The sequence below is a fragment of the Leptodactylus fuscus genome, chromosome 3 (genome assembly GCF_031893055.1).
Source record: "Leptodactylus fuscus isolate aLepFus1 chromosome 3, aLepFus1.hap2, whole genome shotgun sequence".
NCBI classification, from domain to species: domain Eukaryota; kingdom Metazoa; phylum Chordata; class Amphibia; order Anura; family Leptodactylidae; genus Leptodactylus; species Leptodactylus fuscus.
The window spans coordinates 92,635,093-92,767,827 of record NC_134267.1 but is presented as its reverse complement, the minus strand read 5'-3'; the positions used below and the strand labels follow the sequence as shown (position 1 = coordinate 92,767,827).

The 132,735-nt window shown below is 44.6% G+C and overlaps 2 protein-coding genes across 2 annotated transcripts; both read left to right on the top strand.

Moving 5' to 3' along the window:
- Window positions 1–13,554: 13,554 nt before the first annotated feature.
- On the top strand, window positions 13,555–86,934 carry LOC142197581 (pantetheinase-like). Its single transcript, XM_075267981.1, has 7 exons — window positions 13,555–13,758; window positions 15,606–15,736; window positions 41,108–41,300; window positions 57,628–57,919; window positions 84,933–85,303; window positions 85,931–86,095; window positions 86,809–86,934. Exons 1-7 carry the CDS (start codon window positions 13,555–13,557, stop codon window positions 86,932–86,934), a joined length of 1,482 nt encoding a protein of 493 aa, XP_075124082.1.
- Window positions 86,935–96,129: 9,195 nt separating this feature from the next.
- VNN1 (vanin 1) lies at window positions 96,130–112,127 on the top strand. Its single transcript, XM_075266629.1, has 7 exons — window positions 96,130–96,524; window positions 98,788–98,918; window positions 102,460–102,652; window positions 104,570–104,861; window positions 106,791–107,161; window positions 109,809–109,979; window positions 111,947–112,127. Exons 1-7 carry the CDS (start codon window positions 96,321–96,323, stop codon window positions 112,052–112,054), a joined length of 1,470 nt encoding a protein of 489 aa, XP_075122730.1. The 5' UTR covers window positions 96,130–96,320; the 3' UTR covers window positions 112,055–112,127.
- Window positions 112,128–132,735: the final 20,608 nt, after the last annotated feature.

The window sequence follows — 132,735 nt, the reverse complement described above, 5'->3', positions numbered from 1 at the left end:
TAGAGGCTCCCTCCACCATGAATTTGCCCAAACTGGGCTGTTTAGAGGCTCCCTCCACCATGAATTGGTCCAAACTGGGTTTTTTAGAGGCTCCCTCCACCATGAATTGGTCCAAACTGGGCTGTTTAGAGGCTCCCTCCACCATGAATTTGCCCAAACTGGGCTGTTTAGCGGCTCCCTCCACCATTAATTGGTCCAAACTGGGCTGGTTAGAGGCTCCCTCCACCATGAATTTGCCCAAACTGGGCTGTTTAGAGGCTCCCTCCACCATGAATTTGCCCAAACTGGGCTGGTTAGAGGCTCCCTCCACCATGAATTGGTCCAAACTGGGTTTTTTAGAGGCTCCCTCCACCATGAATTTGCCCAAACTGGGCTATTTAGAGGCTCCCTCCACCATGAATTGGTCCAAACTGGGCTGTTTAGAGGCTCCCTCCACCATTAATTGGTCCAAACTGGGCTGGTTAGAGGCTCCCTCCACCATGAATTTCCCAAAACTTGGCTGTTTAGAGGCTCCCTCCACCATTAATTGGTCCAAACTGGGCTGGTTAGAGGCTCCCTCCACCATGAATTTGCCCAAACTGGGCTGTTTAGAGGCTCCCTCCACCATGAATTGGTCCAAACTGGGTTTTTTAGAGGCTCCCTCCACCATGAATTGGTCCAAACTGGGCTGTTTAGAGGCTCCCTCCACCATGAATTTGCCCAAACTGGGCTGTTTAGCGGCTCCCTCCACCATTAATTGGTCCAAACTGGGCTGGTTAGAGGCTCCCTCCACCATGAATTTGCCCAAACTGGGCTGTTTAGAGGCTCCCTCCACCATGAATTTGCCCAAACTGGGCTGGTTAGAGGCTCCCTCCACCATGAATTGGTCCAAACTGGGGTTTTTAGAGGCTCCCTCCACCATGAATTGGTCCAAACTTGGCTGTTTAGAGGCTCCCTCCACCATAAATTGGTCCAAACTGGGGTGGTTAGAGGCTCCCTCCACCATTAATTGGTCCAAACTGGGCTGGTTAGAGGCTCCCTCCACCATTAATTGGTCCAAACTGGGCTGGTTAGAGGCTCCCTCCACCATTAATTGGTCCAAACTGGGCTGGTTAGAGGCTCCCTCCACCATTAATTGGTCCAAACTGGGCTGGTTAGAGGCTCCCTCCACCATGAATTGGTCCAAACTGGGGTTTTTAGAGGCTCCCTCCACCATGAATTGGTCCAAACTGGGCTGGTTAGAGGCTCCCTTCCACCATTAATTGGTCCAAACTGGGCTGGTTAGAGGCTCCCTCCACCATGAATTGGTCCAAACTGGGTTTTTTAGAGGCTCCCTCCACCATGAATTGGTCCAAACTGGGGTTTTTAGAGGCTCCCTCCACCATGAATTGGTCCAAACTGGGCTGTTTAGCGGCTCCCTCCACCATTAATTGGTCCAAACTGGGCTGGTTAGAGGCTCCCTCCACCATGAATTTGCCCAAACTGGGCTGTTTAGAGGCTCCCTCCACCATGAATTTGCCCAAACTGGGCTGGTTAGAGGCTCCCTCCACCATGAATTGGTCCAAACTGGGGTTTTTAGAGGCTCCCTCCACCATGAATTGGTCCAAACTTGGCTGTTTAGAGGCTCCCTCCACCATTAATTGGTCCAAACTGGGCTGGTTAGAGGCTCCCTCCACCATGAATTTCCCAAAACTTGGCTGTTTAGAGGCTCCCTCCACCATTAATTGGTCCAAACTGGGCTGGTTAGAGGCTCCCTCCACCATGAATTTGCCCAAACTGGGCTGTTTAGAGGCTCCCTCCACCATGAATTGGTCCAAACTGGGTTTTTTAGAGGCTCCCTCCACCATGAATTGGTCCAAACTGGGCTATTTAGAGGCTCCCTCCACCATGAATTTGCCCAAACTGGGCTGTTTAGCGGCTCCCTCCACCATTAATTGGTCCAAACTGGGCTGGTTAGAGGCTCCCTCCACCATGAATTTGCCCAAACTGGGCTGTTTAGAGGCTCCCTCCACCATGAATTTGCCCAAACTGGGCTGGTTAGAGGCTCCCTCCACCATGAATTGGTCCAAACTGGGGTTTTTAGAGGCTCCCTCCACCATGAATTGGTCCAAACTTGGCTGTTTAGAGGCTCCCTCCACCATGAATTGGTCCAAACTGGGGTGGTTAGAGGCTCCCTCCACCATTAATTGGTCCAAACTGGGCTGGTTAGAGGCTCCCTCCACCATTAATTGGTCCAAACTGGGCTGGTTAGAGGCTCCCTCCACCATTAATTGGTCCAAACTGGGCTGGTTAGAGGCTCCCTCCACCATGAATTTGCCCAAACTGGGCTGTTTAGAGGCTCCCTCCACCATGAATTGGTCCAAACTGGGTTTTTTAGAGGCTCCCTCCACCATGAATTGGTCCAAACTGGGCTGTTTAGAGGCTCCCTCCACCATGAATTTGCCCAAACTGGGCTGTTTAGCGGCTCCCTCCACCATTAATTGGTCCAAACTGGGCTGGTTAGAGGCTCCCTCCACCATGAATTTGCCCAAACTGGGCTGTTTAGAGGCTCCCTCCACCATGAATTTGCCCAAACTGGGCTGGTTAGAGGCTCCCTCCACCATGAATTGGTCCAAACTGGGGTTTTTAGAGGCTCCCTCCACCATGAATTGGTCCAAACTTGGCTGTTTAGAGGCTCCCTCCACCATGAATTGGTCCAAACTGGGGTGGTTAGAGGCTCCCTCCACCATTAATTGGTCCAAACTGGGCTGGTTAGAGGCTCCCTCCACCATTAATTGGTCCAAACTGGGCTGGTTAGAGGCTCCCTCCACCATTAATTGGTCCAAACTGGGCTGGTTAGAGGCTCCCTCCACCATGAATTGGTCCAAACTGGGGTTTTTAGAGGCTCCCTCCACCATGAATTGGTCCAAACTTGGCTGTTTAGAGGCTCCCTTTACCATTAATTGGTCCAAACTGGGCTGGTTAGAGGCTCCCTCCACCATGAATTGGTCCAAACTGGGTTTTTTAGAGGCTCCCTCCACCATGAATTGGTCCAAACTGGGGTTTTTAGAGGCTCCCTCCACCATGAATTGGTCCAAACTGGGCTGTTTAGCGGCTCCCTCCACCATTAATTGGTCCAAACTGGGCTGGTTAGAGGCTCCCTCCACCATGAATTTGCCCAAACTGGGCTGTTTAGAGGCTCCCTCCACCATGAATTTGCCCAAACTGGGCTGGTTAGAGGCTCCCTCCACCATGAATTGGTCCAAACTGGGGTTTTTAGAGGCTCCCTCCACCATGAATTGGTCCAAACTTGGCTGTTTAGAGGCTCCCTCCACCATGAATTGGTCCAAACTGGGGTGGTTAGAGGCTCCCTCCACCATTAATTGGTCCAAACTGGGCTGGTTAGAGGCTCCCTCCACCATTAATTGGTCCAAACTGGGCTGGTTAGAGGCTCCCTCCACCATTAATTGGTCCAAACTGGGCTGGTTAGAGGCTCCCTCCACCATGAATTGGTCCAAACTGGGGTTTTTAGAGGCTCCCTCCACCATGAATTGGTCCAAACTTGGCTGGTTAGAGGCTCCCTCCACCATTAATTGGTCCAAACTGGGCTGGTTAGAGGCTCCCTCCACCATGAATTGGTCCAAACTGGGTTTTTTAGAGGCTCCCTCCACCATGAATTGGTCCAAACTGGGGTTTTTAGAGGCTCCTTCCACCATGAATTGGTCCAAACTGGGCTGTTTAGCGGCTCCCTCCACCATTAATTGGTCCAAACTGGGCTGGTTAGAGGCTCCCTCCACCATGAATTTGCCCAAACTGGGCTGTTTAGAGGCTCCCTCCACCATGAATTTGCCCAAACTGGGCTGGTTAGAGGCTCCCTCCACCATGAATTGGTCCAAACTGGGGTTTTTAGAGGCTCCCTCCACCATGAATTGGTCCAAACTTGGCTGTTTAGAGGCTCCCTCCACCATTAATTGGTCCAAACTGGGCTGGTTAGAGGCTCCCTCCACCATGAATTGGTCCAAACTGGGTTTTTTAGAGGCTCCCTCCACCATGAATTTGCCCAAACTGGGCTGTTTAGAGGCTCCCTCCACCATGAATTGGTCCAAACTGGGCTGGTTAGAGGCTCCCTCCACCATGAATTGGTCCAAACTGGGCTGGTTAGAGGCTCCCTCCACCATGAATTTGCCCAAACTGGGCTGGTTAGAGGCTCCCTCCTCCATGAATTGGTCCAAACTGGGTTTTTTAGAGGCTCCCTCCACCATGAATTTGCCCAAACTGGGCTGGTTAGAGGCTCCCTCCACCATGAATTTGCCCAAACTGGGCTGGTTAGAGGCTCCCTCCACCATGAATTGGTCCAAACTGGGTTTTTTAGAGGCTCCCTCCACCATGAATTTGCCCACACTGGGCTGGTTAGAGGCTCCCTCCACCATGAATTGGTCCAAACTGGGGTTTTTAGAGGCTCCCTCCACCATGAATTTGCCCAAACTGGGGTGTTTAGAGGCTCCCTCCACCATGAATTTGCCCAAACTCTGCTGGTTAGAGGCTCAATCCACCCTGATTTTCAAAACAAATGTTGGTGCCAACCTCAACTTACTACAAGGGCCAAATTCACTGCTGGTGACAAGCTCTCCTCACTGCAAGTGCCAAATACACATGTTTCAAGGTGTTTTCCTACTGTCAGAGAGGTGGTATTGAGTGTGTAAAGTGTGTAGTTGTTAGGCTGTGATGTTGGGGTAATAGAGGGTCTTTGGTGTGTTAGATGCCCCCAGACATGCTTCCCCTGCTGTCCCAGTGTCATTCCAGAGGTGTTGGCATCATTTCCTGGGGTGTCATAGTGGACTTGGTGACCCTCCAGACACGGATTTGGGTTTCCCCCTTAACGAGTATCTGTTCCCCATAGACTATAATGGGGTTCGAAACCCATTCGAACACACGAACATTGAGCGGCTGTTCGAATCGAATTTCGAACCTCGAACATTTTAGTGTTCGCTCATCTCTAGTGCTAATATTTTTGATGGTGCTGAAACAGTCATTGAGAATTGTGCAGGCAGACTCTCCCACCTTATCTGACATTCGGCATAAAGAGACTTTTTGCATGCTGGGTAGCATCCATCACCCAGCTATATATCCTGTCCACTGTGCAGTTTCATCTCTCCACTTTCAGTGGCGGATTGGGCTGGAAAGTCTGCCCAATCCCTTTAAAACAGGAATACAAAAAAATCTTTCACCATTTTAGAAGTATTAAAAAAAAAAATTCTGAAAATGTTTGTAAGCTGAAGTTACTTAGTCAGTCGTGAATGCGGGAGCGTCCTATACAATGCTCACAGGTTTCCCCTTCATAATGCTTCTCCCTAATGTATCTTCCAGCTAGATTTAATACACTTTGTATAGCTTCCAAAACTTTAGTTCTCAAAACTGTCAACCTTTTGACCTTATAAACCTCCAGTATATAGCTTTGTGCAAAGTTCATCTGCTTCACAAAGAGTGTGTTTTTCATGTTCATTGTAACTAATAATAATAATGATAATAATTCATCTTAGCCATCCAGTAGACTCTGGTATCAGAGTCTTCTTGTTTAAAGCAAGGGTAGGTCTTTCATAAGCCCCCACTTGCATTTGCCATAATAACTCTTCACTTGGTACTATCTGTATATTGAACATTTCTTAAATTGAGTACTTTTGTGGTTATCACCTGGGACTACAGAAAATGAAGCTGCCAGATGTTCTCTTATTTATTAAATATACTGTATTATGCAAGCATTAGCAAGAATCTAGTAGGAATGGCATAGATTTCAGGTATTTCCATTTTCTACCATGAGTTAGGCTATGTTCACACTACTGTTACCAATGTCCGTTGCTGTCATCTGCTCCCATTGACTCTAATGTACACGACCTGATGGACACGGTCTTCCTTCATGTTTATATACTTTTGTAACTTAAAGTGGAGTCCTGCATGTATGACTTTTTCTTCTGTCAGAAAAGTAAAAAAATGACAGAAGAAAGCTTCTGTGATGTTATTTTTATATTAAATTGAATGCAGACAGGTACTCAATGTAGGGGCCTCAACTGCATCTATCATCTGATGTCCTTTTCTCTCTTCCTATGATGGAAGAGAGCGATAGACATGAAATAATGGTAGTGTGCACCTAGCCTTATAGTAAATCTTTTGGGCTGAGGAGCCCCGTTCTATTCCATTCACTTTCTGTAAAGTGATGGGCAGGTTGTAAAACTGAAGTGGTGCATTTCAGGCACAAAAGACCATGCGATAAACGTGTGACACTTATGGCCCAGGACACTGGTGCAACAAGATTGATCATTTCTTATTATTTTACAGGCATAATTTAAAAATTATATAATGGATGGTATACAATGTGAAAGTAAGGTAAATTAGTCATGTTATCTGGATATGCGACAAAACCAATTGATTCAATGCACTGGTGATAAATAAAATCAGTTGAAGTAACTAAAATACCCTAACAATGAATCTTGCATTTTTTTCTCTTTTTTTAAAACTCTTTTACTTTCTTTCCCCACACTGTTGTCTCTTTGCCTATAGTTTATTACTGCATGCACAATACTATGCAAAGGTTTTATGCGAGTGTGGAGAAATGCTGCAAAGTAAGAATGCTTTCAAAAATGTCTCACACAGATCCCTCATTTTTTTTTTGTAAACTCGTTTTATTGAAGAAGATATGACAAAATAAACGATACAGTCAGAAGAGTGCATATACAATACAACATGTGAGGAAATAAAAAGAGTTCCAAACAAACAAAGAACTGCCACAGCACCACCCCAACCCAGGCCCACCCAATGCGCACAAAAAGAATACAGACCGATACGAAGCACCTTGGCACCTACATACACATAGAAACCCAGTACAAGGGGGCCACAGATCCATGCAACGAGTCACTTCTCAGGACTCAAAAGCGCCCAATGCAGAGCGCATCAAGGGAGAAGTATACTGGGTAAGGGCTCATTCACATCTGCGCCCAGGTGTCCGTACTTCAGGTTTCCGTTTCCTGCATAAAACAGAGCAGGAGACGGAAACCTGCAGGAGTCTCTCACCCATTCATTTGAATGGGTGAGAAAGATGTCCGGCAGTGAGCGTTTTATGCTCTCCGCCTCGAAACCGGGTTTCATAATGCGGACACAGAGTCGGATATGCAGTACTTTGTGTCCGGATTAAAAAAAACGGTTTTGTGGCGGAGAGCATAAAACGCACACCGCCGCTCACGGCCGGACCCAGCCATGCAGAAGACGGAAACCACAGAACGGACAGCTGAACGCAGGTGTGAACCTAGCGTAAGAGGAGAATTGCACCACGCTCCCCAAACCTTAACAAATCTCTGGGGGCAGCCCCTACCTTTATATATAATCTGGTTGAACGGGACGACCGAATTATCTAATTTCCGCCATTGAGACACAGATGGGGGTCGTGAGGCCATCCATCGCAAAGCGATGGCTTTCCTAGCGTAGAATAGACTCAGATCCCTCATTTTAACATCATCAAATCTTACAAGAAGAGACCGAAGCATTTGAGTAAGTGTACATTCAAGAATATTTGTGATTAGTCCTCCAAGAAGGCAAAGGGTGGTCATACCAAATATAGATTTCACTTGGATTTCTCTTCGGTGCGTGCACTTTATGTTGTGAATTGACCAAAATAAACTATTGACACTTTCTTTTTTCAAAGCTTTCTTACTTTGTGGCATTTTTACCACATCTGCTTAAAACTTTGGCACTGTACCATACATATGTTTTTTTTACTAGACTAACAAAGTATAAATACAGCAAGCAAAGTTGTTACCCTATAATCACAATTGTTGACTCCTTGATGGGCATTTTAATACACAACTAAATATTTAAACAGTTTCTCCAGTATGAGCCACTGGCACTACCCTGAAAGATGACTAAAAACTGCTGCACCATAACTGTCGTGCCACAACTCGAAAATATGAATTTATTATGTTGCACCAATAAATGTCTAAGATGTGGTTTTCTATAGATTGTAGTGCACCAGATGATACGGCAGGCATCTTTTTTTTTGTGCTGGTTAAATAACAGAGAAATATTCAGTTTGTAGCAGGATGCACCAATTATGTTGGACAGCGTGTGCCACAGTCATAAATTTGATTGAAGAGAAAGCCTATAGCTTATACCAAAAAGCCAGTATATGTGCTGTGCCAAATGGATAGGCTAGACAAGATGTAATGGTATAAAATGAATACTTTTTATTCTGAGGTTTCATGAAAAGGAGAAATATATGAAGGGTCTTGCTGGGCATAAATTATGTCATATCACTTTTTCTGGTGCTAATAATCATATTATTGCGAAACGTAATTTCCATTTCTGCCTGAGGCTGTAGGCTGACCCTTCCTGCATTTTTTTGTTCTGATTATGTTTTGCTATACTGCCAGTAGTAACTGTACAATTGTAAAGAATTAGCTGAAAAAAGCCCATGTGACTAGAACATAGGAGATGCAGGATCACTGGACTGTAAATACTGGGCAAATCAGCCAAGTGGATAAAGCGTAATACAGTAGAATGATAACAATCTATAAGCGCAATCCATAAAGCTGCTGCTGTCAATGAATAGTATGACATCTGCAACCACACAAGCAGCCCGAAGTAGATACAAGTACAGAGAAGACTTTTCTTACATTGTAAGATGTGAGATGTGCAGGATCCTGTGCAGGCTGAGAGCAGAATCCTCCCGTCGCCCCCATTCCATTACCATGTAAAGAAAAGGACGGCACCTACACTCACTGAGATATACCAGATGGAAAGGAAGGTATCTAGGGATGGATTTGGTAACAAAAGAGTTAACAGTAAATTAGCTAGAAGGGAGACACCCAGTGGTAGGAACTTCAGAGAGGTTTTTTTTTAACACAGAAAGTGGCCTGTAAAGTGCATTACATTTTGTCTAGTATCACATACTCTATAAAATGAGAATAAATTGTCTGTAAAGTTGACCAGGTAAGCATCAAGGATAACTGGTTTCTGGGTTAAGACCCCTTCCTCAGATTTCATTGATGCACATAGGCTCTACCATATACACACATACCACCAGTGTGGAAAATATTATAGAGCCGCAACTAGTGCAAATTTTGTAAAAGAATGGATATATGAGTTGGGTCAGCGCACGGTCTTTGTGTTTATAGGTTTTGTTAATTTTCATTTATATTTTAAAAAAAGTAAATAAGTAAAAACCCTTTCAGCTTGTTTTGTAATTTCACTTTTGCCTAGTAGGACAAGAATTGGTTAAAGGGGTATTCCCACCTCACATACTCATCAGTCTGTACTGCTGTAAAATCTTCTTTCTTCCTGGTTTCTTGCATCATTTGGTGTGTGGGGTTTCACATGCAACCTGCCGTTTAGCTCCACCCCAAATTCGCATGTAGCTCCGCCCACCCATATTGGACTATGAAGTACAGGCAGCAGCAACTCCATTATGTGTTACATACAGAGACTGCCTGTCTCTGCCATAATGAACACAACTGAATTAGCTAACCTGATAACTGGGAGAACAGAAGAAATGAAAGCAACTCCTCTCCCCTATCTGATAGCAGGAAGGTCACGTGGTGTAGACACAGGAATAGCTAGATACACAGGCTGACTCCCGTGCACTTAGCCCCTCCTCCCTCCCCCCTGAGAGCAGCAGATACATCACTTGACTCAGGAGCAGCTAGGTCAGGGCTGTGGCCACAAAGAATTGAATAAAGTAAGATAGTGGACAAACAAAGCAGATTTGCTGAAGCAGTGTATTTAGGAAAAGTCTTACACCCACATTAACAAGCAGTATAGATAGGATCCTTGTGATGGGACAACCCCTTTAAGTGTACAGGTTAGGATTTGATACAGCCTTCTGTTAAGCTCACTCACCACACATATGTGAGGAATCTGGGGGAGATATAGCGTCCTTCTGGAACCTTCCCTGTCACCAACTCACTATATATATATATATATATATATATATATATATTTAGTGATGAAAATAATTTTGATCCCTTGCCAATTTTGTAAGTTTGATTACTGACAAAGACATGAACAGTCTATAATTTTGAGGGTAGATTAATTTTTAACAGTGACAGAATATCAAAAATAAAATCCAGAAAATCACATTTTATAAATTTATTTGCATTTTGTAGAGAGAAATAAGTATTTGAACCCCTACCAACCATTAAGAGTTCTGGTTCCTACAGACCAGTTCAAAGCTCCTTCATTAAAGATGGCTGTCTTATATTGTCACCTGTGTAAAAGACTCCTGTCCACAGTGTTGGATCCAGGCTTTGCGGGGCCCTGGGCAATTGATTTTTGTGGGGCCCTAGCTACCGGGGGTCTGGGGGGTATTCCAGGATTTTTTGAAAAAATTAGCCCTAAAAATGCGTTTTTGAGGCTTTTTTTTTACCCCCACCCCACTGTATTATATGCACCTCAGTACCCCCCCACTGTATTATATACTCCTCAGTACCCCCCCACTGTATTATATACTCCTCAGTACCCCTTCACTGTATTATATACGCCTCAATACCCCCTCACTGTATTATATACTCCTCAGTACCCCTTTACTTTATTATATGCTCCTCAGTACCCCCCACTGTATTATATACTCCTCAGTACGGTACCCCCCCACCCCACTGTATTATATGCACCTCAGTACCCCCCCCACTGTATTATATGCACCTCAGTACCCCCCCCACACTGTATTATATGCACCTCAGTACCCCCCCACTGTATTATATGCACCTCAGTACCCCCCCTGTATTATATACGCCTCAGTACCCCTTTACTGTATTATATACTCCTCAGTACCCCCCACTGTATTATATACGCCAGTCCTCAGTACAACAAACACATCATACTGTCCAGTGGCGTAACTAGGAATGGCGGGGCCCCGTGGCGAACTTTTGACATGGGGCCCCCCCGACACTGAAGATCTCGACCGAGTCCCTCCTACGCATTCCTGCGCGCTCTATTATGACCAATAATGGCCCCTGCACACAGTATTATGTCCCTTAGAGGCCCCTGCACACAGTATTATCCCCCATAGTGGCCCCTGCACACAGTATTATGTCCCATAGTGGCCCCTACAGGACTAAATACTGTCACCACCGCTGACTGCTATACCAGGACAATTGTGGATAAAAAAATCTGGTCATGTGCATTACAATTTAGTAACTCCATGTGCCTCATATTAATAGCAGTTAACCCCATCATGTCCCTCACATTAACCCCTGTGTACCTCACATAAGAGTTACTGATATGTGAGAGACATGAAGGTAATAATAAAGTATCTTCAGTATTATTACCCCCATATGTCTCACATATCAGTAACTCTTATGCTGAGGCACACAGGGGTTAATGTGAGGGACATGATGGGGTTAACTGCTATTAATATGAGGCACATGGAGTTACTAAAACAAAAGTAATCACCCCAAATGCCTGGTATTAATAAGTAACCCCAGTATGTACCTGTGTATCTTTAGTTTCGTTTTCATGGAGCAGCTTCTTCTCCTCTTCTGTGCAGGACGGCAGGAGCTTGGCAGGGATAAGCCCCGCCCCCTGGGCTCTCCTCAGCCCTCTCATTGGTGGGCAGTGGACAGGCAGAGAAAGGGAGAGAGGGGGAACGTCCTGAAGCGCTGACAGGAGCCAGACCTGCAGCTCCTAGTACACTGACAAGCTTTCAGTTCTATGTCTGTGCATAGAACTGAAAGCACAGCAGCGATCCGCTCACTATCAGGGAATCGAATCGGATTCCCTGTTATTTAGTGAGCGATCCACATGACATGCCTCCTGTCACTGTGTAGCCTATCGCGTACACAGACAGGAGGCAGCAGTCAGTGCTGTACCACCTCCCCCCTCTCTAGGTATCGCTGCGCATCAGATACTTGGAGCGGGCGGACGGTGGGCATCTGCAGGCAGCGCTGATGAGCTGACTGTCACTGTCAGTGTCTGATGCCGGGGCCTTGGGCTGCTCGGAGGTGGAGGAGGGAGGGTGCACGTGCAGGGCGCTTCAAGGCCGGCTCGGGCCCGGATCTCATGAAGGCCGGCTTCAGCGTGTGCTTGGCTGAGGCCTGTCCGGCCTGTGTCGTGCCTCGTATGGCGCGGGGCCCCGGGCGGTTGCCCAGCTCGACCGGCCCTGGATCCGCCCCTGCCTGTCCACATATTCAATGAATCAGTCAGAATCTAACTGCTACAACATGGGCAAGACCAAAGAGCTTTCTGAGGATGTCAGGCACAAGGCTGGAATGGGCTACAAAATCATAAGTAAAACACTGGGTAAGAAGGAGACAACTGTTGGTGCAATAGTAAGAAAATGGAAAAAATACAAAATGACTGGCAATTAACATCGATCTGGGGCTCCATGCAAACTTCACCTTGTGGGAGTATCCTTGATCATGAGGAAGGTAAGAGGAGTGAAACATGCTAGTAATAACCCTGACGTGAACTCAGTTTAACATCTTTGGAGAGACAATTGCTTTCCACTGACAGTTCCCATTCAATCTGATAGAGCTTAAAGAGGACCTTTCACCTCCTGGGGCACATGCTGTTTAATACACCGCTATAAAGCCGACAGCGCACCGAAATCAGTGCACGATCGACTTTCCCTTTCTGTGCCCCCGGTGAAGAGCTATCAGTGCCACTACCGTAGCTTTTCACTGTCAGAAGGCCGTTTCTGACAGTCAGTCAGGAACGCCCCTCCTCACAGTAGCGCCTATAGAGCTGTATTGTGAGAGGGGTCATTGCTTACTGCCCAGCGATGACACTGAGCGGTGAGGAATGCCCCCCTAGTACTTGTCTATGGAGAAGTACTGTGAGGAGGGGAGGGGGGCGTTCCTCACCGCTCTCGCACTACAGTGCAATAGACGCTACTGTAAGGAAGGGTGTTTCTGACTGACTGTCAGAAACACCCTTCTGACATTGAAGAGTTACCGGCACCGATAGCTCTTCGTCGGGGGCAGAGAATGTAAAAGCTGATGAATTCAGTGCACTGTCGGCTTTCTAGCGATGTATTAAACCGCATGTGCCCCAAATGATGAAAGGTCCTCTTTAAAAGGATCTGCAAGGAAGATTGGCAGAAAATCCCCAAATCCATGTGTGTAAATCTTGTGTCATTATAGCCTCAAAAACTGGAGGTTGTAAATGTCAAACGTCCTTCAAATAAGAACTGAGTAGAGAGTTTGGATACTTATGTCAATGCCATGTTAACTTTCTTCTTTTCAATAATTTAGGAAAGATTTCTAACATTCTGCTTTCACTTTGTCAGAATGGGGCATTGAATATAAATTTATGGAAGGAAACTTATTTTAGCACAAGACCACAACATAAAAAAAAGTTAAAAAAGTGAAAGGGTCTGAACACGTACTGAATGCATTGCAAGTGCTCATCATAATACTTGATCTTCTGCTCAAACAGTTTAACAGTTGCACAATGCTCGGTATTTATAGAACATCCAAACCTTTGCTCACAGGATCAATTTCACAACCCTCTTTAGTATTCCTCCTCTTTTGGGGTTTTTCCACATTACATTGCCATAGCCTTGATATCGGCATGTTCCACTTTGTCATTACAGCAACCATCAGACTTCACTGCACTATGCTTTTCACCAGTATTTTTATTTTTGTAGCCTGCAGCATAGAATTCACTTATTGTATGGATAAATTTATTGCCGCAGTCTATGAGCATGTTGCCTTTTTTCCAGACCCAAGTCAGCCACCAGTATCACAGGAGGAAGCTTTGGCGCATATGAACAGAAATATAGATGTTTTAGAAACTGCCGTAATAACTGCAGCACGAAAGGTAAATGTTTTACCAATATTAATGACTTTGTGTAATATGCTATATAATATTTCAGTATTAAGCATTTGATTATGTAAATAAGCACATTATATGGAATTGGCTTATTTACAAAGAAGGAAAAAGTGGCTTTGTTGACACAGTACACATTTGCAAGATTCATTTTGATGCTGCATTCTCATTGGGGTTTATTTCTATGAAAAACAGGACTACATCGGAGGGAATTTATGAAACTCTGTACTCAAAAATTCACAAAAAGTTTTGAGCTTTTTGCACAAAAAAATATTTTGTCATTTTACGCTTTTATACCACTAGCTCCACTTTTGAAAAGTATGTGGGAAATTGACTGTGGTTATTTAGAGTCAGGGGACAATCGTACACATCAGGGAGAGTGTTTGCCTACCTAGGCAGTACGGAGACTTACAAGTCATTCCTGCTCCGCTAGGGATTCTGGGTAAAAAATATGCAAATCTATTCTCCAGGATGGAATTAGGAGAACAGAGTGCACTCTGTACACCACCCTATAGAGGGCAGCATCCTTAACATCATGAACGACTCAGTTATGTGGATTTAATTGCCAAATCAGTATTTCTGTCCCAAAAGGAACAGATTCCCAGCAGGGCCCTCAGTCCCATTGTGTGAAATGACTTTCTTTGTAATGTATATTTCTGTCTGTATTTGAACCCTACAAATTGTACAGCGCTGCGGAATATGTTGGTGCTATATAAATAAAATTTATTATTATTATTATTAGTAAGGGCAGGGGGGTGTTGGTCTCTTCAGGAGTATAAGTGGAGGCCCAGTGGAAGTTATTAAACATAATAAACAGCATTATTCAGCTCTCCTGGGTTCTGGTGCGACCGCATGTCAGGGACCCCTGAGGCCCAATCACTCAGTCACATGGTGTGAAACGTACACACAAGTTTTGTGATGGTGCATTATCCACATGACTATTGAGGCCCAGTTACAAGCCTCAGAAGTCCCTGATGTCAGTCAGAAGAAAAGAAAAAAAAGGGGGATATTGTGGGAGGATTGGCCCAGTGGCAGAAGCAGCGGACCCAGTCAGAGACGGAGACAAAAAAATAATGTTTCAACAGGTTTTACCCTGTACGGTAATTTATCAAAAAGCGGCAGAAAATAAATAAGCCTTAACTTTCAGGCAAACCAATAACAAAAACTCCTGCTCGTCTGAGTGACTAAACACAGGTAATATCCTAACTGGACGGGTGACTTGCTTCAGCCACACGGTTAACACAGAGCAAAACAGTGGCAGCAGTTCACACTGGAATCTCACCAGTCTTCATGAGGTTGGGACAGAACCCGTCTCCTCCTCTCTCCCCACGAACTGCCCAGGTCTGAGGACTTTACAGCCTTTTATAGGCCTTTAATGAAGCCAAGTTCCCACCTGTGCTTGAGGACCCCTCCATAGAAGAATAAGAACAGGTTACATAATAAAAGAGGGAAATACTACTCACAGCTGAGGTTTTGTTACAGATACCTGTAATAATAACCTCACTTACCATACATGATTGAGGAATCTGGGGGAGACACCTTCTTACAATACCTAATATGTTTTATATCTATTCTTGTGAAGGTGGGAGGAATTCAACTTTTATTTATTGATTTTTTTTTCTTATGTTTTTGTAACTTTTTCATTCTTTTGTTTCTTTTTTATTATTTTATTAACCCTCCATCCCCTTCCCCAGGGGGCTTGAACCTGTAGTCATCCCATAGACTGCAATACAATTGTATTGCAGTCTATGGAGATTCACTACATTACTATGGAAGCTGGTCATTGATCTATTGCAATTTGTTCTTTTGAAGTCAAATATGTTCTTGTCTCTCTGCAGGGAGCACACATCATTGTCACACCAGAGTATGCTATATGTTGTTTTGATTTAAACAGAAAAAATGTATTTCCTTATCTTGAAGATATACCTGACCCTGAAGTCAATTGGATTCCATGCAATGAACCCAACAGGTATTTTTAAAAGTATAAACCTATAAGCCCTTCTTCATAGCCTCACAATATTTGGAAGTTATGCTAGGTTCACATTAGCATTGTGTTCTCTGTCTTTTGGGACTCAAACGATGTAGAAGCGGAGAGCTGTGACACATGGACACCATGTGTTCTGCTGGATGACCACCATTTCAAAACTGAATCCGGTGGAGAGAAAAGTCCTCTGTTGGAGACTCCACCGCAGATGTGAAAACAACCTTACACTACAAATGTCTAAGAAACAATTACACTAAATATTTGGTTGTAAAATTGTGAAGGTTAACGTTTACATTATCCAAATTGTTGTAGTAGACAAAAGGTTGCTTGCAACATTTTTTACACACAACAATAGAATTGCGCGGTGACTTGATTTTTTTTTTTTACAAATATTTGCTTACCATGTAGTTTAGTCTTTATAATCCAGCTGCATAATCCTCTCTGTCTTGTGTAAAAGAAACTGGAACTCTCATGTTGATAAGGCCCCTTGCAGAAGACCATGGGTGCGATCCGTGTGCTATCTGTGTTTTTCGCAGATAGCCCACTGACCCATTCATTTGTATGGTCACATGCACACGATCATTTTTTTTCACTGAGCTGTGAGTCCGCACCGCATCATATAGAACAGATCCTATTCTGTTCAGTTTTTGCGGAACGGACTGGCCCATAGAAGCCTATGGAAGACTAATAATCTAGGACAGCACACTGAGGTACTCAGTGTGTCATCAGCGTGCCATATGTTTTCATGGACAAGCTATTGAAATCAGATATTAGATGTCTCCTGTGTGTTTTTTTTTTTTTTTTTTGGTGGATCCACAAACTAGGATCACATAGTGATGGCACACTGAAGACACTTTGTCCATTTTTGTGGACCTACAGTACTGATGCTGAAGAAATACTGAAAACACACTGAAGAAACATTGAAGACGCACTGAAAACACACTAAAGATACTCAAAAAATACACAAAAACTGAACACTAGTGCACAACTATCATAATGGTAATGTGTACTGGGTTGCTTTTCCTAGGTTGCCTTGCCATATTTATTTGGGTATTCTTTAGGTTTGTCAGTACACATTTTTATGCGCAGGCAGATCACAAGAATTTCTTTTGTAACCGCTGTTTTATGCGAATTAGGTTTCCATTTGGGGGGTCCGCTTGTATCCACAGATGTAAACAGAGTCTTGAAATTAAAAAGAAAATGAAATATTCTATAAAATAAAACATTATTGCAAAACTGTTATATAGAATGAAATGTGTGTAGGGGGTACTGAGGAGCATATAGTACTGTGTGTGGGAGGGGTGAACTGAGGAGCATATAATACTGTGTGTGTGGGGTACCAAGGAGCATATAATACTGGGGGAGCGTACTGAGTAGCATATAATACTGTGTGTGGGGGTATTAGGGAGTATATAATCCTGTGGGGGGGCCACTATGGAGCGTATAATGCTGTGTGGGGGGCCTACTGTGGAGCATAGAACACTGTGGGGGGCTACTGTGGTACTGTGGAGCATATAATACTGTAGGGGGAGCCACTGTGGAGCATATAATACATTAATGACTTATTCCTTAGTAAATCCCTCGGCCTGCTCACCCTTACTGAGACTTGGATCCAGCAGGCAGATACGGCCTCCCCTGCTGCTCTGTGTCATGGTGGCCTACAATTCGCACACACCTCTAGGCCTGATAATAGGCAGGGTGGTGGGGTAGGCTTACTCCTGTCACCACAGTGCATTTTTCAGTCCATTCCCCCGGTCCCCTCACTCACGTTCTCCTCATTTGAAGTCCATGCTATCAGACTTTTCCGCCCACTCTCCTTACGTGTAGCCGTGATCTACCATCCACCTGGCTCACCCTACCAATTTTTGGACCACTTTGCTTCTTGGCTTCCCCACTTTTTATCCAATGACATTCCTACCCTCATCATGGGTGACTTTAACATCCCTATTGCCCCCCCTCACTCCCCGGCTGCCTCATAGTTTCTCTCATTAACCACTTCTCTTGGTCTCTCACAATGTTCTTCTTCCGCCACACATATAGACGGTAACACGATTGATCTAGTCTTCCATCGACTCCTCACAGTCTCTAAATTTTCTAACTCTTCTCTGCCGCTTTCTGACCACAATCTTCTATCTCTCACCATCAGTGCTCTCTCCCCTTCACAAGACGCCCCTACCCATCACACATATAGGAACTTGCGTGCTATTGACACCCAGCACCTCTCAGATACTCTACAGTCCTCCCTGTCCCCCATCTCTTCAATCTCCTGTCCCAATCTGGCCACCAGTCACTATAATGAAACCCTCAAAAATGCATTGGATGAGGTTGCTCCCCCCTCCACTCGTAAAGTCCCACATAGGAGGCAGCAGCCCTGGCACACGCCACAGACACGATTTCTTCAGCGCTGCTCTAGGTGTGCCGAATGTCTCTGGAGAAAATCACGCTCACCTGCAGATTTCCTCCACTTCAAGTTTATGCTTAAAACATATAGCTCTGCCCTTCACCTCGACAAACAAGACTATTTCACCGCCCTCATCTCTTCTCTCTCCAGCAACCCTAAAAGGCTTTTTGAAACCTTTCACTCCTTACTCACACCCAAGGTGCAGACGCCATTCACAGACCTTAGTGCTGATGACCTGGCCATGTATTTCCATGATAAAATTGATAAGATCCGTCAGGAAATTACTGCCCAAGCCCCAGGTGGCATTGACTCCCACACCTACGATAGTACTGTTCCCCTCACCAGCTGCACTTCAGACTGTCCATTCTCATCTTTTGAACCTGTCACAGAAGAGGAAGTCTCCCAGCTACTTTCTTCATCTCGCCCCACAACCTGTAGTAGTGACCCCTTCCCCTCACACCTTCTCCAATCTCTGTCCCCTGCTGTCACTATTTACCTTACTAAAATATTTAACCTCTCTCTCTCTTCTGGAATCTTCCCATCCTCCTTCAAGCATGCTGTTATAACCCCGCTACTGAAAAAACCCTCCCTGGACCCATCCTGTGCTGCTAACTATCGACCTGTCTCTAACCTCCCCTTCATCTCTAAACTTTTGGAACGCCTGGTTTATTCTCGGTTAATCCGTTATCTCTCTGCTAACTCTCTGCTTGACCCCTTACAATCTGGTTTCCGCGCTCTGCACTCTACTGAAACAGCTCTCACAAAAGTCTCTAATGATCTACTAAAGGCTAAATCCAATGGTGACTTCTCTCTTCTTATTCTTCTGGACCTCTCTGCAGCTTTTGACACTGTTGACCATCAACTTCTCCTCACTATGCTCCGCTCAGTCGGCCTCAATGACACTGCGCTCTCCTGGTTCTCCTCTTATCTCTCAGACCGCACTTTCAGTGTATCATTCGCGGGCTCTGTTTCCTCCCCTCTTTCCCTTGCTGTTGGGGTTCCTCAGGGCTCAGTCCTAGGCCCCCTGCTCTTTTCTCTCTACACAGCCCCCATTGGACAAACCATCGCCAGATTTGGCTTCAGGTACCATCTTTATGCTGATGACACCCATTTATACACATCTTCCCGTGACATCACCCCTGCACTCATACAGAACACCAGTGACTGTCTCTCTGCTGTCTCTAATATCATGTCCTCGCTCTATCTGAAACTAAATCTCTCTAAGACTGAACTATTACTGTTTCCACCATCTAACAGATCTGTCCCTGATATATCCATTGCAGTCTCAGGCCTTACTATAACTCCTAGGCAGCAGGCCCGCTGCCTCGGGGTCATATTTGACGCAGACCTTTCCTTCACCCCTCATATTGAATCACTCGCACGTTCAAGTCACCTCCACCTCAAAAACATCTCCAGAATACGCCCTTTCCTTACCAGAGATACACTAAAGACACTTATTGTCTCTCTGATTCATTCTCGCCTTGACTACTGTAACTCCTTACTAATCGGTCTTCCCCTCACTAAACTCTCTCCTCTACAATCTATTCTGAATGCAGCGGCCAGGCTCATCTATCAGGCTAGACGCTACAGCGATGCCTCCGGTCTGTGCCAGTCACTACATTGGCTGCCTATTCATTATAGAATAAAATATAAAGTTATTACTCTCATCCACAAGGCTCTCCATAATGCCGCACCTCCCTACATTTCTTCCCTCATCTCTGTCTACCGCCCAACCCGTGCTCTCCGCTCACTCAATGACCTAACACTTACATCCTCTATTATCAGAACCTCCCATGCTCGTATACAAGACTTCTCCCGAGCTGCACCACTTCTCTGGAATGCTCTACCCCGGACAATAAGATTAACTCCCAACTTCTACAGTTTCAAACGCAAACTAAAGACGCATCTTTTCAGACAAGCCTATCACAATTCCTAATGCACAAAATTGTCTGAACACTGTATAAGCAATGCCGCCCCTGCTACCTCTTGTGTCACCCCCTCTACCTCATAGATTGTAAGCTCTTTTGAGCAGGGCCCTCAGTCCCATTGTGTGAAATGACGTTCTTTGTTATGTATGTCTGTATCTGAACCCTATAAATTGTACAGTGCTGCGGAATATGTTGGCGCTATATAAATAAAATGTATTATTATTATTATTATTATTATTATTATTATTATTATAATACTGTCTGGGGTCCCCTCACTATTTATATCACACAGTATCTGTTGTATAGCAGACGTGATATTAGTACAGGCTGTAATAACTAGAGATGAGCGAACACTAAAATGTTCGAGGTTCGAAATTCGATTCGAACAGCCGCTCAATGTTCGTGTGTTCGAACGGGTTTCGAACCCCATTATAGTCTATGGGGAACAGATACTCGTTAAGGGGGAAACCCAAATCCGTGTCTGGAGGGTCACCAAGTCCACTATGACACCCCAGGAAATGATGCCAACACCTCTGGAATGACACTGGGACAGCAGGGGAAGCATGTCTGGGGGCATCTAACACACCAAAGACCCTCTATTACCCCAACATCACAGCCTAACAACTACACACTTTACACACTCAATACCACCTCTCTGACAGTAGGAAAACACCTTGAAACATGTGTATTTGGCACTTGCAGTGAGGAGAGCTTGTCACCAGCAGTGAATTTGGCCCTTGTAGTAAGTTGAGGTTGGCACCAACATTTGTTTTGAAAATCAGGGTGGATTGAGCCTCTAACCAGCAGAGTTTGGGCAAATTCATGGTGGAGGGAGCCTCTAAACACCCCAGTTTGGGCAAATTCATGGTGGAGGGAGCCTCTAAAAACCCCAGTTTGGACCAATTCATGGTGGAGGGAGCCTCTAACCAGCCCAGTTTGGGCAAATTCATGGTGGAGGGAGCCTCTAAAAAACCCAGTTTGGACCAATTCATGGTGGAGGGAGCCTCTAACCAGCCCAGTTTGGGCAAATTCATGGTGGAGGGAGCCTCTAACCAGCCCAGTTTGGACCAATTAATGGTGGAGGGAGCCTCTAACCAGCCCAGTTTGGACCAATTAATGGTGGAGGGAGCCTCTAACCACCCCAGTTTGGACCAATTCATGGTGGAGGGAGCCTCTAAACAGCCAAGTTTGGACCAATTCATGGTGGAGGGAGCCTCTAAAAACCCCAGTTTGGACCAATTCATGGTGGAGGGAGCCTCTAACCAGCCCAGTTTGGACCAATTCATGGTGGAGGGAGCCTCTAACCAGCCCAGTTTGGACCAATTAATGGTGGAGGGAGCCTCTAACCAGCCCAGTTTGGACCAATTAATGGTGGAGGGAGCCTCTAAACAGCCAAGTTTGGACCAATTCATGGTGGAGGGAGCCTCTAAAAACCCCAGTTTGGACCAATTCATGGTGGAGGGAGCCTCTAACCAGCCCAGTTTGGACCAATTAATGGTGGAGGGAGCCTCTAACCAGCCCAGTTTGGACCAATTCATGGTGGAGGGAGCCTCTAAAAACCCCAGTTTGGACCAATTCATGGTGGAGGGAGCCTCTAACCAGCCCAGTTTGGGCAAATTCATGGTGGAGGGAGCCTCTAACCAGCCCAGTTTGGACCAATTAATGGTGGAGGGAGCCTCTAAAAACCCCAGTTTGGACCAATTCATGGTGGAGGGAGCCTCTAACCAGCCCAGTTTGGGCAAATTCATGGTGGAGGGAGCCTCTAAACAGCCCAGTTTGGGCAAATTCATGGTGGAGGGAGCCTCTAACCAGCCCAGTTTGGACCAATTAATGGTGGAGGGAGCCTCTAACCAGCCCAGTTTGGACCAATTAATGGTGGAGGGAGCCTCTAACCACCCCAGTTTGGACCAATTCATGGTGGAGGGAGCCTCTAAACAGCCAAGTTTGGACCAATTCATGGTGGAGGGAGCCTCTAAAAACCCCAGTTTGGACCAATTCATGGTGGAGGGAGCCTCTAACCAGCCCAGTTTGGGCAAATTCATGGTGGAGGGAGCCTCTAACCAGCCCAGTTTGGGCAAATTCATGGTGGAGGGAGCCTCTAAACAGCCCAGTTTGGGCAAATTCATGGTGGAGGGAGCCTCTAACCAGCCCAGTTTGGACCAATTAATGGTGGAGGGAGCCTCTAACCAGCCCAGTTTGGACCAATTAATGGTGGAGGGAGCCTCTAACCACCCCAGTTTGGACCAATTCATGGTGGAGGGAGCCTCTAAACAGCCAAGTTTGGACCAATTCATGGTGGAGGGAGCCTCTAAAAACCCCAGTTTGGACCAATTCATGGTGGAGGGAGCCTCTAACCAGCCCAGTTTGGGCAAATTCATGGTGGAGGGAGCCTCTAACCAGCCCAGTTTGGGCAAATTCATGGTGGAGGGAGCCTCTAAACAGCCCAGTTTGGGCAAATTCATGGTGGAGGGAGCCTCTAACCAGCCCAGTTTGGACCAATTAATGGTGGAGGGAGCCTCTAACCACCCCAGTTTGGACCAATTCATGGTGGAGGGAGCCTCTAAACAGCCCAGTTTGGACCAATTCATGGTGGAGGGAGCCTCTAAAAACCCCAGTTTGGACCAATTCATGGTGGAGGGAGCCTCTAAACAGCCCAGTTTGGGCAAATTCATGGTGGAGGGAGCCTCTAACCAGCAGAGTTGTGGGAAAGCAGGGTGGAGGGAGCCTCTAACCAGCAGAGTTGGTGGAAATCAGGGTGGAGGGAGCCTCTAACCAGCAGAGTTGGGGGAAATCATGTTGGAGGGAGCCTAGTATTAGCAGAATTGTGCAACGCTTATGGTGGATGAGTATGAGGATGCGGAGGAATTGGAGAGGTTGAGTACAGACATGGAGTTTCATGTTGGGGTGCTTTACACAGGTGGGCACAAAAATGAAGGCTCTATCCAGTGGTGGTTCATTTTTATCAAAGTGAGCCGGTCGGCACTCTCAGCTGACAGACGGGTGCGCTTGTCAGTGATGATGCCACCGGCTGCACTGAACACCCTCTCAGATAGGACGCTGGCGGCAGGACAGGACAGCACCTCCAAGGCATATAGGGCAAGTTCAAGCCACAGGTCCAACTTCGACACCCAATACGTGTAGGGCGCAGAGGGGTCGGAGAGGACAGGGCTGTGGTCGGAAAGGTATTCCCGCAACATGCGCCTATACTTCTCACGCCTGGTGACACTAGGACCCTCCGTGGCGGCACTTTGGCGAGGGGGTGCCATCAAGGTGTCCCAGACCTTAGACAGTGTGCCCCTCGTTTGTGTGGACCGGTGAGAACTTGGTTGCCTACTGGAGGAACTGCCCTCCCTGCCGCCAACGTCACATGCTGGAAACATCTCCATCATATTCTGCACCAATTGCCTGTGGCAAGCATTGATGCGATTGGCCCTCCCCTCTACCGGAATAAAAGACGAGATGTTGTTTTTATACCGGGGGTCAAGGATAGCAAAGATCCAGTACTGGTTGTCCTCCATGATTTTGACAATACGCTTGTCGGTTGTAAAGCACCCCAACATGAACTCAGCCATGTCTGCCACAGTGTTAGTTGGCATGACTCCTCTGGCCCCACCGGAAAGTTCAATCTCCATTTCCTCCTCATCCTCCATGTCTACCCATCCGCGCTGCAACAATGGGACGATTCGAAGTTGCCCGGAAGCCTCCTGTATCACCATCACATCATCGGACAACTCTTCTTCCTCCTCCTCCTCCTCCTCCTCCTCCATTAAACGCAGTGAAGCGGACAGATGTGTGGACCTACTCTCCAGCTGTGACGGATCGGATGCTATCCCTAACTCCTCTGTGTGATCTGAGTTATCCCTGATGTCAATCAGGGATTCTCTCAGAACACACAAGAGCGGGATTGTAAGGCTCACCATCGCATCCTCAGAGCTCACCCTCCTTGTGGACTCCTCAAAGACCCGTAGGATGTCACAAAGGTCTCTCATCCATGGCCACTCATGGATGTGAAACTGAGGCAGCTGACTTTGTGGCACCCTAGGGTTTTGTAGCTGGTATTCCATCAAAGGTCTCTGCTGCTCAACCACTCTATTCAACATCTGAAATGTTGAGTTCCAGCGTGTGGGGACGTCGCACAAAAGCCGGTGTTGTGGCACATGCAGGCGTTGCTGGAGAGATTTTAAGCTAGCAGCGGCTACTGTCGACTTGCGAAAGTGGGCGCACATGCGCCGCACTTTCACCAGTAGCTCTGGAACATTGGGGTAGCTCTTTAGGAAACGTTGCACCACTAGGTTGAAGACGTGGGCCAGGCATGGAACATGTTGGAGTCCGGCAAGCTCCAGAGCTGCTACCAGGTTCCGGCCGTTATCACAAACGACCATGCCTGGGCCCAGGTGCAGCGGCTCAAACCATATTGCCGTCTCATCGAGGAGGGCATCCCTCACCTCGGAGGCAGTGTGCTGTCTGTCCCCCAAGCTGATCAGCTTCAGCACAGCCTGCTGACGTCTACCAACGCCAGTGCTGCAACGTTTCCAACTCGTAGCTGGGGTCAATCTAACAGCGGAGGAGGAGGCGGTGGCGGAGGAGGAGGCGGCAGTGGCGGAGGAGGAGGCGGTAGAGGAGGAGGAGGAGGGGGGTGTTCTTCTCGTGTCCCTGCCAGGAATGTTAGGCGGGGAGACGAGGTACACCGGGCCAGTTTGGGAAGCAGTCCCAGCCTCAACTACATTCACCCAGTGTGCCGTCAGTGAAATGTAGCGTCCCTGTCCGCATGCACTTGTCCACGCGTCGGTGGTCAAGTGGACCTTTGTGCAAAGCGCGGAACTAAGGGCCCGCCTGATGTTGAGTGACACGTGCTGGTGCAAGGCGGGGACGGCACACCGGGAGAAGTAGTGACGGCTAGGGACGGCATAGCGAGGTGCCGCAGTTGCCATCAGGTCCAGGAAGGCGGGAGTTTCAACAAGCCGGAACGCCAACATCTCCTGGGCCAGCAGTTTAGCGATGTTGGCGTTCAAGGCTTGCGCGTGTGGGTGGTTAGCAGTGTATTTCTGCCGCCGCTCCAATGTCTGAGAGATGGTGGGTTGTTGTAAAGAAACGCCTGATGGTGCCTTTGATGGTGCAGGAGAAGGAGATAAGACAGGACCAGGGGAGGATGAGGTAGAAGTCAACAAAGTGGCGGAGGCAGATGAAGTGGTGTCCTGGCTCGTCCTCTGGAGTGCATCGCCAGCACAGTCAGCAGTGGCAGTGGCAGAGGCAGAGGCAGTGGCAGAGGCAGTGGCAGTGGCGTGAACGGCAGGCGGCCTTTGTCCTGCCGTTGCTGCCTGCCACTGATTCCAGTGCTTGGATTCCAAATGACGGCGCATTGAAGTGGTGGACAGGTTGCTCTTCTCAGAGCCCCTAATCAATTTCGAGAGGCAAATTGTGCAGACAACACTATATCTGTCCTCGGCGCATTCCTTGAAAAAACTCCACACCTTCGAGAAACGTGCCCTCGAGGTGGGAGTTTTTCGGGGCTGGGTACGAACTGGAACATCTTGGGAGATTCCGGGTGTGGCCTGGCTTCGCCTAAGCTGCTGACCTCTGCCTCTGCCTCTAGCTACCCTTTTTGGTGCTGCACCTGCCTCAACATCCACACTACTTTCCCCGCTTGACATCCCCCCTGTCCAGGTCGGGTCAGTGTCCTCATCATCCACCACTTCCTCTTCCAACTCCTGTCTCATCTCCTCCTCCCGCACAATGCGCCGGTCAACTGGATGCCCTGACGGCAACTGCGTCACATCATCGTCGATGAGGGTGGGTTGCTGGTCATCCACCACCAAATCGAACGGAGATGGAGGAGACTCTAGTGTTTGAGCATCTGGACACAGATGCTCCTCTGTTAGGTTCGTGGAATCGTGACGTGGAGAGGCAGGTTGAGGGACAATGAAAGGAGCGGAGAACAGCTCTGGGGAGCAGGGACAGTTTGGGTTATTGTTCTGTAAAGCTTCGGAATTTTGGGAGGAAGGAAGACAAGACTGTTGGGTAATAGGAGGAGAGGAGGCAGAGTCTGACTGGCTGCTGGACAATGTGCTGTAAGCGTTCTCTGACAGCCATTGCAAGACCTGTTCCTGGTTCTCGGGCCTACTAAGGTTTGTACCCTGCAGTTTAGTTAATGTGGCAAGCAACCCTGGCACTGTGGAGTGGCGCAATGCTTGCTGCCCCACAGGAGTAGGCACGGGACGCCCTGTGGCTTCACTGCTACCTTGCTCCCCAGAACCATTCCCCCGACCTCGCCCACGGCCTCGTCCACGTCCCTTTCCGGGAGCCTTGCGCATTTTGAATTCCTAGTTAGAAATTGGCACTGTATACCAGTAGTAAAAATTGTGGGTGCACGTAACCCCAATATATTCTTTGAATTCCCAGTCAGACACTGGCACTATATGGCAGTAGCAAGAAATGAGGGTATTTGTATTCCCAATATACTCTTTGAATTCCCAGTCAGACAATGGCACTGTATACCAGTAGTAAAAATTGTGGGTGCACGTAACCACAATATATTCTTTGAATTACCAGTCAGAAACTGGCACTATATGGCAGTAGCAAGAAATGAGGGTATTTATAACCCCAATATATTCTTTGAATTCCCAGTCAGACAATGGCACTGTATACCAGTAGTAAAAATTGTGGGTGCACGTAACCCCAATATATTCTTTGAATTCCCAGTCAGACACTGGCACTATATGGCAGTAGCAAGAAATGAGGGTATTTGTATTCCCAATATATTCTTTGAATTCCCAGTCAGACAATGGCACTGTATACCAGTAGTAAAAATTGTGGGTGCACGTAACCCCAATATATTCTTTGAATTCCCAGTCAGACACTGGCACTATATGGCAGTAGCAAGAAATGAGGGTATTTGTATTCCCAATATATTCTTTGAATTCCCAGTCAGACAATGGCACTGTATACCAGTAGTAAAAATTGTGGGTGCACGTAACCCCAATATATTCTTTGAATTCCCAGTCAGAAACTGGCACTATATGGCAGTAGCAAGAAATGAGGGTATTTGTATTCCCAATATACTCTTTGAATTCCCAGTCAGACAATGGCACTGTATACCAGTAGTAAAAATTGTGGGTGCACGTAACCCCAATATATTCTTTGAATTACCAGTCAGAAACTGGCACTATATGGCAGTAGCAAGAAATGAGGGTATTTATAACCCCAATATATTCTTTGAATTCCCAGTCAGACAATGGCACTGTATACCAGTAGTAAAAATTGTGGGTGCACGTAACCCCAATATATTCTTTGAATTACCAGTCAGAAACTGGCACTATATGGCAGTAGCAAGAAATGAGGGTATTTATAACCCCAATATATTCTTTGAATTCCCAGTCAGACAATGGCACTGTATACCAGTAGTAAAAATTGTGGGTGCACGTAACCCCAATATATTCTTTGAATTACCAGTCAGAAACTGGCACTATATGGCAGTAGCAAGAAATGAGGGTATTTATAACCCCAATATATTCTTTGAATTCCCAGTCAGACAATGGCACTGTATACCAGTAGTAAAAATTGTGGGTGCACGTAACCACAATATATTCTTTGAATTCCCAGTCAGAAACTGGCACTATATGGCAGTAGCAAGAAATGAGGGTATTTGTATTCCCAATATACTCTTTGAATTCCCAGTCAGACAATGGCACTGTATACCAGTAGTAAAAATTGTGGGTGCACGTAACCCCAATATATTCTTTGAATTACCAGTCAGACACTGGCACTATATGGCAGTAGCAAGAAATGAGGGTATTTGTATTCCCAATATATTCTTTGAATTCCCAGTCAGACAATGGCACTGTATACCAGTAGTAAAAATTGTGGGTGCACGTAACCCCAATATATTCTTTGAATTCCCAGTCAGACACTGGCACTATATGGCAGTAGCAAGAAATGAGGGTATTTGTATTCCCAATATATTCTTTGAATTCCCAGTCAGACAATGGCACTGTATACCAGTAGTAAAAATTGTGGGTGCACGTAACCCCAATATATTCTTTGAATTCCCAGTCAGACACTGGCACTATATGGCAGTAGCAAGAAATGAGGGTATTTGTATTCCCAATATATTCTTTGAATTCCCAGTCAGACAATGGCACTGTATACCAGTAGTAAAAATTGTGGGTGCACGTAACCCCAATATATTCTTTGAATTCCCAGTCAGACACTGGCACTATATGGCAGTAGCAAGAAATGAGGGTATTTGTATTCCCAATATATTCTTTGAATTCCCAGTCAGACAATGGCACTGTATACCAGTAGTAAAAATTGTGGGTGTATATAGCCCCAATTCTATTGCTAGGGGACTTGCAGGGTATTTCTGGGGTGAAGGTGGGGGGGCACACCGTTGGAACGGGTATCGGGGTATATATCGGGTATACGGGAATACACTGACAGTGTATTCCATTCAGGATCCTGGGAAAGCTGGGTTGCGGCGATTGAGCCCGTCAGTGCCACGTTACACTGACAAGCTTCTCCCTGGAATTTAGCTCTTATAAGAGCTGTTGGTTGTCTTCTCCTTCCTATCCTAGCCTGTCCCTGCCTACCCAGAATCTAAGCCCTAGCTAGCTGGACGGAAACCTCCGTCCTCGGTGAATTGCAAGCTCAGAATGACGCGAACCTGGGCGGCGCTGTTCTTTTAAATTAGAGGTCACATGTTTTCGGCAGCCAATGGGTTTTGCCTACTTTTTTCAACGTCACCGGTGTCGTAGTTCCTGTCCCACCTACCCTGTGCTGTTATTGGAGCAAAAAAGGCGCCAGGGAAGGTGGGAGGGGAATCGAGTAATGGCGCACTTTACCACGCGGTGTTCGATTCGATTCGAACATGCCGAACGGCCTAATATCCGATCGAACATGAGTTCGATAGAACACTGTTCGCTCATCTCTAGTAATAACATTGCACGGTCACTATAAAACAGATCCTGTTCGATGTAAATAGTGAACATTAATTGTTCAAAGTACTAAATGCAGAGATCTTTACATTTCAGTACAAAGTTTAAATTGCCGTGTTGGCATTTCACGATAATTTAGTGGGTTTTGGGTTGCAGTTTGGGCACTCTGTCTCTAAAATTTATCACTGACGGGAGTTACTCACATAAAGACTAAATCACTGTAGGAGTAAATAAAATATAACTTTTAATAATCTTTCTTAAAAATGGCCTCAATTTATTTAATGTTTTTTAAATGTTTTTTTTTAAAAAACTGTACTATGACCTCATTGATAAAGGGTAACCAATAATTATTAAGTCAGTCCCTGTCTGGTACAGCCATTAACAGTTTCATTCCCTGATAGTGTGCCAGGAGCTAATCTGGTATGCCCCAGTACACCTATATATCCCTGGAACTCTAGATGAAATCAGGTGCGAGGAAATCTAGATACAAATCCCTAGTGGTTCCACATAGGCTATGAGTAAGGCCAGAGGGAGGTCCTGGAGGTGAAAGCTCTGTGAGCAGTCTCTGTTACTGACAAATTAACCCCCGTATATGATAATGACAACAGGAGCTATATTGAAACGGAGGATATTCAATACAGTACAGTCTCACGTTCTCACAAGCCGTATTCTACTCAACTACACCTCACACAATGCCCTACTGATCTCAAGTATGCTCCAATTGCCTATGTTAACATTGTTGCCATTTAGGGTATAGTTACATTAGCCCTATTAGTCTCTATTCATGGGCTACGTATCCTAACTGGATAAATACAATATATGGTCCCTGATGTATCCACCACCTATTGTATAAGTTTTCCCTCACACTTCCCTCAACGCGTTTCGCTAGGGGTCTAGCCTAGCTCATCAGGAGGATGATAATATTTGCAGTTAAAACTGCATTTCCCGCGCCCTTGATGGTAGGACGCGGTATCAATATGTTGCCGGCGAGCCGGACTGCCGTCTCTTTGTAGCCAAAACTCCGCCTCAAGACCCTCCTCCCGATGACTCAGCGTGCTCCCATTGGTCACGCCTATTCCTCTGTCATCCGGCTGTCTCGTACGGCGTGTTGGATCCATGAATGCTCACTACAATCCCTGTTTAGCTGGCCGGCGAACCACAGGTCCCAGCCAGTATACAAATGGCTTGATTTCTTTGCAGCTACGATTCTACTACTGGCCGGTGAACCACAGGTCCCAGCCAGTGTATAAATGACTTGATTTCTTTGCAGCTATGATTCTACTGCTATTAATAAAGCTCAATCCAAAACTCAATCCAAGACTCCCTTGGATCTTATTGATTACATCAAATTAACCCATTAACCCATGATTTGGGGTGTGGGGCGCTTCCTGGCCGCAAGAAGCAACTATCATGTTGAACATAACCAGTTGGTTATGGATCTGTTGAAATTCATCCTGAAACATAACTATTTCATGTTTGATGGCCGCTTCTTCCACCAGTCGATCGGAACCGCGATGGGCAGCCCTGCTGCACCATGTTTCGCAAATTTATATCTCGGCTGGTGGGAGGAGCGGCTCGTCTTTACGGAGGAGAATGACATATTTACATCTAAGATCCATAACTGGATGAGATATATTGACAATATACTGCTTTTTTGGACAGGTACAGAACAGGAATTTCATACTTTTATTGGGGTTCTAAATAATAACAATATTAACCTCAAATTTACAGCTAGTATTAGTAATAAGGAGATCACATTCCTGGACCTGAAAATTTTGATTGATGGGCAGGGTCATATCTCTACTGACCTGTTTAGGAAGGATACAGCTACCAACAGCTTGCTCTCATGGAGAAGTTACCATCCAGCACCCCTTAGGAGAGGCATTCCTAGGAGTCAATATTTACGGATGAGACAAAACTGTTCCTCCTATACAGGGTTTAGATCGGCATGTGAGGAACTTACCACTAGATTTATGGAACGGGGTTACCCTAATGACGTTTTACAGGAGGCATTCAACCATGCGTCTAATCAAGACCGTACATCGCTCCTAAACCCCCGTCCTAAAGTTGACTCGGGGAATGAAATTCGCATAATAGGCACCTATGATAACTTGAATAAGGAAGTGAGATCTATCTTGACGAAACACTGGAATGTGCTCAGATTGGATTCTGACATTCAGAAAATGTTGACACCATATCCCGCAATAACCTACCGAAGGGGCAGGAACCTTAGGGACAGATTGATGCATAGTCATCTGTCACCCGTAACGGACTCAACCTGGCTATCAAAACACATCCCGGAAGGAAAATTCCGGTGTGGACACTGCAAAGCTTGTAGTTTCATCAAAACGGGCTCAAAATTCTCGAGTGTTGTTACCAATGAATCGTATGACATTCGCGGTTTTATAAACTGCCAGACCTCAGGACTTGTGTACATGGCCACTTGTGGCTGCCCAAAAAATTATGTGGGCAAAACGAAACGCAAGTTCTGTAGGCGTATTTTAGATCATGTTGGTAACATCAGACGAAAAGATGATCATACTCTCAGTCGACATATATGGGAGCAACATGGGGGCAGCCTGGACAATTTAACCTTCCAAGGTCTTGAGGTAGTCAGAATGCACCCTAGGGGAGGGGACCTGGATAAAAGAATTTTGCAAAGGGAGGCCGAATGGACATTTAGGCTTAAGAGTCTCGCCCCGGGGGGCCTGAATGAAAACATAAATTACAGTTGTTTTATTTAAATAAGGAGCTTATTATGGATTTAAGTTAGGGGTAGTAAGTGTGACATTTTCCATGAAAAATAATATTCTGGACACAGTGGGGAATGGGTTATGGTTTGATTGGTTTATTAGGTATAGACATACATTGACATCAATCGATAAATGAATCGATAAATCTCTATAATACGTACCTGTCCATCTGATTTATCTATAAAATTATATGTATATATATGCAAATGATCTATCCATCTAAATTTATGGACCTTTTGAACCGTAAAGATAACTAATGGAGGCTATGATATTATAATAAACCTGGTTTATTGATATTTGGGGGTAACTCTGGTGTAAACATCATATGAATCTTGATTATGACCCGAATAAAATAAACCCCTGTTCACACACTGATGCAGTTGATCTGCAAGTAAGAACAAATTAAACACCTGTTCACACTCTGATGCGGTTAACCTACATGTTAGGAATTAAGTAAATCCCGGTAAACACTCTGATGTGGTTAAACCTACATGTTAGGAATGAAAATAAACCCCTGTTCACACTCTGATGCGGATAACTTCCCTTTTGAAGAATGGGTTAATTTGATGTAATCAATAAGATCCAAGGGAGTCTTGGATTGAGTTTTGGATTGAGATTTATTAATAGCAGTAGAATCATAGCTGCAAAGAAATCAAGTCATTTATACACTGGCTGGGACCTGTGGTTCACCGGCCAGTAGTAGAATCGTAGCTGCAAAGAAATCAAGCCATTTGTATACTGGCTGGGACCTGTGGTTCGCCGGCCAGCTAAACAGGGATTGTAGTGAGCATTCATGGATCCAACACGCCGTACGAGACAGCCGGATGACAGAGGAATAGGCGTGACCAATGGGAGCACGCTGAGTCATCGGGAGGCGGGTCTTGAGGCGGAGTTTTGGCTATAAAGAGACGGCAGTCCGGCTCGCCGGCAACATATTGATACCGCGTCCTACCATCAAGGGCGCGGGAAATGCAGTTTTAACTGCAAATATTATCATCTCCTGCATTATCATCCTCCTGATGAGCTAGGCTAGACCCCTAGCGAAACGCGTTGAGGGAAGTGTGAGGGAAAACTTATACAATAGGTGGTGGATACATCAGGGACCATATATTGTATTTATCCAGTTAGGATACGTAGCCCATGAATAGAGACTAATAGGGCTAATGTAACTATACCCTAAATGGCAACAATGTTAACATAGGCAATTGGAGCATACTTGAGATCAGTAGGGCATTGTGTGAGGTGTAGTTGAGTAGAATACGGCTTGTGAGAACTTGAGACTGTACTGTATTGAATATCCTCCGTTTCAATATAGCTCCTGTTGTCATTATCATATACGGGGGTTAATCTGTCAGTAACAGAGACTGCTCACAGAGCTTTCACCTCCAGGACCTCCCTCTGGCCTTACTCACAGCCTATGTGGAACCACTAGGGATTTGTATCTAGATTTCCTCGCACCTGATTTCATCTAGAGTTCCAGGGATATATAGGTGTACTGGGGCATACCAGATTAGCTCCTGGCACACTATCAGGGAATGAAACTGTTAATGGCTGTACCAGACAGGGACTGACTTAATAATAATAATTATTATTATTATTATTATTGTTTATTTATATAGCACCATTAATTCCATGGTGCTTTACATTTGGGGGTTACATACAATTCACAAAATATACAGGTACATATCATACTAACAGTGATCGGCTGGCACAGTGGGGTAGAGGGCCCTGCCCGCGAGGGCTTACAATCTATGAGGGAAGGGGGTAGAGACAGAATGAGAGGGGGAGACTGTACAGATGGTGGTGCGGTGATAGTGTTATTGGGGGTTGTAGGCCTTCCTGAATAGGTGAGTCTTCAGGGCCTTCTTGAATCCTGTGATTGTGGGGGTCAGTCTTATGTGTCGTGGTAAGGAGTTCCAGAGTATGGGGGATGCACGGGAGAAGTCTTGGAGACAGTTGTGTGAGGAGCGGATGAGAGCAGAGTGGAGTAGGAGGTCGTTGGAGGATCTGAGGTTACGTGTGGGCAGGTAGCGGGAGATGAGGTCAGAGATATATGGAGGGGACAGGTTGTGGATGGCTTTGTATGTTAGCGTTAGTAGCTTGAACTCAATTCGCTGGGCTATGGGTAACCAGTGGAGGGACTGGCAGAGGGGAGCAGCCGATGAAGATCGGGGGGTGAGGTGGATTAAGCGAGCAGCACAGTTTAAGGTGGACTGGAGGGGGGCGAGGGTGTTTGCCGGGAGTCCATGCAGAAGGGTGTTGCAGTAGTCTAAGCGGGAGATTATGAGGGCCTGGACGAGCATCTTGGTAGTTTCTGGGGTGAGGAAGGAGCGGATTCGGTGGATGTTCTTGAGCTGGAGGCGACAAGAGGTGTTGAGGGTTTGAATATGTGGTTTGAAGGATAGGTCAGAGTCCAGGGTTACCCCAAGGCATCGGGCCTGTGGGACAGGGGTAAGTGGGGTTCCATTAACTTTGATAGATGGGTCAGGTGGAGGGGCCATACAGGATGGGCTGAAGATGATAAACTCTGTTTTCTCCATGTTGAGTTTGAGAAAGCGGGAGGAGAGGAAGGAGGCTACGGCCGCTAAACAATCTGGAACTCTGGCCAACAGGGAGGTAATGTCTGGTCCAGAGATATATATTTGGGTGTCGTCGGCATAGCAATGGTACTGAAAGCCATGAGATTCTATGAGTTGGCCCAGGCCAAGGGTGTAGATGGAGAACAGGAGGGGTCCTAGGACGGAGCCTTGGGGGACACCTACAGAGAGAGGGCGTGGTGAGGAGGTGGTGTGCGAGTGGGAGACGCTGAATGTGCGGTCAGAGAGGTATGAGGAGATCCAGGAATGGGCCAGGTCTGAGATACCAAGGGATGAGAGAATTTCTAACAGGAGGGAGTAGTCAACTGTGTCAAAGGCAGAGGAGAGGTCGAGGAGGAGGAGGACAGAGTAATGGCGCTTGGCTTTGGCGGTTAGCAGGTCATTAGTGACTTTTGTTAGGGCAGTTTCAGTGGAGTGCCGGGGTCTGAAGCCTGACTGAAGTCTGTCAAAGAGCAGGTTGGACGAGAGATAGGAGGAGAGTTCTGAGTGGACGTGTTGCTCGAGAAGTTTTGAGGCGTACGGGAGCAGTGAGATGGGACGATAGTTGGCAGGAGAGGACGGGTCCAGGGACGGTTTCTTAAGTATAGGAGTGACAGTGGCGTGTTTGAAGGCTGAGGGGAAGGATCCATTGGTTAGGGATAGATTGAAGAGATGGATTAGGGCTGGAGTGATAACTTCAGTGAGCTTGGGGATGAGATGTGATTGAATTGGGTCGAGCGCACAGGAGGTGAGGTGGGATTTGGAGATTAGGGAGGAGAGTTTTTCATCAGTGATGGAGGAGAAACAGGTCAGGGATGGGGAGCAGTGAGTAGTTGGGTGGATGGATTGTCGGGGGAGTAGGGTGAGGCTGTCTCTGATGGTGTCAATTTTAGTTTTGAAGTAGGAGGCGAAGTCGTCAGCTGAGATAAGTGATGTCAGAGGGGGGGCGGGAGGACGGAGGAGGGAGTTGAAGGTGGAGAATAGTTGTTTGGGGTTGCGAGAGAGTGCGGATATGAGTGTGGTGAATTATTGGTTACCCTTTATCAATGAGGTCATAGTACAGTTTTTTTTAAAAAACATTTAAAAAACATTAAATAAATTGAGGCCATTTTTAAGAAAGATTATTAAAAGTTATATTTTATTTACTCCTACAGTGATTTACTCTGTCTCTAAAAGGTTCGCCATCAGTGGCCTATGTGGTTCGCAGCTAACCATTGTTTTAGTGCACAGACTCTGTTATTACCATCCCCCTGCGGACCTGAACGACAAAGAGCCTAACACAAGTGTGAACCTAGCCTAAAATTTATAACGATGGACACTCGACAGACCTCATTATAGTCAATAGGGTCTTCTGGGCTCTGTATGTAATCGGATTAACCAATATCTGTACTATGTTTTAAATTTTTTGAAGTAAAAGTTATATTTTATATATACCGTATTTTTCGGACTATAAGACGCACTTTTTTTCCTCCCAATATGGGAGGAAAATGTGTGTGCGTCTTATAGTCCGAATGCAGCGTGCGCAGCGTCTGTGTCCCGTCTGTGCGAATGAAAAGAAGAGCAGCACGGTGCCTGCCTGCTCTGCCCCTCCTTCCCTGTCTGTGTCGCGTGTTTGCAGGAGCGAGATCTGAGAGGCAGGGAAGTAGGGGCGGGCCAGACAGGTGAAGGAAGCGTGGTTTCAAGCTTGCCGAGAAAACCACGCCTCTTTTACCCGTCTGGCTCGTCCCTCCTTCACTGCCTCTCAGATCTGGCTCCTGCAATAATGCCACACAGACAGGGAAGGAGGGGCGGGCCAAACGGGAGGAGGAGGCGTGGTTTTCTCGGCAAGCTTGAAACCACACCTCCTTCACCCTTCTGGCCCGCCCCTACTTCCCTGCCTGTGTGGCTTCATTGCAGAAGCGACATCTGAGAGGCAGTGAAGGAGGGACGAGCCAGACGGGTGAAAGAGGCGTGGTTTCAAGCTTGCCGAGAAAACCACACCTCCTTCACCCGTCTGGCCCGCCCCTCCTTCCCTGCCTGTGTGGCATCATTGCAGGAGCAAGATCTGAGAGGCAGTGAAGGAGGGACGAGCCAGACAGGTGAAAGAGGTGTGTTTTCAAGTTTGCTTAGAAAACCACACCTCCTTCACCCGTCTGGCCCGCCCCTTTTTCTATTCTTACATAGCTTCACTGCAGGGTGTCTCTTTCCATCCATGGATGAGATTAGATAGAATAGATAGACAGACAGACAGACAGACAGACAGACAGACAGACAGATAGATAGATAGATAGATAGATAGATAGATAGGAGATAGATAGATGGATAGATAGATAGGATAGATTAGATAGATAGGATAGATAGATTAGATAGATATGTTCAAATCACCCCCATAGCCCTACAATACATATAAAACAAAAACATTACTGTGAAACACATACACATTTGGTATCCCTGTGTCCGAAAGCCCCCGGTTCTATTTACATTGGTGAAATATTATATTATTAGGTTATTAAATATTTCACCAATTTTTTTTCCTTAAAATTTTTTTTTTCCCTATTTTCCTCCTCTAAAACCTTAGTGCGTCTTATGGTCCGGTGCGTCTTATAGTCCGAAAAATACGGTAATTGGGCATGCTGGAGTAATTTTTTGTTTTTTGACTATTGCCTACCCCGTGAAACAGTCCGGGGGTTTCTCTGTGCAGCCCATTTGCTCGTACAATAGATCCAGTAATACATATACAGGTCATTCCATGGTGGTCAGAGCTGCATATATTCTGCTTTATACAAATTTTAGAGGTCTACTTGTCTGTTCTGAAGATCCTCTGCCAGACATGTGAACAATTGTTTCTGACATTGCATTGCAAAGAAGTACCGTATTTTTCGGACTATAAGACGCACTTTTTTTCCCCAAAATTTGGGGGGAAAAGAAGGGTGCGTCTTATAGTCTGAATGTAGCGCCTGGCACCCGCCGTAATAGAGAGGCGAATGCCGGCAAAGGATAGACGCCGGCACAGGTGCCGGGGCCTGAGACATCGCTGCGTTCCTCTGCCCTGCATGAAGCCAGCAGCGGCAGGGGTGATGCTATTCCGCTCCTCCGTCTCCCCGCTGCTGGCTTCATGCAGGGCAGAGGAGCGCAGCGATGTCTCAGGCCCCGGCGTCTATCCCGTGCCGGCATCCGCCTCTCTAGTACAGCGGATGCCGGGTCAGTATCAGTGGCCCCTTCTCCCCCGGGGCCGGCCCCGTACCTGTAAAGTTGCAGGCCGGCTCCTGCGCGGCGATATCGCAGGAGCCGACCTGTTCGGGTGACAGCCGGGAGCCTAATGAGGCTCCCAGGCCTGTCACTGCTATATTAGTATTGCGGCTGGTCTCTATGACCAGCCGTAATACTAATAGACAGAATGTCCCATAGACGGCAATACAGTTGTATTGCCGTCTATGGGACTTGCAATCAAGCGACTGCAGGTTCAAGCCCCCGGGGGGGAATAAAATAGTAAAAAAAAAAAAAAAAAAAAAAAAAAGCTTTAAAAATATATAATAAAAATATAAAATAAATAAAAGTTCTAAATCACCTCCTGTCCCTAGAATATATATATAAAAGTAGAAAATCATATGTCATAAACCACCGGGTTTTTTTTCAATACAAGGTGATCTAAGCAATAGATATTCCCCAAAATGGTATAACTAAAAAGTACTTCTGGCCCCGCAAAAAAAAAACACTCTATGCGTCCCCGTACAGCTGCAGGGTCACCTGTCAATGTGGCCTTGCAGCTGTTGCAAAACTACAACTCCCATATATTAAATATTTTACCATTTTTTGCTTCAAAATTTTTTTCCCCTATTTTCCTCCTCTAAAACCTAGGTGCGTCTTATAGTCCGAAAAATACGGTATATAAAATGAAGCACACAGAAATGCCACCTATAGATGAAGCAAATGTTAACTTCATATTTAACACATCAAATACTGTAGAAATGAATCCAATGCATTAAAATTAACCATGCTATGGCATGTTGACTTTTGAACATAGACATCTTTCCTAGGAGCTTAGTTCACACTGAAGAGCCAGTAAAACATGGCACTGCCATAGAACACCACCTTTGCAATATGTCAGCTTCTGATATTAGTAATCTGCTAGGCCTGGTCTAGTAGGTGTTTTATTGACATCATCACAAGATCTATATGCCGGTAGCTTCATAAAATAGGAATTCAAGATACTGCGCACAAGCTAAGGTCACAATTCACAATAAAAGCTGGAAGTAGGCATGGCACCACTAGATTCTGGAGCAGGAAAAACATGTTCTCTGAAGTGATGAAATCATTTTACTGCCTGACAGTCTCATGAATGAGTCTAAGTTTGGCAGACACCTGGAGATTACTGGGGTGTAACTTGAGGCTGCAGAGGGTGTGGATACACCCAGGCCTAGGAGTGTTAGGAGTCCCATAAGGAATATCTTCCTACTATAAAGAGAATGATACTATAAACAATACATTATAGTTGGGGGTCCCGGACTGCAGAATTTTCATTGGGTCCAGCAGCTTTATGTTATGCCTCTCATGGAATGCTTAGTACCTACATTTGTGGGAGCAAACATAATTGTATGGTCTATACGTTAAGGTTTAAACTCCTTATATTCATTGAGGTTCATAAAGTCATGGTTTAATGACTTTGTTGTGGAGAAACTTGAGTGATCTGCACTTAGCCCTGATGTCAAAGCTATCAAACACCTTTCACAGTGGAATTGAGTTAGATTTTCTCCCCCAAAATGAGTGCATACATCACAAAGTCTCTTTTGGCTGAATGGGCGCAAAATCCCAGTCACACTCCAAAAGATTGTGGAAAGCCTATAAAAGAGACACAATGTCAATATTGATTCCTATGGTTTATAGAATGGGAAGTTCAGTAAGTTCATGAAGGTTTGATCATATACAGTGGCATGCAAAAGTTTGGCGACCCCTGGTCAAAATGAGTGTTATTGTAAGCCATTAAGCAAGTTGAAGATTAAACGATGAGTTCTTCTAAGCAGCTGCCTAGCACTCTGAAAATGACAATGGTCAAGGCCCACAAAGCAGGAGAAGGTGATAAGAAGATAGCAAAGTGTTTTCAAGTTACCCTTTCCTCAGTTCAAAGTTTAATTAAGACATGACAAAGTGAAATGGCAGTAACCAGAAACAGCGGAGGTCAAGATAAGGTCTGGAAGGCCAATACAAATTTCAGAGACAACTGCTTGTAGGATTGCCAGAAAGGCAAATCAGGACCCCCACTTGACTGCAAAAGGCCTTCAGGAAGATTTAGCAGACTCAGTCCTGTGGACTTATGAGGTTGGCTACAATGATCAAGGTACGTTTAGAGAAAAAAGGGCATAGAATTTCAAGAAAAGAACATCTCTCCAAACATTAAGCATGGGGGTGGATCAATCATGCTTTGGGGTTGTGTTGCAGCCAATGGCACAGGGAATATTTCACGGGTAGAGGGAAGAATGGATTCAGCAAATACTTGAAGAAAACATAACACCATCTGTAAAAAACTTGAAATTGAAAAGAGGATGGTTTCTACCAATGGATAATGATCCTAAACACATTGTAACGTCTCTTCCTGTTCGGGTCTTCACCACCCTCCGCATGCATGCTGCGGTGTAGCAGGCGTATTCAGTTATGATTCCTTGCTTTTGGTTCTTGTTACTCTGTGTGAATACTGCCCTATTCCCCATCTTCTGCTCCTTGATTTCCTCTGTTCCTCTAATAATTAATTTTAGCCTTTCCCGTGTGATGGACAGCCAATCTACCAATCAAGTCTGGGTCAGGTCTTGGACTTCCTATAAACAGGTCATCAGCTCACACATGTTTGCTGGTTATTGTGACTCTGTCCTGTGACTTTGTCCTTGCTAAGCTGTTTTCTTGTTATTGTATTGTATTACTGACTTCTGACCTTTGGCTTCCCTTGTGACTTCTCTTTTGGATTGGGATTTATTACTGCTTTTTCTCTGGTTTGACCTCGGGTCGCTGACTCCTCTTCTGTGTTGTTTGTCTTGTCCTAGTCTGTGTAACACTTATTTAGAGAAGAGACTTGGGGTAGCCGAGGCATGTAGGTAGGGACAGGGGCTGGGTCTAGTTTAGGACTCAATGTCGCCGTCTTCCACTTCCTCCCTGGTTTCAGCAGCAGCAGCAGCAGCACTAGCCAACTGCACTACTAGCAATTCCCTTACAGAATAGCCAGCCAACCCATGTGACTGAAGACCTGTTTATAGGAAGTTCAGAATCTGTCCTAGACTTGATAGACTGTGGCCAGACATGAAAAAAGGGCGGTACAAAAAGCGTTTACATGCTGTGATACTTGTCAAAGGGGGTGCTACTAGGTACTAACCATGCAGGGTGCCCAAATTTTTGCATTGGGCCATTTTAATTATTTTTTTTTTTTTGTTGAAAATGTAAAATATGAAAAAAAAAAAATTTTGTCCAAAAAATACATTGGGAATGTGTCATCTTTAATGTTACGCCTTATGAAGATCATTCTATCTTCAACTTGCTTAACTGTTTAGAATAACAGTGATTTTGACCAGGGGTGTCCAAACTTTTGCATGTCACTGTATAATTGGCCATACGGTGTAAAGATATCCTTATAACCATAACAATTTCATGGAATACATTTTTTTTAAACTAAAATGTACATATACTGAAAAACTAATTTCACCATACATTAAACAAACCTTTCTGTAGTTTTTTAATCCTCTAAAGCATAGGGCAATGATGTATATCATTGTAACATGCTTCCATCTTTACTGGGAATACCTTTAGGTTTGGTCGAGCACCAGTTCAGGAAAGACTAAGCTGCATTGCAAAGAACAATTCGATTTATTTTGCTGCAAACTTTGGGGACAAGAAACGTTGTAACGCTAGTGACTCGCACTGTCCTCTGGATGGATATTATTTTTATGATACTACTGTTGTGTTTGATCCAGAAGGAAAACTTGTAGCACGTTATCACAAGGTAAGTATTCCATTTTAAGCCATTTTGAGGCAAAAAACACAGGATAAGGCTTTGTCCACACTCCATTTAGAAAACAATATGTTAAAAAAAAACAAACATTGCAAAAAATAAGGTATAAACATGTCTTTTTAAGCATAATTTGCATTTCTAAGAATTTCTGCTCAACCAGTTAATCAAAGAATGTATTTGTTTGATCATTTTACTTTGCTGTAGCAAATGCCCCTCCTTCCTTCCTGATCTAATATGAGAAATCTGTATGTTTGGACTTGCAATACTAGATGCTTATACATTAAATGTTACTTTTATGAAATATTTTCTAATTCAAACTGTAACACACGAACATAAGGCCTACCATAAACTGGGAAAGAAAGGATAACATTGCAGATACTTCTCTGGTATTAAATTGTATAGCATAGGACCTTGTTACACCCAGGGTTGTCATAAGAAAGTGGCTGCCATATTTACCACGATGCTAGTCCATGTTGGAGGAGATTAGGACAAGGCAGCACCTTCCTCCTTTTTTCCCATTTAGCATACATGTGTAATGGGAAAGCAAGAGATTAGATTAGATTTATGTAAGGGGGTGTTCAGACTTGCGCCTGTGTCCGCCCAGGTCTCCGTCCTATTCCACGGGGAATACACATGTGAAAGCCCCCTAATACATTATGTCTATATTAAGTAGTGTCTGCCATAATTTACCATCAACAGCAGTCACTTAGTTGTCAGCACATTCACTGGTGAGAAATGGTCTTTGTTAGAGATGAGCGAACAGTGTTCTATCGAACTCATGTTCGATCGGATATTAGGCTATTCGGCATGTTCGAATCGAATCGAACACCGCGTGGTAAAGTGCGCCATTACTCGATTCCCCTCCCACCTTCCCTGGCGCCTATTTTGCTCCAATAACAGCGCAGGGTAGGTGGGACAGGAACTACGACACCGGTGATGTTGAAAAAAGTAGGCAAAACCCATTGGCTGCCGAAAACATGTGACCTCTAATTTAAAAGAACAGCGACGCCCAGGTTCGCGTCATTCTGAGCTTGCAATTCACCGGGGACGGAGGTTTCCGTCCAGCTAGCTAGGGCTTAGATTCTGGGTAGGCAGGGACAGGCTAGGATAGGAAGGAGAAGACAACCACAACAGCTCTTGTAAGAGCTAAATTCCAGGGAGAAGCTTGTCAGTGTAACGTGGCACTGACGGGCTCAATCGCCGCAACCCAGCTTTCCCAGGATCCTGAATGGAATACACTGTCAGTGTATTCCCGTATACCCGATATATACCCCCGATACCCGTTCCAACGGTGTGCCCCCCCACCTTCACCCCAGAAATACCCTGCAAGTCCCCTAGCAATAGAATTGGGGCTATATACACCCACTATTTTTGCTACTGCCATATAGTGCCATTGTCTGACTGGGAATTCAAAGAATATATTGGGCTTACATATAACTTCAATTCCAGGGAGAAGCTTGTCAGTGTAACGTGGCACTGACGGGCTCAATCGCCGCAACCCAGCTTTCCCAGGATCTTGAATGGAACACACTGACAGTGTATTCCCGTATACCCCATATATACACCCCAAATCCCCGTTCCAACGGTGTGCCCCCCCACCTTCACCTCAGAAATACCCTGCAAGTCCCCTAGCAATAGAATTGGGGCTATATACACCCACAATTTTTGCTACTGGTATATAGTGCCATTGTCTGACTGGGAATTCAAAGAATATATTGGGGTTACGTGCACCCACAATTTTTGCTACTGCTATACAGTGCCATTGTCTCACTGGGAATTCAAAGAATATATTGGGGTTATGTGCACCCACAGTTTTTACTACTGGTATACAGTGCCATTGTCTGACTGGGAATTCAAAGAATATATGGGGGTTACGTGCACCCAAAATTTTTGCTACTGCTATACAGTGCCATTGTCTCACTGGGAATTCAAAGAATATATGGGGGTTACGTGCACCCACAATTTTTGCTACTGCTATACAGTGCCATTGTCTCACTGGGAATTCAAAGAATATATTGGGGTTACGTGCACCCACAATTTTTACTACTGGTATACAGTGCCATTGTCTCACTGGGAATTCAAAGAATATATTGGGGTTACGTGCACCCACAATTTTTGCTACTGCTATACAGTGCCATTGTCTCACTGGGAATTCAAAGAATATATTGGGGTTATGTGCACCCACAATTTTTACTACTGGTATACAGTGCCATTGTCTCACTGGGAATTCAAAGAATATATTGGGGTTATGTGCACCCACAATTTTTGCTACTGGTATATAGTGCCATTGTCTGACTGGGAATTCAAAGAATATATTGTGGTTATGTGCACCCACAATTTTTACTACTGGTATACAGTGCCATTGTCTCACTGGTAATTCAAAGAATATATTGGGGTTATGTGCACCCACAATTTTTACTACTGGTATACAGTGCCATTGTCTGACTGGGAATTCAAAGAATATATTGGGGTTATGTGCACCCACAATTTTTGCTACTGGTATATAGTGCCATTGTCTGACTGAGAATTCAAAGAATATATTGGGGTTACGTGCACCCACAATTTTTACTACTGGTATACAGTGCCATTGTCTCACTGGGAATTCAAAGAATATATGGGGGTTACGTGCACCCACAATTTTTGCTACTGCTATACAGTGCCATTGTCTCACTGGGAATTCAAAGAATATATTGGGGTTATGTGCACCCACAATTTTTACTACTGGTATACAGTGCCATTGTCTGACTGGGAATTCAAAGAATATATTGGGGTTATGTGCACCCACAATTTTTACTACTGGTATACAGTGCCATTGTCTGACTGGGAATTCAAAGAATATATTGGGGTTATGTGCACCCACAATTTTTGCTACTGGTATATAGTGCCATTGTCTGACTGGGAATTCAAAGAATATATTGGGGTTACGTGCACCCACAATTTTTACTACTGGTATACAGTGCCATTGTCTCACTGGGAATTCAAAGAATATATGGGGGTTATGTGCACCCACAATTTTTGCTACTGCTATACAGTGCCATTGTCTCACTGGGAATTCAAAGAATATATTGGGGTTATGTGCACCCACAATTTTTACTACTGGTATACAGTGCCATTGTCTGACTGGGAATTCAAAGAATATATTGGGGTTATGTGCACCCACAATTTTTGCTACTGGTATATAGTGCCATTGTCTGACTGGGAATTCAAAGAATATATTGGGGTTACGTGCACCCACAATTTTTGCTACTGGTATATAGTGCCATTGTCTGACTGGGAATTCAAAGAATATATTGGGGTTACGTGCACCCACAATTTTTGCTACTGCTATACAGTGCCATTGTCTCACTGGGAATTCAAAGAATATATTGGGGTTATGTGCACCCACAGTTTTTACTACTGGTATACAGTGCCATTGTCTGACTGGGAATTCAAAGAATATATGGGGGTTACGTGCACCCACAATTTTTGCTACTGCTATACAGTGCCATTGTCTCACTGGGAATTCAAAGAATATATGGGGGTTACGTGCACCCACAATTTTTGCTACTGCTATACAGTGCCATTGTCTCACTGGGAATTCAAAGAATATATTGGGGTTACGTGCACCCACAATTTTTGCTACTGCTATACAGTGCCATTGTCTCACTGGGAATTCAAAGAATATATTGGGGTTATGTGCACCCACAATTTTTACTACTGGTATACAGTGCCATTGTCTCACTGGGAATTCAAAGAATATATTGGGGTTATGTGCACCCACAATTTTTGCTACTGGTATATAGTGCCATTGTCTGACTGGGAATTCAAAGAATATATTGTGGTTATGTGCACCCACAATTTTTACTACTGGTATACAGTGCCATTGTCTCACTGGTAATTCAAAGAATATATTGGGGTTATGTGCACCCACAATTTTTACTACTGGTATACAGTGCCATTGTCTGACTGGGAATTCAAAGAATATATTGGGGTTACGTGCACCCACAATTTTTGCTACTGCTATACAGTGCCATTGTCTCACTGGGAATTCAAAGAATATATTGGGGTTATGTGCACCCACAATTTTTACTACTGGTATACAGTGCCATTGTCTCACTGGGAATTCAAAGAATATATTGGGGTTATGTGCACCCACAATTTTTGCTACTGGTATATAGTGCCATTGTCTGACTGGGAATTCAAAGAATATATTGTGGTTATGTGCACCCACAATTTTTACTACTGGTATACAGTGCCATTGTCTCACTGGTAATTCAAAGAATATATTGGGGTTATGTGCACCCACAATTTTTACTACTGGTATACAGTGCCATTGTCTGACTGGGAATTCAAAGAATATATTGGGGTTATGTGCACCCACAATTTTTGCTACTGGTATATAGTGCCATTGTCTGACTGGGAATTCAAAGAATATATTGGGGTTACGTGCACCCACAATTTTTACTACTGGTATACAGTGCCATTGTCTCACTGGGAATTCAAAGAATATATGGGGGTTACGTGCACCCACAATTTTTGCTACTGCTATACAGTGCCATTGTCTCACTGGGAATTCAAAGAATATATTGGGGTTATGTGCACCCACAATTTTTACTACTGGTATACAGTGCCATTGTCTCACTGGGAATTCAAAGAATATATTGGGGTTATGTGCACCCACAATTTTTGCTACTGGTATATAGTGCCATTGTCTGACTGGGAATTCAAAGAATATATTGGGGTTATGTGCACCCACAATTTTTACTACTGGTATACAGTGCCATTGTCTCACTGGTAATTCAAAGAATATATTGGGGTTATGTGCACCCACAATTTTTACTACTGGTATACAGTGCCATTGTCTGACTGGGAATTCAAAGAATATATTGGGGTTATGTGCACCCACAATTTTTGCTACTGGTATATAGTGCCATTGTCTGACTGGGAATTCAAAGAATATATTGGGGTTACGTGCACCCACAATTTTTACTACTGGTATACAGTGCCATTGTCTCACTGGGAATTCAAAGAATATATGGGGGTTATGTGCACCCACAATTTTTACTACTGGTATACAGTGCCATTGTCTCACTGGTAATTCAAAGAATATATTGGGGTTATGTGCACCCACAATTTTTACTACTGGTATACAGTGCCATTGTCTGACTGGGAATTCAAAGAATATATTGGGGTTATGTGCACCCACAATTTTTGCTACTGGTATATAGTGCCATTGTCTGACTGGGAATTCAAAGAATATATTGGGGTTACGTGCACCCACAATTTTTACTACTGGTATACAGTGCCATTGTCTCACTGGGAATTCAAAGAATATATGGGGGTTACGTGCACCCACAATTTTTGCTACTGCTATACAGTGCCATTGTCTCACTGGGAATTCAAAGAATATATTGGGGTTATGTGCACCCACAATTTTTACTACTGGTATACAGTGCCATTGTCTGACTGGGAATTCAAAGAATATATTGGGGTTATGTGCACCCACAATTTTTGCTACTGGTATATAGTGCCATTGTCTGACTGGGAATTCAAAGAATATATTGGGGTTACGTGCACCCACAATTTTTGCTACTGCTATACAGTGCCATTGTCTCACTGGGAATTCAAAGAATATATTGGGGTTATGTGCACCCACAATTTTTGCTACTGGTATATAGTGCCATTGTCTGACTGGGAATTCAAAGAATATATTGGGGTTATGTGCACCCACAATTTTTACTACTGGTATACAGTGCCATTGTCTCACTGGTAATTCAAAGAATATATTGGGGTTATGTGCACCCACAATTTTTACTACTGGTATACAGTGCCATTGTCTGACTGGGAATTCAAAGAATATATTGGGGTTATGTGCACCCACAATTTTTACTACTGGTATACAGTGCCATTGTCTCACTGGTAATTCAAAGAATATATTGGGGTTATGTGCACCCACAATTTTTGCTACTGGTATATAGTGCCATTGTCTGACTGGGAATTCAAAGAATATATGGGGGTTACGTGCACCCACAATTTTTGCTTCTGCTATACAGTGCCATTGTCTCACTGGGAATTCAAAGAATATATTGGGGTTATGTGCACCCACAATTTTTACTACTGGTATACAGTGCCATTGTCTCACTGGGAATTCAAAGAATATATTGGGGTTATGTGCACCCACAATTTTTGCTACTGGTATATAGTGCCATTGTCTGACTGGGAATTCAAAGAATATATTGGGGTTACGTGCACCCACAATTTTTACTACTGGTATACAGTGCCATTGTCTCACTGGGAATTCAAAGAATATATGGGGGTTACGTGCACCCACAATTTTTGCTACTGCTATACAGTGCCATTGTCTCACTGGGAATTCAAAGAATATATTGGGGTTATGTGCACCCACAATTTTTACTACTGGTATACAGTGCCATTGTCTCACTGGGAATTCAAAGAATATATTGGGGTTATGTGCACCCACAATTTTTGCTACTGGTATATAGTGCCATTGTCTGACTGGGAATTCAAAGAATATATTGGGGTTATGTGCACCCACAATTTTTACTACTGGTATACAGTGCCATTGTCTCACTGGTAATTCAAAGAATATATTGGGGTTATGTGCACCCACAATTTTTACTACTGGTATACAGTGCCATTGTCTGACTGGGAATTCAAAGAATATATTGGGGTTATGTGCACCCACAATTTTTACTACTGGTATACAGTGCCATTGTCTGACTGGTAATTCAAAGAATATATTGGGGTTATGTGCACCCACAATTTTTGCTACTGGTATATAGTGCCATTGTCTGACTGGGAATTCAAAGAATATATGGGGGTTACGTGCACCCACAATTTTTGCTACTGCTATACAGTGCCATTGTCTCACTGGGAATTCAAAGAATATATTGGGGTTATGTGCACCCACAATTTTTACTACTGGTATACAGTGCCATTGTCTCACTGGGAATTCAAAGAATATATTGGGGTTATGTGCACCCACAATTTTTGCTACTGGTATATAGTGCCATTGTCTGACTGGGAATTCAAAGAATATATTGGGGTTATGTGCACCCACAATTTTTACTACTGGTATACAGTGCCATTGTCTCACTGGTAATTCAAAGAATATATTGGGGTTATGTGCACCCACAATTTTTACTACTGGTATACAGTGCCATTGTCTGACTGGGAATTCAAAGAATATATTGGGGTTATGTGCACCCACAATTTTTGCTACTGGTATATAGTGCCATTGTCTGACTGGGAATTCAAAGAATATATTGGGGTTACGTGCACCCACAATTTTTACTACTGGTATACAGTGCCATTGTCTCACTGGGAATTCAAAGAATATATGGGGGTTACGTGCACCCACAATTTTTGCTACTGCTATACAGTGCCATTGTCTCACTGGGAATTCAAAGAATATATTGGGGTTATGTGCACCCACAATTTTTGCTACTGGTATATAGTGCCATTGTCTGACTGGGAATTCAAAGAATATATTGGGGTTATGTGCACCCACAATTTTTACTACTGGTATACAGTGCCATTGTCTCACTGGTAATTCAAAGAATATATTGGGGTTATGTGCACCCACAATTTTTACTACTGGTATACAGTGCCATTGTCTGACTGGGAATTCAAAGAATATATTGGGGTTATGTGCACCCACAATTTTTGCTACTGGTATATAGTGCCATTGTCTGACTGGGAATTCAAAGAATATATTGGGGTTACGTGCACCCACAATTTTTACTACTGGTATACAGTGCCATTGTCTCACTGGGAATTCAAAGAATATATGGGGGTTACGTGCACCCACAATTTTTGCTACTGCTATACAGTGCCATTGTCTCACTGGGAATTCAAAGAATATATTGGGGTTATGTGCACCCACAATTTTTACTACTGGTATACAGTGCCATTGTCTCACTGGGAATTCAAAGAATATATTGGGGTTATGTGCACCCACAATTTTTGCTACTGGTATATAGTGCCATTGTCTGACTGGGAATCCAAAGAATATATTGGGGTTATGTGCACCCACAATTTTTACTACTGGTATACAGTGCCATTGTCTCACTGGTAATTCAAAGAATATATTGGGGTTATGTGCACCCATAATTTTTACTACTGGTATACAGTGCCATTGTCTGACTGAGAATTCAAAGAATATATTGGGGTTATGTGCACCCACAATTTTTGCTACTGGTATATAGTGCCATTGTCTGACTGGGAATTCAAAGAATATATTGGGGTTACGTGTACCCACAATTTTTACTACTGGTATACAGTGCCATTGTCTCACTGGGAATTCAAAGAATATATGGGGGTTACGTGCACCCACAATTTTTGCTACTGCTATACAGTGCCATTGTCTCACTGGGAATTCAAAGAATATATTGGGGTTATGTGCACCCACAATTTTTGCTACTGGTATATAGTGCCATTGTCTGACTGGGAATTCAAAGAATATATTGGGGTTATGTGCACCCACAATTTTTACTACTGGTATACAGTGCCATTGTCTGACTGGGAATTCAAAGAATATATTGGGGTTATGTGCACCCACAATTTTTACTACTGGTATACAGTGCCATTGTCTCACTGGTAATTCAAAGAATATATTGGGGTTATGTGCACCCACAATTTTTGCTACTGGTATATAGTGCCATTGTCTGACTGGAAATTCAAAGAATATATGGGGGTTACGTGCACCCACAATTTTTGCTACTGCTATACAGTGCCATTGTCTGACTGGGAATTCAAAGAATATATTGGGGTTATGTGCACCCACAATTTTTACTACTGGTATACAGTGCCATTGTCTCACTGGGAATTCAAAGAATATATTGGGGTTATGTGCACCCACAATTTTTGCTACTGGTATATAGTGCCATTGTCTGACTGGGAATTCAAAGAATATATTGGGGTTACGTGCACCCACAATTTTTACTACTGGTATACAGTGCCATTGTCTCACTGGGAATTCAAAGAATATATGGGGGTTACGTGCACCCACAATTTTTGCTACTGCTATACAGTGCCATTGTCTCACTGGGAATTCAAAGAATATATTGGGGTTATGTGCACCCACAATTTTTACTACTGGTATACAGTGCCATTGTCTCACTGGGAATTCAAAGAATTTATTGGGGTTATGTGCACCCACAATTTTTACTACTGCTATACAGTGCCATTGTCTGACTGGGAATTCAAAGAATATATTGGGGTTACGTGCACCCACAATTTTTACTACTGGTATACAGTGCCATTGTCTGACTGGGAATTCAAAGAATATATTGGGGTTATAAATTCCCTCATTTCTTGCTACTGGTATATAGTGCCATTGTCTGACTGAGAATTCAAAGAATATATTGGGGTTACGTGCACCCACAATTTTTACTACTGGTATACAGTGCCAGTTTCTGACTGGGAATTCAAAGAATATATTGGGGTTACGTGCACCCACAATTTTTACTACTGGTATATAGTGCCAATTTCTAACTGGGAATTCAAAATGCGCAAGGCTCCCGGAAAGGGACGTGGACGAGGCCGTGGGCGAGGTCGGGGGAATGGTTCTGGGGAGCAAGGTAGCAGTGAAGCCACAGGGCGTCCCGTGCCTACTCCTGTGGGGCAGCAAGCATTGCGCCACTCCACAGTGCCTGCTTGCCACATTAACTAAACTGCAGGGTACAAACCTTAGTAGGCCCGAGAACCAGGAACAGGTCTTGCAATGGCTGTCAGAGAACGCTTACAGCACATTGTCCAGCAGCCAGTCAGACTCTGCCTCCTCTCCTCCTATTACCCAACAGTCTTGTCCTCCTTCCTCCCAAAATTCCCAAGCTTCACAGAACAATAACCCCAAATGTCCCTGCTCCCCAGAGCTGTTCTCCGCTCCTTTCATTGTCCCTCAACCTGCCTCTCCACGTCACGATTCCACGAACCTAACAGAGGAGCATCTGTGTCCAGATGCTCAAACACTAGAGTCTCCTCCATCTCCGTTCGATTTGGTGGCGGATGACCAGCAACCCACCCTCATCGACGATGATGTGACGCAGTTGCCGTCAGGGCATCCAGTTGACCGGCGCATTGTGCGGGAGGAGGAGATGAGACAGGAGTTGGAAGAGGAAGTGGTGGATGATGAGGACACTGACCCGACCTGGACAGGGGGGATGTCAAGCGGGGAAAGTAGTGTGGATGTTGAGGCAAGTGCAGCACCAAAAAGGGTAGCTAGAGGCAGAGGCAGAGGTCAGCAGCTTAGGCGAAGCCAGGCCACACCCGGAATCTCCCAAGATGTTCCAGTTCGTACCCAGCCCCGAAAAACTCCCACCTCGAGGGCACGTTTCTCGAAGGTGTGGAGTTTTTTCAAGGAATGCGCCGAGGACAGATATAGTGTTGTCTGCACAATTTGCCTCTCGAAATTGATTAGGGGCTCTGAGAAGAGCAACCTGTCCACCACTTCAATGCGCCGTCATTTGGAATCCAAGCACTGGAATCAGTGGCAGGCAGCAACGGCAGGACAAAGGCCGCCTGCCGTTCACGCCACTGCCACTGCCTCTGCCACTGCCTCTGCCTCTGCCACTGCCACTGCTGACTGTGCTGGCGATGCACTCCAGAGGACGAGCCAGGACACCACTTCATCTGCCTCCGCCACTTTGTTGACTTCTCCCTCATCCTCCCCTGTTCCTGTCTTATCTCCTTCTCCTGCACCATCAAAGGCACCATCAGGCGCTTCTTTACAACAACCCACCATCTCTCAGACATTGGAGCGGCGGCAGAAATACACTGCTAACCACCCACACGCGCAAGCCTTGAACGCCAACATCGCTAAACTGCTGGCCCAGGAGATGTTGGCGTTCCGGCTTGTTGAAACTCCCGCCTTCCTGGACCTGATGGCAACTGCGGCACCTCGCTATGCCGTCCCTAGCCGTCACTACTTCTCCCGGTGTGCCGTCCCCGCCTTGCACCAGCACGTGTCACTCAACATCAGGCGGGCCCTTAGTTCCGCGCTTTGCACAAAGGTCCACTTGACCACCGACGCGTGGACAAGTGCATGCGGACAGGGACGCTACATTTCACTGACGGCACACTGGGTGAATGTAGTTGAGGCTGGGACTGCTTCCCAAACTGGCCCGGTGTACCTCGTCTCCCCGCCTAACATTCCTGGCAGGGACACGAGAAGAACACTCCCCTCCTCCTCCTCCTCTACCGCCTCCTCCTCCGCCACCGCCTCCTCCTCCGCCACCGCCTCCTCCTCCGCTGTTAGATTGACCCCAGCTACGAGTTGGAAACGTTGCAGCACTGGCGTTGGTAGACGTCAGCAGGCTGTGCTGAAGCTGATCAGCTTGGGGGACAGACAGCACACTGCCTCCGAGGTGAGGGATGCCCTCCTCGATGAGACGGCAATATGGTTTGAGCCGCTGCACCTGGGCCCAGGCATGGTCGTTTGTGATAACGGCCGGAACCTGGTAGCAGCTCTGGAGCTTGCCGGACTCCAACATGTTCCATGCCTGGCCCACGTCTTCAACCTAGTGGTGCAACGTTTCCTAAAGAGCTACCCCAATGTTCCAGAGCTACTGGTGAAAGTGCGGCGCATGTGCGCCCACTTTCGCAAGTCGACAGTAGCCGCTGCTAGCTTAAAATCTCTCCAGCAACGCCTGCATGTGCCACAACACCGGCTTTTGTGCGACGTCCCCACACGCTGGAACTCAACGTTTCAGATGTTGAATAGAGTGGTTGAGCAGCAGAGACCTTTGATGGAATACCAGCTACAAAACCCTAGGGTGCCACAAAGTCAGCTGCCTCAGTTTCTCATCCATGAGTGGCCATGGATGAGAGACCTTTGTGACATCCTACGGGTCTTTGAGGAGTCCACAAGGAGGGTGAGCTCTGAGGATGCGATGGTGAGCCTTACAATCCCGCTCTTGTGTGTTCTGAGAGAATCCCTGATTGACATCAGGGATAACTCAGATCACACAGAGGAGTTAGGGATAGCATCCGATCCGTCACAGCTGGAGAGTAGGTCCACACATCTGTCCGCTTCACTGCGTTTAATGGAGGAGGAGGAGGAGGAGGAGGAGGAAGAAGAGTTGTCCGATGATGTGATGGTGATACAGGAGGCTTCCGGGCAACTTCGAATCGTCCCATTGTTGCAGCGCGGATGGGTAGACATGGAGGATGAGGAGGAAATGGAGATTGAACTTTCCGGTGGGGCCAGAGGAGTCATGCCAACTAACACTGTGGCAGACATGGCTGAGTTCATGTTGGGGTGCTTTACAACCGACAAGCGTATTGTCAAAATCATGGAGGACAACCAGTACTGGATCTTTGCTATCCTTGACCCCCGGTATAAAAACAACATCTCGTCTTTTATTCCGGTAGAGGGGAGGGCCAATCGCATCAATGCTTGCCACAGGCAATTGGTGCAGAATATGATGGAGATGTTTCCAGCATGTGACGTTGGCGGCAGGGAGGGCAGTTCCTCCAGTAGGCAACCAAGTTCTCACCGGTCCACACAAACGAGGGGCACACTGTCTAAGGTCTGGGACACCTTGATGGCACCCCCTCGCCAAAGTGCCGCCACGGAGGGTCCTAGTGTCACCAGGCGTGAGAAGTATAGGCGCATGTTGCGGGAATACCTTTCCGACCACAGCCCTGTCCTCTCCGACCCCTCTGCGCCCTACACGTATTGGGTGTCGAAGTTGGACCTGTGGCTTGAACTTGCCCTATATGCCTTGGAGGTGCTGTCCTGTCCTGCCGCCAGCGTCCTATCTGAGAGGGTGTTCAGTGCAGCCGGTGGCATCATCACTGACAAGCGCACCCGTCTGTCAGCTGAGAGTGCCGACCGGCTCACTTTGATAAAAATGAACCACCACTGGATAGAGCCTTCATTTTTGGGCCCACCTGTGTAAAGCACCCCAACATGAAACTCCATGTCTGTACTCAACCTCTCCAATTCCTCCGCATCCTCATACTCATCCACCATAAGCGTTGCACAATTCTGCTAATACTAGGCTCCCTCCACCCTGCTTTCCCACAACTCTGCTGGTTAGAGGCTCCCTCCACCCTGATTTCCACCAACTCTGCTGGTTAGAGGCTCCCTCCACCATGAATTGGTCCAAACTGGGCTGTTTAGCGGCTCCCTCCACCATGAATTGGTCCAAACTGGGGTTTTTAGAGGCTCCCTCCACCATGAATTGGTCCAAACTGGGCTGTTTAGAGGCTCCCTCCACCATGAATTGGTCCAAACTGGGGTTTTTAGAGGCTCTCTCCACCATGAATTGGTCCAAACTGGGCTGTTTAGAGGCTCCCTCCATCATGAATTGGTCCAAACTGGGGTTTTTAGAGGCTCCCTCCACCATGAATTGGTCCAAACTGGGGTTTTTAGAGGCTCCCTCCACCATGAATTGGTCCAAACTGGGCTGTTTAGAGGCTCCCTCCACCATGAATTGGTCCAAACTGGGGTTTTTAGAGGCTCCCTCCACCATGAATTTGCCCAAACTGGCCTGTTTAGAGGCTCCCTCCACCATGAATTGGTCCAAACTGGGGTTTTTAGAGGCTCCCTCCACCATGAATTTGCCCAAACTGGGCTGTTTAGAGGCTCCCTCCACCATGAATTTGCCCAAACTGGGCTGTTTAGAGGCTCCCTCCATCATGAATTGGTCCAAACTGGGGTTTTTAGAGGCTCCCTCCACCATGAATTGGTCCAAACTGGGGTTTTTAGAGGCTCCCTCCACCATGAATTGGTCCAAACTGGGCTGTTTAGAGGCTCCCTCCACCATGAATTGGTCCAAACTGGGGTTTTTAGAGGCTCCCTCCACCATGAATTTGCCCAAACTGGCCTGTTTAGAGGCTCCCTCCACCATGAATTGGTCCAAATTGGGGTTTTTAGAGGCTCTCTCCACCATGAATTGGTCCAAACTGGGCTGGTTAGAGGCTCCCTCCACCATGAATTTGCCCAAACTGGCCTGTTTAGAGGCTCCCTCCACCATGAATTTGCCCAAACTGGCCTGTTTAGAGGCTCCCTCCACCATGAATTGGTCCAAACTGGGGTTTTTAGAGGCTCTCTCCACCATGAATTGGTCCAAACTGGGGTGTTTAGAGGCTCCCTCCATCATGAATTGGTCCAAACTGGGGTTTTTAGAGGCTCCCTCCACCATGAATTGGTCCAAACTGGGGTTTTTAGAGGCTCCCTCCACCATGAATTGGTCCAAACTGGGGTTTTTAGAGGCTCCCTCCACCATGAATTTGCCCAAACTGGGCTGTTTAGAGGCTCCCTCCACCATGAATTTGCCCAAACTGGGCTGTTTAGAGGCTCCCTCCATCATGAGTTGGTCCAAACTGGGGTTTTTAGAGGCTCCCTCCACCATGAATTGGTCCAAACTGGGGTTTTTAGAGGCTCCCTCCACCATGAATTGGTCCAAACTGGGCTGTTTAGAGGCTCCCTCCACCATGAATTGGTCCAAACTGGGGTTTTTAGAGGCTCTCTCCACCATGAATTGGTCCAAACTGGGCTGTTTAGAGGCTCCCTCCATCATGAATTGGTCCAAACTGGGGTTTTTAGAGGCTCCCTCCACCATGAATTGGTCCAAACTGGGGTTTTTAGAGGCTCCCTCCACCATGAATTGGTCCAAACTGGGCTGTTTAGAGGCTCCCTCCACCATGAATTGGTCCAAATTGGGGTTTTTAGAGGCTCCCTCCACCATGAATTTGCCCAAACTGGCCTGTTTAGAGGCTCCCTCCACCATGAATTTGCCCAAACTGGGCTGTTTAGAGGCTCCCTCCACCATGAATTGGTCCAAACTGGGGTTTTTAGAGGCTCCCTCCACCATGAATTGGTCCAAACTGGGGGTTTTTAGAGGCTCCCTCCACCATGAATTTGCCCAAACTGGGCTGTTTAGAGGCTCCCTCCACCATGAATTGGTCCAAACTGGGGTTTTCAGAGGCTCCCTCCACCATGAATTGGTCCAAACTGGGGTTTTTAGAGGCTCCCTCCACCATGAATTGGTCCAAACTGGGGTTTTTAGAGGCTCCCTCCACCATGAATTTGCCCAAACTGAGCTGTTTAGAGGCTCCCTCCACCATGAATTGGTCCAAACTGGGGTTTTTAGAGGCTCCCTCCACCATGAATTGGTCCAAACTGGGGGTTTTTAGAGGCTCCCTCCACCATGAATTTGCCCAAACTGGGCTGTTTAGAGGCTCCCTCCACCATGAATTGGTCCAAACTGGGATTTTTAGAGGCTCCCTCCACCATGAATTGGTCCAAACTGGGCTGGTTAGAGGCTCCCTCCACCATGAATTTGCCCAAACTGGGCTGTTTAGAGGCTCCCTCCACCATGAATTGGTCCAAACGGGGGTTTTTAGAGGCTCCCTCCACCATGAATTTGCCCAAACTGGGCTGGTTAGAGGCTCCCTCCACCATGAATTTGCCCAAACTGTTCTGTTTAGAGGCTCCCTCCACCATGAATTGGTCCAAACTGGGCTGTTTAGAGTCTCCCTCCACCATGAATTGGTCCAAACTGGGTTTTTTAGAGGCTCCCTCCACCATGAATTGGTCCAAACTGGGGTTTTTAGAGGCTCCCTCCACCATGAATTGGTCCAAACTGGGGTTTTTAGAGGCTCCCTCCACCATGAATTTGCCCAAACTCTGCTGGTTAGAGGCTCAATCCACCCTGATTTTCAAAACAAATGTTGGTGCCAACCTCAACTTACTACAAGGGCCAAATTCACTGCTGGTGACAAGCTCTCCTCACTGCAAGTGCCAAATACACATGTTTCAAGGTGTTTTCCTACTGTCAGAGAGGTGGTATTGAGTGTGTAAAGTGTGTAGTTGTTAGGCTGTGATGTTGGGGTAATAGAGGGTCTTTGGTGTGTTAGATGCCCCCAGACATGCTTCCCCTGCTGTCCCAGTGTCATTCCAGAGGTGTTGGCATAATTTCCTGGGTTGTCTTAGTGGACTTGGTGACCCTCCAGACACGGATTTGGGTTTCCCCCTTAACGAGTATCTGTTCCCCATAGACTATAATGGGGTTCGAAACCCGTTCGAACACACGAACATTGAGCGGCTGTTCGAATCGAATTTCGAACCTCGAACATTTTAGTGTTCGCTCATCTCTTGTCTTTGTCAGTCCTTCAGTTATTAAGTATTTTTACCATAACATTCGGATAACCTGAAAATATGGCCTGTGAAACAATGCAAAACCAGTCAGTTCTTGCTGCCAGTAAATTGGCTGCATGTCTCTTGTACTGTATATAAGTATATATACATTCTATACATTTCACCTGTTCCACAATATGTATATACTTAATTACATATTATTTTTTGCAGTACCATCTTTTCTTTGGTGAATCACAATTTAATGCTCCAGAAAAACCAGAGATAAGTACATTTGATACACCATTTGGGAAATTTGGCATTTTCATCTGTTACGATATACTGTTCTACAACCCTGCTATAGTCTTAGTTACTCTGCACAATGTGGATACCATTATCTTCACCACTGCTTGGTATAATACTCTACCTCACTACAGTGCTATTCAGTTTCATTCATCATGGGCACTGGGTATGAGATCCAATCTCCTATCATCAAATTTACACAATAGTAGTCTGGACATGACAGGTATGTTCTAACAATGTTTAATAATTATTACGATTAATGAATTGCTGGTGAAATGTTTACTAAGTTTTCTTCTGGTACTGTGTAAGCAGCAGTATTGACATTCTCCACTAGGTGGCAGACAGGTCACATATACATTTTGGAAATGCGCTCAAATACAAGTTAACCAGACCTCTGTCAGGGTTTGCTGCTGGAAGAGGCTGAGGAGTGGAGCTAATTTTGGAGTGGAGTTCGGAGCTAGAACCTAAACTTCACTTGGCACCCTCTCAACCTGAAGGAGTTGAATACTGGGAGTCTACAACCCCCACTTGGAAGCTGGTGGCTTCATTATTCAGATGCTGAAGTAACGATCAACCTATTTCAAGTGCACAACTGTCTTCCTGGGTCGTTTCTGCATTACCACCAGGGCCCTTCCGAACACTATCACACCGGCTCAGGGTAGAAAGTTCCCCTCTCCAACTGGAAGCGGCCCTCGGGAAACTACTACTACCATCACCATCAGGTAGTTCAGCAGGTCCAAGGCACAGATAGGAAAAGCACTTTCCCAAGGGTAACTAATGTATTTTAAAACTTCACTTTTATTGATAAATAAAAATAAAAAGTGCAAAACTGATACCACACAAAGGGTTAAAAATTGAAGCAATCAGTTGCTGATCCTCTGCTTGTACAGCAACGTGCTAGACCAGGGGTAAGGGCAAAGGAATAAGATGTATGCTAGACCCTTTCTGCTAAATGTCCTAATATCCCTGGTACTGTGTGGATAAACACCCAGCGGTACAAGAAGTCTTATCTGGCACAAAGATAATATGTTAGAGCAATGGCAGACGCCCCTCTGAGGCTACTGGCCTAACACCACACCAACAAAGGCAGGAGAAACACCTATTTGCTCTTAGGTACAGCAGGTCCCCCTCATAGATATCCACCCTAGGAGCTGGGAAGACTGTTGATAGCACTAGGACTATCTGGTGGTACAACATCTGTCACTACTACTTTCATCTGGGCTGTGGCATACCGAGAAGGGAGAAGAGAAGGGGCTTGTTGTAAATCACACAAAAAAATAACTGCAGCTGCTGCCCTCTGCTACTCTGAGTCAGGTAGATGTCTTATTACTGGTGTGCTTCAGATAATAGGCTAACAGTGCAAAGAATGAGGCAAAAATAAATTAACAGCCTCTCATCTCCCTCCTCTCTCCATAGAGTACTGTGTGTGAGGAGGAAGAGAGCAGTGTAATAAGTGGAAAATAAACTTCTAGTTGGCTAAACCTCACAAGTCTGATATTATAGGATATGTGGGTTTAGAGAAATTGACTTTAAATTTATAGTTTATATTTATTGTGTTTTAATGGGTTTTCTGGGCACAAAATTATTATTATTATTATTATTTTATTTTTTAAAGGTATGGTAATTCTAGTGTTTTCTGAGTTTAAAAAGAGGTAATTTTATACATCTCTCTGTTTATCTCTTAGATTAATAGATACATTATTAGATTAACTATTAATATATTGACCACATGAATCCAGTATTAAGTGTGTCTGTACCTATCTCTTGATCTGTCTATCTATACACACACCCAGATACATGTACATTGATTATGTCCTTGAGCATATTGGAAGCCATTGTTCTCAGCAATATTAATGATGGTAGTCTTGTAGCATTGGAAGCTCTGGGGACATTGCTCTGAGCCAAGGATCAGCAACCTTCAGCAATCCATTTCTTGTGAAACTTTCAGTGTAATCCATTTACTTTTATGAGAGTTCCAAGAACATCAGAGCAAGTTTGGATGATGCAAACTGGAGTTTCACAACTCAAAAAATGATCACATTATGTGTGTGTGTATATCAATGGGAGAGGAAGAGAGATAGTGGTATAGAATCCCCTGCAAACATCTGGAATGAACTATGTTACAAGATAATGCAGAACCAAGTATATGCCTGAAATAGCTACAGATTATCTATAGGGTGACAGCCGAGTGAACAAAAAGATGTCGCCTTTTCTGACTGGGTTTGTCTTCCTCACTTTTTTTTTTTTTAACAAGCGGAAATGTACAACGAATTGCTGTAAAATCACGGTCACTTGGTCGCAAAACTGATGGACACAGATATGTAAATAAGGACATTTTCCTATGGAAATACTGGACCCCGTTTACAAATAGACAGTCTGAAAAAGTGTTAAATAAATCAGTGTGTCTGATGCTGGATGATAAATATGGTTTATCTTTAGGTCTCATGTGTATGACCGTGTGCTAGCCGTATTTTCCACAGCTAGCACACTGACCCATTTATTTCTATGACTGTGTATTGTATGGGCCAGTTTGCCTATGTTACGATAAGTTGCATCACATATATGATAGAATCTAGTAAGAACAATAGTAAGTCTGGAGAAATTGCCGCTGTGATATGGATTGATATGTGGCCTTCTAAATTGAGACTCTGAGTGTAAGCTCTTGGTGTTGCCAGCAATAATCAAACAATTCGACTGTAATCGTGCAATCATTTGAAGCAAGCAAGGTAGGACTGTAAAAAAGTGAGATACCTAATGGATATCTAAAATATCTGTCCTATACATACAGATACATATGTATACATATACACTTATTTTTAATATATATATATGTAGATGGTGCATTCACAAAACTTGGGTGAGCTGCCTCTATGGTGTTCAGCAGCAAACCACTCCTAATGCTCACAGTCCAATGTACTTCTATCAGATGTATTACAGAAATCTTCTCTGAGAGCATTGTCTACATTATACATATGCTAGAGATTTCTGTAATATATTGGATCCTGGCTGATTGATGTCATAGGTATTGGGCCAGCAGCACAGCACCCTTAGTTAGAGGCGTAGCTGGTCTTTCCTGCATCTATGGCAAAGATTTCATTTAGTCCCCTCCCCTCCTTGAACATTAGTTCACATGGGATTCTGCGTGAACACATTCCGTCGCGGCTTTCCGCTCCAGATTAAGCCCAAATGAATGGGCCTAGTCCAGAGTCCAGTCAAATGATTGCACGATTACAGTCGAATTGTTTGATTATTGCTGGTGGTGTGGTGACGCAGATGCCTTGGCTGAAACAGCCATGGAATCCGCCTGAAGAAAGGGCAGCTTGCTTCTTTTTTCCACGAGTGGGAACAAACTGCTCACAGATAAAGTAAAGGACAGGCTCCGATTGACGGATTCCACGTTAAAATCCTGACCATTTTGCCCCATGTGAACTAGCCCTAAATTACTCAATAAAGCTATTGGGGCTAAACAACTAATTGGGTTCATTTCCACTGGGTTGCAATTAGTGATAACTAGAGATGAGCGACTAGTATTCGAAACTAGAGTTTCGAATACCTCGCTACCATGGGAATCCATGGGAGCGGCCGTACAGCAAGGGGTTAAGCGCTGGCCGCTTAACCCCTTGCTGTACGGCCGCTCCCATGCATTCCTATGCATAACTCTATAATTCTATAATTTCTAATTCTATTTTTCGAACACTATTCGCTCATCTATAGTGATAACTATACATGATGGAAGGGGATATGGAAAACTGAATGCATTTCTTTCACTTTACTAGGACATCATAATGCCTGCAAGTGACATCATTATAATGATTTTCCTTATATGCTGTAATGCTACAGTATATATCCCTGTGCTGTGATATGATAGTAGGCCTTATACCTTGCACTATGACATCACAGTGAACATTCTCCCGGTATTGTCACATAACTGTATCCATTATCCGTGTACTATGACACCACTGTGTTGCATTGTCCCAGTCCTGTGTTTATTATTTCTGTACTGTGACATCACTGTGTGCATTATCTCAGTGCTGTGACATTGGGTGTGCACATCCTTGTACTGTAATGAATACATCATTGCATGCATTATCCCAGTATTGGGACATAATAATTTTATTTACATAGCACCAACATATTCTACTTTACAAATCACAAAGTACAAGAACAGACAATATTTCACCTTACAGTGTGACAAAATTAACCACATGAGGACCGCCGTACGTAAATTTACGTCCTCATGTGCTGGTACCTAAAGACCGGACTATTGCCGAAATACGTCCGGCCTTTAGGTACCTTTCTGGCGGGGGGAGGGGTGCGGGGGGGACAGGGGTTAGGTGTTACTAACACCTAACCCCTTCCTCCATAACATCCAGTCGGAACTGAGTCCGACTGGACGTGTTAACCCTTTCGATTGCGCCGTCAAACATCACGGCGCGATCGAAAGGGATCCGCCGACAATTGAAAGTGATCGGCACCCCCCGCGGCGAGATCGAGGGGTGCCGATGTCAGTAACAGGTAGTCTGGGGTCTGGCCAGTGACCCCAGACTACCGGAGCCCCCACATACCTGGTGATCCTGCCAGGCGGTGGAGGAAGTGAGCGATGTGTCTCACTTCCTCTGCAGCTTGCAGGACACGAGCAGGCTCATGTCCTGCTCGTGTCCTGCAAGCTACTATACAGAATCAGTTGGTGCTTTCATCAAAGCATCAACTGATTCAAGTGTCCTAAAGGGACACATGAAAAAGTAAAAAAAAAAGTTTAAAAAAAAAAATAAAGAGTATGAAAAAAGTAATAAAGTTCTAAAGTCCAAAAATCCCTTTTTTCTATACAAAATGAATTATATAAAAAAAAGCACTAAAAATTAAAAAAAGCAATGCATATTTGGTATCGCTGCTTCCGTAACAACCTGTACAATAAAACTGAAATAATATTTAATGTACACGGTGAACGTCGGAAAAAAACCCCAGAAAAAACTCGCCGGAAGTAATGATTTTTGCCATCTCATCCTACAAAATATACTATAAAAAGTGATCAAAAAGTCATATGCACCCCACAATAGTGCCAATAAAAAGCGCACATTTTCCTGCAAAAAATAAGCCCTAAAACAACACTGTCAACCGAAAAATAAAAATGTTACGCCTCTCAGAAGATGGCGATGCAAAAAACATTGATTTATGTCCCCATATGTGTTTTTGTTCTGCAGAATTAGTTACGCATAAAAAAATAACATAAATGAGGTATCGCCGTAACCGTACCGACCCGCAGAATAAAGGACACATGTCACTTATACTGTACGCTGCATGGCGAAAAATTTAAAATGTAAAACTCAATGCAGGATTGATTTTTTTTTTTTTTAAGCCATCAAGAAAGAGTTAATAAAATATATTCTATAAGTTGTAGGCACCCAAAAATGGTGTCATTACAAAATGCATCTCATCCAGCAAACAACAAGCCCTTATATGGCCATGTCACCAGAAAAATAAAGAAAATATAGCATCTAGCAATGTCAAGGCAAAACCCCCCAAAAATCGCCAAATTATTAGAACACAACTGGCTGCGGCAGGAAGGGAATATATAAGCTGTGTGAGCGAATATCAGGGGACACCCCAGATTTACAGCTTATGAGCGAAAAAACACCAGAAGTGACCCCCAGAGTGACCCCCAGAGTGACTCCCTCAATCATAGGAGCTACTGGGACATAGTAGGGAATTTGGTGTTTGCAATGTCCTCCGCACTGCTTATATATTCCCTCTTCGCCATCCGCTGTGCAGTCACGTCTGGAATACTAATACTCACTACACCCCCTGATAAATTCTTTGAGGGGTGCAGTTTTCAAAATGGGGTCACTCCTTTGGGGAATCCGCTTTTCTGGTACCTTACAGGCTCTACAAACATGACATGGCGTTCAAATACCAAACATCCAAATCTGTGCTCCAAAAGCCGCATAACGCTCCTTCGCTTCTGCGCCCTGCTGTGCGCCCAAACTGCAGTTTATGACACATGTATGACACATGTATGACACTGGTGTACCCAGGATAACTGGCGTAATGTCATATGTGGGTATAAACTGATATTAGGGCACAGCCGGACACAGAAGGGAAGAAGAGTTATTGGGTTTTTGGAGCACAGACGGTTTGGTTTTTGGATGCCGTGACACTTTTGCAGAGCTGAAACGCCAGTAAAGTGGAATCCCCTGATATGAGACCTTATTTTGGAAACTACACCCCTGAAGGATTTATCCAGGGGTACAGAGAGCATTTTTAACCCCAAGTGTTGCTATAACTTATTATCCATAAATGAATACGCAGCTGATTGTGAAAGGTGAAAATGACAATTTTTCCAGGAATCCGTCATTTCTGTGCGTAACATGTTGTGCCCGCCTTGTATCAGAGGTGAACGCTCTAAAAGCTGTTGTGCCCGGGATACCCGCTTACCAGTTTTTGGAGTGTCTCTGCTGACATAAGTTGGGCACAACATATCGGGCACTAAAATGGCGAATCTCTGGAAAATTTTCATTTTTAACTTCTCATTATCAGCTGTGATTTCATTTCTGGAAACTAAATAAATGCAACACTCAGGGGTTAAAAATGTTCGCTACACCACTTGATAAATCCCATGAGTGGGGTAGTGTCCAAAATGGGGTGACATGTCTGCAGATTCCACTTTATTGACAATTCAGGGGCTTTGCAAAAGTGGCATGGTGTCCTAAAACCAAACTGTGCTCCAAAAACCAAAATAGCACTCCTTCCCTTCTGTGCCCGGCTGTGCCCAAACAGCCATTTATACCCACATATGGCATTAAGTACATTATCCGGGGTACACCAGTGTCATACATGTGGGCATACACCGCTATTTGGGTACCCAGCAGGACGCAGATGTGAAGGAGCGATATGTGCTTTTGGAGTGCAGATTTAGATTCTTGTTTTTGGACACCACGTCACATTTGCAGAGGCCCTAAAATTGTCCCTACAAAATGGGGTCACTTCTTGGTGAATTCCAGTTTACTGTCACCTGTGTAGTTTCTAAAATGGGGTCACAATGGGGGGGTTCCATTGTATTGATACTTTAGGGGCTCAGCTAATGCGACATGGCACCTGAGAACTATTCCAGCCACATCTGTTTTCCAAAAGCCAAATAGCGCTCTTTCCATTCTGAGCCCCACCATGTACCCATACAGCAGATTATGGCCACATATGGGGTATTGCCGTGTTAAGAAGAAATTGTGTAACAAACTCTGGGGGGCTTTTAATTCTTCAGCTACTTGCAAAATTAAAAATATGGCGCTAAATGGACGATTAATTGGAAAAAAAAGTAATTTTTCATTTTTACGTCCCATTGTTAATAAAATCTGTGAATCAGCTGTGAGGCCAAAATACTCACTCTACCCCTAGATAAATTCTATGAGGGGTGTAGTTTCCAAAATGGGGTCACTTTTAGGGGGTTTCCACTTTATTGGTACACTAGGGGCTCTGCAAATGCGACATGGCACCTGAAAAATATTCCAGCAAAATCTGCCCTTCAAAAGCCAAATATCGCTCTTTTCATTCTGAGCCCCGCCATGTTCCCATACAGCAGATTATGGCCACATATGGGGCATTTCTGTGTTCAGGAGAATTTGTGTAATGAACTTTAGGGAGCTTTTTCTCCTTTATCCTCTTGTGAAAATCAAAAAATTTGGGGTTAAATTGACAGTTTGTTGGAAAAAAAGTAAATTTTCATTTTCATGTCCCAATGTTAATAAAATCTGTGAAACAGCTGTAGGGTCAAAATGCTCACTCTACCCTTTGATATGTTCTGTGGGGGGTGTAGTTTCCAAAATGGGGTCACTTTTAGGGGGTTTCCACTGTATTGGTTCTCTAGGGGCTCTGCTAATGCGACATGGCACCTAAAAATTATTCCAGCAAAATCTGCCATCCAAAAGCCAAATAGCGCTCCTTCCATTCTGAGCCCCGCCATGTTCCCATACAGCAGAATATGGCCACACATGGGGTATTGCCGTGTTCAGGAGAAATTGTTTAACAAACTTTGGGGGGCTTTTACTCCTTTAACCCCTTGTGAAAATGAAAACTTTTGGGATAAAGGGACATTTTAGTAATTTTTCATTTACACATTCCAATGTTAGTAAAATCTGTGAAACAACTGTAGGGTCTAAATGCTGACTATACCCCTTGATGAATTCTGTGAGGGGTGTAGATTCTAAAATGGTCACTTTTGGGGGGTTTCCATTGTTTTGGTACTCTAGGGGCTCTGCAAATGCGACATAGTGCCTGAAAATTATTCCAGCAAAATATGCTGTTCAAACACCCAGTGTCGCTCCTTCCCTTTCGTGCACTGCCGTGTGCCCAAAAATCAGTTTACACCCACATGTGGGGTATTTCTGTGCACAGGAGAAATTGCATAACAAAATGTGAGATGCATTTTCTCCTTTAACCCTTTGTGAATGTGTTAATTTTAGGTCTAAATGAATGTATTAGTGAAAAAAAATGAAATGTCTAAATTTGACCTCCATATTATTTTTATTCTAATGAAATGCTTAAAGGGTTAACAAACATTCCAAATGCTGTTTTGAATAATTTGAGGGGTGCAGTTTTGAAAATGGGGTGATTTATGGGGGTTTCTATTATACAGGCCTTTATAATTCCTTTCAGAACTGAAGTGTTCCCTAAAAAATTAGTTTGAGGAATTTTCTTGTAAATCTGGAAAATCGCTGTTACACTTGTAAGCCTTGTAACATCCAAAATGAATTAAAAGACAATCAAAAGATGATGCCAATATAAAGCAGAGATATGGTAGATAATATTTATTCATGTATTTGGATGGTATGACTATCTGCCTGAAAAGCAGAGAATTTCACATTTTGAAAATTGCAATTTTTTCCAAATTTCCATCAAATTTGCTAGTTTTTTTATAAATAAATACAAAAATATTGATTAGTGTTTACCACTAACATGAAGTATAATGTGTTACGAAAAAACAATCTCAAAATCACTTGTGTAAGTTAAAGCGTCTCAAAGTTATTGCCATTTAAAGTGACACATGTCAGTTTTGAAAAAAGAGGCCCGGTCCTTAATGTACTTCTGGGCCTGGTCCTTAACCGGTTAACATATCAAACAATAAGAATGAGCGCCCTGCTTGTGAGAGCTTACAATCTATGAGGCAATGGATGGATTTATACGTGAGTGTGATCATTTTCTATTGTGTTCTGTGGTGAATGTAAAGACCAATTAGCAGAGAATTTTTATGTTTCCATAGCGAGAAAAGGGGCGGATTCTGGAGATAAAGTTTTTTTTTTTAATTGAAATGTTGTAGATAACTATAATTAAAAACCCAAAAACAGTCCGGCAAAGGAGAAAAAAACACACAAGGAGGAGAACTATAAAATAAGTCAATACTGATAAGGACAGTAACATAGTAAAAGGAAAAAACCCCACAAGGAACAGGTAATTACAGAATAATTAATCACATTATATCAGAATTCTATAGAACATAAAAGGAGAAGAGTCCTCAGTGGAACTCTATAGACTGACAACAGACCAAGGGAATTTCCAGAATGAGTGGACCACAAATACCCTTGGTAATAGAATTTCTTGAGAAAATGAGATGAAATTGAAATGGCCTTTTCAATATAAAAAGAATAGTTAACTTTATTAAAGGGGTATTCCCACCTCACATACTCAGCAGTCTTCACTCTTGTAAAATCTTCTTTCTTCCTGGTTTCTTGCATCATTTGGTGGGCGGGGTTTCACGGGCAACCTGCCGTTTAGCTCCGCCCCCAAATTCACATGTAGCTCCGCCCACCCACATTGGACTATGAAGTACAGGCAGCAGCAACTCCATTCTGTGTTACATACAGAGACTGCCTGTCTCTGCCATAATGAACACTATTGAATTAGCCTGATAACTGGGAGAACAGAAGAAATGAAAGCAGCTCCTCTCCCCTATCTGAGTGCAGGACCTAGGTCACATGGTGCAGACACAGGATTAGCTAGATACACAGGCTCGCTCCCTGCACTTTGCCCCTCCTCCCTCCCCCCTGAGAGCAGCAGATACATCATTTGACTCAGGAGCAGCTAGGTCAGGGCTGTGGCCACAAAGAATTGAATAAAGTGAGATAGTGGACAAACAAAGCAGTTTTGCTGAAGCAGTGTATTTAGGAAAAGTCTTACATCCACATTAACCAGCAGTATAGATAGGATCCTTGTGATGGGACAACCCCTTTAAGTAGTTAGGGGTGTAGCAGCCATTATAATTCATGAAAGAATAAACCTACTTACAGGAACATAGTCCAACTCCTAAAAACAAAAGGCTATCAGAGGTAGAAGGGCTGAAAGAATTATAGTTACCCTTTCCATAAGTTTCCAAAATGGGTAAATAACTGGACAATCCCACCGTGCATGTATATAAGAACTCCGGGGGCTGCAGCCTCTCCAGCACAAGACAGTATCGACATTAAAGGTCATCAAAGTAATTCGGACCAGAATCAGGTACCATCTAAAAATGAATTTTCTCATCATTTCCCAATAGACCATGCTTTTCAAAAGCTTTATGGGTCATGACAACGCTGAAAACCTTTGTTGAATAGTAAAACTGATTTTAATATCAAACTCCCATCTAAGAAAGCATATTGAGTAGAGATGAGCGAACAGTGTTCTATCGAACTCATGTTCGATCGGATATTAGGCTGTTCGGCATGTTCGAATCGAATCGAACACCGCGTGGTAAAGTGCGCCATTACTCGATTCCCCTCCCACCTTCCCTGGCGCCTTTTTTGCTCCAATAACAGCGCAGGGTAGGTGGGACAGGAACTACGACACCGGTGACGTTGAGAAAAGTAGGCAAAACCCATTGGCTGCCGAAAACATGTGACCTCTAATTTAAAAGAACAGCGCCGCCCAGCTTCGCGTCATTCTGAGCTTGCAATTCACCGGGGACGGAGGTTTCCGTCCAGCTAGCTAGGGCTTAGATTCTGGGTAGGCAGGGACAGGCTAGGATAGGAAGGAGAAGACAACCACAACAGCTCTTATAAGAGCTAAATTCCAGGGAGAAGCTTGTCAGTGTAACGTGGCACTGACGGGCTCAATCGCCGCAACCCAGCTTTCCCAGGATGCTGAATGGAATACACTGTCAGTGTATTCCCGTATACCCGATATATACCCCCGATACCCGTTCCAACGGTGTGCCCCCCCACCTTCACCCCAGAAATACCCTGCAAGTCCCCTAGCAATAGAATTGGGGCTATATACACCCACTATTTTTGCTACTGCCATATAGTGCCATTGTCTCACTGGGAATTCAAAGAATATATTGGGCTTACATATAACTTCAATTCCAGGGAGAAGCTTGTCAGTGTAACGTGGCACTGACGGGCTCAATCGCCGCAACCCAGCTTTCCCAGGATCCTGAATGGAATACACTGACAGTGTATTCCCGTATACCCGATATATACCCCCGATACCCGTTCCAACGGTGTGCCCCCCCACTTTCACCCCAGAAATACACTGCAAGTCCCCTAGCAATAGAATTGGGGCTATATACACCCACTATTTTTGCTACTGCCATATAGTGCCATTGTCTGACTGGGAATTCAAAGAATATATTGGGGTTACGTGCACCCACAATTTTTGCTACTGGTATATAGTGCCATTGTCTGACTGGGAATTCAAAGAATATATTGGGGTTACAAATACCCTCATTTCTTGCTACTGCCATATAGTGCCAGTTTCTGACTGGTAATTCAAAGAATATATTGGGGTTATAAATACCCTCATTTCTCGCTACTGGTATATAGTGCCATTGTCTGACTGGGAATTCAAAGAATATATTGGGGTTATAAATACCCTCATTTCTTGCTACTGGTATATAGTGCCATTGTCTGACTGGGAATTCAAAGAATATATTGGGGTTACAAATACCCTCATTTCTTGCTACTGCCATATAGTGCCAGTTTCTGACTGGTAATTCAAAGAATATATTGGGGTTATAAATACCCTCATTTCTTGCTACTGGTATATAGTGCCATTGTCTGACTGGGAATTCAAAGAATATATTGGGGTTACAAATACCCTCATTTCTTGCTACTGCCATATAGTGCCAGTTTCTGACTGGTAATTCAAAGAATATATTGGGGTTACGTGCACCCACAATTTTTGCTACTGGTATATAGTGCCATTGTCTGACTGGGAATTCAAAGAATATATTGGGGTTACAAATACCCTCATTTCTTGCTACTGGTATATAGTGCCATTGTCTGACTGGGAATTCAAAGAATATATTGGGGTTACAAATACCCTCATTTCTTGCTACTGGTATATAGTGCCATTGTCTGACTGGGAATTCAAAGAATATATTGGGGTTATAAATACCCTCATTTCTTGCTACTGGTATATAGTGCCATTGTCTGACTGGGAATTCAAAGAATATATTGGGGTTATAAATACCCTCATTTCTTGCTACTGGTATATAGTGCCATTGTCTGACTGGGAATTCAAAGAATATATTGGGGTTACAAATACCCTCATTTCTTGCTACTGCCATATAGTGCCAGTTTCTGACTGGTAATTCAAAGAATATATTGGGGTTACGTGCACCCACAATTTTTGCTACTGGTATATAGTGCCATTGTCTCACTGGGAATTCAAAGAATATATTGGGGTTACAAATACCCTCATTTCTTGCTACTGGTATATAGTGCCATTGTCTGACTGGGAATTCAAAGAATATATTGGGGTTACAAATACCCTCATTTCTTGCTACTGGTATATAGTGCCATTGTCTGACTGGGAATTCAAAGAATATATTGGGGTTACAAATACCCTCATTTCTTGCTACTGGTATATAGTGCCATTGTCTGACTGGGAATTCAAAGAATATATTGGGGTTATAAATACCCTCATTTCTTGCTACTGGTATATAGTGCCATTGTCTGACTGGGAATTCAAAGAATATATTGGGGTTATAAATACCCTCATTTCTTGCTACTGGTATATAGTGCCATTGTCTGACTGGGAATTCAAAGAATATATTGGGGTTACAAATACCCTCATTTCTTGCTACTGGTATATAGTGCCATTGTCTGACTGGGAATTCAAAGAATATATTGGGGTTACAAATACCCTCATTTCTTGCTACTGCCATATAGTGCCAGTTTCTGACTGGTAATTCAAAGAATATATTGGGGTTATAAATACCCTCATTTCTTGCTACTGGTATATAGTGCCATTGTCTGACTGGGAATTCAAAGAATATATTGGGGTTACAAATACCCTCATTTCTTGCTACTGGTATATAGTGCCATTGTCTGACTGGGAATTCAAAGAATATATTGGGGTTACAAATACCCTCATTTCTTGCTACTGCCATATAGTGCCAGTTTCTGACTGGTAATTCAAAGAATATATTGGGGTTATAAATACCCTCATTTCTTGCTACTGCCATATAGTGCCAGTTTCTGACTGGTAATTCAAAGAATATATTGGGGTTACGTGCACCCACAATTTTTGCTACTGGTATATAGTGCCATTGTCTGACTGGGAATTCAAAGAATATATTGGGGTTACAAATACCCTCATTTCTTGCTACTGGTATATAGTGCCATTGTCTGACTGGGAATTCAAAGAATATATTGGGGTTACAAATACCCTCATTTCTTGCTACTGCCATATAGTGCCAGTTTCTGACTGGTAATTCAAAGAATATATTGGGGTTATAAATACCCTCATTTCTTGCTACTGGTATATAGTGCCATTGTCTGACTGGGAATTCAAAGAATATATTGGGGTTACGTGCACCCACAATTTTTGCTACTGGTATATAGTGCCAATTTCTAACTGGGAATTCAAAATGCGCAAGGCTCCCGGAAAGGGACGTGGACGAGGCCGTGGGCGAGGTCGGGGGAATGGTTCTGGGGAGCAAGGTAGCAGTGAAGCCACAGGGCGTCCCGTGCCTACTCCTGTGGGGCAGCAAGCATTGCGCCACTCCACAGTGCCAGGGTTGCTTGCCACATTAACTAAACTGCAGGGTACAAACCTTAGTAGGCCCGAGAACCAGGAACAGGTCTTGCAATGGCTGTCAGAGAACGCTTACAGCACATTGTCCAGCAGCCAGTCAGACTCTGCCTCCTCTCCTCCTATTACCCAACAGTCTTGTCCTCCTTCCTCCCAAAATTCCCAAGCTTCACAGAACAATAACCCCAACTGTCCCTGCTCCCCAGAGCTGTTCTCCGCTCCTTTCATTGTCCCTCAACCTGCCTCTCCACGTCACGATTCCACGAACCTAACAGAGGAGCATCTGTGTCCAGATGCTCAAACACTAGAGTCTCCTCCATCTCCGTTCGATTTGGTGGTGGATGACCAGCAACCCACCCTCATCGACGATGATGTGACGCAGTTGCCGTCAGGGCATCCAGTTGACCGGCGCATTGTGCGGGAGGAGGAGATGAGACAGGAGTTGGAAGAGGAAGTGGTGGATGATGAGGACACTGACCCGACCTGGACAGGGGGGATGTCAAGAGGGGAAAGTAGTGTGGATGTTGAGGCAGGTGCAGCACCAAAAAGGGTAGCTAGAGGCAGAGGCAGAGGTCAGCAGCTTAGGCGAAGCCAGGCCACACCCGGAATCTCCCAAGATGTTCCAGTTCGTACCCAGCCCCGAAAAACTCCCACCTCGAGGGCACGTTTCTCGAAGGTGTGGAGTTTTTTCAAGGAATGCGCCGAGGACAGATATAGTGTTGTCTGCACAATTTGCCTCTCGAAATTGATTAGGGGCTCTGAGAAGAGCAACCTGTCCACCACTTCAATGCGCCGTCATTTGGAATCCAAGCACTGGAATCAGTGGCAGGCAGCAACGGCAGGACAAAGGCCGCCTGCCGTTCACGCCACTGCCACTGCCTCTGCCACTGCCTCTGCCTCTGCCACTGCCACTGCTGACTGTGCTGGCGATGCACTCCAGAGGACGAGCCAGGACACCACTTCATCTGCCTCCGCCACTTTGTTGACTTCTCCCTCATCCTCCCCTGTTCCTGTGTTATCTCCTTCTCCTGCACCATCAAAGGCACCATCAGGCGCTTCTTTACAACAACCCACCATCTCTCAGACATTGGAGCGGCGGCAGAAATACACTGCTAACCACCCACACGCGCAAGCCTTGAACGCCAACATCGCTAAACTGCTGGCCCAGGAGATGTTGGCGTTCCGGCTTGTTGAAACTCCCGCCTTCCTGGACCTGATGGCAACTGCGGCACCTCGCTATGCCGTCCCTAGCCGTCACTACTTCTCCCGGTGTGCCGTCCCCGCCTTGCACCAGCACGTGTCACTCAACATCAGGCGGGCCCTTAGTTCCGCGCTTTGCACAAAGGTCCACTTGACCACCGACGCGTGGACAAGTGCATGCGGACAGGGACGCTACATTTCACTGACGGCACACTGGGTGAATGTAGTTGAGGCTGGGACTGCTTCCCAAACTGGCCCGGTGTACCTCGTCTCCCCGCCTAACATTCCTGGCAGGGACACGAGAAGAACACCCCCCTCCTCCTCCTCCTCTACCGCCTCCTCCTCCGCCACCGCCTCCTCCTCCGCCACCGCCTCCTCCTCCGCTGTTAGATTGACCCCAGCTACGAGTTGGAAACGTTGCAGCACTGGCGTTGGTAGATGTCAGCAGGCTGTGCTGAAGCTGATCAGCTTGGGGGACAGACAGCACACTGCCTCCGAGGTGAGGGATGCCCTCCTCGATGAGACGGCAATATGGTTTGAGCCGCTGCACCTGGGCCCAGGCATGGTCGTTTGTGATAACGGCCGGAACCTGGTAGCAGCTCTGGAGCTTGCCGGACTCCAACATGTTCCATGCCTGGCCCACGTCTTCAACCTAGTGGTGCAACGTTTCCTAAAGAGCTACCCCAATGTTCCAGAGCTACTGGTGAAAGTGCGGCGCATGTGCGCCCACTTTCGCAAGTCGACAGTAGCCGCTGCTAGCTTAAAATCTCTCCAGCAATGCCTGCATGTGCCACAACACCGGCTTTTGTGCGACGTCCCCACACGCTGGAACTCAACGTTTCAGATGTTGAATAGAGTGGTTGAGCAGCAGAGACCTTTGATGGAATACCAGCTACAAAACCCTAGGGTGCCACAAAGTCAGCTGCCTCAGTTTCACATCCATGAGTGGCCATGGATGAGAGACCTTTGTGACATCCTACGGGTCTTTGAGGAGTCCACAAGGAGGGTGAGCTCTGAGGATGCGATGGTGAGCCTTACAATCCCGCTCTTGTGTGTTCTGAGAGAATCCCTGATTGACATCAGGGATAACTCAGATCACACAGAGGAGTCAGGGATAGCATTCGATCCGTCACAGCTGGAGAGTAGGTCCACACATCTGTCCGCTTCACTGCGTTTAATGGAGGAGGAGGAGGAGGAGGAGGAAGAAGAGTTGTCCGATGATGTGATGGTGATACAGGAGGCTTCCGGGAAACTTCGAATCGTCCCATTGTTGCAGCGCGGATGGGTAGACATGGAGGATGAGGAGGAAATGGAGATTGAACTTTCTGGTGGGGCCAGAGGAGTCATGCCAACTAACACTGTGGCAGACATGGCTGAGTTCATGTTGGGGTGCTTTACAACCGACAAGCGTATTGTCAAAATCATGGAGGACAACCAGTACTGGATCTTTGCTATCCTTGACCCCCGGTATAAAAACAACATCTCGTCTTTTATTCCGGTAGAGGGGAGGGCCAATCGCATCAATGCTTGCCACAGGCAATTGGTGCAGAATATGATGGAGATGTTTCCAGCATGTGACGTTGGCGGCAGGGAGGGCAGTTCCTCCAGTAGGCAACCAAGTTCTCACCGGTCCACACAAACGAGGGGCACACTGTCTAAGGTCTGGGACACCTTGATGGCACCCCCTCGCCAAAGTGCCGCCACGGAGGGTCCTAGTGTCACCAGGCGTGAGAAGTATAGGCGCATGTTGCGGGAATACCTTTCCGACCACAGCCCTGTCCTCTCCGACCCCTCTGCGCCCTACACGTATTGGGTGTCGAAGTTGGACCTGTGGCTTGAACTTGCCCTATATGCCTTGGAGGTGCTGTCCTGTCCTGCCGCCAGCGTCCTATCTGAGAGGGTGTTCAGTGCAGCCGGTGGCATCATCACTGACAAGCGCACCCGTCTGTCAGCTGAGAGTGCCGACTGGCTCACTTTGATAAAAATGAACCACCACTGGATAGAGCCTTCATTTTTGTGCCCACCTGTGTAAAGCACCCCAACATGAAACTCCATGTCTGTACTCAACCTCTCCAATTCCTCCGCATCCTCATACTCATCCACCATAAGCGTTGCACAATTCTGCTAATACTAGGCTCCCTCCACCCTGATTTCCCCCAACTCTGCTGGTTAGAGGCTCCCTCCACCCTGATTTCCACCAGCTCTACTGGTTAGAGGCTCCCTCCACCCTGCTTTCCCACAACTCTGCTGGTTAGAGGCTCCCTCCACCCTGCTTTCCCACAACTCTGCTGGTTAGAGGCTCCCTCCACCCTGCTTTCCCACAACTCTGCTGGTTAGAGGCTCCCTCCACCCTGATTTCCACCAACTCTGCTGGTTAGAGGCTCCCTCCACCCTGCTTTCCCACAACTCTGCTGGTTAGAGGCTCCCTCCACCCTGATTTCCACCAACTCTGCTGGTTAGAGGCTCCCTCCACCATGAATTGGTCCAAACTGGGCTGTTTAGCGGCTCCCTCCACCATGAATTGGTCCAAACTGGGGTTTTTAGAGGCTCCCTCCACCATGAATTGGTCCAAACTGGGCTGTTTAGAGGCTCCCTCCACCATGAATTGGTCCAAACTGGGGTTTTTAGATGCTCCCTCCACCATGAATTGGTCCAAACTGGGGTTTTTAGAGGCTCCCTCCACCATGAATTTGCCCAAACTGAGCTGTTTAGAGGCTCCCTCCACCATGAATTGGTCCAAAATGGGGTTTTTAGAGGCTCCCTCCACCATGAATTGGTCCAAACTGGGGGTTTTTAGAGGCTCCCTCCACCATGAATTTGCCCAAACTGGGCTGTTTAGAGGCTCCCTCCATCATGAATTGGTCCAAACTGGGGTTTTTAGAGGCTCCCTCCACCATGAATTGGTCCAAACTGGGGGTTTTTAGAGGCTCCCTCCACCATGAATTTGCCCAAACTGGGCTGTTTAGAGGCTCCCTCCATCATGAATTGGTCCAAACTGGGGTTTTTAGAGGCTCCCTCCACCATGAATTGGTCCAAACTGGGGTTTTTAGAGGCTCCCTCCACCATGAATTGGTCCAAACTGGGGTTTTTAGAGGCTCCCTCCACCATGAATTTGCCCAAACTGGGCTGTTTAGAGGCTCCCTCCACCATGAATTTGCCCAAACTGGGCTGTTTAGAGGCTACCTCCACCATGAATTGGTCCAAACTGGGGTTTTTAGAGGCTCCCTCCACCATGAATTGGTCCAAACTGGGGGTTTTTAGAGGCTCCCTCCACCATGAATTTGCCCAAACTGGGCTGTTTAGAGGCTCCCTCCACCATGAATTGGTCCAAACTGGCGTTTTTAGAGGCTCCCTCCACCATGAATTGGTCCAAACTGGGCTGTTTAGAGGCTCCCTCCACCATGAATTGGTCCAAACTGGGGTTTTTAGAGGCTCCCTCCACCATGAATTGGTCCAAACTGGGGTTTTTAGAGGCTTCCTCCACCATGAATTGGTCCAAACTGGGGGTTTTTAGAGGCTCCCTCCACCATGAATTTGCCCAAACTGGGCTGTTTAGAGGCTCCCTCCATCATGAATTGGTCCAAACTGGGGTTTTTAGAGGCTCCCTCCACCATGAATTTGCCCAAACTGAGCTGTTTAGAGGCTCCCTCCACCATGAATTGGTCCAAACTGGGGTTTTTAGAGGCTTCCTCCACCATGAATTGGTCCAAACTGGGGGTTTTTAGAGGCTCCCTCCACCATGAATTTGCCCAAAATGGGCTGTTTAGAGGCTCCCTCCATCATGAATTGGTCCAAACTGGGGTTTTTAGAGGCTCCCTCCACCATGAATTGGTCCAAACTGGGGTTTTTAGAGGCTCCCTCCACCATGAATTGGTCCAAACTGGGGTTTTTAGAGGCTCCCTCCACCATGAATTTGCCCGAACTCTGCTGGTTAGAGGCTCAATCCACCCTGATTTTCAAAACAAATGTTGGTGCCAACCTCAACTTACTACAAGGGCTAAATTCACTGCTGGTGACAAGCTGTCCTCACTGCAAGTGCCAAATACACATGTTTCAAGGTGTTTTCCTACTGTCAGAGAGGTGGTATTGAGTGTGTAAAGTGTGTAGTTGTTAGGCTGTGATGTTGGGGTAATAGAGGGTCTTTGGTGTGTTAGATGCCCCCAGACATGCTTCCCCTGCTGTCCCAGTGTCATTCCAGAGGTGTTGGCATCATTTCCTGGGTTGTCATAGTGGACTTGGTGACCCTCCAGACACGGATTTGGGTTTCCCCCTTAACGAGTATCTGTTCCCCATAGACTATAATGGGGTTCGAAACCCGTTCGAACACACGAACATTGAGCGGCTGTTCGAATCGAATTTCGAACCTCGAACATTTTAGTGTTCGCTCATCTCTAATATTGAGTGAATATATTATAAATCAGGGAGATACCCTTAGTTTTGATGAGTTTGTTAAAAAAAATAAAATAAAAAATAACTTGACGTGCCATATTTGAGTTGGGTGGATCAATGTTATTCAGGGCATGATGGATACGATGATATTTGTAAAAAGTGGTATTAGACAAGGCAAAACTAAGGGTGAGGTAAAAAAAGAATCTGAGCTCGGTTTTGGGGAAATAAGGGGCCTGACTGAATTGCTCCCCGCTGATTTCAAATTGTCAATATTAATATTTTCAACCATTGTATATAAGCAACAAAGTGGAAGAATGGAAGCAGCTACACATGTTGTCTGAGACACCATTTGTGTATAATAGTTCCAGGCTTTGACCATTTCCACCATGCTTGACAGAGGGGTACACTGAGATTGTAAGGTTTAGGTATTAAATTTTAAAGGAGAGATCAAGGAACAACCCAAAGCTGACCCTTCGCCCAAGTTTTATCACAAGTGGGAACCTACCATAGTTTAGCTTGATTTAGGAGAGCACTTAAATAATATGTGTAAATGTCCAGCACTTCCATGTCGCCCGCTGACCAAGAGCAAATAGTTACATAGTAGATGAGGTTGGATGAAGACATTAGTCCATTAATTACAATCCCCTACAGTGTTGATCCAGAGGAAGGCAAAAAAAAAAGCCATGAGGCTTATGCCAATTGCCCCATTTTAGGGGAAAAAAAATCCTTCCTGACTGAATCTGGTGTCCTTAAAATCTAGAGTCCATAACCTGTTATATTTTTAATCATAGTGGGTGTCCATATTCTAGGTTGTTTTCCTCCTCAAATGAATGACACAATCAATGACTGAAGCTTAGTGAAAAATGACATAGGTACAAATATACAAACAGTACGAAAAGTATATAGCACAATCGCAAGTACCATCATTTTAATAATTTCTATTTTACCTGCCATGTAATAAAGACTTGGAGAATTTCTCCAACAGTTGCAATACTTTAGAAAACATGACAGGGTCGGTGAGAGGAAACAAGAAGAAGTTATGGTATGAGAGGGTATCTGGAGATGTGCAAATGACGTGAGCGTACCACTGTGGTAAAGTGAGATCCGAGTAAAATACAACCCCGAAACAGTGGGCACTTTGCCTCAGTGTTATAGTAAGACTAGAGATGGAAATGGAGATAATGGGGTGGGGTCAGTTAGTAGATGGAGGGAACACAAGAGTTTCAATTTTTTAACTCCTTAACGACCGGCCCATAGTAAAATTACGTCGGCACTGACAGGTCCTTCCTGACTGCCCTATAGTAAAATTACGTCGGGCAGTCAGGGAAGGATTCCCTGTCAGTGCCGATGTAATTGGAGCAGATCTTAGCTGTATCTGACAGCTAAGACCCTGCTCCATTACCCCCCATCGGAGGGGTCTCCGATCGGGGGGTTTTAACCCCTTCAGTTCCGTGATCAAACATGATCACGGAACTGAAGCGGTTCCGTGACGGTGCCGGCCGAATCGGCATCCCCCGCGGCGAGATCGAGGGGTGCCGATGTATCTAACATGGAGCCTGGGGTCTGGCCAGTGACCCCAAGCTCCAAAAGACCCCCAATACCTGGTTGATCCTGCCGCTTTAAGAGGAAGTCAGACGCAGGCAGCCCCTGCGTCTGACTTCCTCCAGACGCTGCAAGACACTGACAGCTGTGTCCTGCAGCGTCTGATAGAGAATTAGTGATGCTTTTATCAAAGCATCACTAATCCAAGTGTCCTAAAGTAAAAAGTGTAAAAGTAAAAAATAAAAAGTGAAAAATAAATAAAGTGTCTGATAAAAATGAATAAACTTATAAAGCTCCAAAATTTCCTTTTTTCTATAAAAAATGAATTCTATTAAAAAACCCCTAAAACTTAATAAAAACAATACATATTTGGTATCGTCGCGTCCGTAACAATCTGAACAATAAAACTCCAACAATATTTAATGTATACGGTGAACGTCGAAAAAAAAACCCGGAAAAAACCCGCCGGAAGTAGTGATTTTTTGCCATCTCACCTTACAAAATATGCTATAAAAAGTGATCAAAAAGTCATATACACCCCACAACAGTACCAATAAAAAGCGCACATTGTCCCGCAAAAAATAAGCCCTCAACCAACACTGTCAACCGAAAAATAAAAATGTTACGCTTCTCAGAAGATGGCGATGCAAAAAACATTGATTTATGTCCCTAAATGTGTTTTTATTCTACAGAATTAGTATCTCATATAAAAAAATACTATAAATGAGGTATCGCCGTAACCGTACCGATCCGCAGAATAAAGGGAACATGTTACTTATATTGTACGCTGCATGGCGAAAAATTTAAAAGGTAGAATGCAATGCCAGGATTGATTTTTCTTTAAAAAATCCTGCAAAAAAGGGTTAATAAAATGTATTCAATAAGTTGTAGGCACCCAAAAATGGTGTCATTACAAAATACACCTCATCCCGCAAACAACAAGTCCTTATATGGCCACGTCACCAGAAAAATAAAGAAAATATAGCATCTAGTAATGTGAAGACAAACAACCCCAAAATCGCCAAATCATTAGAATACAACTGGCTGCGTCAGGTAGGGAATATATAAGCTGTGCGAGCGGATATCAGGGGACACCCCAGATTTACAGCTTACGAGGGAAAAGACACCGGAAGTGACCCCCTAAGTGACCCCAGAGTGACTCCCCCAATCATGGGACATAGTAGGGAATTTGGTGTTTGCAATGTCCTCCACACCGCTTATATATTCCCTCTTCGCCATCCCCTCTGCAATCACGTCCGGGATACTAATACTCACTACACCCCCTGATATATTCTTTCAGGGGTGCAGTTTTCAAAATGGGGTGACTCCTTTGGGGAATCCAGTTTTCTGGTACGTTATAGGCTCTACAAACATGACATGGCGTCCGGATACCAAACATCTGAATCTGTACTCTAAAAGTCGCATAGCGCTCCTTCCCTTCTGCGCCCTGCTGTGCGCCCAAACTGCAGTTTATGCCACATGTATGACACATGTATGACACTGGTGTACCCAGGATAACGGACGTAATGTCATATGTGGGTATAAACTGATATTAGGGCACAGCCGGACACAGAAGGGAAAAGAAGGGTTATTGGGTTTTTGGAGCACAGACGGTTTGGTTTTTGGATGCCATGACACTTTTGCAGAGCTGAAGCGCCAGTAAAGTGGAATCCCCTGATATGTGACCTTATTTTGGAAACTACACCCCTGAAGGATTTATCCAGGGGTACAGAGAGCATTTTTAACCCCCAAGTGTTGCTATAACATATTATCCATAAATGAATACAAAGCTGATTGTGAGAAGTGAAAATGCCAATTTTTCCAAGAATCGGTCATTTCAGTGCGTAATATGTTGTGTCCGACTCGTATCAGAGATGAACGCTCTGAAAGCTGTTATGCCCGGGATACCCACTTAACAGTTTTTGGAGTGTGTATCTCTGCTGACATAAGTTGGGCACAACATATCAGATACTGAAATGGCGAATCTCTGGAAAACTTCATTTTTAACTTCTCATTATCAGCCGCAATTTCATTTCTGGAAACCAAATAAATGCAACCCTCAAGGGTTAAAATGCTCGCTACACCGCTTGATAAATGCCATCAGTGGGGTAGTGTCCAAAATGGGGTGAGATGTCTGCAGATTCCACTTCAGGGGCTTTGCAAAAGTGGCATGGTGTCCTAAAACCAAACTGTGCTCCAAAAACCAATATAGCGCTCCTTTCCTTCTGTGCCCGGCTGTGCCCAAACAGCCTTTCTACCTACATATGGCATTAAGTCCGTTATCCGGGGTACACCAGTGTCATACATGTGGGCATACACCGCCATTTGGGTACACAGCAGGGCGCAGATGTGAAGGAGCGCTATGTGCTTTTGGAGTGCAGATTTAGATTGTTGGTTTTTGGACACCATGTCATATTTGCCGAGACCCTAAAATTTCCCCTACAAAATGGGGTCACTTCTTGGCGAATGCCGGTTTACTGGCACCTTCAGGGCTCTGCAAAAGCAACATGGCGCCCCGAAAGTCCCTCTAACACTGTACCCCAATAGCTAAAAAGCGCACTGCTCCTTCTCTTCTGAGCCCTGCTGTGTGCCCAAGCGGCAGTTTACACCCACATATATAATTTTTTGACCCTCGGGATGGCCCCTTAATAGTTTTAGGAGTGCAGGTCTCTGACAACACAAAGTGGGTGCAACGTATTGGGCACCGAAATGGCATATTTCTTTAAAAATTTCAATTTTCATTTTGTACATTAATTTTTGGGAAGCATTTTTAGGCTCAAAATGATAATACCCCTTGATACATTCCTTGATGGGTGTAGTTTTTAAAATGGAGTCACATTTGAGGGGTTTCCATTGTATTGGTACTTTAGGGGTTCAGCAAATGCGACATGGCACCTGAAAACTATTCCAGCAACATCTGCCCTCCAAAATCCAAATAGCGCTCATTCCATTCTGAGCCCCACCATGTCCCCATACAGCAGATTATGGCCACATATGGGGTATTGCCGTGTTCAGGAGAAATTGTGTAACAAACTGTGGGGGGCTTTCTCTCCTTTAACCCCTTGTGAAAATGAAAACTTTGGGGATAAAGGGACATTTTACTAATTTTTAACCTACACATCCCTAAGTTAGTAAAATCTGTGAAACGGCTATAGGGTCAAAATGTTCACTATACCCCTCAATGAATACCTTAAGGGGTCTAGTTTATAAAATGGGGTCATTTATGGGGGGTTTCAAGTGTTTTGGTATCTCAAATCTTGTTTGAATGTGCAATGGGCCTGAAATATCTGCAAGCAAAATTTGTGTCTTGAAATCCAGTTGGTGATCCCTTCTTTTTGGGCCCTACCGTGCGTCCGTACATAGAATTAAGGCCACAAAGTGTACATTTTTGAACACGGGAGAAATGGGGCCATCTATTTTGGGGTGTTTTTCTTCATTTTCATGTGTTATGTGCAAAAAAAAGCTGCCTTTAAAATTACTCTTTTGTGTAAAAAATATGAGAAATTTTTGTTTGACGCAAATTCTTTTAAAACCTATGGGGTCAAAATACTCACTATACCCCTCAATGAATACCTCAAGGGGTCTAGTTTATAAAATGGTGTCATTTATTGGGGTTTTCAATTGTTTTGGTAACTCAAATCTTGTTTGAATGCGCAATGGGCCTGAAACATTTAGAAGCAAAAATTGTGTCTTGAAATCCAGTTGGTGCTCCCTTCTTTTTGGGCCCTACTGTGCGTCCGTACATGGGATTAATGCCACAAAGTGTACATTTTTGACCATGGGAGAAATGGGGTCATCTATTTTGGGGTGTTTTTCTTCATTTTCTTGTGTTATGTGCAAAAAAAACGGCCTATAAAATGACATGAAATATGAATTTTTTTTTGTTTGACGCAAATTTTCTCAAAACTTATAGGGTCAAAGTACTCTCTATACCCCTCAATGAATACCCTAAGGGGTCTAGTTTATAAAATGGTGTCATTTATGGGTGTTTTCAATTGCTTTGGTAACTCAAATCTTGTTTGAATGTGCAATGGACATAAAATATCTGCAAGCAAAATTTGTGTTTTGAAATCCATTTGGCCCTCCCTACCTCTTAGGCCCTACTGTATGTGCGTACATAGGACTAAGGCCACAAAGTGAACATTTTTTAACACGGGAGAAGTGGGGTGATATATTTTGGGGTGTGTTTCTTCTTTTTGATGTGTTGTGTGCAAAAAAACTGGCTTTAATATGACACATATTTGAAGAAAATGAAAATGAAATTTTTTTCATCATTTGTAATAATTCTTGCAAAACAATATTTGTTTGATCAAAATGCTCACTATACCCCTCAAAGAATACCTGAAGGGGTCTAGTTTTCCAAATTGGGTCATTTAATGGGAGTTTCTGTCATTATGCCACCTATTCCTGTCTGCAAACATAGCTTGGTACAGGAAAAAATCACACACTCAAAATTTCCAAAATTTGCTTATAAACTTGATAAACTTGTAAATTGTCTAAGTTACTCAAATATGCTAAAATTATCTCAAATATGCTTGAAACACAAAAGGAACATTTGGAAATATATAACTACTAACTTTTTTGCCCTGTATTATTGTGTATATGTGAGATATCGCAGCTAAAAATGGAAAACATTGAAAAATTTTCAAAATTTTCAGCATTTGCGAGTTTTTTAATAAATTTACACAAGTTATATCAGTCTAATTTTACCTTCTCAGTAAAGTACAACATGTCACGAAAAAACAATATCAGAATCGCTTGGATGCAATATACTGTTACAGAATTATTCATTGATAAAGTCACACAGGGCAAATTTCAAAAATTTGGCTTGGTCATTAAGGTCCAAAACAGGCTGGTCACTAAGGGGTTAAAGATTCATTTTCAGATTGGCTGCACCTTTGGAGTAAGGAATGAATGAAAGTTATCGAAGAGTTGTTTAGGGCTATTGGAGAGAAAAGAGAAGAGAGCTGTGAAGTCGGCTTGTTTGACGTGGTGAAGGATTGAATTATAGGCTTTGAATATAAACTTGAAGTGAAGGAAATCTGCAGGTGTGGTTGATTTTAGTGACATTACTACATGAATTATCCTTCTACTCTGACATCAATGTAGACCTGAAAACCCACACCGGAGCCCAGGAGAGGTGAGTAATAGAGATGAGCGAGTACTATTCGAAACGGCATCTCTAGTGAGTAACTGTTTGTTATGTTTAATCACTTCATCTGAGCCTCTGTTCATTATACTCTGGGGTCCGAAAAAATAATAAAACAGCAGGTGCCAACTGGGCCCCCCTAAGGTCACAGGCCCTGGCTGTTACAGTGGTAGTTCCGCCACTGCCTCTATGGAGGCAATGGAACCTCAACAGAAGTGTCAAAAACACTTGCATCATGTAACCTATTCTGAAATCAGGAGAATGCAGCCATATAATAAAAATAAAGCATTTACAAAGGTATACTTTATGGAGTGTTGTGTAAGGATATATAATGTTAGCTATGCATGGAAAACCCCTTTAATGCAATTTCATATTGTGCCAGTATATGATATAATATGGTGCAAGTTAGGTAATTATTCAATGATGTTTATTTAATCATTATTATAATTACATGTTGCAGTTCTTGTACGAGATAGAAAAACACCGAGCACACTTTATAGTGTAGATAGTCGATTCACCTTTTTGGATAATTGTAATGAATGTATCAGACCTGGTGGCCTCTCACCTGGTTTGGTTGTGACAGCGTTCACAACTCCGTACTAAGGTGTATATGATACCAGGTATGGGGAGCAGCACGTCTCAAAGGCACCAGTTGTGTCAACCGGGGAAACAGCAGAGGAAAAGGGCAGGACGGCGCTCACAGGTCCAATAGATTTTATTAATAAGAAGAATTGGTGCAATTCTTCTTATTAATAAAATCTATTGGACCTGTGAGCGCCGTCCTGCCCTTTTCCTCTGCAGTTCTTGTACGGTCACCCTATTTATACATCTTACTATACCAGGAGGTCGATGTTATCCCATAGCATGGGAATTCCAGTATATCAAATTTTAGCGTTAAAAATATTATGTCCAGTAAAAATTAAATGTACAATTTAAACTGATGATCTTTTTCAAGGAAGTGGAATATTTTCACCAAATAAGCTTGGGCCATATTACTATAACAAGACGGTCGATGAGGGCCATTTGGTTATATCAGAACTAAACTCCTACACAAGAAACACCACTGAATGGGCACCTGTTCAATGGCACGAGTATGCCTCTCACATTAAGAAACCTCTACAAAGCAGCAAAGTGTTTACTAGGAAACTTCTACTTGATAACTATACCGTGACCGAGCTGACAGAACCTCAAGGATATGCTTCGGTTTGCCACAACCATCTATGTTGTTACCTGAACTATAGCATGATGGAGAAGAGAAATGATGAAGTGTATGTGCTTGGCGCTTACGATGGCTACCATGGGCCATATCAAGTCTTTTACATTGAGGTAACTATTCATCTTCAGCTGAAAATAAAAACCAATTCAATTGGCTCAGAATGGGTTAAAGACAAAAAATAATTAACATAGTCTCACTGATCCCTGGTTACTTCTGTTTTGTATCTTCTGGTTCCATCTCAGCACAAAGCAATTTCCAGACAATATCCTCTTAGCCAAATACTAGCTGGAGGGGTGGCCATTTTAAGAGATTGGTGGAGCACGCACTCCTGGAATTTCCTGTATGTTCATGGATCCAGGATGTAGAAACTAGTAAGAAGCCAGTAAACTTTAGCACAGGAGTGGCAAGAGACCTGTGAGATGCTTTGTCTTATGATGTTAACCAATTCTGAGGCAGTTTTATTTTATTTCCTCCACACAACCACTTTAGGGGGCATTCACACGATGTAACGTGGCACTGATTCTTGCACGATAATTTGCGTAAGAATCAGCGCTGCAAAACAGAATCCCATTGACTTCGATGGGTTCCGTTTAATGCGCGTAACACTTTGAAGTCAATGGGATTCTGTTTTGCAGCGCTGATTCTTACGCAAGTTATCATGCAAGAATCAGTGCCGCATTACATCGTGTGAATGCCCCCTAAGGCAAATATGTGGTCATATCTTTCATGTTTTTCAGGTATGTACACTGGTGAAGTGTATGAGCTTAGAGAATTGTCGCACAGCTACAGACACTGCATATACCAAATTTGAATCCTTTTCTCTAGCTGGTACGTTTCAATCCACCATTGTCTATCCACAAGTCCTGCTCACTGGAGTTCAGTTGGATCCGGATGTATTTGAGGTATTTCTTTTTGATCTTTAGGTCTTATGTTGTTATTGTTCCCTCGTGTATTTTTATTAGCATAGCCATTGCTGTAGTATATGCAATGCAGGCTTACAAATTTATATAATAAAACTAAAATGTTGTATATACAAAAGCATGAATTAATCAAGAAAAGTGCATTATATGCTGGTCTTGATGATGTCTGCATCGGTGGAGGATTCGCCAGATTGATGACGAAGTGCAAGTTGATGACTTGCCAAAATGCTATACAGTCTTCCTATTTGTGACACGTGACAAATTAAAAATACAGTCATGTATAATAGTCACAAGTGGCGTTTTTATGCTACCTTCAGCACTTTTCTCTCCGCATGATTCATGGGGCCACTGTGCAGAAAACACATGGACCCCATTATAGTCTATGGGGTCTGTGTGGTTTCTTTGCTAACCACTTTTTAATGCCTTCGGTATTCTGTTCAGTGGGTCCCCAAGTAGACTCCCCAAACGGAATACTGAACGCAGATGTGAACCAGGTCTTAGGTGTTGCTAAATCACTCTAGTCTCTTCAAATAAGGAGGGAGATGAGGGTCTGGGGCGTCTGACCCCCACCAATCTCATATTGATCACCACTGATATTTTTTTACTCCAGGAAAACTCCTTTAGGTTAAATACCATATCTTGCCAGTGCTGATTTTCATTTCTTAAAGAATTCTTTTTTTCTTGTTTTTTTTTAGGTCCTGAAAGATGGGCGCTTAGTGAATAAGCCAAAAATATCTTTTAAAGCACTTCTCAATATCAATCTTTTGGGTAGAAATTATATGAAAGATCCAACAAATTTAAATATTTCAAAATTGTCTTAACATATGAAATTGCACGGAATAACTATTATTATGGCAATATATACTTTATTCTATTAAAAAAATCACTAAATAAGCATAAAAGGACAAAAAAGAACATCTACCATGTGGGAAAGAGCCCGGTATAGGAGATGGAGACAGCTCTGCCCTAAGGTGGTGGTAGGAGATAGACTATGCACTAGATAATCACATAATCACATCAATATGTGATACTACGTCTATTGCCATGTAACTCCCTCAAATCAGTCAACAAGAGGCAGGTCAGAATGTTATTGATTTCCTTATGATGTGTATAATAAGTCACAATATATATAATAATTTTCTTGGCATTCTGATTGGAACGATTATGCACAAGAAAAGTATTGCGATTAGTTGCCTGGGCCCTTTGAAACAATCTTGTTTAAGATAACCTGTTACATATGCGTTCATATATAAAAGAGGATTCCTGCTCAAAATTACTGAAGTTAGAACAGTTCCACACATGTAAGTAGTGCCCAATTGGTATCCCTTGTTTAACCCTTTATGGACACAGCCTAAAAGGACCTTAGGGACATGGCTTCATTTTTCAAAACTGACGTGTGTCACTTTATATGGCAATAACTTTGAGACGGCATGTCTTGCAAGTGATTTTGAGATTGTTTTTTTAGCATATTATACTTCATGTTAGTGGTAAAGATTAATCAATGTTTTTGTATTTATTTATGTAAAAAATAGGAAATTTGTTGGAAATTTTGGGAAAAAAAATCGCAATTTTCAATGTTCAATGTTAAATGCTCTGCTTTTCAGAAAGATAGTCATACCAACCAAATATATTAATACATATTATCTACCATAACTCTGCTTTATAGTAGCATCATCTTTTAATTGTCTTTTAATTTATTTTGGATGCTAGGAGGCTTACAAGTGTACATGAAATAAGGACCCACTATACTGTATAGCTTCACACAAACATTGCCTTGTACTTACTAGCAAATTCCAACCATGTATACAGGGTAGTTCTTAACCTCATCAAGACAGAGCTTAAAAGTACCTTCATGACCATGCCTCATTTTTCAAAACTGGCATGTATCACTTTATATGACAATAACTTTGAGAAGATTTATTTATTTATTTATTTTTTAATGTAGTTTGTGAGCCCCACATAGAGCACACAATGTAAATTTTTTCCCTATCAGTATGTCTTTGGAATATGGGATGGAAATCCATGCAAACACGGGGAGAACATACAAACCCCTTGTAGATGTTTTTTTTTTGCCCTTGGCGGGATTTGAACACCAGGACCCCAGCGCTGCAAGGCTGCAGTGCTAACCACTGAGCCACCATGTGGGCCAACTTTGAGAAGATTTAACTTACATAAGTGATTTTGAGATTGTTTTTTTTTCATGACACATTGTACTTCATGTTAGTGGTAAATATTGATCAATACACGTACATAGAAGACAAACACCACAGAAGAGGAGTCAGCAAGTCAAGGGCCAAAGCCAGAAAGACAAAGCAGTACAAAATTGTAATCCAAAAGAGTAGTCACAAGGAATCCAAAAGTCAGAGGTCAGTGATGCAATAGAAAGAGGAGTAGGCAGCTAGCGAGGACAAAGTCAAAGGACAGGGTCAAAATAGCTAGTAAACCTGTGTGGGCTGATGACCTATATATAGAAAGCCCAGGATCTGCCCCAGACTTGATTGGTAGACAGGTTGTCAATCACACAGGAAAGACTAAGATTACCTATTTGATGGACAGAGGGAAACATGGTGCAGGAGATGGTTGTGGTGAAAATTCAATTACAGAGGAGAGGAAACAGTGTTCAGACAGAGCAACAACAAACTCTAAGCAAAGAATCAAATTGAATACGCCTCCTGTGCCGCAGCGTGCAAGCAGAAGGTGGCGAAGAGACCTGAACAGGCAATAACGTAACACTCTGCCTTTCAAACAGTCATATCACACAAATGCATGAAAATATATTATCTACCATATCTCTGCTTTATATTGGCATTATCTTTTAATAGTATTTTGGACATTAGAAGGTTTACAAGTGTAACTGCAATTTTGCAGATTTACAAAAAAAATTTCCCAAACTAATTTCTTAGGGACGACTTCACTTCTGAAGAGGAATATAAAAGCCTGTATATTACAAACCCCTATAAATCACCCCATTTTCAAAACTACATCCCTCAAATAATTCAAAACAACATTTGCGAAGTTTGTTAACCCTTTAATATATTCATCCCTAAATTAACACATTCACAAGGGGTTAGAGGAGAAATGTATCTCACAGTTTGTTATTCAATTTTTATCGAGCCCAGAAATACTCCACATGTGCATGTAAAATTTTGTTTGCTCACACATCAGCGCACGGAAGGGAAGGGGCGAGACTGGATGTTTGAAAACAAGATTTTGCTGGAATAGTTTCCAGGTGCCATGTCTCATTTGCAGAGACCCTAGAGTACCAATACAGTGGAAACCCTCCAAAATTGACCCAGTTTTGAAAAATACACCTCTCACAGAATTTATCAAGGGATATAGTGAGCATTTTGACCCCAAAGCTCTTTCACAGGTTTTAATAACTTTGGGATGTGTATGTGAAAAATTACTAAAATGTAATTTTATCCCCAAAGTTTTAATTTTCAAAGGGGATTAACCCCTTCCCGACATGCGCCGTAATAGTACGGCGCGTGTCGGGTCTGTAACTATGGCGACCGCCCGGGAGCCGGGCGGCCGTCATAGCTGCCGGGTGTCTACTGCTTTAAGCAGTAGACAACCGGCTCTCATGCCTCCGATCGGTCCCCGGACCGATCGGAGACATTAACCCCTCCGGCGCTGCTGTCAAAGGCGCCGGAGGCGCCATTTTCCCGGCGGCGCATGGGCGCCGCCATTTTGGCAGGGATCGCCGGCTCCTGGAGCATGCTCCAGGGCCGACGTCACGTTGCCATGACAGCCGGGAGCCTTGTTAAAGGCTCCCAGCCGGTCTGCAAATTGTCTCTTTTGCAGGCTGGTGTATACAGCCTGCAAAAGAGATGATGATTTTTTGCAATGCATTGCAATGCATTAGCATTGTAATGCATTGCATTAGTGATCAGACCCCCTGGGGTTCAACACCCCTAGGGGGTCTAATAAATGCAAAAAAAAAAAAAAAAAAAAAAAAAAGTAAAAAAAAATATAAAAAAATATAAAAAGTATTAAAAGTTCAAATCACCCCCCTTTCCCTAGAACAAATATAAAAGTAGTTAAAAACTGTGAAACATATACATGTTAGGTATCCCCGCGTCCAAAATCGCCCGCTCTACAAATCTATAAAAATATTTTTCCTGTTCGGTAAACGCCGTAGCAGGAAAAATAGTCAAAAGTTCCAAACCGCCGTTTTTTCACTGTTTTAATTCTGATAAAAATTTGAATAAAAAGTGATCAAAGCAATAACATTTCCCGAAAATGGTAGAATTAAAAAGTACACCCGGCCCCGCAAAAAAAGACGCCCTATGCATCCCCGTACACCTATGTATAAAAAAGTTACGGCCGTCGGAATATGGCGACTTTTAGAAAAAAAAAAATTTTTAACACCGTTTTGGAATTTTTTTTAGGGGTCAAAATGTAAATAAAACCATATAAATTTGGTATCCCTGGAACCGTACCGAAACACAGAATATAGGGGACAGGTCATTTTGGCTGCACAGTGAACGCCATAAAACCAAAGCCCGTAAGAAAGTCGCAGAAATGCATTTTTTCTTCAAATACACCCCATTCTGAATTTTTTTCCTGCTTCCCAGCACATTATATAGAATAATTAATGGTGGCATCATGAAGAAAAAATTGTCCCGCAAAAATTAAGACCTCATATGACTCTGGGAGCGGAGAAATAAAAAAGTTATGGGGTTTAGAAGGAGGGGAGTCAAAAACGAAAAACGAAAATCAAAAAATGCCATCGGCGGGAAGGGGTTAAAGGAGAAAAAGCATCTCACAATTTGTTAAACATTTTCTCCTAATCTTTGGATGCCATTTTGTTTTTGCAGATTCCTGGAAGTGCCATTAAATTTGAATTCCTCAAGAAGTGACCCAATTTTTTAGGGGCAATTTTAGGATCCTTGCAAGTGCGACATGGCATCCAATAATCAACAACCTCGATCATTGGTCCAAAAGCACATAGGGTTCATTCACATAAATGACACTGTAGTACTTAATGCCTCATATGGGTATAAACTGCTGTTTGGGCACAGAAGGAAAGGAGCACTATTTTGGTTTTTGGAGCACTGTTTGGTTTTTGGACTTAATGCCAGTTTTGCAGAGACCCTGAATTTCTTCAGATGTGAAGGAGCTCTATATGGCTTTTGAAGCGCAGATTTAGATGTTTGGTATCTAGACACCATGTCATGTTTTGCAGAGCCTCTAAAGTACCACTAAAGTGAAATCCCCTAGATCAGGCGTAGGCAACCTTTTTAGTTCGGGGTTCTGATTTAAATGAAAAATTCAAAGATGAGGTCCACAGATTTCCGCACAATAATTGTAAGGATGACCCCCTACCCCCTACACTAAAGTTATATGCAAACCACAACACAGGGGTGCAGTCATAATGTGCTCCAAGCCAAATGTGTTTACTGCTATTTTTTCCTGGATACACTTGGACTTTCCCTTTAGAAGCAATGTAATGTGCAACCCACAATTAGTGGTAAATGCATGGGAACAGAGTGAGGTAACACCTGTAGGGAGGTGACACACTATGTACTTGGATGCTGTATACCTGGGTCGCCAGTACCTTCATTTTTCTAAGTGAAATGCTGACTAATTTCAGCTGCATTTAATTCCTGGCCATGTGGTACAAGCAAAATCACAGCCTGTAATGCATGGGTGTCACACTTACCACAACGTGAAAGCACTAGCACCCAGGGGCTGGATTTGGCTTAGCTACATCTGGTAACGGAGTGTGTCGCCACCCTAAAAGAAGTATCCTTAGGCCTCCTGTACACAAAGAACATGGATGTGGTTTTCACTGACCCATACATTAAAAATGAATTGACAGGGCTGCAAATACAGATAGATTAGGACCTGCTCCATATTTACAGCTCTTCAATTTGGCCCAGACACACAGCCACAAAAATGAAATGTATGGGTCTGTACTTTTACTCACAATTGCAAGCAAAAAGTAAAGCATAGCTCCCAACTGTCCCGGATTTGGCGGGACAATCCTGTTTTTACACTGCTGTCCTGCCGTCCTGGATAGCTTATAGTTTGTCCCGCTATGCCCCTGAAGTCTGCTATGCCCCTTAAGTGTTTTGTTGTTAACAAACTTTGTTAAGGTAGGGTAAAAGCTAAATGGTACATACTAAATCCTAGTGGTCTAAAGGACCTTTGATGACGTCATAAGCTTGAGATCAGACTCTTGTGCTGAGCTATTCTGGATACTACAGGTCAGTGTGGCGTTACACAGAAAGAGGAAGCTACTTGGGGAACCTTGGGGCGGATATAGGGGGCAATTAAAAAAGGCAGATGAAGGGGCAATTAAACTTGGGGCAGATAAAGGGGGACATTAGGCTGGTGGCAGATAAAGGTGGACATTAAGCTGGTAGCAGATTAAGGGGACATTAATCTGATGGCAGATGAAGGGGGACATTAAACTGGTGGTAGACAGAGGGGTACATTAAAATGGGAACAGATGAAGGGGGGACATTAAACTGGGGACATATCGAGGAGTGGACAGTAAATGGGGGGTAGGGCAGATGGAGGGTGATATTAAACTGGGGGTAACTGGAAGAGAACATTAAACCATGGGAGGTAGCTGCAGGGGGACATGTCTGCCTCCAGTTTAACGTTCCATTTAGGGGAAAATCTATTATTTTTCCATTGCCATCTTCTGAGAGGCATAACATTTATATTTTTTTTGTGGGAAAAGCTGTATTTTTTATCAGTACCGTATCGGGCTATATATGACATTTTGATCACTTTTTATTCCTTATTATCTGAGATGAGATAGAAAATTTGTTACTTGCTACTTTTTATTTCCATTTTTTTCCACAATGTTTAACGTGCGGGTTAATTAAAGGTTTACTTTTACTATACAGTTTGTTACAGTTGCAGCGATACTAAATGTAGTGTTTTATACTGTATTGTATGTTTTTATACTGTATGAGGAAAAACATATTGTTAGTTTTTTATTATTTGTAACTTCTACATATACAGTATATATATATATATATATATATATATATATATATATATATATGAAAGATGGTGGTGGTAGGTTTCCCCAAAGCACTCCCTCTGATAAAGTCTGCCGGTATCTCTTTGAGCCTGCCAGTGGTTGGTCTGTGGTGTTGATGGGTGCAGGATTGAAGACTCAGGACACAAAGAACAGTGCAAACAACTCACATTTTACTACAACGTAGATAGATGTCAAGTGAATAAAAGATGTTCCACAAGAATGGAGGTGCAAACTTGGGGCACCATTGGGAGTAGTACTGGAGTTGCTGTTGTATGGCATTTCCTTTAGTTGGTCAGCATCTTCATCGCTGGAGCAGTCTCCTTCTATAACAGTGTTATGATTCCATAAATACCACATAATATCTACAATGCCCTGGCTGCGGGATGCAGATCTATAAAGGTAGAGTCTGAAACTAAAGGCAGGGTCCTCACCACAAGTTCCATACAACTTCACCCTCATCTCTTGACTGTAGAACACCACCTGACACAACAGATAGACAACTGACTGACAAACCCAAACAGCCCAGCTTTACATGTTTCCTGTCCTCCAGTTGCAAAAAATAAAAACAAAGACACCGAGCGCTCTAAGTGCAGTATCACTTATAGAAGGAAATTAAGCCTTATATTGTAGGAAAAAAACGACCAATATAGCTTCTCACCTGAAAGGGTTGTGATAAAGTCACAACACCTGTATCCGCATTGCAAGATGAGCCAGGTAAGAGTGGCAGCGGTTCCGTCTGGAAACACCGGAGGACCAGGAGAAGTAGAAGAGATCGGCAGGATCAGGGATCCGCGCTCAAGGGTTGTATAAGAAAAAGTGTAGGTCCAGATTCACTTAATTTTGGATGGAAGGTTTTTAATAGGATAAAAACAGTAGGCACAACGTACCGGCACGTCCTGTCAGAACAAGGCAACCACTTCCCAGACGTATATACACTCACCAGCCACTTTATTAGGTACACCATGCTAGTAACGGGTTGGACCCCCTTTTGCCTTCAGAACTGCCTCAATTCTTCGTGGCATAGATTCAACAAGGTGCTGGAAGCATTCCTCAGAGATTTTGGTCCATATTGACATGATGGCATCACACAGTTGCCGCAGATTTGTCGGCTGCACATCCATGATGCGAATCTCCCGTTCCACCACATCCCAAAGATGCTCTATTGGATTGAGATCTGGTGACTGTGGAGGTCATTGGAGTACAGTGAACTCATTGTCATGTTCAAGAAACCAGTCTGAAATGATTCCAGCTTTATGACATGGCGCATTATCCTGCTGAAAGTAGCCATCAGATGTTGGGTACATTGTGGTCATAAAGGGATGGACATGGTCAGCAACAATACTCAGGTAGGCTTTGGTGTTGCAACAATGCTCAATTGGTACCAAGGGGCCCAAAGAGTGCCAAGAAAATATTCCCCACACCATGACACCACCACCACCAGCCTGAACCGTTGATACAAGGCAGGATGGATCCATGCTTTCATGTTGTTGACGCCAAATTCTGACCCTACCATCCGAATGTCGCAGCAGAAATCGAGACTCATCAGACCAGGCAACGTTTTTCCAATCTTCAATTGTCCAATTTCGATGAGCTTGTGCAAATTGTAGCCTCAGTTTCCTGTTCTTAGCTGAAAGGAGTGGCACCTGGTGTGGTCTTCTGCTGCTGTAGCCCATCTGCCTCAAAGTTCGACGTACTGTGCGTTCAGAGATGCTCTTCTGGCTACCTTGGTTGTAACGGGTGGCTATTTGAGTCACTGTTGCCTTTCTATCAGCTCGAACCAGTCTGGCCATTCTCCTCTGACCTCTGGCATCAACAATGCATTTCCGCCCACAGAACTGCCGCTCATTGGATGTTTTTTCTTTTTCGGACCATTCTCTGTAAACCCTAGAGATGGTTGTGTGTGAAAATCCCAGTAGATCAGCAGTTTCTGAAATACTCAGACCAGCCCTTCTGGCACCAACAACCATGCCACGTTCAAAGGCACTCAAATCAACTTTCTTCCCCGTACTGATGCTCGGTTTGAACTGCAGGAGATTGTCTTGACCATGTCTACATGCCTAAATGCACTGAGTTGCTGCCATGTGATTGGCTGATTAGAAATAAAGTGTTAACGAGCAGTTGGATAGGTGTACCTAATAAAGTGGCCGGTGAGTGTAGTCTATGGGCGGTCCAGTAGTGGTTAATAGTCGACCATTTCTGTGGTACCCCACAATTACCCCAATCTCGAAATCGGACAACTCTACACTTCATGGCATCTTGCATGCGACTAATCCTAATGCTGTTTCCTACACAGCATTTAATGGCGGAAGGCGTGACACCGCATATATTTTCATTTGCATGGGTGTCCAAATACTTATTGGTAGACAGTGTATGTATGTAGGTACAAGTAGGTATTGTAGGCTTGCTCAAATCCTACTGGTTCTTCACTTAAATCCCAGACAGACTCGATAATATTGAGATCAGGGCTCTGTGAGGCCATATTTTTACTTCCAGTACTCTTCCTGCAAAGGTTTATTATACCAAATATTGTTTTGATTTAATTTTCTCTTTTGTTGATTCACTTAATTTTGTTAATTGACAAAAAATAAATTATTAGCACTTCAATTTTTGAAAGTTTTCCTATTTAGGAGAATTTTTCCCGTTCATGCATAAAATTTTGCACAGTACCATATGTTACAACAGCTATGTATGTGCAGTCAGTGTTATATATGTGGCTGTGATTGACTCTTGCACTCCTGTAATAATAGCTGGGATTAGACAAAACTGTGATTTCAGCTGTTTAGCACTATCCACCACAGAGTGACTGGGAAATCATAACTAGCCTCATAAAGAGTCTACTATTAAAGTTGGTTATGCCCAAATTTATGCTTTTTATTTTAGTGACTCACTATTGAGTTAATAAATTTGGTTTCTCAGTACCCGGGATCCCTCAGCCACCTGTTCTATGTGACATTAGGAGTTGCTAAATGCGGATGAGTACACAGACAGTATAAGTGAGTGAGTTCAGCAGTTATGTAATCTTAGATTACTTGCTTTAACTGTGAAGTGAGATTGTATGAAAACCTTTCACCTGGTTTGTCGTGTGCAAATTGTTGCACAATGCAGTTTATTTTCTGCAAATTATTTGCAATGCAGATAACAGAGGCAAAATATTAGCTGAGCGAACATAAAGACCTGTGTTCCAGGTATACCAGTTCTTCTATTATGGCCCCTGCAAGCATTGTGCTTTGTATCTTACTCTGGGCTTCAAGATGCCAAACGTTAGACAAATTCATTGCTGCAACCTATGAACATGCAGTAATACTTCCAGATGAGACAATAACACCAATCTCAAGACAGGAAGCCCTGGATTTAATGAATAAGAACATTGACATTCTGGAAGAAGCAGTGAAGACAGCAGCACAGCAGGTACTTGTGTCATTCACTAATATGAAGACTAAAGCCTATTTGAGGCTGGATGGATGTGAACTTTTTGTGGCTTTTTTATTTGCAGATGTTGCTGCCTTCTTTGAGCTAGCCAGGAGTGGATTCTGCAGGAGGAGAAATCTAAGTCCTTCCTTTAGATTTCTTATTCCTTTTGAATCCACCCCGTCTTTGATTTAAAAAAACACTGCAAAACCTTCACCAAAAAAAGCAATGAATATGAGCCTGGCATGATAAATCTTGCAGATATTATTCATCATTTGTTCTCCCACTTTTCATATATTTTTTTTCCCATCACTTATGGGAGGCAGTAGACAGTATGCGCAGAAACACTGCTTTTTTTTTGTCGCAGATTTTGCTGCAGTTTTTTGAGCCAAAGCCAAGAATGGGAACCATAAAGGAAGATTCTTATACTTCTAACTTTTGTTGCATCCACTCCTGAAAAAAATCGCTAGTGTAAAAAAAACTGTTAGGGTTCGTTCACACAGAGTCTTTTGGTAGCAGATTTTGACGCTGAATCCGCTTCAAAATTCGCTGCCAAAAACGGCTCCCATTGACTTCAGTGAGAGCCGCTTGCTTCTTTTTTCCGCTAGCTAGTTGTAGAAAAAAGAAGCGAAATGCCCCTTCTTCCCACGGATTCCCCGGCTGACGCTGCGTGAGACTCCCTCCTGATTAGACCCATTCATTGAGAGCGGAATAACGCGGCGGGATGCCAGTGGACTGCACAATCATTCTGTCGTGGCTAGCCGCGCGGAATGTTTACACGCGGAATGCAAATTCCGCCATATGAACATACCCTTAGTAAATGAATGGGAGGTAATTTTTCAGGCAGATTTTGAGGCGAACATACCCTTAGAGGGCGGTCAGTGTTCCCTTTCAATCTCATCACACCAACTGTGTTGTGGTACATACTACACATCTATCTCCCTTATTGCTGCATTATACCCTGTTTGTCAAAAAATAAGCCCTAGTTATACCAGGACAAGTGCCCCACTACCTCACGCTACAACAGGGCGAAATCTGCTCACCTGTGTGTGCCCAAGTCCTGCATCAGAGTCCCGACTCTTGCCTCCTGTGTCAGCCTTCTGAGTGCCGCCTCCTGGATCCTGCCTCCTGGGCCAATACTATGCTGTAGGCTTGACTGCCTACATGACCAGATGTCAGGTGCCACCCCTGCTCCACTTCCACATATGCAGCCACTTTATTTCAGCCCCTCCCCCTTAGTGTAAAGGAGAGGAGATAGAGAGGGCACAGTGCCACTGATACTGCACCATCAATTGTGAATGTAAGTTAAGGTTACTAACCCCAACCATTTTATAAGATTCATTTTGAGCAAATCAGAAAACATTATGATTTGCTGCGGTGCCTGAAAAATAAAACTTACCCACAAAATAAACCCCAGATCTATTTTCTTTAAAAAAAATAAAATAAGGGTTCCTTCACACGGCGTAGTGCGCCTCTCCTTTAGACATGTGTACTCGTTTCCGAGCGCGGCGCTTCAAAACAGAGCCCATTGATTTCAATGGGTGCTGATATACGCGCGCTACCCATTGAAATCAATAGGTAAAAAGCCTCCGATTGATTTCAATGGGTAGCACGCGTATATCGGCACTCATTGAAATCAATGGGCTCTGTTTTGAAGCGCCGCGCTCGGACACGTGTATACGTGTCTAAAGGAGTGGCGCGCTACGCCGTGTGAAGGCACCCTAAGACCCTGTATTATATTTTGAGAAATATAATATTTTTCTTATCCTTATAATGGCTTCTCCATTTACTTTGATGATTTTTCACAGTTATTGCCACTAAGGGTCCATTCACACTAATTTTTTTTTGGCGAGGATTTCGGGGAGGAAAAAAATCTGTTTCAGAAATTAGGAAATGTTTTTTACCTCCAGCACAGTGTATGGACCTTGAAAAAACCGCTAGCGTTTTTTTTTCACATGGTTATTGCCAATTCCATGTGGATTTTCCGCCTCCCATTGACTGCGTTGGTTTTTGCAGGCAGAATCCGCCTGGAAGGAAGGAAGGAAGCTTTTTTTCTGCTAGTGGTAAAAAAAAGCTAGTGGAAACCATAGAACTCTATGGGGAGGCATTTTTTTTCCATGTGGATTCAGACACGGATTCAGCGCCAAAGTCCTCGCCAAAAAACTCCGTGTGAATGGACCCTTACAGCTATCTCATCCTTTATATAGCTTTGTATAGTTCAGATTCACAGAAACCTTGAGCACTGAAATGATTTTTTCCCTAGGGGGCACATCTGATTGTCACACCAGAAGATGGGATATATGGATGGAGATTTACAAGAGAAACAATCTACCCTTTCCTGGAAGATATTCCTGACCCTGATGTTGACTGGATACCATGTTCTGACCCTGAAAGGTACATACACGCATTGTCTGCTAAACATACATTTCAATTTCAGACCAAATAATTTTTTACCAGAAATCAAACAGTCTGTGACCAGGAAGCTAAATATCAAATATTATTATATTGTAGGGGGTATTAGTCTGAGCACCATCATATTTAAGCCTAATAGATGCACCATCTCCTTGATACAATTGCAGTAGAGACCTCCCTGAGCTGCAGAACCCTTGAAGCTGCATTTGAGACTTCTTTCTGTATTTCTAAAACCAACTTTTTCAAGAAGATGGCACATATAGGCCGGATTTACATCTGCGCCCGGCCTTCGTTATGCAGGTTTCCGTTTCCTGCCCAAAACTGGACAGGAGACAGAAATGTGCAGGCATGTTTCAAACCCATTCATTTGAACGGAAATTGGGCGCAGATGTGAACGAGCCCTTACTGGAGTATCTAATGGTATGATGGTGCTCAGGATAATGTCGCCTACAGTGTACTGTAGCTGTTTGATATCAAGTTCCTGATGATGGATCCACTTTAAAGAAGAGGTTGTACAAGGTAAAAAAAAATACATGGATACTATTGAAATCATTGCTTAATTATTTTTTTTTTGAAAATCTTATATAACAAACAATAATGTAATATTCTAAACACAATTTCACAGTAATTGCAAATAACATCAATTATAATGTCATAAATCAAACTCTATTAAAATGTTGAATTATGCAATTGGGTCATGAGTCATTTAATAAAAGCATGAGTCACAACCCTTATATCACAACCCTTCAGATCCTATACTAGGGTATATGGTGTATTTATCTCTGCATATCTCTTTCTGACTTTTTCTTGTAGATACACCATATTTGGTGTTACCCTTGGCAAAAATAATATATAACAGTACTCTTATGTGCTAAGGTCCCAATGTATACCCCTTCAACATTCCTAAACTTCCCCACAGTATAGTGTCACAGAAGTTAGTTGACAATATCACAGGGATACAGTCGTTGTTCCAGTGTAGAAGCTAGGGTCCCACCCCGTAATGGCAGTAAAGAAGGAGCTTCACACGAAGTAATGCCAACAAAATTAACGTGTTTTATTGGTAGAGCGTGGTGGAGCAAACGTTTTCGGTCACATTAGACCTTTTTCAAGCTCTGTAAGTTGATGTAATAAGTCAAAATTGACTGCAATCAGGAGGTGGAGAGAAATCCAACTACCTCTGCCGCCGCTACCAGGAAACCCGCTCTCTCAGTGTAGAAGAAAATCAAAAAAGTTGATGGTGTGCGCACATAAAAATGGTTGTTAGCCGCAGGGAAGCGCAAAAAGCGCTTTTTGCGCTTCCCTGCGGCTAACAACCATTTTTATGTGCGCACACCATCAACTTTTTTGATTTTCTTCTACACTGAGAGAGCGGGTTTCCTGGTAGCGGCGGCAGAGGTAGTTGAATTTCTCTCCACCTCCTGACTGCAGTCAATTTTGACTTATTACATCAACTTACAGAGCTTGAAAAAGGTCTAATGTGACCGAAAACGTTTGCTCCACCACGCTCTACCAATAAAACACGTTAATTTTGTTGGCATTACTTCGTGTGAAGCTCCTTCTTTACTACAGAAGTTAGTTAACATTTCAGTCCCTTTAGTATTACATAATTTTTTTTTATCAGTTTTTTTAACCTCTTTTTGTTAAAACAATAAATCTTAAGTAAACATATATCCAATATAAGGCTCCATTCACACAGAGTAACGTAGGCGTTTTTTGTGCTTATTTTGTGCTTATTTTGGCACATAGCGTCGCGTAAACGCCACGTATACGCCGCGTTTGCGCCGCGCTATTTTGAGGTCGCGTTGAACGGCGCAAACGCGGCGCTATGTGCCAAAATAAGCACAAAATAAGCACAAAAAATGCCAACGTTACTCTGTGTGAATGGAGCCTAATGATGCGTTTTAACCCCCATCCATCTCCCCTATGATTCCCCTGCTGCCCTTCTATAGGTGTTAACTATTATGTATGATGATGTGGTATTTAAATGTCAGGAAGACGAATGTGAAGTTGGGTGAATTTAACAAGTTTCTGGCATGAGGCGGGGTTAGAGTTATATGTCACTATGGCAAGTTACAGTTAGCTGCGCTTTCATCTGTTGTGTAGTTTTTAAAAAGATAATCGTACACTGGCATAAATGGAGAAGTGACACGAACCTGCTGAGTGGTAGTGCAATAAGGAACAGGAATCAGAATGAAAAGTGTATTAAAAATGTATTACTTAAAGGGGTTTTCCTATCAACATAATCCTATTTAATTTTGCAGACAATTAAAAGAAAATTGATTAAAATTTTTCACAGTTTTAACAATTTTCTCTTACTATCTTAGTGGTGACTAGAGATGAGTGAGTAGTACTCGATCGAGTAGGTGTTCGATCGAATACTATGGTATTCAAAATACTCGTACTCGATCGAGTACTACTAGCTGTTCGAAGTTAAGATTCGATGCAGAACCAGCGTTGATTGGCAGAATGCTATACATTGCCAATCAACGCTGGTTCTTCTCTTACCATTAGAAGTCTTCTCCCTGCGCAGCGCTCCCGCGTCCTCTTCCGGCTCTTCATTCACTCTGCTTAGGCATTGGGACTGCGCATGTCCGCTTGTAGTGTGGGCATGCGCAGTCGGCTCTTCCCAGGCCCGATGCCTAGCAGAGTGAATTCAAGGCCGGAAGAGGACGCGGGGACGCTGCACAGGGAGAAGAATCCAGCCCGACCCTCACTCATGGACTTGGGAAGCAGAATTTGTTTGAATGTTGCGTACCCCTGAAACGAGCATTTCCCCCATAGACTATAATGGGGTTCGAAACCCGTTTGAACAGTCAAACAGTGTGCGGCTGTTCGAATCGGATTTCGAACCCAAACAGTTCTTTGTTTTGATTGGTCACCAATGAATGTCGGCTTGGCTTGGCGCCTGATAGTGTTTGATTACAATATCTGTAAAGTGCTGCAGAATATGTTGCCAAGATATAAGCAAGAGAAATGAATAAGATAAACCAAGCCATGAATATTATCGTGTCTGGTTTATCTTCTTGTACATGTACTGCCACTGACTTTTTTGTCTTGAAAATATAAACCGGCCACAATATGGAAATTATGAATGGGTTTCTGACAAGTGTTCACACCACAGAAAGTGGCAGCTTTCATGGCTGTATCTATTGGCAAACTATGAAGAAAAAATCCTGCCACCACTAAGATGGATAGAGAATATCTTTCAAAACTCTGCAAAAAATCTTTGCAAAAAATATTTCACTTCTAATTATTTGCAAATTTAAATATGGTTATATGTGTAGTAAAACCCAATAATTATGTTATGGCCATAGAGCGCTTTCTTATCCAATGACATTTATCCATGTTTACAGTCCATGCAGAGCACAGAAAAGAATACCTTTAACTCAGTATAGTCTTGAAAACTTACGATGACCAGGTACCCTAAACAGTTAAGATCAACAGTCCATATGCTCCATTACAAGGGTAACATGACTGACAATGCAGAGGCTTTATGACTTCTTCTATTGTTTGCATTATGCAGGTTTGGTCCAGCTCCTATTCAGACAAGACTGAGTTGTATGGCAAAGCATAATTCCATTTATGTTGTTGCAAATATCGGTGACAAAAAATTGTGCAGCCCATGTGATGTTGGATGCCCAGATGATGGCCAGTATAACTATAACACTGCTGTAGTGTATGACTCTAATGGGAAGTTAGTAGCCCGTTATCACAAGGTATGTCTCTGGTTTATTTCTAGCTTTGGTTAATGAATCATGTACTGTAACTATTTTCTTATCTTCAATATTTTCCAAGTTTACTACAATACCAATACCACATAACCCTGCATGATAAATAAATAAAGACTAAATATCTGTAACTTTTGGTTAAACATGGGGTCAGACACTTCTTTATTTAAATATGGATGGCCTGAACACCAGTGTTAATGGACACCTCACACTTTAGCTCCTGACTCTCCTGCTGCTTTATCCAACACCACCGCTTTGCATTCACTCCAATATAGAAGAAATTATCTCCCAAGAGAACACCCGGCTTCATCTTCTTGGTCGTTGGTGCTGAAATCCTTCCTGCAGCGCTCATCCTAAACCCTGGCGTTGTCACCAAAACGATGCAGCGCTGCTTTCTCCCTGTTCCTCAGCCACGCAAGCTGTGTTACACACTGCAGCCTCCTCAACATCTATGTCTGATGGCTCGGGTACCTCCCCTCCAGCATCCCAGACAATTCCTTCTTCTACCGCACCACTGTAGTGTCTTTCATGTGCCTCCTCTCCCTCCTTCATGCTTGGCTCAGTGTTGCTGCAGAACCTCTTGGCCCACCCTACCTCTCCAGCTGTACAACAGGATCAGTGAAGCCCTCCCATCACTCTCACATATCTGTGGCCTGTGGCATTTTCAGTGGGATCATGGACCCATCCCTCATCAGCCTGCATTGTCCTGCACTGATCAGCCCTTACAAGGGACACTCACTCACTAACTTCACCTTCATTTGCCGCTACTGAGACTGTTGCCTTGGGCTTTCTATCACAGGTGGGGCTGGCAGCGGAGAAGAACACCTGGGATAGGCTGTCATCAGGTCTTGTGCCAACCCTGAGGCCCACTACCCTCCAGATTCTTTCTACCACTTGTTGCCTACTATAAAAGATTATAAAGATCTTGTCGATAAAGTTAAGCAAGCTTACAAGCGAGAGATAGCAGTGTGGCTGGATTTACAGCAAATTGCTGACAGAGTGGATTTGCTTGAGACTTCTCACAATGAGACCCATCAATATGTCTCCCAGATGAGGGAGGTAGTTTCTCTGCAGACTGAGATCCTCAAAGCTCAGACTCACCATCTTGAAGATTTGGATAACAGAGGCAGGTGTCACAACATCAGGGTACGAGGCCTGAGACAATGGGAGAGGAGAATTTGAAAGTTACATTGGAGGCCATCTTTAATATGGTCCTGGGCAAACCGCGAAACCATTGCCTCAAGCTTGGAAAAAAATTGGAGCACTTTTTCCATTAACGATAAGACACATAATTACAGGTCACCCCGCTGCAGTGAGCATGTCTGTGTTGGTACACTATGTCATGTGACTTTGCTAATTTTGTGATGGAACAAGGTCCTACCATACTGCCATCTGTGGCATCTGAAAAAAACAGTAAATAGTATTACAAAGTGAAAAAAGTGTTATGCAAAGCTTACAAAAAAGCATTAAAATAATATAGTCAGTAAATCAAAGGAAGTACTTAGAACTGGGAGATGTGTGGGCTATTTCTTGGCTGATAGCAATATAATGGGATCATCCCAAAGGAACTGTGAAGGACGGTAGCCCAGCAGATAAGACATGCACCCAGTTAATGACCACCGAGGCCTTGCTGGCAGAAATACTGGAATAATAATAATAATACTGGCCGTAATAGGAATACTGGGTAAATCCCCTAAGAGGACATGTCCAACAGTCAGTGTCTCCCCAGCTTAACCCACAAGATTATTAACATTTTAGATGTAGTTATCTATGTAATCCATGTAATACCTGTTGTATTATACTGTATATGTAGTGTAGTAGTTTAATAATGTATGTTAATGACAAGTTATAGAATGTGTATCTGCAATATGGCATGGTCTGTCTAATGGTACATCTTTCTTACAGTACAACCTGTTTCTTGGAGAGGTCCAGTTTAATGTCCCCAAAAAACCTGAGATTGTGACCTTTGATACTCCTTTTGGAAAGTTTGGAATTTTCATCTGCTTTGATATACTTTTTTACTACCCAGCGGCTGCACTGGTAGTGGAGCACAATGTGGACACAATTCTTTTCCCTACTGCATGGATGAACCTCCTCCCTCATCTGACTGCTATAGAATTTCACTCAGCATGGGCCATGGGAATGGGTGTAAATTTGCTCTCTGCAAATACCCATAATACAAGCAACAGGATGGCAGGTAAGTCCAAATGCAATCAATGTCTCACAAATATATTGTAATCCCCAAGAATAAGACTAGTCAGCATAAATAGAACATTCAACAATAGCTAAAAGTGATGTCCAAGACTGATAGTGATCCGTCGCGGTTTTGTAAATCGCAGCATGTCAATTATATCTACGGAAACTCCGGCGGCTTTCCCATAGATATAATTGTAACAGGAAGTACACAGAGGAAAACTCTGTAAACTTTCTGTTCAAAGTGGTGCGAGAAGAACCGCAATGTGTTCACGCCACAGTTGTTCCCGCTGCGCTTTAGCGCTGCGGTTCCGGCCCATGGGGCCTTAGCCTTAAGATGTTATTAGTGAATGTGAACTGAGCTGTAATAACAGCACTTGGTCACTGTACAGTTTACAGAGCAAGCTACTTCCATTTCCATTAACACCATGCTAAACCATGTCTTCAGTGCAGGGCTAGGTGTCGGGCCTTCATCAAACACAAATTAGGATAGATCACATAGTGTTCCTGTGTTTGGGAGAACAGCAATGGATGACAACAAGAGGTGCATGGTGGCAAACATCTGAATGGACAAATCATCTAATAGGAAGAGTCGAGCATAGTGAAACTGAAAATTTTTGACACAAACCATCAGAATGCATTTGCACAACAGTGGACTATGAGCTAGATGTCCAGCTACAGGTGTTTCATTGACCTCAAACCATAGCTCTCAAAGGCTATCATGGTGGACAGCAATGGAGGCTATAATGGAGGTCTATTCTCTTCAGCGAATCCATTTTTTCCTTGGGTGCAATGATAGCTGGAGATTGGTCTAAAGTCCATGTGGGCAATGCCAGGATGAGGTCTTCACAAGGGAATGTCACACCAGTCCGACTCCTTAGATTAGGGTGTAGGGTGTCATAATGTTTGATAGCCATACCCTCTTCATTTCAGGTACTATAACAACTCAGTGTTACATTAATTTGGTCATAAAACCAGTGCCAGAACTGCCATATTCACAAAGCGTTCTAAGAGCCCTTCTTCAGCAGAACCACTAATCCACACATTGCCTATGCCAATATGAGCAGCCAGTGTAGCCTATGTAACATGCTAAGGGCTAGTTCACACGTAAATTACGTGTGGCTTATTTTCGTCCTGAGAAAAAACGCTTCTGAATTAGGAAGCGGTTTTTGGACCTTGCCGCATTTTTTGGAGTGTTTTTTGGTAACAACCGCTTCAAAAAACGCCAGGCAGTTTTCCCCTCCCCTAAAGTGAATGGCCGCAAAAAAAAGTCACGTTTTTTTCGGCGCTAAAAAATGCAACGCTTTTTTTTTGCTAAAAACACGAAGCGTTTTTCTCCTCCCATTCACTTCTATTGCTTTCTTCAGGCGGAAAACACCTGAAGAAAGGTCATTTCACTTCTTTTTTCTGCTAGCGGAAAAAAGAAAGCTAGCGGTCTCCTAGACCACCATTATATGGAGGAGGATTTTGAGGATTTGTCCCCGTGTGAACTAGCCCTAACACAGCTGGCAGTGTGTGCAGACTTGTATCCCATCATACTCATCAAGGACACATTGGTCTGCAATTGCGAAATTAGCGCCCAGTCTTGATGATATGTGTGCCCAAGTCTGTTCAGAGCAGCGTAACATCCATTAATAGTCTGTCTGATAATATGCCAGCATCATGCATGTATTTTTGGACATGGTGCTCATACTTGTTGCTGAATAACTTTAGATGTTGGGACTATTTTGTTTCTTTTTTTTATCACTTGCATATCATTAAAATGTCTGTTGATCCTGGGATTTCCAAGATTCTAAGACTTTTCGTTCTTGGTGTTGTAATTTCAATGTTCAATAAGTTGTAATATCTAAAGTAATAGTTAAAAGCAATAAATAGTTACAGATAATTAATATTACAATTACTACAATGTTTTCTGTTTCTTTCCTTCTCATAGGCAGTGGAATCTTTTCCCCAGATAAAGTTATACCGTATTACTATAACATGAAAAATGAGTCTGGGCAACTCCTGATCTCAGAACTTAATTCCCATCCTCGAAATTCTTCAACATACTATCCCATCACATGGAACCTGTATGCCTCTCAAATCGAGAATTCTCCTTCCGGCAGCAATGTATTTAATGGGTACCTTTTTGCTGATGAATATACATTTACTGAACTTAAAGAGCTACATGGACAGTATTCAATTTGTCAAGATAACCTGTGCTGTCACTTAGATTATACAATGGCAGAGAAACACAGTGAAGAGATATTCGTATTTGGTGTTTTCAATGGTCTTCACACAGTTGAAGGAGAATATTATCTGCAGGTATATTTAAAGTCCTTTAAATAATGGAATTATAAAAAGGTAGAGATATAATATAGGTAACACTATGTCATTTTTAGACCCAGAATTAAGTGCTGATTAATTTCTATATTTTTATAGATGTAGGATCTGTGTTACCTCTCCTCCTGCTATCCTCATATTGATTGAGTGGTTACTATAGGGGGCAGAATTTTTTTGAAGTTCACTGTTTTCCTCTATACTAAAATCCTCACTTATGTAACAGAGGACAATTTACTGCTGCTCCATGCCATGGCTGTTTCTAGGTAAGACAGTGATGAGTATGTCCTCCACCTCCATCCAGTTATATAACAGCCATGGGAAACAATCCTCAGCATGGAGCCATGTGTGTGTGTATACATGGGAAATTCTATACCTGCCATTTCTCTAGAATTTTCCAGGAGACTCAAGGAAAATGGGGAGACTGATCTATGTTGATATAAAAGTGAAGCAGAAAGCCGCCAAATCCCTGCTCTAGACACCCCTTTGCTGTATTATACTGTGTGGGAACCATCAAAGAGACTTTATACTATGTGGTGGACAATAAAGGAGCATTATACTATGTAGGGGGTCACTGAGAATCTATCACACTGTGTTATACAAGAAAGGGCACTATATTGTGTAGGGCCCAATGGGCAGTGTTAGGGACCCATGAATGAATAGGCCCAATAAATAAAATATGGAGCATGCAGCATAGGGAACTTTTACCAAACCTAATAGCACTGTATGTTGTATGATTTTTGACCTATAAATAGAGAGAGTAACATGAAACAGGGACATTTTATTAAACAGGGGGCATAGCTATTAAATATTGGCTTCTAGCCTGTTTCTCTTGGCAAGTATGTATAAAATTATTACAACTTCCATATTGTGTAGGAGATATACGTAGAGCTAGAATTAATATTTGATACTTCTTTAATAGAGTTAAAAGACAAATTTGTGTTTATGGGTGGAAATTTACCAGAAGCAAAAAGAAAGAAAATGATTTTCTATGTTTATTAAGTAGTACCGTATTTTCTGGTGTATGAGATGACTTTTTAAACTCCAAAACTTTTCTGAATAGTTGGGGTTGTCTTATACGCCGGGTAACCGGTGGGGCAGGGGGTGGAGGGGTGGGATCGCAACCTTCCTGCCGCCGCTGGTTACCTCTTTTTAATGCATACTTATCCCTTGGCATACTCTTTAATGCTTTTTTATTTGCTTTCCAGTCCCGAATAGAGATGAACGATTAGTATTCTAAACTATCGTTTCGAATATTTCGCTCCATAGGAATGAATGGAAGGCGCTTAACCCCTTGGTGTTTGGCTGCTTCCATTCATTCCTATGGGAGCTAGGTATTCGAAACTATATTTTCGAATACTATTCGCTCGTCTCTATTCGGGAATGGAGGAATGGAAAGCAAATAAAAAAGCATTAAAGAGTATGCCAAGGGGTAAGTCTGCATTAAAAAGAGGTAACCCACAGAAGAGGGGCAGTCTTATACGATGAATATATCCCAAACTCTATATTTTAACTGTAAAAGTTGGGCGTCATCTTATACACCCAGTCATCTTATACGCCAGAAAATACGGTAGTTAAAGTTTAAACCTTTTGTATTCTTGCAGGCTTCGTGGTTTTAAAGAAAAAACTTTTTAAAAAACATGCTAATATGTTTCATAGTGCACTATAGGCATAGCCACTTATAAGCTTGTTTACATGCAGCTTAGAGTCTATTGCCTCCAAGTATCAGTATTCATTATTCAAAACCCCATATTCACTTCTGAAGCCAGTTTCATTATTCCCCTACTGAAATATCTCACATGTGACTAATGAACAAAGATGGCGCATCTGCCAAGAAGCTCATTAGCATATTTTTTTTCAAACCAGTGATCCTGTCAGAGTAACAAATGTATTGTCTAAAATGGTGTTACAGTTCCCTATTAACCAATGTATACAGTTTAAATATGATTTGGGAAGTGGTAGACTCACTCTAAGGGGGCATTCACACAGAGTAATGACTTCAATGGGTTCTGTTTAGCGCGCGTAACACATTGAAATCAATGAGAGGCTTTTTAACCCGTTGATTTCAATGTGTTATGCGCGCTAAACGGAACCCATTGAAGTCAATGGGATTCTGTTTTGCAGCGCTGATTCTGACATGAGTTTACGTGTCAGAATCAACGCCAGTAGAAATAGGGATACAGGGAGAATCAACTCTAGGTTACATTGTGTGAATGCCCCCTTAGGGAAACCAGCTCACCATCCAGCCCCACAGGTAGTTAGGCTAGGGTCACCTGAACTAAATAGTGTTTTCCCATTGTGAATGGGTGACTCAGTTGCTGAGATATCATCCCTTTTGTTAACATGAAAATGATCTCTTTGGAGCATCAAAGACATTGCCTTTGCTACAAAGCAATATGAACTCATGACAACGGAGCCGCCGATTCACAAGGGGAAAACACTGTTTAATTCGGGTGACTCTATCTAGCTGTGTTGCTATGCTAGGTTCTGGAGACAGACTTCCTTAAATTCAAATAGCTTCCAATGTATGATTTCTTTTTTTGCATCTTTTAGATTTTTTTATTTGGAGCTCAGCAGCTATGAAATGAATTAGCAAGCGTAAATTCATTTTTCTGTCTCTTTCTTGTCCCAGGTATGCACAATGCTGAAGTGTCAAACTACAGATTATAGATCATGTGGGGAATCTGTAGAGACAGCCTTAACCAGATTTGACTCATTTTCCATAAGTGGGAATTTTTCTACTTCCTTTGTATTTCCAGAGGTTTTGCTGACTAATATTCATTTGGCTCCTGATATGTTCCAGGTAAATAACACTTACTGATGGATTTGTATTGTACAGTATATTCTTACAGATGTACACTTAGTGGAAGATAGAGCTGTGAAGTCATGAGAGTTAGGGCCCGTTTACACGGAGTAAACGCGCGCGTATTTTGGCAAAATACACATGTAAAAATAAGACTCCGGGAGCCTGCACATGGAGTTTACGCGTATTTTGACGTGTTTTTTTACACGTGTAAAAAAATGTCATTGAAGTCAGTGGGAGGGAGCCTGCACACAGAGTTTACGCTCGTTCATTCTGAACATAAAACTCGTTCAGGCTGAGGCCCCATGTTTTTTTTGCTGCAGATTTTGTTGTGGGTTTTTGAGCCAAAGCCAGGTGTGGATTGAGCAGAATGGAGATGTATGAGTTTATTAGATATTTCCCATTCCTTTAGTAGTTGTTCCTGGCTTTGTTCAAAAACCGCAGCAAAATCTGCAACAAAAAAAGCTGCAATTCCACAATGTGGAGCTTCAGTCTTAGGCTAAGGCCCCATGGGCCGTATCCGCAGCACTAAAACGCTGTGGGAAGAACCGCTGTGTGAACACATTGCGGTTCTTTTCGCAGCGCTTTTAAGAGAAAGTTCACAGAGTTTTTCTCTGCGGACTTTCTCTTAACATTATATCTACGGGAAAGCCACCGGCGTTTCCGTAGATATAATTGACATCGCGTGTCCGCGCTGCAATCTTTTCCGCAAAGTGGGGATGGAATTCGCATGAATCCCATCCACTTTGCCTGCACTGTACAACGCCGCGACTTTTCCCGCAGCATCTCCGCAAATCGTGGTGTTTTCGGTCCGGTCAGCCTTAAAGAGTGTTCTGCACTCGTAATTTTGAAATACAGCTATCCAATGTCAGTGTAAGGTGCATTCACACTAAATGCTAGCTTATTTTGTAGAGTAAAATTACACTTGTAAATTTTGCTATCCCATTGACTTCAATGATATTTTTTTACAAGTGTAAAAATACGCCAGTAAAAAACACGCCTGTAAAAAATACGCCTGTAAAAATACGCCTGTAAAATGTCATTGAAGTCAATGGGATAGCAAAATTTACAAGTGTAATTTTACTCTACAAAATAAGCTAGCGTTTACTCAGTGTGAATGCACCCTAACAAGAATTCATTTTTATTAAAATAAGGAGTTTTGGCTATGGCTATGTGTGTCATTTTACTCATGTCTGTAACATTAAGGCAGGGGCCCCACGTTGCAAAAACGCAACGATGGAGAACGTTGCATTTTACAGTACCTGCAAAGTGGATGGTATTCTGGCTAATCCTATCCACACCTTGCAGTAAAAGTTCAGCAGTGGAAAAGCTGCATTTTCAAAAACGTATTTTAATTATACTTACGGAAACACAGACTTTTTTTTATAGGTATAATAGGTGCAGAAAGTCTGTATTTTCCACTGAGGTCTTTTCTGCAGCATTTTATTGCGGCTCTCTCTGTGGGGCCTTAGCCTAAGGCTGGTTTTAGAAAAATTGTGGCTCTGGACAAAGTTAAGAGTGTAGCCACAAATTCTGAAATATTGAACTAGCAATCCATTAGTCAATTCAATCTGGTGTGCAGAGGGCTGCAGCAGTGTTCTCTAGAACTTCCGGGAATGTTGCCCAGACCTTAAAAGAACAGGGACAAAAACACCACAAGCTCCCCTGACACACATTGACACGAGATAGTAATAAAGTACTGGACTGTTTCATTAAACTAGTGATATAATAGTTCCTGAATAGGCCTCCAAACAGTCCCCCCCCCAATACAACTAAAACTGGTAATCCCTCATTCTGGGGCACCAGAGCAAAAGTATAGTGTCCATTATCCCTATGGGGCTTCTTTGGCAATGGATACCTTAGGTAGTTGCCTAATTTTCTTCTAATGCCAACCCTATGTAAGATATAAAATAGACAAAGTGGAAGGACATTTCCAGCAAATTTTTATTATGGTTATGTTTTCCCAGGTGCTAAAGGATGGACGCCTTATAAGTAAACCTGGAATTTCTTCCCATCCACTGTTAAGTGCAACCCTGTTTGGAAGATGGTATGAAAAAGACCCAACTCCAAAGTGATGTAGATTAAATTTTTAATTTTGGAAGAAATCTTTTTGTAGCATCCAGTTTTTTGATCAATAAACTTTATTGTGTTGCCTATAAAATGTTATTGTAGGAAACAAACATGTTTTACCTCACTGTCTCTCAAAATCTTTTAGTTAAAGGAGCTGTCCTGGATAATATTCATGGCCTACCATGGTGGCTGTTTGATGCCCACTGATATATATATATATATATATATATATATATATATATATATATATATATATATATAATGATGTTAAGTTACATCTGAAAACAAACAGTGTTAAGTCTCCATTCACACAAGTGTCATGGCTTCCATTTACAGTTGAACTATTCCAGTTATGGCAGATGTATTGGTGAAGACTAATGAACTTGATTGACCTTTAGTATTTGGGTTTCTTTGATGGTAAATCTAGGACTGCAGAATGTGATCTTCACAATTACCTTAACAGCTATACAGTATATTCACTTTCTCTATGAAATACTGTTATTGCTGCTTTCTAAGGGCAGATTCACACCTGCGCCCGGTCTCCGCTTTGAAGGTTTTCGTTTTCTGCCCGAGAAACTGAACAGGAGATGGAAACTGTCAGGCAGTTTTTAAACCCATTCATTTGAATGGGTTTGCAGTGTCCGCCCGTGAGCGTCCATGAGCGTCTTTTGGTCTCTGCGGCGAAACAGTTTTTTTTTTTTTTTAAAAGGACACAAAGTCGGACATGCAGGACTTTGTGTTCGGTTAAAAAAAATTGGTTCTTCCCCGGAGACCAGAAGACGCTCACGGGAGCTCTCTGGCAACACTGACTGCTGGGTTTCCGTCTCCTGTCGGCAGAAGACGGAAACCCACAAAGCGGAGACCAGGCGCAGGTATGAACCTGTCCTAACTCTGTTCTGGACCACTTTAAGAACTTTTAAACACGTGTATTTACGCCATGTGTGGGCCCAAGCTCACAAAGCTTTTAGAAGTCCCTGAGTTCTTTGCAACTATGTGAAAGTGTTACATCTAGCCTTGCACAGAAAAAGTGACTTCTGGCTGTAGTGTCAATTGATAGGGTAGTCTGAAGATAAAGTTTGTCACAAGAGAATGAGGATGCACTGCTGATTCGACATGTACATGAATCCAGTGAAAGGTTAATGAACAGGTCCATGAGGAGACAACCAAATTTTGGAAGTCTGGGGGTGCTCAACATCCGAAAAACAGCATATGAAGATAAGCAAAACAAAAGAGAAAATAGGAGGGGCACTCACCCATTGACGATTTTCTTCTAAAAAACATCCTTTTTTAGGGTAAACGTTAAAATAAAAAAAAAAAAACCTTCTGGGAAGGAAGAAACAGCATATATGGCAACAGCCGTTTCGCGCTCCTCTGAGCGCTTTTTCAAGCCTCCAATTAGCATTTTTAAGGTTGATTTTTAATTTTAACGTTTACCCTAATAAAGGATGTTTTTTTAGAAGAAAATCGTCAATGGGTGAGTGCCCCTCCTATTTTCTCTTTTGTTTTGCTTAGTCTGAAGATAATATGACCAGCCAGGTGAAGTATGTGCTCGATGACTGACTGCTTTGTTCATTACACATCACTATGCCTTGCACTACAGGGATAAATAGTTAAAAAAAAAATCTCCAGGGTGTCTAAACCCCTTAAGGACCAGGCCATTTTTTGGTTTCCGGTTGGTTTGGTTGTTTTTTTTGGTGACGTTCAGGAGGGCGGCGATCGGCGGAAAATGGCGGTGCCCGTGCCGCCTGCATGCCATTTACACGCGTTTGACCGCAGTTTGTAAAGGGTTAACAGCAGCGATCGGCTCAGAATCAGCCAGTGTATTCTCCGTGTGAAGGGGCCCATATCCATATCTTCAGTTTTTGGGGCAGCTCCTTTAAGCATCAAAAACCAGTTTACTTATAGTACCTAGGTGATACATTAAGTATTGGTAAATCCTGCCCCCATACTGTATCCTTTGGCTATTCTTGTTAATAGTTTGGTTGCTATGTAGAAGCACAGTAACAAATCATTGTATTGGTTGCTGATTTGACGTGTAGAATGACTAAAATGATAATATATTGCGGAAATACAGGGTTCTTTTTGTTGGAAATTTTGCTGTAGTTTTTTGAGCCAAAGTAAGGAGTAGCTTGAAAAGGAATGGAAAATATATAGAAAGCTCTTAGACTTTTACTTCTGCTAAATACACTGACTTTGGTAAAAAAAAATCGCAGCAAAATCTGCAACAAAAAATGCGTACGGCCTTAATCTAAAAGCTGCTAAAATATCAGTGAGAAAAACATTTTGGGCTTACGTAAGACTTCAAAGCAGCCTTATACCATTAAAGAAGAAACGTAATTGCCATACACAGTACATTTTTTTTCAGATGGTCTGTAGACTGCTGCAGTGCCATGTTATTTATAAAACTATTGCATGGAGGCCATGTTCCAGCACACTAGTGGCATGTTGACATGAAGAATGACTTATTATGGAGAAAGTCTAGGGAAATCAGTGTGGGACTGGACAGTTGTAGAGAAGGACCCAGGTATCTTTTACAATGTTAGTATAGGCTATGCTTTTTAGGTTACAGTTTTCGGCTGCTTAAAGAGGACCTTTCATTGATTTGGGCAAGACAGTTCTATATACTGCTGGAAAGCCATCATAGACGTCAAGTCATCTATGGACGAGCACTGTGAGCAGAGGGAGGGGGCGTTCCTCCCCGCTCACACAGTACAGTGCGATAGGCGCTGCTGTAGAGAAGGACGTTCCTGACAGACTGTCAGAAACGCCCTTCTGACTGTAAAGCGCTACGATTCCGGGACCGATGGTGCTTTACCCGGGGCACAGATCGGGAAAGCCGAATTTAGTGCACTGTCGGCTTTCCAGCAGTATATGGAACTGCCTGTGCCCAATCTGATGAAAGGTCCTCTTTAAATTGCTTTACATCATTACTCACTTTGTATTATCTAGATAAATATACTAGTCAGCTCTCAGGTAGAGATATTACATATAGACAAGGTAGATTTATAGTCAAAGTCAGCAAATAAATATTAGGAACAATATAATATCATACACATATGAGAAAAACGTTAGAATTATTCACTTACCTTCAAATCTGCTGCATGCAAAGACTAATAGACACAAAAGGTCTACAGAAATGCCATATGGCCTGTGCAGAGAGGAGTCCATGAAATTTCTCCTAAGAAACTGAATTGCTGCTAACTTATTTACAAATTTTTTACATGAAACATACCATGTGTGAAAATTTACCTGCTTGGGAGTCCAGAGTTTCAAGAGTTAAAATGTTGACAGCATTGTGCAGGAAAGAAGCTTCCTTATCTTTGACTACTCTGGGAAATAAGCTTTTATTGCACTACTATTACCAAGGGAGAATTTAAGTTATTGAGTAGAGATGAGCGAACACTAAAATGTTCGAGGTTCGAAATTCGATTCGAACAGCCGCTCAATGTTCGTGTGTTCGAACGGGTTTCGAACCCCATTATAGTCTATGGGGAACAGATACTCGTTAAGGGGGAAACCCAAATCCGTGTCTGGAGGGTCACCAAGTCCACTATGACACCCCAGGAAATGATGCCAACACCTCTGGAATGACACTGGGACAGCAGGGGAAGCATGTCTGGGGGCATCTAACACACCAAAGACCCTCTATTACCCCAACATCACAGCCTAACAACTACACACTTTACACACTCAATACTACCTCTCTGACAGTAGGAAAACACCTTGAAACATGTGTATTTGGCACTTGCAGTGAGGAGAGCTTGTCACCAGCAGTGAATTTGGCCCTTGTAGTAAGTTGAGGTTGGCACCAACATTTGTTTTGAAAATCAGGGTGGATTGAGCCTCTAACCAGCAGAGTTTGGGCAAATTCATGGTGGAGGGAGCCTCTAAAAACCCCAGTTTGGACCAATTCATGGTGGAGGGAGCCTCTAACCAGCCCAGTTTGGGCAAATTCATGGTGGAGGGAGCCTCTAAAAAACCCAGTTTGGACCAATTCATGGTGGAGGGAGCCTCTAACCAGCCCAGTTTGGGCAAATTCATGGTGGAGGGAGCCTCTAACCAGCCCAGTTTGGACCAATTAATGGTGGAGGGAGCCTCTAACCAGCCCAGTTTGGACCAATTAATGGTGGAGGGAGCCTCTAACCACCCCAGTTTGGACCAATTCATGGTGGAGGGAGCCTCTAAACAGCCCAGTTTGGGCAAATTCATGGTGGAGGGAGCCTCTAAAAAACCCAGTTTGGACCAATTCATGGTGGAGGGAGCCTCTAACCAGCCCAGTTTGGACCAATTAATGGTGGAGGGAGCCTCTAAACAGCCAAGTTTGGACCAATTCATGGTGGAGGGAGCCTCTAAAAACCCCAGTTTGGACCAATTCATGGTGGAGGGAGCCTCTAACCAGCCCAGTTTGGGCAAATTCATGGTGGAGGGAGCCTCTAAACAGCCCAGTTTGGGCAAATTCATGGTGGAGGGAGCCTCTAACCAGCCCAGTTTGGACCAATTAATGGTGGAGGGAGCCTCTAACCAGCCCAGTTTGGACCAATTAATGGTGGAGGGAGCCTCTAACCACCCCAGTTTGGACCAATTCATGGTGGAGGGAGCCTCTAACCAGCCCAGTTTGGACCAATTCATGGTGGAGGGAGCCTCTAAAAAACCCAGTTTGGACCAATTCATGGTGGAGGGAGCCTCTAAACAGCCCAGTTTGGGCAAATTCATGGTGGAGGGAGCCTCTAAAAACCCCAGTTTGGACCAATTCATGGTGGAGGGAGCCTCTAACCAGCCCAGTTTGGGCAAATTCATGGTGGAGGGAGCCTCTAAAAAACCCAGTTTGGACCAATTCATGGTGGAGGGAGCCTCTAACCAGCCCAGTTTGGGCAAATTCATGGTGGAGGGAGCCTCTAACCAGCCCAGTTTGGACCAATTAATGGTGGAGGGAGCCTCTAACCAGCCCAGTGTGGACCAATTAATGGTGGAGGGAGCCTCTAACCACCCCAGTTTGGACCAATTCATGGTGGAGGGAGCCTCTAAACAGCCCAGTTTGGGCAAATTCATGGTGGAGGGAGCCTCTAAAAAACCCAGTTTGGACCAATTCATGGTGGAGGGAGCCTCTAACCAGCCCAGTTTGGACCAATTAATGGTGGAGGGAGCCTCTAAAAACCCCAGTTTGGACCAATTCATGGTGGAGGGAGCCTCTAACCAGCCCAGTTTGGGCAAATTCATGGTGGAGGGAGCCTCTAACCAGCCCAGTTTGGACCAATTAATGGTGGAGGGAGCCTCTAAACAGCCAAGTTTGGACCAATTCATGGTGGAGGGAGCCTCTAAAAACCCCAGTTTGGACCAATTCATGGTGGAGGGAGCCTCTAACCAGCCCAGTTTGGGCAAATTCATGGTGGAGGGAGCCTCTAAACAGCCCAGTTTGGGCAAATTCATGGTGGAGGGAGCCTCTAACCAGCCCAGTTTGGACCAATTAATGGTGGAGGGAGCCTCTAACCAGCCCAGTTTGGACCAATTAATGGTGGAGGGAGCCTCTAACCACCCCAGTTTGGACCAATTCATGGTGGAGGGAGCCTCTAACCAGCCCAGTTTGGACCAATTCATGGTGGAGGGAGCCTCTAAAAAACCCAGTTTGGACCAATTCATGGTGGAGGGAGCCTCTAAACAGCCCAGTTTGGGCAAATTCATGGTGGAGGGAGCCTCTAAAAACCCCAGTTTGGACCAATTCATGGTGGAGGGAGCCTCTAACCAGCCCAGTTTGGGCAAATTCATGGTGGAGGGAGCCTCTAAAAAACCCAGTTTGGACCAATTCATGGTGGAGGGAGCCTCTAACCAGCCCAGTTTGGGCAAATTCATGGTGGAGGGAGCCTCTAACCAGCCCAGTTTGGACCAATTAATGGTGGAGGGAGCCTCTAACCAGCCCAGTGTGGACCAATTAATGGTGGAGGGAGCCTCTAACCACCCCAGTTTGGACCAATTCATGGTGGAGGGAGCCTCTAAACAGCCCAGTTTGGGCAAATTCATGGTGGAGGGAGCCTCTAAAAAACCCAGTTTGGACCAATTCATGGTGGAGGGAGCCTCTAACCAGCCCAGTTTGGACCAATTAATGGTGGAGGGAGCCTCTAAAAACCCCAGTTTGGACCAATTCATGGTGGAGGGAGCCTCTAACCAGCCCAGTTTGGGCAAATTCATGGTGGAGGGAGCCTCTAAACAGCCCAGTTTGGGCAAATTCATGGTGGAGGGAGCCTCTAACCAGCCCAGTTTGGACCAATTAATGGTGGAGGGAGCCTCTAACCAGCCCAGTTTGGACCAATTAATGGTGGAGGGAGCCTCTAACCAGCCCAGTTTGGACCAATTAATGGTGGAGGGAGCCTCTAACCACCCCAGTTTGGACCAATTCATGGTGGAGGGAGCCTCTAACCAGCCCAGTTTGGACCAATTCATGGTGGAGGGAGCCTCTAAAAAACCCAGTTTGGACCAATTCATGGTGGAGGGAGCCTCTAAACAGCCCAGTTTGGGCAAATTCATGGTGGAGGGAGCCTCTAAAAAACCCAGTTTGGACCAATTCATGGTGGAGGGAGCCTCTAACCAGCCCAGTTTGGACCAATTAATGGTGGAGGGAGCCTCTAAACAGCCAAGTTTGGACCAATTCATGGTGGAGGGAGCCTCTAAAAACCCCAGTTTGGACCAATTCATGGTGGAGGGAGCCTCTAACCAGCCCAGTTTGGACCAATTAATGGTGGAGGGAGCCTCTAACCAGCCCAGTTTGGACCAATTAATGGTGGAGGGAGCCTCTAACCACCCCAGTTTGGACCAATTCATGGTGGAGGGAGCCTCTAAACAGCCCAGTTTGGGCAAATTCATGGTGGAGGGAGCCTCTAAAAAACCCAGTTTGGACCAATTCATGGTGGAGGGAGCCTCTAACCAGCCCAGTTTGGACCAATTAATGGTGGAGGGAGCCTCTAAACAGCCAAGTTTGGACCAATTCATGGTGGAGGGAGCCTCTAAAAACCCCAGTTTGGACCAATTCATGGTGGAGGGAGCCTCTAACCAGCCCAGTTTGGACCAATTAATGGTGGAGGGAGCCTCTAACCAGCCCAGTTTGGACCAATTAATGGTGGAGGGAGCCTCTAACCACCCCAGTTTGGACCAATTCATGGTGGAGGGAGCCTCTAAACAGCCCAGTTTGGGCAAATTCATGGTGGATGGAGCCTCTAAAAAACCCAGTTTGGACCAATTCATGGTGGAGGGAGCCTCTAACCAGCCCAGTTTGGACCAATTAATGGTGGAGGGAGCCTCTAAACAGCCAAGTTTGGACCAATTCATGGTGGAGGGAGCCTCTAAAAACCCCAGTTTGGACCAATTCATGGTGGAGGGAGCCTCTAACCAGCCCAGTTTGGGCAAATTCATGGTGGAGGGAGCCTCTAAACAGCCCAGTTTGGGCAAATTCATGGTGGAGGGAGCCTCTAACCAGCCCAGTTTGGACCAATTAATGGTGGAGGGAGCCTCTAACCAGCCCAGTTTGGACCAATTCATGGTGGAGGGAGCCTCTAACCAGCCCAGTTTGGACCAATTCATGGTGGAGGGAGCCTCTAAACAGCCAAGTTTGGACCAATTCATGGTGAAGGGAGCCTCTAAAAACCCGTTTGGACCAATTCATGGTGGAGGGAGCCTCTAAACAGCCCAGTTTGGGCAAATTCATGGTGGAGGGAGCCTCTAAAAACCCCAGTTTGGACCAATTCATGGTGGAGGGAGCCTCTAACCAGCCCAGTTTGGGCAAATTCATGGTGGAGGGAGCCTCTAAAAAACCCAGTTTGGACCAATTCATGGTGGAGGGAGCCTCTAACCAGCCCAGTTTGGGCAAATTCATGGTGGAGGGAGCCTCTAACCAGCCCAGTTTGGACCAATTAATGGTGGAGGGAGCCTCTAACCAGCCCAGTTTGGACCAATTAATGGTGGAGGGAGCCTCTAACCACCCCAGTTTGGACCAATTCATGGTGGAGGGAGCCTCTAAACAGCCCAGTTTGGGCAAATTCATGGTGGAGGGAGCCTCTAAAAAACCCAGTTTGGACCAATTCATGGTGGAGGGAGCCTCTAACCAGCCCAGTTTGGACCAATTAATGGTGGAGGGAGCCTCTAAACAGCCAAGTTTGGACCAATTCATGGTGGAGGGAGCCTCTAAAAACCCCAGTTTGGACCAATTCATGGTGGAGGGAGCCTCTAACCAGCCCAGTTTGGGCAAATTCATGGTGGAGGGAGCCTCTAAACAGCCCAGTTTGGGCAAATTCATGGTGGAGGGAGCCTCTAACCAGCCCAGTTTGGACCAATTAATGGTGGAGGGAGCCTCTAACCAGCCCAGTTTGGACCAATTAATGGTGGAGGGAGCCTCTAACCAGCCCAGTTTGGACCAATTAATGGTGGAGGGAGCCTCTAACCACCCCAGTTTGGACCAATTCATGGTGGAGGGAGCCTCTAACCAGCCCAGTTTGGACCAATTCATGGTGGAGGGAGCCTCTAAAAAACCCAGTTTGGACCAATTCATGGTGGAGGGAGCCTCTAAACAGCCCAGTTTGGGCAAATTCATGGTGGAGGGAGCCTCTAAAAAACCCAGTTTGGACCAATTCATGGTGGAGGGAGCCTCTAACCAGCCCAGTTTGGACCAATTAATGGTGGAGGGAGCCTCTAAACAGCCAAGTTTGGACCAATTCATGGTGGAGGGAGCCTCTAAAAACCCCAGTTTGGACCAATTCATGGTGGAGGGAGCCTCTAACCAGCCCAGTTTGGACCAATTAATGGTGGAGGGAGCCTCTAACCAGCCCAGTTTGGACCAATTAATGGTGGAGGGAGCCTCTAACCACCCCAGTTTGGACCAATTCATGGTGGAGGGAGCCTCTAAACAGCCCAGTTTGGGCAAATTCATGGTGGATGGAGCCTCTAAAAAACCCAGTTTGGACCAATTCATGGTGGAGGGAGCCTCTAACCAGCCCAGTTTGGACCAATTAATGGTGGAGGGAGCCTCTAAACAGCCAAGTTTGGACCAATTCATGGTGGAGGGAGCCTCTAAAAACCCCAGTTTGGACCAATTCATGGTGGAGGGAGCCTCTAACCAGCCCAGTTTGGGCAAATTCATGGTGGAGGGAGCCTCTAAACAGCCCAGTTTGGGCAAATTCATGGTGGAGGGAGCCTCTAACCAGCCCAGTTTGGACCAATTAATGGTGGAGGGAGCCTCTAACCAGCCCAGTTTGGACCAATTCATGGTGGAGGGAGCCTCTAACCAGCCCAGTTTGGACCAATTCATGGTGGAGGGAGCCTCTAAACAGCCAAGTTTGGACCAATTCATGGTGAAGGGAGCCTCTAAAAACCCGTTTGGACCAATTCATGGTGGAGGGAGCCTCTAAACAGCCCAGTTTGGGCAAATTCATGGTGGAGGGAGCCTCTAAAAACCCCAGTTTGGACCAATTCATGGTGGAGGGAGCCTCTAACCAGCCCAGTTTGGGCAAATTCATGGTGGAGGGAGCCTCTAAAAAACCCAGTTTGGACCAATTCATGGTGGAGGGAGCCTCTAACCAGCCCAGTTTGGGCAAATTCATGGTGGAGGGAGCCTCTAACCAGCCCAGTTTGGACCAATTAATGGTGGAGGGAGCCTCTAACCAGCCCAGTTTGGACCAATTAATGGTGGAGGGAGCCTCTAACCACCCCAGTTTGGACCAATTCATGGTGGAGGGAGCCTCTAAACAGCCCAGTTTGGGCAAATTCATGGTGGAGGGAGCCTCTAAAAAACCCAGTTTGGACCAATTCATGGTGGAGGGAGCCTCTAACCAGCCCAGTTTGGACCAATTAATGGTGGAGGGAGCCTCTAAACAGCCAAGTTTGGACCAATTCATGGTGGAGGGAGCCTCTAAAAACCCCAGTTTGGACCAATTCATGGTGGAGGGAGCCTCTAACCAGCCCAGTTTGGGCAAATTCATGGTGGAGGGAGCCTCTAAACAGCCCAGTTTGGGCAAATTCATGGTGGAGGGAGCCTCTAACCAGCCCAGTTTGGACCAATTAATGGTGGAGGGAGCCTCTAACCAGCCCAGTTTGGACCAATTAATGGTGGAGGGAGCCTCTAACCAGCCCAGTTTGGACCAATTAATGGTGGAGGGAGCCTCTAACCACCCCAGTTTGGACCAATTCATGGTGGAGGGAGCCTCTAACCAGCCCAGTTTGGACCAATTCATGGTGGAGGGAGCCTCTAAAAAACCCAGTTTGGACCAATTCATGGTGGAGGGAGCCTCTAAACAGCCCAGTTTGGGCAAATTCATGGTGGAGGGAGCCTCTAAAAAACCCAGTTTGGACCAATTCATGGTGGAGGGAGCCTCTAACCAGCCCAGTTTGGACCAATTAATGGTGGAGGGAGCCTCTAACCAGCCCAGTTTGGACCAATTAATGGTGGAGGGAGCCTCTAACCACCCCAGTTTGGACCAATTCATGGTGGAGGGAGCCTCTAAACAGCCCAGTTTGGGCAAATTCATGGTGGAGGGAGCCTCTAAAAAACCCAGTTTGGACCAATTCATGGTGGAGGGAGCCTCTAACCAGCCCAGTTTGGACCAATTAATGGTGGAGGGAGCCTCTAAACAGCCAAGTTTGGACCAATTCATGGTGGAGGGAGCCTCTAAAAACCCCAGTTTGGACCAATTCATGGTGGAGGGAGCCTCTAACCAGCCCAGTTTGGACCAATTAATGGTGGAGGGAGCCTCTAACCAGCCCAGTTTGGACCAATTAATGGTGGAGGGAGCCTCTAACCACCCCAGTTTGGACCAATTCATGGTGGAGAGAGCCTCTAAACAGCCCAGTTTGGGCAAATTCATGGTGGATGGAGCCTCTAAAAAACCCAGTTTGGACCAATTCATGGTGGAGGGAGCCTCTAACCAGCCCAGTTTGGACCAATTAATGGTGGAGGGAGCCTCTAAACAGCCAAGTTTGGACCAATTCATGGTGGAGGGAGCCTCTAAAAACCCCAGTTTGGACCAATTCATGGTGGAGGGAGCCTCTAACCAGCCCAGTTTGGGCAAATTCATGGTGGAGGGAGCCTCTAAACAGCCCAGTTTGGGCAAATTCATGGTGGAGGGAGCCTCTAACCAGCCCAGTTTGGACCAATTAATGGTGGAGGGAGCCTCTAACCAGCCCAGTTTGGACCAATTCATGGTGGAGGGAGCCTCTAACCAGCCCAGTTTGGACCAATTCATGGTGGAGGGAGCCTCTAACCAGCCCAGTTTGGACCAATTCATGGTGGAGGGAGCCTCTAAAAAACCCAGTTTGGACCAATTCATGGTGGAGGGAGCCTCTAAACAGCCCAGTTTGGGCAAATTCATGGTGGAGGGAGCCTCTAAAAAACCCAGTTTGGACCAATTCATGGTGGAGGGAGCCTCTAACCAGCCCAGTTTGGACCAATTAATGGTGGAGGGAGCCTCTAAACAGCCAAGTTTGGACCAATTCATGGTGGAGGGAGCCTCTAAAAACCCCAGTTTGGACCAATTCATGGTGGAGGGAGCCTCTAACCAGCCCAGTTTGGACCAATTAATGGTGGAGGGAGCCTCTAACCAGCCCAGTTTGGACCAATTCATGGTGGAGGGAGCCTCTAACCACCCCAGTTTGGACCAATTCATGGTGGAGGGAGCCTCTAAACAGCCAAGTTTGGACCAATTCATGGTGAAGGGAGCCTCTAAAAACCCGTTTGGACCAATTCATGGTGGAGGGAGCCTCTAACCAGCCCATTTTGGGCAAATTCATGGTGGAGGGAGCCTCTAAACAGCCAAGTTTGGGCAAATTCATGGTGGAGGGAGCCTCTAACCAGCCCAGTTTGGACCAATTAATGGTGGAGGGAGCCTCTAACCAGCCCAGTTTGGACCAATTAATGGTGGAGGGAGCCTCTAACCACCCCAGTTTGGACCAATTCATGGTGGAGGGAGCCTCTAAACAGCCAAGTTTGGACCAATTCATGGTGGAGGGAGCCTCTAAAAACCCCAGTTTGGACCAATTCATGGTGGAGGGAGCCTCTAACCAGCCCAGTTTGGACCAATTAATGGTGGAGGGAGCCTCTAAACAGCCAAGTTTTGGGAAATTCATGGTGGAGGGAGCCTCTAACCAGCCCAGTTTGGACCAATTCATGGTGGAGGGAGCCTCTAAACAGCCCAGTTTGGGCAAATTCATGGTGGAGGGAGCCTCTAAAAAACCCAGTTTGGACCAATTCATGGTGGAGGGAGCCTCTAACCAGCCCAGTTTGGACCAATTAATGGTGGAGGGAGCCTCTAACCAGCCCAGTTTGGACCAATTAATGGTGGAGGGAGCCTCTAACCACCCCAGTTTGGACCAATTCATGGTGGAGGGAGCCTCTAAACAGCCAAGTTTGGACCAATTCATGGTGGAGGGAGCCTCTAAAAACCCCAGTTTGGACCAATTCATGGTGGAGGGAGCCTCTAACCAGCCCAGTTTGGGCAAATTCATGGTGGAGGGAGCCTCTAAACAGCCCAGTTTGGGCAAATTCATGGTGGAGGGAGCCTCTAAAAAACCCAGTTTGGACCAATTCATGGTGGAGGGAGCCTCTAAACAGCCAAGTTTGGACCAATTCATGGTGAAGGGAGCCTCTAAAAACCCGTTTGGACCAATTCATGGTGGAGGGAGCCTCTAACCAGCCCAGTTTGGGCAAATTCATGGTGGAGGGAGCCTCTAAACAGCCCAGTTTGGGCAAATTCATGGTGGAGGGAGCCTCTAACCAGCCCAGTTTGGACCAATTAATGGTGGAGGGAGCCTCTAACCAGCCCAGTTTGGACCAATTAATGGTGGAGGGAGCCTCTAACCACCCCAGTTTGGACCAATTCATGGTGGAGGGAGCCTCTAAACAGCCAAGTTTGGACCAATTCATGGTGGAGGGAGCCTCTAAAAACCCCAGTTTGGACCAATTCATGGTGGAGGGAGCCTCTAACCAGCCCAGTTTGGACCAATTAATGGTGGAGGGAGCCTCTAAACAGCCAAGTTTTGGGAAATTCATGGTGGAGGGAGCCTCTAACCAGCCCAGTTTGGACCAATTCATGGTGGAGGGAGCCTCTAAACAGCCCAGTTTGGGCAAATTCATGGTGGAGGGAGCCTCTAAAAAACCCAGTTTGGACCAATTCATGGTGGAGGGAGCCTCTAACCAGCCCAGTTTGGACCAATTAATGGTGGAGGGAGCCTCTAACCAGCCCAGTTTGGACCAATTAATGGTGGAGGGAGCCTCTAACCACCCCAGTTTGGACCAATTCATGGTGGAGGGAGCCTCTAAACAGCCAAGTTTGGACCAATTCATGGTGGAGGGAGCCTCTAAAAACCCCAGTTTGGACCAATTCATGGTGGAGGGAGCCTCTAACCAGCCCAGTTTGGACCAATTAATGGTGGAGGGAGCCTCTAACCAGCCCAGTTTGGACCAATTAATGGTGGAGGGAGCCTCTAACCAGCCCAGTTTGGACCAATTAATGGTGGAGGGAGCCTCTAACCACCCCAGTTTGGACCAATTCATGGTGGAGGGAGCCTCTAACCAGCCCAGTTTGGACCAATTCATGGTGGAGGGAGCCTCTAACCAGCCCAGTTTGGGCAAATTCATGGTGGAGGGAGCCTCTAAACAGCCCAGTTTGGGCAAATTCATGGTGGAGGGAGCCTCTAACCAGCCCAGTTTGGACCAATTAATGGTGGAGGGAGCCTCTAACCAGCCCAGTTTGGACCAATTAATGGTGGAGGGAGCCTCTAACCAGCCCAGTTTGGACCAATTAATGGTGGAGGGAGCCTCTAACCACCCCAGTTTGGATCAATTCATGGTGGAGGGAGCCTCTAACCAGCCCAGTTTGGACCAATTCATGGTGGAGGGAGCCTCTAAAAAACCCAGTTTGGACCAATTCATGGTGGAGGGAGCCTCTAAACAGCCCAGTTTGGGCAAATTCATGGTGGAGGGAGCCTCTAAACAGCCCAGTTTGGGCAAATTCATGGTGGAGGGAGCCTCTAACCAGCCCAGTTTGGACCAATTAATGGTGGAGGGAGCCTCTAACCAGCCCAGTTTGGACCAATTCATGGTGGAGGGAGCCTCTAAACAGCCCAGTTTTGGCAAATTCATGGTGGAAGGAGCCTCTAACCAGCAGAGTTGGTGGAAATCAGGGTGGAGGGAGCCTCTAACCAGCAGAGTTGGGGGAAATCATGTTGGAGGGAGCCTAGTATTAGCAGAATTGTGCAACGCTTATGGTGGATGAGTATGAGGATGCGGAGGAATTGGAGAGGTTGAGTACAGACATGGAGTTTCATGTTGGGGTGCTTTACACAGGTGGGCACAAAAATGAAGGCTCTATCCAGTGGTGGTTCATTTTTATCAAAGTGAGCCGGTCGGCACTCTCAGCTGACAGACGGGTGCGCTTGTCAGTGATGATGCCACCGGCTGCACTGAACACCCTCTCAGATAGGACGCTGGCGGCAGGACAGGACAGCACCTCCAAGGCATATAGGGCAAGTTCAAGCCACAGGTCCAACTTCGACACCCAATACGTGTAGGGCGCAGAGGGGTCGGAGAGGACAGGGCTGTGGTCGGAAAGGTATTCCCGCAACATGCGCCTATACTTCTCACGCCTGGTGACACTAGGACCCTCCGTGGCGGCACTTTGGCGAGGGGGTGCCATCAAGGTGTCCCAGACCTTAGACAGTGTGCCCCTCGTTTGTGTGGACCGGTGAGAACTTGGTTGCCTACTGGAGGAACTGCCCTCCCTGCCGCCAACGTCACATGCTGGAAACATCTCCATCATATTCTGCACCAATTGCCTGTGGCAAGCATTGATGCGATTGGCCCTCCCCTCTACCGGAATAAAAGACGAGATGTTGTTTTTATACCGGGGGTCAAGGATAGCAAAGATCCAGTACTGGTTGTCCTCCATGATTTTGACAATACGCTTGTCGGTTGTAAAGCACCCCAACATGGACTCAGCCATGTCTGCCACAGTGTTAGTTGGCATGACTCCTCTGGCCCCACCGGAAAGTTCAATCTCCATTTCCTCCTCATCCTCCATGTCTACCCATCCGCGCTGCAACAATGGGACGATTCGAAGTTGCCCGGAAGCCTCCTGTATCACCATCACATCATCGGACAACTCTTCTTCCTCCTCCTCCTCCTCCTCCTCCTCCATTAAACGCAGTGAAGCGGACAGATGTGTGGACCTACTCTCCAGCTGTGACGGATCGGATGCTATCCCTAACTCCTCTGTGTGATCTGAGTTATCCCTGATGTCAATCAGGGATTCTCTCAGAACACACAAGAGCGGGATTGTAAGGCTCACCATCGCATCCTCAGAGCTCACCCTCCTTGTGGACTCCTCAAAGACCCGTAGGATGTCACAAAGGTCTCTCATCCATGGCCACTCATGGATGTGAAACTGAGGCAGCTGACTTTGTGGCACCCTAGGGTTTTGTAGCTGGTATTCCATCAAAGGTCTCTGCTGCTCAACCACTCTATTCAACATCTGAAACGTTGAGTTCCAGCGTGTGGGGACGTCGCACAAAAGCCGGTGTTGTGGCACATGCAGGCGTTGCTGGAGAGATTTTAAGCTAGCAGCGGCTACTGTCGACTTGCGAAAGTGGGCGCACATGCGCCGCACTTTCACCAGTAGCTCTGGAACATTGGGGTAGCTCTTTAGGAAACGTTGCACCACTAGGTTGAAGACGTGGGCCAGGCATGGAACATGTTGGAGTCCGGCAAGCTCCAGAGCTGCTACCAGGTTCCGGCCGTTATCACAAACGACCATGCCTGGGCCCAGGTGCAGCGGCTCAAACCATATTGCCGTCTCATCGAGGAGGGCATCCCTCACCTCGGAGGCAGTGTGCTGTCTGTCCCCCAAGCTGATCAGCTTCAGCACAGCCTGCTGACGTCTACCAACGCCAGTGCTGCAACGTTTCCAACTCGTAGCTGGGGTCAATCTAACAGCGGAGGAGGAGGCGGTGGCGGAGGAGGAGGCGGTGGCGGAGGAGGAGGCGGTAGAGGAGGAGGAGGAGGGGGGTGTTCTTCTCGTGTCCCTGCCAGGAATGTTAGGCGGGGAGACGAGGTACACCGGGCCAGTTTGGGAAGCAGTCCCAGCCTCAACTACATTCACCCAGTGTGCCGTCAGTGAAATGTAGCGTCCCTGTCCGCATGCACTTGTCCACGCGTCGGTGGTCAAGTGGACCTTTGTGCAAAGCGCGGAACTAAGGGCCCGCCTGATGTTGAGTGACACGTGCTGGTGCAAGGCGGGGACGGCACACCGGGAGAAGTAGTGACGGCTAGGGACGGCATAGCGAGGTGCCGCAGTTGCCATCAGGTCCAGGAAGGCGGGAGTTTCAACAAGCCGGAACGCCAACATCTCCTGGGCCAGCAGTTTAGCGATGTTGGCGTTCAAGGCTTGCGCGTGTGGGTGGTTAGCAGTGTATTTCTGCCGCCGCTCCAATGTCTGAGAGATGGTGGGTTGTTGTAAAGAAACGCCTGATGGTGCCTTTGATGGTGCAGGAGAAGGAGATAAGACAGGACCAGGGGAGGATGAGGTAGAAGTCAACAAAGTGGCGGAGGCAGATGAAGTGGTGTCCTGGCTCGTCCTCTGGAGTGCATCGCCAGCACAGTCAGCAGTGGCAGTGGCAGAGGCAGAGGCAGTGGCAGAGGCAGTGGCAGTGGCGTGAACGGCAGGCGGCCTTTGTCCTGCCGTTGCTGCCTGCCACTGATTCCAGTGCTTGGATTCCAAATGACGGCGCATTGAAGTGGTGGACAGGTTGCTCTTCTCAGAGCCCCTAATCAATTTCGAGAGGCAAATTGTGCAGACAACACTATATCTGTCCTCGGCGCATTCCTTGAAAAAACTCCACACCTTCGAGAAACGTGCCCTCGAGGTGGGAGTTTTTCGGGGCTGGGTACGAACTGGAACATCTTGGGAGATTCCGGGTGTGGCCTGGCTTCGCCTAAGCTGCTGACCTCTGCCTCTGCCTCTAGCTACCCTTTTTGGTGCTGCACCTGCCTCAACATCCACACTACTTTCCCCGCTTGACATCCCCCCTGTCCAGGTCGGGTCAGTGTCCTCATCATCCACCACTTCCTCTTCCAACTCCTGTCTCATCTCCTCCTCCCGCACAATGCGCCGGTCAACTGGATGCCCTGACGGCAACTGCGTCACATCATCGTCGATGAGGGTGGGTTGCTGGTCATCCACCACCAAATCGAACGGAGATGGAGGAGACTCTAGTGTTTGAGCATCTGGACACAGATGCTCCTCTGTTAGGTTCGTGGAATCGTGACGTGGAGAGGCAGGTTGAGGGACAATGAAAGGAGCGGAGAACAGCTCTGGGGAGCAGGGACAGTTTGGGTTATTGTTCTGTAAAGCTTCGGAATTTTGGGAGGAAGGAAGACAAGACTGTTGGGTAATAGGAGGAGAGGAGGCAGAGTCTGACTGGCTGCTGGACAATGTGCTGTAAGCGTTCTCTGACAGCCATTGCAAGACCTGTTCCTGGTTCTCGGGCCTACTAAGGTTTGTACCCTGCAGTTTAGTTAATGTGGCAAGCAACCCTGGCACTGTGGAGTGGCGCAATGCTTGCTGCCCCACAGGAGTAGGCACGGGACGCCCTGTGGCTTCACTGCTACCTTGCTCCCCAGAACCATTCCCCCGACCTCGCCCACGGCCTCGTCCACGTCCCTTTCCGGGAGCCTTGCGCATTTTGAATTCCTAGTTAGAAATTGGCACTGTATACCAGTAGTAAAAATTGTGGGTGCACGTAACCCCAATATATTCTTTGAATTCCCAGTCAGACACTGGCACTATATGGCAGTAGCAAGAAATGAGGGTATTTGTATTCCCAATATACTCTTTGAATTCCCAGTCAGACAATGGCACTGTATACCAGTAGTAAAAATTGTGGGTGCACGTAACCCCAATATAGTCTTTGAATTACCAGTCAGAAACTGGCACTATATGGCAGTAGCAAGAAATGAGGGTATTTATAACCCCAATATATTCTTTGAATTCCCAGTCAGACAATGGCACTGTATACCAGTAGTAAAAATTGTGGGTGCACGTAACCCCAATATATTCTTTGAATTCCCAGTCAGAAACTGGCACTATATGGCAGTAGCAAGAAATGAGGGTATTTATAACCCCAATATATTCTTTGAATTCCCAGTCAGACAATGGCACTGTATACCAGTAGTAAAAATTGTGGGTGCACGTAACCCCAATATATTCTTTGAATTCCCAGTCAGAAACTGGCACTATATGGCAGTAGCAAGAAATGAGGGTATTTGTATTCCCAATATACTCTTTGAATTCCCAGTCAGACAATGGCACTGTATACCAGTAGTAAAAATTGTGGGTGCACGTAACCCCAATATATTCTTTGAATTACCAGTCAGAAACTGGCACTATATGGCAGTAGCAAGAAATGAGGGTATTTATAACCCCAATATATTCTTTGAATTCCCAGTCAGACAATGGCACTGTATACCAGTAGTAAAAATTGTGGGTGCACGTAACCCCAATATATTCTTTGAATTACCAGTCAGAAACTGGCACTATATGGCAGTAGCAAGAAATGAGGGTATTTGTATTCCCAATATACTCTTTGAATTCCCAGTCAGACAATGGCACTGTATACCAGTAGTAAAAATTGTGGGTGCACGTAACCCCAATATATTCTTTGAATTACCAGTCAGAAACTGGCACTATATGGCAGTAGCAAGAAATGAGGGTATTTATAACCCCAATATATTCTTTGAATTCCCAGTCAGACAATGGCACTGTATACCAGTAGTAAAAATTGTGGGTGCACGTAACCCCAATATATTCTTTGAATTACCAGTCAGAAACTGGCACTATATGGCAGTAGCAAGAAATGAGGGTATTTGTATTCCCAATATACTCTTTGAATTCCCAGTCAGACAATGGCACTGTATACCAGTAGTAAAAATTGTGGGTGCACGTAACCCCAATATATTCTTTGAATTACCAGTCAGAAACTGGCACTATATGGCAGTAGCAAGAAATGAGGGTATTTGTATTCCCAATATACTCTTTGAATTCCCAGTCAAACAATGGCACTGTATACCAGTAGTAAAAATTGTGGGTGCACGTAACCCCAATATATTCTTTGAATTACCAGTCAGAAACTGGCACTATATGGCAGTAGCAAGAAATGAGGGTATTTGTATTCCCAATATACTCTTTGAATTCCCAGTCAGACAATGGCACTGTATACCAGTAGTAAAAATTGTGGGTGCACGTAACCCCAATATATTCTTTGAATTCCCAGTCAGACACTGGCACTATATGGCAGTAGCAAGAAATGAGGGTATTTGTATTCCCAATATATTCTTTGAATTCCCAGTCAGACAATGGCACTGTATACCAGTAGTAAAAATTGTGGGTGCACGTAACCCCAATATATTCTTTGAATTCCCAGTCAGACACTGGCACTATATGGCAGTAGCAAGAAATGAGGGTATTTGTATTCCCAATATATTCTTTGAATTCCCAGTCAGACAATGGCACTGTATACCAGTAGTAAAAATTGTGGGTGCACGTAACCCCAATATATTCTTTGAATTACCAGTCAGAAACTGGCACTATATGGCAGTAGCAAGAAATGAGGGTATTTGTATTCCCAATATATTCTTTGAATTCCCAGTCAGACAATGGCACTGTATACCAGTAGTAAAAATTGTGGGTGCACGTAACCCCAATATATTCTTTGAATTCCCAGTCAGACACTGGCACTATATGGCAGTAGCAAGAAATGAGGGTATTTGTATTCCCAATATATTCTTTGAATTCCCAGTCAGACAATGGCACTGTATACCAGTAGTAAAAATTGTGGGTGTATATAGCCCCAATTCTATTGCTAGGGGACTTGCAGGGTATTTCTGGGGTGAAGGTGGGGGGGCACACCGTTGGAACGGGTATCGGGGTATATATCGGGTATACGGGAATACACTGACAGTGTATTCCATTCAGGATCCTGGGAAAGCTGGGTTGCGGCGATTGAGCCCGTCAGTGCCACGTTACACTGACAAGCTTCTCCCTGGAATTTAGCTCTTACAAGAGCTGTTGGTTGTCTTCTCCTTCCTATCCTAGCCTGTCCCTGCCTACCCAGAATCTAAGCCCTAGCTAGCTGGACGGAAACCTCCGTCCTCGGTGAATTGCAAGCTCAGAATGACGCGAACCTGGGCGGCGCTGTTCTTTTAAATTAGAGGTCACATGTATTCGGCAGCCAATGGGTTTTGCCTACTTTTTTCAACGTCACCGGTGTCGTAGTTCCTGTCCCACCTACCCTGCGCTGTTATTGGAGCAAAAAAGGCGCCAGGGAAGGTGGGAGGGGAATCGAGTAATGGCGCACTTTACCACGCGGTGTTCGATTCGATTCGAACATGCCGAACAGCCTAATATCCGATCGAACATGAGTTCGATAGAACACTGTTCGCTCATCTCTATTATTGAGTAGCCAGGCTGGAAAGTCCGTTATTTGAGGACTATAACAATAGTCCATAGTTTGCTGTTGTCTAGTCTTTAGATGCTCATCCAGGGAATTTGTGAGATTAGAGTTCTCATATACTATACTATGTACAGGAGAAGTGTTAGTGGTATAAAAAGACTGTGTGACAGCTGCAACGTTCTCCCAGCATTTGTGCCATGTGAGTGGTATC

Excerpts from the sequence above, each read along its gene's own strand:
- VNN1 (XM_075266629.1), top strand. The coding sequence starts at position 96,321 with ATGGCCCCTGCAAGCATTGTGCTTTGTATCTTACTCTGGGCTTCAAGA. Across the intron at positions 98,919-102,459 it reads CCATGTTCTGACCCTGAAAG|GTTTGGTCCAGCTCCTATTC; the intron begins GTACATACACGC and ends TGCATTATGCAG. Across the intron at positions 102,653-104,569 it reads TAGTAGCCCGTTATCACAAG|TACAACCTGTTTCTTGGAGA; the intron begins GTATGTCTCTGG and ends TCTTTCTTACAG.
- LOC142197581 (XM_075267981.1), top strand. The coding sequence starts at position 13,555 with ATGCTTTTCACCAGTATTTTTATTTTTGTAGCCTGCAGCATAGAATTC. Across the intron at positions 13,759-15,605 it reads TAATAACTGCAGCACGAAAG|GGAGCACACATCATTGTCAC; the intron begins GTAAATGTTTTA and ends GTCTCTCTGCAG. Across the intron at positions 86,096-86,808 it reads TGGATCCGGATGTATTTGAG|GTCCTGAAAGATGGGCGCTT; the intron begins GTATTTCTTTTT and ends GTTTTTTTTTAG.